General features: G+C 36.0%; 1 protein-coding gene across 3 annotated transcripts; it reads left to right on the top strand.

The window, feature by feature from the left end:
* The first annotated feature begins 44,999 nt into the window (after positions 1–44,999).
* LOC114646352 (neprilysin-like) lies at positions 45,000–143,322 on the top strand. 3 transcript variants are annotated; one of them, XM_028794509.2, is made up of 24 exons: positions 45,000–45,621; positions 45,720–45,830; positions 50,091–50,263; positions 51,754–51,789; positions 51,887–52,048; positions 74,742–74,822; positions 81,628–81,723; positions 81,827–81,945; positions 85,829–85,894; positions 99,337–99,471; positions 102,594–102,695; positions 103,878–104,014; positions 104,100–104,193; positions 104,404–104,532; positions 106,330–106,428; positions 108,040–108,117; positions 108,740–108,843; positions 109,724–109,782; positions 126,633–126,752; positions 128,858–128,991; positions 131,081–131,146; positions 134,119–134,214; positions 138,575–138,651; positions 142,198–143,322. In XM_028794509.2, the coding sequence occupies exons 3-24, from the start codon at positions 50,101–50,103 to the stop codon at positions 142,295–142,297; spliced, it is 2,253 nt and encodes a 750-aa protein (XP_028650342.2). In that variant the 5' UTR covers positions 45,000–45,621; positions 45,720–45,830; positions 50,091–50,100; the 3' UTR covers positions 142,298–143,322. The 3 variants fall into 3 exon arrangements, with proteins under 3 accessions (XP_028650342.2, XP_028650343.2, XP_028650344.2); XM_028794510.2 differs by lacking the exons at positions 45,000–45,621; positions 45,720–45,830 and adding an exon at positions 46,003–46,278; XM_028794511.2 differs by lacking the exons at positions 45,000–45,621; positions 45,720–45,830 and adding an exon at positions 49,725–49,844.
* Positions 143,323–144,179: the final 857 nt, after the last annotated feature.

Raw genomic sequence — 144,179 nt, 5'->3', positions numbered from 1 at the left:
ATTTGATTCAACTCTCGTAAAGGTGGCTCAATGATTACACTGTTTGATGTATTCTATCTTTCTATGTATTTATTTTTTCATTTCATTTGTTTGAACTATTATAGATGTCGTGATGGCACAGTGGACAGAGATCCAGGAGAGTGAATTTGATTCTCGGCCCAGTCACAGTCTGTGCTTAGTTTGCAGTTTCTTCTATGTGGGTTATCCTCTGGGTACTCTAGTTTTTCTTAACATCCAAAAGTTGTGTTAGTGTTTGTGTGTTTGTAAGTGGCAACTGTGTCAGTGTATGTGTGTTTGTATTTGTGAAAGGTCTCTGTGAGAGCCTTTGGTGTCACTTATGGTCATTTCACCTTGTGTCTGATCCTGATAGGCTTCAAAGCCCAAGACTATAAACCAGAATTAGTACAGTCAAAAATGGACTGAAGAATAAATTGCCTTTTATAGTTCAATACAAACTTTGCTTTTTGACAAATTGTGTTTCCCCTTTACTTGAATGACCAGTAGGAGGCACTCCTGTTACAACATATACAGTACATATATATATATATATATATATATATATAAAATAATTTTTTTTCTGAGCTTTTATTTTAACTACACTTATCACAAACGTTGCCTGAAGCTGTTCCCCATTGCAGTTAGACAGATAGCTAAAGACACCTTGTAAAATGTCACTTTACAAATCTTTATCCTGGCTGCAGAAATTGCTAAGGTCTGGTTTTCCTTGTCAGACTGTTAACAAGATATGCAAGAGTCATGAAATGTGGGTGGTTGGAAAGCGAGGTGGGGGGTTGGAATGAAAATAAACCCCTCAGCCCATCAGTTTATAGATTAAGTGTAAGCAGCCGGCACTGCCCATTGACTTTTCTTCAAGATTTGAATGAATTAAGGAAAGCTTTGAAAGCCCATGATGAGTTTTCCATATCCATCATCACCATCACATGGAGCTGCTCCTGGTAGGTAAGTACTGTTACTACAAGAAAGAAACAAAGAAAGTTGTATTTTTTGCTGTGGGGTTTAACTTTCTGTTGCCAAATTTCCTCATGATTTCATTGTAACATCTGCAAAAAGAAACAATGTGTATGTGTATCAGTTTACAATCTTTCCTATTTTCTCTTACTAAGCAGTTCTTCTTTAAAAATATATTTTTTATTGAAGAAAGGAAAAAATATCTTCCCACCATGGTACAGTGATGCATACATCTGGCATTAGATGCTTCCAACTCCTAAGCTAGTGTTTTCTAAGATGATGCAGGTATCAATTGAAACAACTTAGAGTTCTCCAAAATTATAATGTCTCAGTTTGTCTTCAGACAGCTTCATTTTCTACTTGTCATCCAGAACAGGTAAAATGTGTAGGCAGCAAAACTGTGAATTCCCTAAATGATCATTAAGATGTTGGAGTCTAAGAAAATGAATGTTTCCTTCACTGCCCTTTTAAGCACAGCTGATGAAGTCAGTGCTACTCATATTCAAATGAAAGTAAAATGGAAATTAAATTATTTAAAACTGCTTGCTCAGCTTCTGCACTCTATTTTTTGGATTACATGCAGTGGGCAGATGGTGGCTTTTCTACACCTTGAGTCAGCAGTGCCCATCAAGATAACACCTTAGATGCTGACATCCGTAATTAAATTCATCTCATTCAGTCTGCCCTTCAAAGTAAAAACTGAAAAAAAATCATTAGGCTTTGAGTAAAGGAGTTTCTTCTGTGATGGGAATATGAGCATGTTGGACATAAGGTCCAAAAGGAAACAGAGATGTTAAAGATGAAATATCTGATTGTAGCAATATTACAGATCAAAAATATTTGTATCAGCAGGTATACACAGTTTTAGAGGGTAAAGTATACATTTTAGTTACTTTATTCATTACAACTTTCTTTGGTGTTTTGTGCTATTATTGTACTTTATATTGTATTATAGGGCTGGCATATTTGGGTGACACAGTGACCAGGACTGCTGCCTCATGGATTTTGTGTTCTGGCCACTGTCTGTGTGAAGTTTGCATGCTCTTCCCATGTCCTCACAAATATCCTTCTGCATTCCAAATATTATTTTAATTGGTAGCTCTGTTTTAGCCCTGCTTGTGCCTGAGTGAGTAAGCTCTGTGATCAACTAGTGCCCCTTCAAATGGCAGTTTCTGCCTTGCACACAAAACTATGGGCATAGGCTCTGACTACCTGCACCCTAAACTGGATTAAGCTGATTTGAGAATTTTGCTAATTCTATGTTGTAGATTACCTTTAACACATTTTTTTAATTATGTGTTTGTAAGTTACCTTTACTGATTTTACTCTTGAAGAAAAGGCACATTAAGTGACTTGACGCAGTGAATGAGATGTGGTTTCTGCTCTACTGAATTAGCCATTACATTACACTATGCTGTATACCAAGGATACTTAATACAGAAGTGGTTAAGATGCCCATTTTTAATTCTCTGTTTATAATAAAATGGCAAGACAAAATGTTTGGTGTCAGTCTGTGCCTATATATCCACAAGAGGGCTGCAATGTCTGATGAACAAAGGCAACAAGTAGCACAAAGAAAGAGGGACGTAAGGTCTGGGATATCTGGCAAACAAAGGTTCCTAAGTGCACAATGTGATCAAAACAAATGGATTTACCATTGTTGCCCATTTTAATAATGTGTAACTAGCGGGCTCTGTCCCCTGTTCACTTCGCTTGCCAACCCCCAGGTGGGTGCTACGCACTAGCCACTTCGCATATCTGCCACTCGCGTATGGGGAAGCGGATGTACAATTTAAACAGATTGTTATTTTCATGGGAATTGTTACATATGCATAATAGAACTAATTATTTTACATTACAGCGAGTAATTAACCATAGTAAGAAATAGTAAAATGTAATAAATTGAAAGATAATTATGTTTCATGTGGCATTAGAGGTATTTGTTGCATTATACATTTTTGTTCTGTTTGGCTTTGAAATTAACACACAAATATTTTTTAAACTTACACTTTTACTGTAAAACCTCTGTAAAAACTATTTTTTTAACTAACTTTTCATCAATTTTGCTTTGAATTTTGATTCCATGTTTGGACTTACATGGTGACAATGCAACATATAACCGCCCATGAGTGAATATCATTTCTTTCTTTTTAATAAATAAACCAAATTTTTTGAATATTTGTCTCTGTGATTTGCTAATTGTCATAGCAAAAGCTATTGTAACGGGAAACTGTAAATGTTTTAATACGAATGACATGTCAAGATTTTGTGTCTAATGTTATCCATGGAAGATGTACTACATTACCTTTCTTTTCGCCTATTAAAATTTTAAATGTCATTGCCGTGTAACCAATTGACAATTTTTCCATTAATTCGTTTGACTTTCTCGGTGCTAAGATTGCTCGTGTACTCATTTCTTCTGTTGGTAACCCTTCGGGATGAAATTCATCAGTATGATTTGGACATAAGTCTTCTTTTATTGGGAACTTAAAGTGAAGAAAACGTAAAAATTTCTAAGAGCTGAGAGTGCAGGAACTGTGTCTGAAAAAAGCATTCATATGAATAAGAGGTGAGAGAACCATGGGTGTGGTTGTAAATGGTTGAGAGGAGGGTGGGACTTGAAAAAAATCTCTTGGAAAAAGTCTTGTCTCAAGATTTTCTTTTATAATAGAGAGATATGTAATTTACTTAATCACAATTCTAAAAATGTGATGATACAAAAAATAAAATATTGTACCTGAGGTGGCACTGAGGTGATCATCTCAAACCCTTTCTATTTTGAGCTTACAGATTCTCCCCATGTCAATGTGGGATGTTGTCCAGATACTTCTGTTTTCTTTTACATCCTAAAGACAAACAAGATGAAATGACTAAAAAGGTGACCCAGTATTTGTGTTGGAGAGCATGGACCAAATGCCTTATTCACTCATTGCACCTATGCTCTTGGGATAAGTACTAGCTCTACACAACTGCATACTGGAATAATTAAGTTAAAAAAATGGTATATAATGTAATGATTTCTCTATCCCAAGACATGAAAACATGACAAACATGATACCTTCAAATAATGTTTGCTGCTTTCCAATTGATGCTGCACACTGAAATTCTGGTGCAATATCTAATAACCCAAGACACTTCATCATTTTTAATTTGACTGCTTTAAATGTGTTTTTGACAAGTCTTTTTTTTCTGCTAATACACAAACAGAATTCTGACTAAATCCATTACTGACTTGTACACCAAAATAATAGAGTAATGTTGAATTAGTGCCATGTGAACGTGTTCTAAAAGGATGGATACTTTATAATTTCTCTGTGCGCAAAAACAGCTGAACTTATTTTTTAGGAAATTTTACATGTGTGCTGTCATTGGTCCCAACTTTAAATATAGGTTATATGGTATATCAAGAAGTAGGGGTGTATTGGGGGGGCGGGGGCAAAACTGGTGCTGAAGTCGGGAATACAATTCCCATCAGGCAGTGGGAGAACACTGAGGCTGATGGGAGGATACCACTAACAGTTTGCACAAAGTTTTGTACTAGCCAAAGCAAGGTGTCATTTGTGACCTGAAGTACAGTGATTTCTTCTCAACTAATTTGGATAACAATTTAATTTTTGTGCTGGCTTACACCTTTAGCTTAGGAATATGCCTTTTGTCCCACCGTGGGTTTTGTTTAGCTATGTTATATGTCCAATGGTAATATCTAGCACTCTGTATATTGAAACTCCATTGAAACAGAAGTACTTTTTATCTTGTGATGAAAGTAACTCTAAGAGAGAGTCCCTCAAGGCTGTTTCATCAGAGAAAAACTACTGCATGACCTTCTGTCTATTTGGGGTGTAACAAGTGTATTTAAGTGGCAGTCCTTCACTGTATTGTACCATAATCATGAATGTTAGCCAGTACAAGAGTATACTGTAGAAAACCTAACATGATGCTAGGTGATCAGATGATCTTTGTTCAATAGTAAGATTTTCCAAATAACCATGGGCCTGAGATACTGATTTTCTCTGCGATTAATGTAGAGTGGAGAATTATTTTCTTCTCTTATACTCTACTTTACCCATCTCTTCCTTTTTCAAATCTCACTAGACCTGAATAGGAAACACTGGAGGAACCCCATATGTACATGCAGAGTATGCACAAACTCCACAGCCATAATATACAGGCCAGTTTTCTAAAACAGTGAGGCAGAAGAACTAACCACTGTGCTATCATGTAACTCCTATACATTACTACAGTATTTGCTTGTATTGCTAAGATTAGAGGACATTTTGAAATCAATTATATGTGTATTTGCTGTATATGTATATTTGAATTGCATGTAATTCCCAATAATATCTAGTCTAGAATATATTATTTTTCTATGCATACTGTCTATATGAAATCTGAGCTAATGCTGGGATTGCTTGATAACAGATAGGGCACTTTATGTATCTATGCATTCTTCTTCTCTTTCATATTTATATCCGTCTGAGTTTGAGAGACTAAATTGGTCTTATTTCATCTATCAGACATCTTATGCTTATTACTGCCTTGTCTACCCCAATCCTACCAGGGAAATCTGAATATTAAATGATCCTTCTTAGGAAATGATCTTGCAGCCTCATTGTCACCAGAAAGAAATTGCTTAGGGCCTCACCCAGATTAACAAGTATACTTCTGATTTCTAATTGCAAATGAGAGGGTATCATGTTACATAATGGGGCTCTCCCTATCTCAGCCTTGATGCCCCATCAACTTACTCACATTTGGCCTATTCTTTACCCCTCCACCCCCTCCCAAGATGTCGTAGTCTGATCCTCTCCATTTCATGTCCTCACACAGAGAGGCCTGTTGTAAACCTTGGATCCCCCAACTGAGTAAGCAACAGCTTGTCCAGTTTAGCTAAAGGGTGGGGGGTTCCCTTCCCCCAAGTGATGAACTGGGCTTCAGACCCGTCTGTCTGTCTGTCTGTCTGTCTCTCTCTCTATCTCTGTGTTTCTCTCAGACTTGTTGTACCTCCACCTTACACCCACTAATTAATGCCAGACTATCCCCCACATGTCAACAGCAAAAAAACTGCTCAGAGTTCTGTCCTTGTCTACTTGATGTTCTCATGCAGAAATGATAGCTGTATGAGGATCTCCGAGGGTAAGTGGCAGCCTGTTCTCCTCACAAATGAACAAGTAGGCTAATGACTTCTAAAGTCCTTCTAACTTTCTTCTAACTTCTAACTTGAAGGATTTCATTTTCCAGAGGGATAGAATACCTATCAGTTTCTATCAGTCTCACAATCCTCTGCACTCCAACACCTATTTGAGCTTTACTTAATGTCAAATCTAGGAGTCACTTACAGAGTTACAGCTTACAATAGCGTTATATAACAGGTGTGGCACACTTTGCGCTTTGTAGCTGATAGCCAGGCCCCAGTAGCTGACATGTCCTGCTACCAACAAGTATCCCTAAGATATGGCCTGACTTCCTATAATATAACCTGCCCTTCCTCTCCATCTACGTACATCATCCATCAATCTATTAATGACTGAAACCTCTTAATCCAGTTCCTGACCTCATGGGCAAGGACTATCCTGGCAGTATTGGGCAAACAACAACCATTTTTACATTCTGTAAAATCCTGTTCAGGGTCTCAGAAAACCAGGTCAACTGCTTAGCAACACTGCATAATATGTGATGAAAAGGTTTTAATAAAACAAACATAAATATATTCAATATAAAGTTTACACATTCAACCATTTCCTTATCCCTATAAATTAATTCTGTTAGCCGTTAATCCTTAACTCTATTCACAAACCTGCTCAGAGCTATAGCCTACCATTGGGTGACAAACAAAAGGGAAGTCAATTAAACACAAGGTACGCGTGCAAACATTACAAGCAAGGCACCCTAACCGGAAAACGCGTCAGTCTATTCACTACAAGGTAGTATTGTTACCTGCCACAGTCTCGAATTTACTGTCACCAATGAACCCACCTTTGAGTTAAATGCTGACAACATCTGAAACATAACACATGAATAAATGTAACTTTCTTTCTTTTTTTATCATAATTTGGTCCAAATATAAGAAGATAACATTTACCTAATGATGCTGTTTTTAGTGCAAATACATGATGTCTTAGGTGGCAATTAGCCACAAGTTTGTATGAATAAACGTCTAATGACAAAGCTGCTCCTCTAACCTGATAGGGAAATATTATTAGAGTAATTACTGTATCTAATGCATATAATTTAAATTCACTGCTTTTTCTTCATCATTGCAATTACTTTAAATTTATTTGACAATTTTTTGCCCCCAAATTAATTGAGGTTTCTCAAAACTCTCCACACTGAAACAGTGTTAATAATCCTATTTTACAAGAGTTCAGTAACATACAGTATGTCATATTACTTTGGATGTAAATGATTCTGAATAATGTACCCTGATTATAAATCATTATTCCACCTGGACATCTCCATTATTCTGTACTATGTGACTGAATTTCATCCAGAAATCAACCATGTGATGTACTAGATGGAGATTCAGATAGATAAAAAGTCCAGAAAATGGCGGCACTCCACGCAGAATTAATGAGTGAATGGTTTTGATACAAACAAAATAGCAATCACCTGTTTTTTGGCTTTCTTTTTGCCAGATTCTATTACTCTGGTATTTCCTGACACATGATATACAGTATTTTGTATAATTTATTTGGTTTGAACATATGCAAAAACCAAAGTCTAAAGTTTAAATAAGTAAAGCTGTCTTCAGCTGACAGACTTATTATAAAGTAAGGAAATGAAAAAATTAATTGGTTTTATAGCATTTATAATGCAGGCCTCCCAAAATAAAAGTAATAGGTGTAATTTTTTTTTATTTTTGCAAGAAATGTTGAACAAACGTCTTTCCCCCAGATACCCCTCAATAAACTGACACCAGCATAGAATCTATAGCACACAAAAGAGCAAAACGGCCCATAATCCAAAAAGCCCCTACTAAACATTACAAATTTAGCTGAATTAAATTTAGATTGTTGTCAAATCCTGTACACATGATGAAGAAAATTCAACCTGTCTCCACTCTCACTGAGGGAACAGATTCAGATTATAGAGTTTTATTCATCACACAAACAAGTACAGTGTCTAGTGAAATGAAAAGACAGCCTACTCCAAGATTGTGTAAAACAAAAGCAAGCAAACAACAGAATAAATAATAATATTAATAAAATATAATAAATCCACTGTTTCTCATTTCACCTGGGCCATTTTTTGGGGGTTCCATTGAGGTGAAAATCCATAGGAAATATAGGGAATGTGAAGCATTTAGGGACAGGAAAATTGAAAGACTGGTCTCTGTCTCAAACACTTGGATGTCACTTGAGAAGTCGCCAAACTCCAATGACACCAAAGAGGCCAAAATATTAAAAAGAAAGGAAGATTTATTTACAAAATTATTTTAGGAGGAGTAGGAGTACCAGGCATTTCAGAACAAAAGACACTAGTAAAGACAATTATTGTCTTGCTCTACTGCCAATCTCTTCTTTCCTGAACTCAGGGTTGATTCCCATTCTGTCAGGTGGGATTGCCAAAGTGTATCTTTCACCTTTTTCTTTCCTGAAATCTCCTTACAGCTTTACACTCTGGTAGATTGACTAGATGGGGTTTTTAACAGCCATATAGAATTATATCTAGAAGCATCCTGGGCATAATTTCCGTGGTCAGGAAATCATTGGGACAATTTGTCTACTGTAGAGCCGTGTCTCCAGGGATCCCAATCAGCCTTGCTATCCTGAACCTCAGCTCCTAATTAAATTGCTAGGCAAGTACTAGGTCACAAGTGCATTATCACAGGTAATATGCAGCTATGTAGAATATACCGAGTCTCCTTGCTTCTACCTTTGTGCCATCATTGTGCCTTTGAAACTCGTAATCGCTTACTCAATCCCTTTCACATTGTTCATCTATTAAATACTTGCTTTCTGAGTTGCTATCTCCATAATGTTTTCCCCAGCATACCATTACTACATGCAATTTTAAATTCTCTGTTTTCACTCGTGTTATAGCCAAATTGCTGTCTCATACTGTACATACTTTTTTGCACTTCACTAGGTCTCCCTTCACTCTATTACAGCAATTTATATTCTTTAACCTGCTTAATCAATATCAGGGTCACTGGGGTGGAGCAAATCCCAATAGATACCATGCTCACACCAATACAAGAGCAATTTAGAATACCTAATTAATCTAATACTATACCTTTGAGATTTGGAAATAAAACTGGTCTACTTAGAAAAATACTTGGAAACATGTATTGATCAAGCAAAATCAACATAGATATGAACCAGGCATGTAATTCAAACACAAAATGCTAGATTAACTAATGTGCCATAGTTACAGGGCTAGGGGAACCTGGGCCAGGTACAGGCCACTGTTGTTACAGAGTGTAAGGTGCCAAAAACATAAAAGAAGCAGGTAGTTAGGAATCTCTGACCATACTTGTTTTAATTCTGATTTGCCTAGAGGTATACAACTGCTTCAATCTCTACCTACATCAACATGTCGATGGTTAAACAATGGTACATACCAATTTCCTTCACTACGCATTCTCCTTGGTTAAGCAATCGTACTGTTGCTAACTATCAAAAAGCACATATACCTCTGTATGCTGATTAGAAACCAATCTCACCAGAAACACAATAATTTTCAAACAAAGTAAATCCAGAAATTTCCTAAGGAAGCAGGTAGTTCTGTTATCACACTACTCTATGTTGATGAGATACCAATCAAAGCAGTTTGAACATCATAAAAGGTGACTGTTTTGCAAGACAAGTAAATAACTATGTCCTGTAGACGGCTATTAACAATAAGCTGTTACAGCGTTACTCAGGAAATTTGCCTCTTCACTTATTATTTTTAGTTTTAAACAATTCTCCTGCACCTACTGGCTTTTACATTTACTAGTTACATTTTTTTTCTAAAAATAACACACAGAAATGTCCTTTTTTAACACCAATTTTAGTCCATTACACCATCTGTTAGGTGAAAATTATTTCCAGAGCTTAGGTAGTTGGGCAAGCAGCTTGTTACTTCCAGCATTGACTTAATAGAAAAAACCTGCGTGCAAGAGTTCTCAGACATACAGTACTCTCGAGTACAATGCCAACAACATATAGACAAATTCAAGCTTTTATTTTAATGACAGAATGAATTTTTTTATCAGATCTGATTTTGTTGTTTCACTTTTTAGCAGCATTATGACCCAGGATAACCCAGTCCTCCATGTGAATCAGTCCAACATATGGCATTTCATTACATATAATTGTATGTGACAAATAAAATTTCCCTTAATTTGAATTTGATTTAACATGCTGAGTACTCTAACCAAGTCTTATGAAATGATAAATGTATATATATCCATCCATCCATTTCCAACCAACTGAGCCAACACAGGGCACAAGGCAGGAACCAATCCTGGGCAGGGTGCCAACCCACCGCAGGACACACACAAACACACCCCCACACCAAGCACACACTAAGGCCAATTTAGAATCACCAATCCACCTAACCTGCATGTCTTTGGACTGTGGGAGGAAACCCACGCAGACACGGGGAGAACATGCAAACTCCACGCAGGGAGGACCCGGGAAGCAAACCCAGGTCTCCTAACTGCGAGGCAGCAGCGCTACCACTGCGCCACCGTGCCGCCTGTATATTTATTTAAACTGAAAAAAATCAATATGTCAAAATGCTAAAATGAAATAGATATGCAATGAAGAAGATTTAGCTTACAATACTGGTTGAAAGCTACTGCACATAAAAAAATAACAAATTAAAAATGTATGGTTTATCTGGAAACTCTTAAACAGAATGAATGAACCACACTACAAAAAACTAAATCTAAATAAGTGAAATGTTTTTAAATCAAGCCATAAAATCATTTTCTATATTGTAAGATTTATTTACTTATCAAGAAATTTGTACTTAGGATTATATACAGTAGCTTATTTTAGGAATTCTTGTCAAGTAAATTTTGGTTAACCTATTGGAAGATTTTTTTGGTAATTAAAAGTAAAACAACTCCTGTTTCAACTATTTTGTTTTTTTTTTTTAGTTTCTGCAGTGCAATACACCAGTCTTCTGTTAAGGAGTGCCAGTAAAAACAAACAAAAAATACAAAGAATATATGCTTATCTACACAAAAGTTCTATTCCTAAAAATATGTCAATTCTATTTGGGCACAGCCATGTAAATTGAACTACCAAATCCTGGCATTAATTCAAGTTAAGACTTGCAGAGCACCATAAACAAGTTTGGAAGAGCAACTGTGTTATATAGTGATTAGATACATTCTCCTTATACCTGCATTGGTTTTATTTAGAGTTGTGTATATGGCAATGGTTTTGCGTTCAATCACAGCTGACTTCTACCTTGCATCTACTGCTACTGGGATAGCATTCCTCTCCTTGCACCCTTATATTAAAATAAGTTGGAGCAGAAAATGAATAAACTGTGGAATCTCTTATTTCATTAAATACTTATATATGAATGGAAAGAAAACGTTTCCTCCGGGTGCTCCGGTTTCCTCCCACAGTCCAAAGATTGGCCCTAGTGTGTGCTTGGTGTGTGTGTGTGTGTGTGTGTGTGTGCGTGGGTGGGTGTGCGTGCGTGCGTGTGTGTGTGTGTGTTTGCGTGTGTGTGTGTGTGTGTGTGTGTGTGTGTGTGTGTGTGTGTGTGTGTGTGTGTGTCCTGCGGTGGGTTGGTGCCCTGCCCGGGATTGGTTCCTGCCTTGCGCCCTGTGTTGGCTGGGATTGGCTCCAGCAGACCCCTGTGACCCTGTAGTTAAGATATGGCAGGTTGGATAATGGATGGATGCATGGATGGAAAGAAAATATTCAAATCCACCATAATAAAATAACAAGTTTTCTGTGTGTCTGTGTCTGTCCAGTTGCTATGTCTCTGCTATCCAACAAACTCTATCTATCAAAAACCATTAGCACTATTTTTACGAGTATTGTGCCAAATTGAATGTAGCAGAGACATAGCTACTGAATGGACAGCAAATATTAAAGTTGAGGTCTACGTTGATTACTTAGATTTCATCTCGTCTTAGACGAGTAGTACAGCTAGTTACAGCAAAATGACATAACGTTTGACAAATGAGATGGAACTGTGCAGTTCATTAAGATCATTTAAAAAAACAAACAAAATTCATTATGTGGATTTGTTGAACACTGCACTTATCCATCCATTTATTATCTCTTAATTCAATGTTTGGTTGCAGGAATGGGAATTATCCTGGTAGCATTGGATTCAAGGCAGGAAATTACCCTACATTGGGTGCCATTACAGAAGCACACACCTACACTACTCATATGTTTACAATTTTTTTACAAATCTACCAAACATAGAGAAAAACCCTTAGAATTCATAAGTAGAAAGTACAAATGCCACAGAGACAGTAATCTGGTTAAGGTTCACACTCAGGACTCTGTAACTGTGAGGCAGCAGTGCTTACCATTTTGCCATCTAATGTTGGTGTTCTCATGGGAAAATCAAGCTTTTGGATTGTCCAGTATATGGAATTATGAATGTTTTCATTTAGCTATTTATTGCACACTTGGACTAAAATTACCAGTTTATTTATATAAATATTATAAGAAATGTAAAACAGAAGAAGATGAGCTGTGATGAGATCATTTGACAGGGTTTGACAACAGAAAGAAGCTTCCCTACCTCACTAAGTAGCAAGAAAATCTCAACTGTGTAAAGCTAAGCCTGCATAGGGAAGATTAGTATTTAACTATTCACTTATTTTGTTTGCATTTAATTTTCAGTAATAATTATTAAATGCCTCTTGTAAAAGAATGTTTTGGTTTCTCTGTGTCAACCATGGTATGTGGAACCACTGAACAGCCTAAACTGATTTCCAGAACTAAGAGCTACATCACTAATCAGCCATTAATTAATGATAAATCAGTCAAAACTAAAGCTGTGAAATAGGGATGAGGCTGACACTTAAACTGTTAGAGAACTATTTTGGTTTCTGACAGTGTTAAACCTAAATAAAGAACAAAAAGATGGATATGATTTTAAAAAATGTTTTATTGATTTTATAACACACACAATTAGTCAAACAGTTTAAAAATGTGCAATCAGTACACTGCAAAAAATGAAATCGAAGCAAGTGAAAAGAATTTAAATCATGACATTAAATCTTGTTTTCTTTATTGTAAGAATTATTGACTTATCAAAGAATTTGTTTTTACGATTTTTAGCTTACTTTAAGAAATCTGGTGAAGTAAATTTTGTTTACCCCATTGGCAGATATTTTTGCTAAATAAAAGCAGAACAGCTCCCATTTGAAGTTGTTTTTGCCTAGTTTTGTATATGCATTTTTTGCAGTGTACTACATTCAGAACATTTATGTTTCATATTAAAATAAATTAAACTTGGCACCTCATGTGAACAAATAGCACAACATGAAAAAAGGTTAAACTGACATCCAGCATGTTCACTTTACAAAATGTTCTTAAATTTATTTCATATTCTGAAGAATCCTTGGACTGCATAAACAGAATTGGATTTTTTCTAACAAATTAATAGATTTTTTTCTCAAGATATATTGCCTGAAGAAGGGGCCAGAGTTGCCTTGAAAGGTTGCATATTGTAGTCTTTTTAGTTTGTGACGTATGAGTCCCTGTCTTACACCCCAAAACATTAGGATGAGTCTGAGTACTTTAGCAAAACCAGCTTTATTCAGCTTGAAAACAGGAACAGCACGGTTATTTATTGTAGCGGGATCTACCACTCTCCTATACACAGACACAGCAATCAGACAGGGTTGTGGCCAAGTAATACTGTTTCCTGCATTTATAATGTTCCTTGCATCACCCATCGATGACAGGCGATTATAGCGCGACTACGGTTGCCTCGGATTTGCTTTCGCGGTGAGCCTTTCCGGAGCCGTTGGGGGGAGTCCCAAAAGAGTTTAGCAGCCTTACAAGTTAGCCAATAAAAGGTGTCATTTTGCTTAACTTCTCATTACAAATATAAGTTACAAAGCTAAAAATTTTGTCCACAGTTCTGGCCAGGTTACAAATATAATTTCGAAACTTGATCAAGCCGACAGTTAAAACAGTTAAGATAAAGCAACTTTTAAGTCCTTTTGCCAGTAAATCTCTTTAAATGTCAATATAAACTAGTGTAAACTATTATTTTAAAGAAAAAAAAATGGTGATAAGGTTAGCTGCATTAGGTTTTGGTCTCACAGTCACTATATATTTTTGGGGGCATAGTTAGCCTGCTACATACCTTTCAAGTAAGTGAATTTAGTTAATACAAGGTAACTAGTATTAGAAAATAAATTCTATTCCAAATAAAATATATATTTAATATGAAAACTTTAAGGCAAGTCATATCAGCAAAGTGCAGGTGACCTGCATTTTGCTTTCCTGAGTAGTCTTAATGAGTTAAAATCGTGTAAATGCTTTCAGATTGCTGCTCCAAGCTGTCAAGCCCCCCTATCCCTGATATCACCTTCATAATGCAAATGTAGTATTTCAAATTAGTTGGTTATCAGTTCTGAGCATGAAATGTACAATAGAGATTTGCAATTGGCTTTTTTATTATAAAAACACATATTTTGAATGTATTTCTTTACTTTTGCCTAAGGGAAAGAACAAACTAAGCAAACTAAGTTCAATGTTTATTTTTGCATTTTGGCAATAGTTTATATAAAAATTGCTATTTTTGTCGGCTTGATTTTTAGCAACAATTTGTTCATTTTGAATTTAACAACCTGAAAAAAAAACATTCAGTGATGATTCCAACAGATTAGTAAATACAGAGCTGCATGATATAATTAAAACCCATCACCACCCCTTAAAACATCTTTTCTGGTTTTAAAAAATGATGAAATATCTCTATACAACCATTCATCCACTTTCTTAGGCCACCTTTATCATGACATGTTCTGGATCATCTTACCAGCATCATAGGCCCCCGGGCAAAGTAGTGCACTGGGGACCCTGTTTCATTAGCAAAACAGAAACATACATAGGCATCAGAAAAATCATGGGCCCCTATGCTCCTGGGGTCCCTGACCAGTGCCCATTGTGCCCATATCTTAAAACAGCCCTCCGGATGCTGTTGAGAAGCTGGAAGAATCTTTGGATTTGAGACCAGCCCACCAAAGGAGACACTCAAGCACAAACCGATACAGAGCCAATTCAGAGATACCAATAAATGTCAACATGCGTCTTTGGGATGTAGAAGGAGACCAAAGGATCTGGAAAAATACCACCTGAACATGGCTAAAATATGCAAACTCCGCACTGCCTGTAACAGATCATGAGCTAAACAAATGGTGGCCCTACAGGGAGAAAGCACCAAGTATTAACCACTGTACCTTCATGGAAATCCCATGTTCTATGTTTCTGTGTAAAAGTGTAAATAAGAACTCATACTTTATGGTATTAAAAAAAACCTTTTTTGAAACTGGAAAGCATGTTTAAAAACAAGTTTATCAAAATAACCCACATCAGCAAAGAGATGATTCTGTCTGACTGTATAATTGAATTGTTCATTGATGATCAGATAATATGATACAAATTTCTATATCACAGTCAAAACAAATATTTAATTTGATCAATAATGCTTATAAGACTTAATGTCTGGCAAAGAATGATTAGCCAAAATATTTTGATCATAAACCTGACGCTTGTGCTGGCTAGATAGGCAATTTCATTAAACAGATAAAGTAAATAACAACATAAAGTAGTTACACATACAATCTATCTTTCATATACAGTGTCTATAAAAAGTATTTACCCCCTTGGATCTTTTCACATTTCATTGTTATACAACGTTGAATCAAAGTGGATTTAATTTGGCTTTTTTGAAACTGGTCAACAGAAAAAGACTTTTTAATACAAAAGTGAAATAAAACCTCTGCAAAATGATCCAAATTAAGTACAAATATAAAACACAAAGTGACTGATTGCATATTTGATATGGCACACTAAATCCTTGCTGGTGCAGACAGTTGGTTTTAGAAATCAGATAATTAGTTAAATGGAGATCACCATGGCGGCACGGTGGCACAATGGGTAGTACTGCTGCCTCACAGTTGGGAGACCTGGGGACCAGGGTTTGCTTCCCGGGTCCTCCCTGCGTGGAGTTTACATGTTCTCCCCGTGTCTGCGTGGGTTTCCTCCGGGCACTCCGGTTTCCTCCCAAAGTCCAAAGACATGCTGGATAGGTGGATTGGCGATTCTAAATTGGCCCTAGTGTGTGCTTGGTGTGTGGGTGTGTTTGTGTGTGTCCTTGCGGTGGGTTGGCACCCTACCCGGGATTGATTCCTTCCTTGTGCCCTGTGTCGGCTGAGATTGGCTCCAGCAGACACCCGTGACCCTGTGTTCGGATTTAGCGGGTTGGAAAATGGATGGATAGAGATCACCATACTGTAGCTGAGGGGTTTCAATTGGTTATAGTATAAATTCACCTGATCTGAAAGGTCAAACTTGTGGTGAGTCAGAAACATGGCCTAACCTATTATTCCCCTTCTCTCAGTTTACCTCTCTGTCAAGATGCTCATGTAACCTGTATGTGTGTGTGTGCTAGACCACCAATGATGTTGTCTGTTTTTTTCTGAGTTCACTGTCGTAATCTTCTTTACTTATTTATCTGGTTTGTACAATGCTATATACTGTATACCCTGCTGTTCTTTATTATTTTCTGTAAGTGCCTTCAGCATGGGAAAGGCACTATATAAATAAAATGTATTGTTATTATTAAAAGAACACTCGATACCAACTCTGTGAAGGCATGACTGGAAAAGCACAATTTAAGGAAGGAATATACAAGAAAATGTCCAAGTCACTGACTATCCTGTGAAGTCCATTTAAATCAAACATTAAGAAATGGAAAAAGTACAGCATAGCTGTAAATCTATCTAGAACAGACTGCCCATAAAAACTGAGTGACCATGCAAGAAAAGGACTAGTGAGACCTATGATAACTCTCAAGGAGTTACAAACTACAGAGATTGAGTTTGGAGCAACTGTTGTAACAAAAGTCAATGGACAAGATAATGAGTTGGTAAACCCCATTTAACGATGATAAAAAAGAAAGGTTAGGGTGTGATGCCCTGGTTACTTACAGTTTTATCATTGTTATGAACCAGAGTCATTAATAGTCATGACCAGGATGGTTAAGGCAATGAGGACACAAATAATCAAGGATGGGGCATCAAAAGTGCTTAGTGCATTCATTCCAAACAGGCAATCAAAGTGCCAACAGTGTCGTCACAGTAAATAAACAAATAATTAATGATATAAATAAATGCTGTCAGTGGAAGTTAAAATCAATTTATAAATAAAAAATCCGAAAGAATGTGAAAATAAAAAAAAACCTCGGAGTGCATCTCTCTCTCTCTTTCTCTCGATGCCCCAGTTCATCCACTGGGTATTCTCAGCAGAGCTGAAGTACCAGTAAGTGTGATCAGCCCTTAAACAGTACGTGTCACAGCCAACTCAGTCAGTCACCCGCTGAGATGCCCAAAGCCTAACTCTATCATCCCACCGACATTCCTTGGTGTCTGTAGGATTATCTCTGAAACCAGTCAGCCATTCCTGCTCTCTGAATGCCCAAATGGAGTGACACACACCAGGGGCCTCATGCATAACACCGTGCGTAGAATTCGCACTATAACATGACGTAAGCACAAAAGCCGAAATGTGCTTACGCACAGAAAAATCCAGATGCAGGAATCTGTGCGTTCGCCAACTTCCGCGTTCTTCCGCTATATAAATCCCGCTCAGCGTGGTAATAAACGCACGTGCACGCGCTTGCTGTCCCGCCCCAACTCCTCCCAGTATTACGCCTCTTTGAATATGCAAATCAATATAACTAACCCTTACGCCCAGCGTTCTGTGAAAAGGGAATGGCAAAAGTACGAGGAAAAATAGAAGAATTTCAGCGAATACCAAATGGAGGCAAAGAAAAACGTACTATTTTTTGGTTTAAACAGTTATATAAGCAACAAAAGGAAGTTGATCGAGTGACATAGCGTGTCGGAGAAACTCGAAAGCTCAAGTTCACAAAGTCGCACAGTGCCCGAAATAAAAAAGAAGTTGTCACATATCAAAGTCAGCGTGAAAAGGTGACTCGTAGCCCACCGTCTGAGTGTCATATGAAAGGTTATTAGGGTACAGTGAAAAAAAAGGCACACAGTGTGAAAAAAGCACAAAATGTCAACTTTCATCTCGAAATTTCCACTTTAATCACGTAGTTTATTTTGTCATTAAAGTAGAACATCATAAACTTCATCTTAAAATCGTTTAATTTACTAGTTTCTCAAATCCCATCGTAACTAAAGTAGCACGTTAAATGCTTTGTTGTGTATTTGATATTATATGTGCTCTATGTGTGTGAATCACTATGTGCTCTTCCTCCGACAGGACTCAGAATCCATTACGTTCGTAATATTACAGCTCTCTGAATAATTAAAATACTGAGAAGTATATGTGATATCATTTTCATTATGATATGAGTTAAAGCATGTTATTAAACATGGGAACACGGTGGCACAGTGATTGTTCATGTCTTACGCAATGAAATGCTTTATTACAGAAGTACTGTCTTTTTCAAACGTACTAACCCCCAATTCCTGTCCTTACTTTTCTTTCTCCAAATACCCAATCGCCACACAATCAGCTCTGTAATAGATGTTAAGTCATCTGTAAGCTTAGAACTCCGATTCTTCAAAACTTTTAAGGAACATCGAAATCTTCGTAATGTTTAATTATTCTATCCATCTATCCTTCCAGTGCCGTGCCAGCCGCAGCATGAAATACAGCGCAAGGCAGGAACAAACCGTGAACGAAGCTCAAGCTCGCTAGCGCTGCAGCATTGTGTAGTTAAAGTTAAAGTTTTATCTGTATAATATAATCAACATATTTTGCTGCATTTCATCTTAAAAATGACATCATCATCATATGTAAATACACGCTTTATAAAGTGGCTCAGGTTGTGCAATATTATAAATGTATCATAAGTGCAATTACCTTACAGTAACTTGCAAGTACAAACAGTTCTACAAGGAGCACTTGATGGACTGATTGAGTGCGTGTATAGTTCTTGGGATGAAACTGTTTGTGAACCGCGAGGTCAATACAGGAAAGGCTGTGAAGTGTCGTTCGGATGGGAACAGTTCAAATAGCGAATGGCTGAGGCAACGAGTGCTTGATGCTGTATACCGATAATTCTCTTTCCAGTAGTTGTAGATTTGTGATTCACACTCAAATATAGTGATATAACTACTCCGAGTGATGCAGTGAGAGTAATATGGAAAAAGATGATCCGCTGTGGCAACCCCTAACGGGAGCCGCTGACAGAAGAAGAAGAAGGTGCAGTGAGATTAACAACACTAAAGCAGTTATGGTATTTAGAATAATTTGACCATTCTGTGGACCATTATATTGTTACAGGTTAATTACAATCAGATGCATTAAATTTATGAATGATATGCGGTTAATTTCAATGTATTTGATAAAGCCGCCGTTGTGGATGTGGATCTAAGAAAGGGAAACCACACAGGAACAGTAGCACTGCTTTGATGCTGGGTGCCGCCAGTCTGCAAAACCGAGCGGAGAACTTGCGTATGACAGGGTATGAGGTACTGTGGAAAAGTGCGTGGCTTCACGCCAAGTGTAGGTTTTATACCTCGCAATTTGAACGTGGAAACGTTCTTACGCAACATTTCTGTGCGTATGCACTTTTTATACATGAGGCCCCTGGTGCGCCATTTCTTTCACTCCCTGCTGGGTGTCCACCTCCCATCCACTGCACTGGCTCACACTCACGATTTTCCACTTTGGTCACATAGACTTTTATTTAATTCTTTCTCCCATAGCTTCTCTCTGTTCTTCCTCATGTTTGTCCTGTTCAGGCTTCTTTATACACTGTGAAGGTTGTTAAGCAAAACCTGTGCACCCAGAGTGTTAGTGAGGAATAGTGGAACTAATCAAGCCTGCATATTAACAAGCAATCGCTTCCCCACTGAACATCCCATGGCCCCATGGCTTTGCAGCAGTGCACACCCACACGCACTAGCCAGAGCCACACTGTTTATATTTTAAAACTGTGCACCACCATGGACCCCATACTAGCTCCACCACATAGGATAATAGAAAGCAAAGGCAGTTCACTACAATCTTGATGCAACGTCAAAAAGTTGCTTCTTATTCCTTCTGCAGAGGAGCTCTACCTCTCAGAGGTGGATTTGTGATTGAACCCCTGCTTCCAGTCCTGCATAGTCTTAAATAGTCACTGAGGTTTATAACATGTCCTAAGCATGCTTGTCTGACATTGTGCATATAAAAACTTGGGCCTGGGTGCTTCAGCAGTCACAACCTTAAGGGAGAGGGAGCCAAGAGATACCCACAGTTAAAAAAATACATATACACACAGAGTTTGCCAGAAAGCACACGAGAAACTCTGAAGTCAGGTTAAGAAGGTTCTATGGTCTGATGATACCAAAATTAAGCTTTTTGTCATCAAACTAAATCCTATGTTTATCAAAAACACACCATCCCCATGTTAACCATAGTGGTGTCAGCATCACACTGTGGGGATTCTTTTATGCAGCAGGCCCTGGAAGGCAGACGATAAAATGAATGCAACAAAATACAGGGAAATCCTGGAAAAACTCGATCCCATCTTCAAGAATCCTGCTTCTTTGGAGATGACTTGTTTTATAGCATACTCAATGCTTTAATGGCTGCCAAAGGTGCATCTACTAAATACTGACTTGAAGAGCGGAACACTTAGGCAATCAATTATTTTATGTTTTATATTTGTGATTAATTTAGACCACTTTGCAGAGATCTGTTTTTACTTTGATGCATTTTCATATGTTAAACAAGATATCCACCTGATTTTGACTGTTTGACTAGTTCACTTTTACTTTTAGTCGACTAAAACTTTCTCGACTAAAACTAGACTGAAACTAACAATAATTAAATGACTAAAATGTAATTAAAACTAAAATGCAATTTAGTCAGAAGACTAAGACTAAAACTAAATCAAAATGTATTGTCAAAATTAGCACTGATGCGTCAGAAACACGGAAGGCATGATTTCTTATATTTAATTTTTTACTGCTTCAAAGTGGACATATTCAGTAAGTTTTTAGGCTTTGATTTCCCAGTGATGCTCCATGTCAGTTTGCCATAGAGAAATTGTTAAGAGGTATGATCCATTTCAGGATGAGTTCCAGATGATTATTTACACCAAAACACATTATGCAGCAGCAAGGATAATGGAGCCATTTATTTCCAATGTGGAAAGATGATAGATGAAATCAGCATGGGGAGAATGAACATGGGGTGAGCATGTAAAATCCACACAGAAGGACACCTCAGCTTCAGATATACAATATGCTGTGATAGCATATATTGCATCATGTGTCATCCAAAATCTTTTAAAAATATAATTATTTCATTGTTGGAGCTTGTGTATTGTCCCCGAGTCACCATGGGCTTTCCTTTCTCCCTGCATTTTACATTAATTGACCTTGATATGACTAATATAGGTTTAAGACAGTGTTATTCCTGATAATAAAAACTAAAATTAAATATGTCATTAACAAAAAAAATCTTCTTTTTAACTAAAACTAAAATAAAAATTTCAAAATATCTGAACACTATAATTAGAGAAAAGTCAAGCAAAATGACACCTTTATTGGCTAACTAAAAAGATTACATCTTGGCTGAAGAAGGGGCCTGAGTTGCCTTGAAAGCTTACATATTGTAATCTTTATAGTTAGTCAATAAAAGATGTCATTTTGCTTGACTTCTCATTATATTCATAATGGCTAACACAGTACAACACCCTAGTACTGAAAACTATAACTAAATGAAAATGAGGAAATGAAAACAAAAACTAAATTATTTTTTGTAAACTTAATTTTGATTTTTACCAAATTGGTCTTTGCGCATAATGTACATCCAAACCTGCAGTTGCTGTCCTAAATTTGGTCAGGAAGGAGTGTTGATTTGTGTGCATGTGCAAGTATCCCTCGCAGCTAGCACCTGAATCTGTGGATTTCATTGGTCATTTTATCCATCAGTCAGCTTTCCCTTCTAGAACTGATAACGAATACCAAAGCCTCATCTCTTGTCAGTTACACTCTGTTGGGGTCAATGACTTACTCTGTGCATTTAATGGGCACAATTAACAGTCAGTCACAGATGTTACATTGTCAGCTAATGGCAGGCAAGTTTCCTTACACTTCAATGAAAAGGTGCTTAAATTGGAAAACAGAGCAAAATAATTTGAAAATTAGAGAGAGAGGATTTATCAAACAGCCACCCCACGCTTTAAATTTAGTATTTATAGAGGAAAAATATCATCTATATACGCCAAATAAGGTGGAATTCACAGCAAGATCACTTTACATATATGTACTATGTTTATTTATGGAACCTTTGCAGTGCCAGATTAAGCAGTTGCATAACATACAGTAATCGAGCTGATGTTTCACGTATAAATTTAATTTTAATCAGTTATTAGTACTGTTTCATTGTGGGTTGGGCAGTGTTGTAGAGTTTCATCAAATGGATGAAATGCAGTACTATTAATAACTTTAGAATGACACAGTTTTGCAAAGTTTAGAGGATTGAGACATACTGCACTTGGGAGCTCATCAGCACTGTTAATTTTGAATTATGTCATCCTGCTCAGAATTCATTTTAATAAGTGTAATGTACCAAATCTAAATAACTGAAATAAACTCTGGTGCTGGATCTGTGTGCAGTGAACTTTTGTTGTCTAGCATGACTGTGCTTAACATACAGCTCAGCACTGTTAAAGACAGAAGTATCTGAATCATTGCAGACTGCAATCTTGATATCATCAAATGGTCAATGTGCCAATAGCTGAATAACTGATAACAAAATCTGCTCTATTCATAGCTGAATAACTGATAACAAAATCTGCTCTATTCATTGTTCCTTAGCACTGTGGGTGATTATAATATATATATTTACAGTATATCCCCATATGCAATTGTTCAAAAATTTTACTATTTGTTCATGGCTTTCTTCTTCTTTTCCTTCTCATTTCTAAATCTAATTAAGAACTTTGTCTTTTAGATATTTATTAATGTTTGATATTAGTTTGTATCCTGTGTTATTAATATCATCTTTGCCTTTATTTCTTTGTATTCCTTTGACTATTTGTGAAGCACTTTGAGCATACAGAACATGCTACATAAACAAAATGTATTATTATTATTATTATTGTTGTTGTTGTTGTTACAGTGTCATTAGGTCAGGTTTGATTGCTAATTTGGTCCATGTCTGTGTATAAAGTTTGTATGCTCTCCCCAGTGAACTAAGTGTGTGTAACATCAGATATTATTTTAGAGCTGAATATTTAAAGTATATCATTAAGCACCCTCACTTGCCAAAATCTTTTATTCAACACATGTTGTTAAATTATACCATTTCCGCATTATATAAAATTCTATTAGAGTCCCTACCTTTCAAAGATACAAGAGGACATTGGGAAGAAGATCTCTTAATCAATATATCAGAAAAGGATTGGAAGGTAGCAAAGCAGAGAATTCACTCGAGCTCCATATGCGCAAAGCATAGAATTATTCAACTAAAAATTATATATCAAGCCCATATGTCTCGCTTAAAACTGTCCAAAATGTTTCCAAGGGCAAGATCCAACCTGCGAACGCTGCAACCAAGCTCCTGCCTCACTGGGTCACATGTTCTGGGCCTGCACCAAACTAACATCATTTTGGACCAAAATTTTTAAGTGCCTTTCAGACAGCCTTGGTATCACAATTCCTCCTAACCCACTAACAGCTGTGTTCGGTGTTCTTCCAGACGAACTTGAAGTGGAGAAGGACAAGCAAACGGTGATTGCATTCACTAAACTTTTGGCACGCAGACTTATTCTGTTAAATTGGAAGAATCCTAACTCTCCTCTGATTAAGTCAGTGGGAAACCGATGTTTTATATTATTTGAAATTGGAAAAAATCAAATTCTCAGTTAGAGGATCTGTACAAAATTTTTTCAAAACCTGGCAGGATCTAATCAATATTATTTTAGAATAAGAGAAATAACTATTACCACATTTAATTCCCTTCTCCATCTCTTATTTACCTATATGTTTATTTCTCCCTTTCTTTTATTTATTGTTGCCTTATTAAAAAGCCCTAAGCAATTCTCCTTTGGCTTAGCTCTCCTTCTCAGGGGTGGGGTTTGAATTGTCTTCAATTTTGTTTGGTTATAAATTGATCTATTTGTATGGAATGATTACAATAAAAATTAATAAATAAAAAAAAGAAAATTATATCCTCCTAGTTTAGGCTCACAGGGAACTCTTCAGGTTTTGCATGTTGGTTATTAACCCTAACCCTTGGGCCGACCCTCTTTAATATCTATATACTACCCCTGGGTCACATCATACGCAAGCATGGAGTTTCATTCCATTGCTATGCCGATGATACGCAGCTTTATGTGAGACTGGATTCGACTTCTCTTACACCTCCATCAACTTTTTCCTCTTGCTTGGATGAGATTGAGGCCTGGATGTCCAAGAACTTCCTCAAGCTGAACAGCACCAAAACTGAAGCTCTTTTAATTGGCACCCCCCCATCAACTTCGTTCCTTTGTAAATTGTATTTCCTTTTCTGACCGTACCATTACCCTCTACCCTTCTGTTACAAATCTGGGTGTCAAGTTAGACTCCCATCTGTCATTTAATACACATGTTCATCACCTTTGAAAAATTGCATTCCTTCATCTCCGAAACATAGTCAAACTCCGTTCCTACCTCTCCCTATGTGATGCTGAAAAGCTGGTTCATGCCTTTGTCTCATCCAGACTGGATTATTGTAATGCACTCCCCATCAATATACCCAACAAGAGCCTTCAAAAGCTCCAACAAATTCAAAATAGTGCTGCAAGAATCCTGATGAGGGTGCGGAAATATGAACATATCTCGGCAATCCTTCGGTCACTTCATTGGCTCCCTATCCATCTCCGTATCGAATACAAACTCTTGTGGAAATACTCCACAATATCTAAAAGAAATCCTTATACTGTATTACAATCCACTACAAGAAACCTCCGTTTTACAAATACCTACCGCCTTCGCCCCTCTGTGACCAAACTTCATACAATGGGAGATCGAGCCTTTGCAGCCGCTGCTCCATGGCTCTGTAATGCCCTACCAGAGAGCCTAAGAACACAGCAGATTGTGGGCTGTTTTAAAAAACAGCTAAAGACTTTTCTATTTAGGAAAGCTTATTAACAAGAATGCTATAATTATTGTTGTTTTATCTCTATTTTTATCTTGCCTTGCCTTTGTTTAATCTTTTTATGCTGCACTTTGAGATTTACTGCTAATGTAAAGTACCCCTATAAATAAAATGCATTATTATTAAGTAAATGATCTGAGAGGTCGCTATAAATGATGTTCAGTATTTGATGTAAATGCTATGCTTGTAGAAATTCACTATATACTGTTCATGGAAAACACTTTCATCTCTGTTTCAGCTATTATTGTTATTAATACAGTTCAAGTAGTTTAAAAAAAATTAAACGTGAGTGTCAGTAGGCTTTGTGCCCTAGGAACAAAGTTACCCAAACTATTGTATAACATTTCAGTAATTATTTACCACTCTGATGCTGATCTTTCTGATCATAAAATAGGTCATTACAATAGCAATTAACGAGAAGAATTCAAAATTAATTGCAGAATTACACTATTTGAGGTTTCCACTAGAGTGCCTCTTTCTCATCATCTCATAATAGGCTTAAGTTTCGAGTTTGTTATTTTTCCGTCCAGCTGCTTTAGCTCTGGACCGTCCTTAAGAAACTGTGACACACAGACACACAAACACACAGACAGACAGACAGACAGACACACATCCATCATTGAGATAGTGAGGTTTTTGATATTACGGGACCCTAAAACATTGAGATCCGTCGAAAACCAGAGATTGAATTTTTGACGAATCTAAAGCTTTTGCTCCTCCCTCATAGACAATAGGTTATGGTTGTGGGGTGTTGGCACAAAGCAAAAATAAGCCAAGTAAGAGTTCCCTGAAAAAAATACATTTTCAAAGTTTCAAAATGGGTACATGACATATAGTTAACATCAGGAGATATAAAAAAATCTGATCTTAAGTGTTTTTGAAATTAAATAGCCATTTGCTTAAAGTTGTTGTAAGGTAAGATGACATCAGAGCACACATGTTATTTGATTCTTGCATTTTTCTTGCATTATTCAGGCAGGGCTGAACTGTCACATTATCATCAGAAAACTGAGTTCTCACACAGATGGTAGAAATGAATGTATTAAGTTTCTAGTTACATTAATGATTTACAATTTGACAACAATAAAAAAAACTGTTTTACACTTGCAAAACTGTATCCATGTGGACATTTTTTGTAACAAAAACTAAAACCTAATTGCTTAAAAACTGAAACTAACTAAAAGCAAAACAACAGAATGAAAAACAAAAATTTGAAAAAAGAACAAAAAACTACATTAAGACTGAGATTAGAACATAAAAACTAATACTAAATAAAAACTAAAAAGTATTTCAAAATTAGAAAAAAACTGGTTTAAGCTTTCTTTATTTTCTGGGAAAAAGAGATTCCTCAAATATTATAAAATCAACTTTTATCAGTGTTGTTAAAAGGAGTGGCACAGTGACACTGCTGTCTTACAGTAAGGAAACTGAGGTTCGCATCCCTCGTCCTTGTAGCATTGAGTTTGAGTGTTTTCCCCATGCCTGTGTGGGTTTCCTCTGGGTGCTCCAGTTTTTTCCCACAGTTCAAAGACATATAGGTTAGGTGATTTTGCAACACTAAATTGGCCCTAGTTGGTGTTTGGTGTGGGTGGGTGTGTGTGTTCATCATGCGATGGACTGGTGTCCTGTCCAGGGTTTGTTCCTACATTGTGCTCCATGCTAGCTAGGATAGGTGGCAGCGACCCTGGTCTGGATTAAGTGAGTTTGAAAATGACATGACAGTGTTGGTAGGCCATCTATATGCCCTGACGTTTTGGTTGAATGCAGTGGTATGCACAAAATCTGCACAATTTAGTGGATGGGATTTATACCTCCAGTTTAACATTCTAAAATCAAACAAAAAATTGTTTTATCAGGCTGATAAAAAAGTAATTGTCAAATAAAGAAAAGTAGCTTGTTTAAAAAAACAATGGTCCTTATCATAAGTGCCTTGAGCATGGGAAAGGCGCTATATAAATAAAATGTATTATTATTATTATTATAACCCATAGATTACACCAGCATTCAACATGTGAACATACAATACGTTACGGAATAAACTAGCTGGCTTAGAAAGTTATCTGTTAACTTAAGATATAAGTAAGAAATCACATCTCTTTTGTAAAGTAACTTACTGTCACAAAGCTGACTGGATGAAATGCAGTCAAGCCCTTGAAACACAATCCAAGTACATTTGGTAATACTGCTTTTCTTCAAAGAAAATTCCACCTTGCCACTTTTTACTTTTTTTTATATCTCTGTAGAGATGTGTAATATGTGAGGGTTTGTCATTATTCTATCCTAAATCATCCAACAAAGCATCATAATTGACTTAAAAAGTTAAATAAATGGGAGGTTGTTCTCATGAGTTTATTAGACATGGGTGAAATAGATACCTACTCCCTTTACAGCGCTATTTTATGTTCACTTTAATTAATTATTTATTTATTTTGTTTGTTTGTTTTGGATATTCTGCAGTTTACCATCTTCGGAGAAGATATATAGATTACTCTACGTCTTTCTAAAAAATCTTCACCAAATCAATCAAAAGCAAAGTAGAAAAGAGTGACACATTAAGGCTTGTCACAACCAGATATGATGTTTGAGAACACAAATGCAGGCCAGTATGTCACAGCAGAACAGTTCCAACTGCATTGCAATACAGTACATCTGGAGCTGGTCATTTAGTTAGTCTGGTCAACAGCAAGGACTCAAAGTACTTATCTCCAGATCCTCATCAAAGGATCCTAAAGAAAAACATTTATGCAACGAAAGGCTACATATTTGTGGCTATATGAACCTAGTAATACACTGAATTTATGCTGACATCCCAGGTTGAGGAGCTTGGGCAGATCACGAAAGTAACAAACAACAGTGTTACTGCTCTTGAAGACAAACTTAAGGAGCTCCAGGACCAGTTAACTTATACTATTGGGTCTGGCACAAAAAGTTAAGAATTTAAAAGGGCCCAAAAGCAATGAGTCTGGAAATCCCAATATATTAATGTCAGATATGTTTGCTAAAATTCTGGGACCCACTATTAATCAAACACAGAACATAAAACGGCTTACTACTTACCTGGTAAATGTTCTTCTAGGCCTTCATTATCAAATTTTAAAAGGTTTCTGGACAAAGTAAGTGTATTCAATAGCAACAAAAAGAACAGACAAATTCAAAAAAAGATCAATCAGATATACTTTATGTTTATACTGGAAAATAAGAACAATGATGTTTCAGAATTGTAGAATATGAGCAAGGATTTTGTATATGAGAAATTCCTTACATTCTGGTCTTTTCAGGTCAAATGGAAAGTGAGGCTTGTTCAGTATTCACAAATGACACCACCAAAGATGCAAAGAAGTCTTTAAAAAGACTTTTGCCAGACTTATATGTAACCTGAATATGACATTTAAGTGGAGGATAAAGGGAGAGAGAATACATGCATAAAGAACCCATGAAAGATCATGTAGAACATGTAGAAGGGGATGAAAAAAGAAAGGAAGGGAAAAAAAGTAAAGTAAGAATTGATTTTGAGTATTAATGTCTAATTTCAACCAGGGATCCTCTCCTCTCTGGGGTTCAAATGCTTGTTGTGTGTCTTTGTTATATATTGTTGCCGTATTTGTATGTGTTACTATTTATTTTGCTTATGAATTGCAGTATTCTTTACGTTTTATGTATCTGAACCTGAACCTGTGTTAAGTTCCATGTGTTTTGTGGGTGGGGCCACCTGCCAATCACCTTCAGGAACTGCCCTCTGCCTTATAAATCCAGTGGGTCTCACACAATTCCTGGCAGTTCCTTGTGAATGTGATAGGGAGTCTGTTAGTTTACTTGTGTTTACTGTTATTCTATTGGATTTCTGGATTTTCAACCTTGTGCTCTGGTTTTGACTTTGTATATGGATTCTGTATTGGGACCTAGTGGGCAATTTCAGAAGTGCTTTTGGGACTTCTAGTTCACGGCAATTAATTGGAGTAAGTACTTTAACAGCTGTTAATGTGTGTGGGTTTCCTTTAATTTTTTCTTTTTTTACTATCTGTGCTTTCTTCTGCACTATGTTAATTTTTAAACTTAATGGCCATTTATTGTGCTTTTGGTTTGGGTGATAAAGAATTGATTTGACATAACTATTAGGGCCTGACATATAATACTGGATGCAGATATATCATGCCAACACTTGGTATTTTCATATGCACAGCTATTGGTATATTATAATGCAAAACCTCTTCAAAGTAAAGCACATTTATTAGGTTATTGTTTTAGTATAAAATGGCCTCAATTTGACACTCCGCTTGACTAATATGCACAATGACAGCCATAAACTCAGCATTAAGAATGTAGATGCTAAAAAATTCTAGGGACTTCAGAATGTGAAGCTTTGCCTGGGAATTGCAATAAGGTTCACACTTTTACTTTTAAAATTATGTATTTTATGGTTTTCTACATTTCTCAATTGTCTTCATAGCGTAACTGCTGCACTGCTGCCTACTCCATGCATTCACAAAGTTTTTCAGTGCATAATTAAAATCATCCTTCCTTCAAAGTTCCGGTAAGCAAGCGTTTTACTGGGTCAGGAAATATGTATGTCTGGAAACTTCAAATCAGTCAGATACTAAATATTTACTACAGTACATGCTAGCTTACTGCATACAGCGTGGTGTGGATTATTCATATTGCATTTTGCATCATACCTCAATATATGTATTCATGTAGTGTAAGCTCTGAATGAGAGAATGCATTATACATGTGCATGCACTGAAGAGAATGTCAGCACAGAAAAAATGTATTTCGATTAACTTGGCTGCAGCTGGCAATGAGCACAGTTCACAATAATCAGTTAGGAGTACATTTGGTTCATTTTCTTATCTGGTTAATACCTCTATTTAAGGTAACTTACAAGATTTCTTTTACTTTTCCATTTGGAGCACAGGTAGGTGAAGTGACTTACATGTTGTCTTACCTCTGCCCTAGGTAACTCCTTGAAATTAGCTGATGCATGTGCAATAAATGATACTTTATGCTAGGGGCTTGACTCGTGTTTCCGTATGCCACAGCAAATGCTTCATAAAGCTCTCACACTCTGAGTTTGGAAATAAGCATTTGCCCTATTCTAGCATCTGCTTTCTTGTCAGGGTGATGTGCAGGTTGCTATTCTGCTTGATTTGTGAAATGCCTGTCAGCTTTTGATAGAGCAGAGATGTAGAATTCTAAAACATACAGACCGGCCTCTGAAAATTGAAGCAGTTGCTCTATAAGACAGTTTATTTGTCAATAAATGCATGTTAACCTATGTTTGTCATCAAATCAGTAGCTTGTTTTCATATTAAACTGACTTGAAGCTCTTGCACCAATAATGTAACTGAAATCCTCTGCTCTCCAAAGAGCTCTCACTTGTTACTCAGGAGTGAATTGATCACTTTTATACTGAAACAAAGACTTCCAAAGCTGCCTTGCTGAATGTGAACTTAGTTACGCTCATCAAACAAGGGGTGTATCTTTATGTGCATCAAAGAAATCTTCATACATTAGAAATCATTAAAAAGCAAAAATACTTTACTTATAAACAGAGCTGCAATGAAAAAAGTCTTAAAATATTGTTAAAAGTCATTCAAATGCTACTTTTTTGCAATCGTTACTCATCTTGTTTTCTAGACTACTGTGTTAGTTTATTCTCCTATCTTATCTTTAGCATTGCATGGGATTCTGGGGAATATGGAAATTTCAACGTTTCAGTAGGCTGTCAAGACTAATACACAAGTACTCTTTCTTTCAGCAGTCATAATATGTGCAAATCAAGCTGGTAAAGCTTTTAAAAGCTAAAAAATAGTTTCAATAAATGAAGCCAGATAAGCCTATGGCAAGCATACTCCTGGTAGTACAACAACAATAAATAACAATTTTCAAAAAAAAATACGAACTATATGCAGAAATATATAAATTATATGCAGAAACTATACATACTGATAACTACTGTATGCATCTCTCAGGATATGTCCATCCATCCATTTTCCAACCCGCTGAATCTGAACACAGGGTCACGGGGGTCTGCTGGAGCCAATCCCAGCCTACACAGGGCACAAGGCAGGAAACAATCCTGGGCAGGGTGCCAACCCACCGCAGTCTCAGGATATGTGTTTTTTCTAATTTTTTTTCCTTTTTACTACAGAAACAACAGTGTCACCTAGTGGCTCTGAGCAAGTGAAAGAAGCACTAGGGGCCTCATGTATAACACCATGCGTAGAATTCACATTAAAACATGGTGTACAGACAAAACTGGAAATGTATGCACAAAGAAATCCAGATCCAAATCAAGTTCCTCGCACATCCCCCTTCACGTGAAATTTAACACACGTGCACGCGCCTACAACCCCACCACATCTCCTCCCAGAATTTCGCATATTTGAATATGCAAATCAGTATAAATAGTTCCTTCCATTCAGTCTTTTGTTAAAAGACAATGGCAAAAGCTCATGGAAAAAAGAAGAATTTCAGTGAATGCGAAGTGGAGGCAAGGAAAAACATACATATTTGTTGGCTTAAGCAGTGGTATATGCAACAAAAGGAAAGTGATGGAGTGATACAGCGTGGCAGAGACACTAAAAAGTTCAAGTACAGAAAGTTGCACAGTGCCCAAAATAAAAAAGAAGTGGTCAGATATCAAAGTTGACATGAAAAGGCGAGTTGCATCCCACAGTCTGTTTATTCTATTTCAGACAATATTACAGAAGCTGACCCCTGTACCAAGATCACACATCTACACGGTGATGGTGCTGCTGTGCCCAGTACATCTTTGGGCTCTGACTGTACACACACCTCTGTCTTGGAAACCGCCAGGCAACCATCTGGCTGTGTGCTGATGGACACTGTTCTGGAATCACAAAATGCAACAGTGGATGCTGTAAGAGATGTGGCCAATAAACTAAGGAATATAAGGACTGTACTATGTGATATTGACCACAAATTCAATTAACTGGTTAAAAAAATAAATGATTACCTGTTTTTACATGCTGCTAATTACATTCAAATGAAGTTGTAGTCCTGTTCAGTTTGGTCAGGGTAAGGTTCATCATACCGCATCTCTTCAGGTACGGGTGAGCCATGATTGTTTGCCACGTTATATTCTTGCACAATGCTACACACTTTACAGTATGTGGACTATTGAGCAGCGGTCGAAATACTTTCTATTTATATCTGAAGGTGCCTTTATAGTGTAGTGTTGGCACCAAGGGCCACAACAGATAGATTCTCTGCTCTTTACATGGCTCTTTGAGGTGACTCACTATCATTAAAAGGACTGCTTGCCTTTTGCTGTACTAGTTGGAAAAAGCACCTGTGACTGTGCAGAGTTGCCATTTTTATAGATTATCCTGCTATAGATGATGCAATGCCGGCTCATTCTTTTGCTTATTCATTCCTGGCTGTTGTAATGTATCCAGCACCATTGCAATACCAATGTGTGTACAGTTGACAGCTTCAATAACATTTGGAAAACTGGACATTGCTGTGAATTGTGCTTTGATGTTTTACAGTTCAACCACAGTGTAAGTAAATCTTATATACTGGATGGTAGGCAGATAATACTATTTTATACAGCTGGTATTGTGCCACTCAGTGATGTTTGTGAAATATCCAATAGTCAGCAACTTCACATTGAAAAGCTCCTATGGCTAAAATTCAGAGAGTGGACAGAACTGGCAAAGCAGCAGGTAGAACACAATTCAAAAAAGTCTGCCTTTGAAAATTCAGCTCCAGTTCAGCACACTGCCCCAAAAAGATAGCTCTTAGAAATCAAAATCGACTTAGAAGCCTGTCGTCATCATCTTTAAATATGCACTCTCCTCTAATTCATCCATTTGTGATGTCTTCTAACAATGCTAAAGCAGCTATGGTAGTTGGAACAGTTTGCCCATTCCGTGCATCATTATATTGTTATAGAATGATTACAATCAAGTGAATTAAATTGGTAAACGGTATGCAATTAATTTCAGTGTATTTGATAAAGCCCACATCATTGATGCAAATTTGAAAAAGAAGGGAAATGACACAGAAACGCTGTGATGCTGGGTGCTGCCCATTTGCAAAACTAGGTAGAAAAGTGTGTATGCATGGAGTGAGGCTGTCGTGAAAATGTGTGTGGCTTTAAGCAAAGTTTAGTTCTTATCCATTACAAAGAGCATGTGGAAATGGGCATGCGCACCTTTCATACATGAGGCCCAAGAACAGACTGAAGCCAGATTAGCAGACAAATGAACCAGATTTTAAAATCACTTATTAATGCAACACCAGGTGCTGCTTCTAGTGTAGTATTAATATAGCAGGTAGGTTGCTATAATTATTATTAAGTGACATTAAAATTTTTTGATAATTAATAATTAATATGTTATACATAGTTAAATTTGCTCATGTAAATGAGTGAGTACGTAGCAGCATTAAATATCTAATATTTTAATAATTTAGTTATATACGATTCCAAACATTATGTGAAAAATGTAATTGTATTAATGATATTTTAATAAGTGTTCAATAGAAGATTATTGGAAGAAACATGTTTTCTGGTGTGGACTGTGTGGTGGTATTAGAAGGGACAGGGACTTTGAAGTATTAGTTCATTTCCTTGTTTGGAGTAGCAAAGCTGGTGGTGCACAGAGATGGAAGGGAAAGACAGCATTTTTTATTAATTTTATTTAATCGCTTGACCACTCTTCTTAGGTAGAATGGTAGCTCACTGGTTAGATGCACTGAATCACAGACCCACCATCTTCGGTTTGAGTTGTACACCAAGTCATCCTTTGTATGATATTAGCATGTGCTCTGCATTTCTGCAAAGCTTTCTTCTTTTTTCTCACGTTTTCCTCTCACATTTCCAAAGATGTGCATTTTACATTAACTGGAGTCTGCAAATTAGCCCCTGTAGGTGTGGCTGTATAAGTGGGATCCGTAATGAAACGATACTCTGCCCAGGGTTGTCTATTGATGCTGCCAAGATATCCTCCAGCTCTTGTATTAAGTAGCTTTAAGAATATTATGTTACAGTATGTTACTACCATTTGGAAGCATCAATGATAGCAAGACCCAGATCCGTAAATGTCTTATTTTAAACAAAAATGACTTAAAAATAAGAAGTCTAAAATACAAAAATTTGATAGTGATTTATTTGTCCTAATCACAGTGCAACTTAAATACAGTAGTTCTGTTACTTGGAACGTTAAAGACATAAACTCTGAACTCAAAAGTAAAAGTAGTATCATATCTTACCACAGTGAAGTCTGAAGTAGCCTTCCTGTAGGAGAACACTGTAAATATTTAAGGTCAGTCAGAGCCAAAAAGTGTTTGGGTTGGCCATGTAATTGATTCCATTTACGAAACAAACATTATATCAGATGGAATATTTATTCTTGAATCAATGTATAGGAACAAGATTGAGACAATAAAGAATTTATAGATAAAGTTCTTGCTTTAATCCCTGAAATGGATGCTGATAAGCTCATAATGTAAGGAGACTACAATCGTTTATTAAATCATGCTTCATATAGAACAACTGTAATGGTAACCTCTTATACAGCCTCAATAATTTCTCATTTTATTAAGCACCATAGTCTGTCTGAATAATTAAGCTTTCTTTGCCCATATTTGAGATAATATTCTTTTTTTTCTTCAGTGCATGACACTTTGACTACTGTATCAATAAATGTTTCCCTAAAGTACTCTTATTGAAATTATATTGTTCTTTCTCATCATGTTCCTCATGCACAGTGCTAATCTAATATTCAGCTGGCAACTATACCCTTTATTAATAGCAGATGAAGAAATAATACAATTTCTTTTTCCGCAAATTTAATTTTTTTGTCATATCTAATGTTCCTCCAGATACATCTGTCAGAACACTTTGGAAAACACTGAAAGCATGCTTAAGGAGACAAATAGTCTTTTAAGCTTCATACAAAAATAAATTAGATGCCAGAAAAGCATCAGATTTAATTACTGATATCGCTAAAACTGATGACAAATATGCAGAATCATCCAACACAAAGCTTTATAAAAAGATTACCATTGCAGACTGCATTCAGCTTACTGACCACATGACAAACAAAGCAATTAATACTTAGTCATGACACTCTTACTATGGACTTGGGGAAAGGGCCAATAAGAATCTGGCCAGCAACCACATTGGAATGAAGTCTGGAATGCAATTGTAGAAATCAATGATGTAGATGGAAGTGAAGCCACTGAACATTAAAATATTTAAGGAATACTAGAACATGTTATACAAGTCTAATTGTTTTGAAAGCAAGACTCTTACTAAAAACTTTTTTTGAGAAGCAGAAATTCTACAGCCTGTCAGAATATGAAGAGAGGATCTCTGAAGCTTTCTGAGATTTAAGATAGTATCACATCTTTATGGAGTGGGAAACCTGTAGGACCAGATAGATCAGTAGTCAAATTTTACTAAACAGTTGTCTAGTGAATTAAGTCATTTAATACTAGCTACAGTACGTTCCTAGAAAGTAAAGAAGGAAATGTCTGCCTAAACCAGGCGTCTCCAACACGTCGCTCACGAGCTACCAGTAGCTCGCAAACCTTTCCAAGTAGCTCGCCAAAGGGTTAATGAATCCTACATAAATTTGAAAACTTGATTAATTAAATTAGGGGTGGGTGATCTTTCCAAAAAATCATATCAAGATCCTTTTAACACAAAAATCACGATCCACAATCTGAATTACAATCTATGTTTTCAATGTGGCATACACTTAAGAGAATATCTGGACTCAAACTCTTTATTATAATATCTAACAAAGTTGAATTCAATTGTTCTCTCGTTCGCTTATTAAGCGGAGTTAAGAAACACACCCTGAAGCTGGCAAGTGAGTGAGGAAGGCCCCTCCCTTCGGCCCATTGCGTGGATCTGGGATTTGCGCAAATAAATCGGTACCGCAAGCGAACTGTAATACATAGCGAAATGAGAGAAGTCACAAAACCAACTGGAATGTTCAAGCAAATTATAGAAAAACACCCAATCTAAATCCATTAAGTAGTTCTCTCATGAAAAGCAGACAGACATACAGACAGAGAGACATTGGATTTTATATATTAGTAAACCTTCAAAATAATGTGCAGTTAAAGTCTCAACAGCATTCTCAGCATTTCTGGAGCTTATCAGAGCTAGATAACTGTAAGAATCTTCACCAAGCGGCTCTGAAAATGTCTGCTTTGTTTGGGTCTACATACTGTACCTCTGTGAGTCTGCCTTTTCTGAGATGAATGTCATGAAATCAAAGTTCAGAACAAGACTGACAGATGAACATTTAAATGACTCCATAAAAGTGAACCTAAGTGGCTACACTCCACCATACACCTCTCTTGTTGACTCCATGCAGTGCCAGTCATCTCACTAACTAAAAAACACATCACACATGCAACTGGACATGTGAATACTTTTGTGAAGTGAAACAGTGACATGTAACAAAATGACAAATAAATAAGTAATATCTGTGTATTTGTAATTGCATTGTTTTGTTTTGACAGCATTCATGTTTTAATCCAATTTAGTGAGATACACTAGAAAATGCATACTGACATACAAAATGCACTTGCAGGTGAACTAAATATTTTTTGTGATGTTTTAATGCAAAATGTGAGTTGTGGACACCAACATTTTGTAAATGTTCAGGCAAAACAAGCTTATTCAGTTTGTTTGGGTTGAAATAAGCTAAGAGAATAAACATTAGAAAACATGAGTAGCTCTCGGCCATTTTCATTTTGTAAAAGTAGCTCTCGGGGGAAAAAAGTTGAAGACCCCTGGCCTAAACCATTATATCTGGTGTCAGTCAAAGTTTTTCCATTGAAAAATAAAAACCATTAGGATTTGAATTACAGAATAATGATGTTAAGATTTTGGCAAAGAACACAGAAAAAAATTGAAAAGTCCTTTCATCTATAGCAGAAGTAAATGAAAATGTACCTGCTTAGTTAATCACAATGAGAATTTGTGTTTCAAATATTTTTATGTGCCTTCTCTGTGCCCCTAATACTGCTAATTACCATCAGTTAAGCAGAAATCTAGTGATTCACCACTCAATCTTTTTCTACTGTTCTCAACTTACAAAATATTCAATACAAGGAAGATGCTTAGGACTGGGATCCTTGAACATTTATGACACAAATTTAATCTCCCAACAACAATAAATTTAATCTTCTATTACATGCAAGTTAGATTTTGTTAAATTATACATTTTATCCAGATAGTTCTAACCATCCTTTCATAGTGGTGGTATACTATACTAGGTTATAATAATGACAATATATATGCACCATTTCAACACTCTGTCTTTCTTTCAAAAAGTATTAGCCCAGATGATTTGAAAAAGCTTTAGGAAAGGGACTTTTCAATAAGACTTTCAGGTACAGAATGGAAATAAGCCACTGAAAAATATAGTCTTCAACAATCCATGTTGTAATTTAACTAAAAACCATAAAGCACAGGCATTTATCTCAGCTCAAATCATATAAAAATGTGCAGGCCCTAATGATAAGGGTGGCCACATGTTCGGGGATATCCCCACACTCAGATCCTATTGCTCCAATATTAATCCACTTGCAGCATTTTTCTGATTATTACTGGAATGTGATAATACAACATACCGGTAGTGAAAAATGTTGTGATATCTTATTCTACAGTTCTTGTTCATCATCCTATCTTATTTAACTATAAAAATTTCATCATCCCACTATAGGTATCGCATTTGTATTTAATTTAAAAAAATGTTATTTTCCATTTATTTCCTTAAGTAACTATGTGGGATCTTTGTTAACCTTTTAGATGCTTCAGTATCTTTGCAGTGTTTCCAATAAAGGAAGCAAAGGTGAAACAAATGGTCATGTGTACATACGAGTTAGTACAGTAAGAAAATCAGTAAATTAAAATAAGGAAATTAACCATTCAGTTGTAGGAAAGTTTTGGTTCCTGAATAAAAAGGGTTTTTGGAATAAAACACAATAGCCACAGGGCTGCTGCAAGGGTGAGTTCAGAAACTCCTCCTCTAGAAATGTGCACATGGGGTAGTGTATATGCTTTTTATATGTTCATATCAATACATTTTTATATAGAAAAAACAATGCCATAGGCAAAATCCTTCCATACATCATCAGATGTGTGTGCTTCATTTGAGTGTCTTAGTATCAGTATACAGTACATCCCAAAAGCATCAGGTAAAATGCAGGAACCCACTCTGGATGAGGTACTAGTCCATTGTAGTATTAACTCAAACTGACTGGGCCTATTAAGAGTGGTCAGCTGTCCTGACCTGTATGTCTCTAGGAGGTGGGAGAATATGCAAAATCTATAAAGACAGTACCCAATGGGGTTTATACCCAGGATGTTGGAGTTGTTAAGTATCACTGCTAAGTTCTGTATGGGTAAACATTATCCATTCATCCTTTATCTAACCCACTTGTCCAGTTCAGAGTTGTTTGGCCTATCCCCGCAGCACTGGGCACAACATATATAGCATCATATTATATTACAACTCTCCATTGTATAAATTTGATTTTCTGAGGATCCAGAGTGCAATGAAGAAATGAACCTTGGATGGGGCATTAGTACATCACAGGGCATGCACACTTATACACAGATACTGAGAATAAGAAGGAGCGACATTAGACAAATTCTTAAAGTTTCAAGAGCAGGCAGAAAAATTGATTATTTTCTCTCTTGGGACCATCCAATACCTTATGTTTGATCACTTCTTTCACCCAACATTAAGTACAACTATGACCTCAGACCAATTTCACAATTTTTTTGATCAGTGTGAGATTATGAGGATCTTTCTACAGCCTGGTCAATATGTACATACGGTATACTGCATTGCTTTGTACATAGAAGGTTATTTTTAGGCTCAATGTAAAGACTTTAAATGTTTTTTCTACCATATTTTGGCAATTGTTCTGTATATGGAATTTGCCATTTTAAAGCAGCTTGTGACATCAATAATTGTAAAAGGAACCATATATATATATATATATATATATATACAGTGGAACCTCAGGTCACAACCGTAATTCGTTCCAAAACTCTGGTCGTAACCCAATTTGGTCGTGACCCGAAGTAATTTCCCCCATAGGATTGTATGTAAATACAATTAATCCATTCCAGACCGTACGAACTGTATGTAAATATATTTTTTTTTGTTATGATCCATATTGCATATTTTCTGTTAATCCAATAAACTTAATGTCACTGCTGAAATACTACTGTTTCCATAAGGCATGACATTTATTAAAAGGAAGTTGCTACTTTGAAAGCTCAGCCAATGATAAACAAAAATCCAAAGAATTAAGAGGGGTTCCCAAACTTTTTCATATGACTGTATATACTGTGTATATACTCCGACCATAATTCATTCCAAAACTTTGGTCGTAACCCGATTTGGTTGTGAACCGAAGCAATTTCCCCCATAGAATTGTATGTAAATACAATTAATCCGTTCCAGACCGTACGAACTGTATGTAAATATATATTTTTTTAAGTTTTTAAGCACAAATATAGTTAATTATACCATAGAATGCACAGCGTAATAGTAAACTAAATGCAAAAACATTAAACAACACTGAAAAAACCTTGAACAACAGAGAAAACTAACATTGCAAGAGTTCACACTATAGCGCTACAAACCGCTCGCTAAAAACACATTTTTTAATGAGTTTTAAGCACAGGGAAAAAAATGAACATTTGAAAAATCCGTAATTTAATAAACAACCAATAAAAGTAACATTGCAACAATGCACGCTACGAACCGATTGCTGTAAACAGAAGTAAAGTGGAGGTTAAAATCCAATAGAAAAAAGTCTTCATTAAATACAACGAGGTTAAAACAATGGTCGAATCAGTCTCTTTAAAAACAATCCCGGTGCATTCTTTAACTGCCTTCTCGGCCTTATGCAGCCAGCCCTGTCTCTCTCTCTCGCTCGCGCGTGCGTGCGTGTGTGTGTGTGTGTGCGTGTGTGTGTGTGTGTCTCTCTTTCGTGTGTGCGTGTCTCTCTCTTTTTCGCGCATGTGTGTCTCTTTCTCTCTCGTGTGTGTGTCTGTGTGTCTCTCTCGTGCGTGTCTGTCTGTCTGTCTGTCTGTCTCTCTCTCTCTCTCTCTCGCACTCTCATGCTCATGCACAGAGAGAGACTGAACACGTGCGGAAATCATAGGTGCACAGAAACCGAAAGGGAAACTGGCTTGTCCGTATACTGAGTGTGTGGTTGTGAACAGATGCAAAAGTTTGGCAAACTTTTTGGTCGTAACCCGATTTGTATGTGTTCAGAGACATTCGTAAACCGAGGCTCCACTGTATATATATATATATATATATATATATATATATATATATATATATATATATATATATATATATATATATATATATATTTATTTATTGTGGTGGTCGGCCGGAAGCCCCTTTGATACTGGATCTGGGGGAGCAGCCATGGGATGCACACTATGTCCCCTGGAACACCACCAGGGGGAGCTGCACTGCTTCCTGAGCCTGTGTGGGCTGTAATGCAGACACACCTGGAAGTGCAGCCTTAATTAGGTCAATTATCTCCTGAAGCACTTCCGGGTGGGCTATAAAAGGAACCTGCAGCCACTACTCGAGGCGCCAGAGTTGAGAGGAGGAGGACAAAGCTGCCTAGGAGGAGTGGAGGAGAAAGATGAGTGATTTTTGTGGTGTTTTTCTTTTTTTTGTGTTTTGGGGGCTGTGTAGGGCCAGTGGGACATGGGGAAGACGTGTCCCATGGCTGAAGACAAAAATAAATCTTTTTGTTCATTTTTATACATGCCTCCACTGTCAGTCTGTGTCAGGTCGGTGCTTTTGCCACAATATATATATATATATATAGAGTCTGATTTCTTTGTACTGTCCTTTTAACTTGGTACTCTTCTGGTAAATAGATGCTGTATTGCTTAAAGATACTGTATAAATTGACCTCAAGGCTAAACTAAGCTAATCCATACAGAGACTGACTCCATACAGATCACTAGATAGTATCACAATTTTCTTTACCTCTCAAATGAATAAATGGGATGACTTGTTAAGCTTTCATTCTGTTTTAAGTGTTACTTCTTGTCTTTCTTCATCTGTGAACCTAGACTACAATAGTATCTTCTTCTTTTTTAATACTTAAGCCTAAAAGGCTGCAACAAAAGAAGGATGCAATTTCTCCTAATGTGATCATCAATTAGCTCATCACATTTACAGTTTCTGCTGCACTTTAGGCTCACACAGCATCTATACATTAAAAACTGACAGTCTAACATTAAGAGCTCACCACTGACTCATAATCCTGCATTGCCTAGCAACCTTGTCCACATGCACAAGTGTGGCACAGCTGCACAGGAGAACAACCCAGGCCACTATAGTAGAAGAATCTGTCCTTCTTTCCAACATTTGCCAAAGCTTTCTGGTCAATCTGCTAGAAAAGGCCTAAATGAATAGGAAAAAATAATAATTGAAAATATGTTTAAATTTAAACATGTTTTTGATTCTATATTGTAAGGAAGAACTGAAAAAGATAATGGAATTAATAATATTGTATAATCTAAGGTAACCAGAAAGCATATGGCTCATTCTGTCATGCTGTGTGTAATTCATTAGGCTTCAAGGGATTCAGGTTAGCAAAATATTGTCATGTACTTAGAGGGGTTGTAGTCCCCCAGATTATTTGTAAATGCAGCCACTATTTTAGAGTAACAATTTAAAGGCAATAGAGAATGGAAATTTCCAACACCATTGCTCTGGGTCAAGGTCAATTGTGACTCTATTTATAGCACAAAAGGGGGAATGTGGAAATGACATGAGGCAGTTACACTAAATGGTAGTCACGTTTTAGAATATGTGCTATGCAAGTAGGAGGATACTGAAGGTAACTCCATTTTGAGGGCCTCATACCATTTAAAGTGGACTCTGACCCACTTAACCTGCCACTAGTGTTTAGTGAAGTGCTAGGGTTGTACAAGATAGGCTGAAGCCAAGAATATCTTGGATCAAGGACTAATCCTTCAAATTATCGCATGTTGATGTTCATCCAAATAAACAAACCAAATAACCCATCCATCCATTTTCCAACCCGCTGAATCCTAACTACAGGGTCACGGGGGTCTGCTGGAGCCAACACAGGGCACAAGGCAGGAACCAATCCTGGGCAGAGTGCCAACCCACCGCAGGACACACACAAACACACTCACACACCAAGCACACACTAGGGCCAATTTAGAATCGCCAATCCACCTAACCTGCATGTCTTTGGACTGTGGGAGGAAACCCATGCAGACACGGGGAGAACATGCAAACTCCACGCAGGGAGGACCCGGGAAGCGAACCCGGGTCTCCTAACTGCGAGGCAGCAGCACTACCACTGCGCCAAACCAAATAACCTTTATTTTATAATGCACTTTTCTATAGTAAATAAAATCCAAAAGCTCTTTAAAAGTAACAGAGGTATCTTATATTTTTTAAGTGAGATAAAGTAGAGCTCGAGCAAGCTTAGTGATTATATTATATTATATTATATTATATTATATTATATTATATTATATTATATTATATTATATTATATTATATTATATTAACACTTTTTTGTGATGAACCAGCACTGAATGAGGCAGACGTTATTCCCAGGTCTCAATTATGCAGACATCAGTATTCACTTATACTAGAGAAAATTAACAGTAGATTTGGCCATTTACTTTAAGGTATATTTTAAATTAGTGAAAAGAAACCAAAACAGATATTGCATGAATTATAGCTTCCAACAAATGTGCTTCCAGGCTAGAATCAACCCAAGGTCCAAATGTTGTGAAACAGTAATTATTATCCAGTGCACAACAGTGCAATCCATTCTATTTTGTAACATTACATGTGGTCAGTAGTAGGCGTATCAGAGCCCAAAACCCCAGACAAAACCACTCCAAATGCAGTCCTGGGTTCAAATAAAGTATTTTAAGACATAAACTTCCCCTTCTTTATTAATTTTCTCTTCTTCTCATTCTCCTTCTTCACCACTTCATCCAGGTGAGCTTTGCCCAACTCCACACCCGACTCTGACTCACCTAAGGTAGTTGGAATGCTCCATTTTAACCTGGGCATGGGAGTATTTCTGCCAGATTAACACTATAACCTAGAAGTAGTTAGAAAGAACTTCCCACTGACAGGGGAGCCTACCCTCAACTACTCCCTCTAGCAGCATCCAAGGACTCCAATTGTGCTGCGCATCAGAACTCCCATGCACCCCTGAGGGTATCCAAATGGCAGTCATGGGTAGCAGAGGGATGCTGCCACCCAGTGTATTGGCACAGGGAAGCAGTCTCCTTCCCTCTGTCCTTTAGTTATAATGGTCTCCTGGCTGAGAAAAGTACCACTTCCAAACCCAGCCCTGATGCCCATCTGTCTGTATCCTCCTTTACCCATTACACAATGTTTTGAGACCTTCTTAATTTAATTCAAGGTCCTGTTCAGGATCCAATTCAGGACACATGGCAGGAAACAATTTTGGACAGAGTCCCAGTCCATTGCAAGACTCGCTGCCACAGTCCAATTTACAAGTTCTAACTATACTAACGCACATCTTTTGGGATGCAGGCTCCACAGGGACAACAACCAGGAGTGGAATTTGAAATCCGAATGCAGGATGCAATAGGTAGTAGTGGTTACCATACTATCCTATATTTTTTTATTAATCTGAAACTCTCTTAATTCTGTTTGGGATTGTGGGGACTAGAGCCTACACTGGCTGGATCTATAAGGCAGCAGTGTTGACCAGTGAGCCACTGTACTGATGCATATCATATGAAAAGGTGTAAGATCTGAACACTGGGTCCTTGAGGAAGCAACAGCGCTATCTCTTATACTACCATATATATTATTACTGTATATAACATTCTCAAACTATTTAATACAGTTCAGGGTTGCAGGAGGTCTATCCTATTATGTGCTACAGATTGGAGCAGCGAATAGCATAACTCCAAAGCTGTGGGTGTGAAACCTGGTCCACTAACTGTATGTGGAGTTTGCATGTTCTTCTTGTATCTATGTGTGTCTTTCTCCAGGTACGCCTGTTTTCCTACCACATCCCTAAAACATGTAGCTTAAGCTGATTCATGACTCTGGTCTGAGCATGTAAGTGTGTGTGCCTTACAATGGACTGGGGTCTACTCTAGGGTAGCGTCCTGCACAGAGTTCCACGCTGCCAGGATTGGCTCCAGCTCCCAGTGCCTATAAACTCAGTGTTTACTAGATTGTTTCAATGAAGTTATATTTTAAAATAACTGGATGGCATTTCCATATATTTATATGTTGCATAAGAGACACAAATGTTCTGTCAGACAGGATGTCAAAGATTTCTCAAAAATCCAAAATAGTGATTCTGGTTGGTCAAGAGTAAAATTATAAAAAAATTCTCTTGCAGATCTTGGAATATCAGAGCACTGTCTTTCAAAATGAACACTTTATTCCCTTTAAATGTATGAGGAGGCTTATTTGAACGATTTGTACAGAACACTTTTAATTAACAAAGCTTTTAAGATCTTGTCTCAGACATTTCTTGGCTGCAGCCGTTCCTTCACAATTCTTGCACTTAGTCTCGCCAGACATAAGTGATAGCATAAGTAGGTCAGAGTGATACTATTAAACAGTAAAGGAGAAGCAAACTATATTACTGATGAGGCATAATGGCCAGTGCCAAGAAAAGCAACAGATTTTTAAAAAGCAAACATTTGCATTTGCCCGGTAGGCACAACTACTTGAGTGTTTTACTCGTCTGATTTGGGCGTCGATCGTGCGCTCGGGAACTTGCAGACAAGCCCCTCATCTCTGTGTCTCTGTATGCTGCGAATGAAAGCACAGCCCATAATCTTTGCGTAGTCTCTGAACATGTTGGATCTGTCCTTAAACCACTAGCATCGCGCTTAGGCCGGTACAATAGAGCACAGTGGTTAAAATCGTTCTTATCACCTATAACATCCCTGTTCCTCCGTCTGAGGAAACGAGGCTAGGTGAATCTACTGTACTCTGGACGCCACGAAATACTTAAACGCAGCCGAGTGTCTCGAAGTGTCGACCAACACACTTTTGGAAAATCGATTTCTTAACTCCCTCGGATTATTGGGCAGAACTCTGCACTGGTGGACGGAGCGTGACGACTATCCCATATTCCCGAGTGCGTGTCTAAGAAACTTACTGCCAGGGGTATTCCATCGAGACTCGTGTGTGTATATACACAATGTGAGTGAAAAAAAATCTTTAGAGAAAAAAAAATAACAAATATGCCCAGTAGTATAAGAAAGCTGCCGATTGTCTGGAAGAGCAGTGAACAGGTAGGTGCATTAATCTTCCCTCCCCTTGAAGAGCCGAGCTACAGAGGTATAATTTCCACCACTACTAAAGCTGGGGGTTCGTTGTTATTGATTTTCAGGCTAAATGCGGCGGCGTGATCGAAGCGATTGCTCCTTCTGGATTTAACGGCTGCTTGATTGGACGGTGATGCCAATTTACATCATCAACCGAACACTTCCAGAGGCGCATGGTAAGTCTTTCAGGTATAGTACATGACGGTAGCGCACGGAATTATGTCTCTTGTTGATATCACAGGCACCTTTTCCAGGTCTGACAGACTGCATTTGTGTTTACCGCATACGCATTTGCTTTGCTGTGCGGCGGTTTGCTCACATCCTCACACACACACACACACACACACACGCACACACTCAAACGCACGCAGGGAAACGCGCGCCCGATACAGAGGATAGGGTCATGCTTTTGTCGATTTTGTTTGTTTTGTTCTTTACGCAGACTCTGTATGTCTGTAGTTAATGACCATTCGTTCCAAACCTTGGCGGCACCAACGGGAACGCAGAAGTTCTAACATGAACACTTAAGAATTTCAGTAGCATCGCTCAGTTGTGGCTCGGGGGAGACTGGCTGGCAAGTGTTTGTTCAGTCCCGTGGCGGTGGGCACGGGTGAGTGATAGCAGGTCAGTATATCACCTTCGAGGAGTGGGTTTACCCCTTCACATATATGTGCACGCGTGCAAACGGCAACCCCTGCAGAATAGGACGAGGAAGACAACTTTTAGCATGTACAGATGCTGCTTTTAAATGTCATTTGATAACACATCCAGTGTATCGGGCCCCACATCACTCAGGATTATCTAAAGCATCGCCAGTTAGTGTTTGTGAGCGCGACTTGGCATTCTTAATAAAGTTTTTAAGAATTAACAGTCACTTTAGAAATTTCCAGATACACGATTTTGCACTCCACGTTCACCTGTATTCGGCTGTGCTTGATGCCGCATGGCCCCTTCAGTTGAACAGGTCAACAAACGGATGAATGGATGGATGTACAGAATGGTTGTAAAACGAACGTAGTATTAAGGGGATTCGATTTATGTCCATCAATTCCAAAATGAATGTCGCTCAATCTTACACATTCTTTGTGGAGGTTGCACTGATTTACAAAGAAATGATCCTGGCAGACCCTTTAATGAAAATGTGGGTCCAGTAAATTGGGGGGATGAATGTGCAGTGTCATTCTTCTAAACAGATCTTTGATGGAACGTGACATTTACACACACATATGTGTGCGTGTGTGTGTGTGTGAAAAAATCCAGCCATTATCCAAGCTTTTCTTATTAATTTCTGTAACAGCAAACCTCTCATGAACAAATGTTAGTGGTTTGATGATTAGCTCTTGCCTGCTTTTATTGACACCTCACAGTTAACTAATTGCTTTTTTTTAAAATAAAAAAAGATCAAACACTTCAACTCTAAACAGTTGTGAACAAACCTGATAGAAAAAATGGACAGTAAATAGTGTTGTGTACACTATTATATGTGAGATCAATATGTGTCTTTCTGAATTTTATGAAAGAAACTCTATTAGTAATAATAGATTGCAGGAAGACAACTTTGTGTGCAATGCCTTTACATGAAAAACGTATTGGACTGAAGGCTGCAACAATCCAGGATCACTGAAGAAACCTTTGGCTTAGCCAAAAGGTATAACAGGCGCGTGCAATTACTAAAACACAACTTGTCTTCTGGTGTTCTGTCCAGAGCTGTTTCATGCCTAGTGCACCCTTGGATTGGTTGCAGATAATGGTTGTATAACTGGATCAATCTCCCCTTTCAACAACTATATGTAGTTGTTGAAAAATTGCTTTAGAATTTTCAGTGTTATATTTTGTTAGAAAATTTCTTTAAAGCAAGCTTAAGCTTAAATTTATGATGTAACAAATATACAGATGTAATAATAACAAGAAATATATTTCTTATACTTTACCATGCTTTATCAACTCAAGGACAAAGACTGCTTTAAAAGGCAAAGTCACAGCAATTTGTTCAAAAGTTTTGTGTACACTGAAACTGTATTTACATGCTAACTTTGATACTCATATACAGTATAGTTACAGGTCTCATACTGAGTACAAAACTGGGTAAAGTAGTTCAACTCAATTAGATTTAATTTGATTACCGCCAGAGACAGCAGTGCAAGCAATAAGTTTCCTGATGTTCTCTGGATCATCATGTGTCCACAGCTACAGACAGAATGTGGCAGTTCCAACATATTCTAAATTGTCAAGACTTTTTGACTATTTTGTAAGCAGTATTTGATTTCTAATAATATGTTGATGACAGAAGCAGATATTCTTCATTTTTATAAACTCGTGTAAGTATATTTGCTATTAAAGATACAGTGTAATACAAAATTGGATTTATCCTTATATTCACCACTTTTTCATCATTAAGCTAATCATTGTTTAAATATTTCAAGTTACTATTAAAATACTGTTTTAAATGAATGCTCATCTTATGTTACAGATAACATTTCTGTTTGCTACCAGAGAACCATATTCCACAAACTATTAGATATAGTATATGGCATAATGTAAAGTAGCTTATTTTTTAACAGTGATCTTTGCTAGACAGACAAATTTAACTGTTGTTATATCACACTAATACATTCTCCTTTAATGCTTTTATTTGAAATGGGTACATTTCTGCATATATTATACTCACAAATAATTCAAGCACAGTAAAATGCATACTGTAAGTTAGGCCAAAATTCATATAATATTGTCAGCTGTGAGTTGAACACCAGGCGTGGAGGACAATTGATGTTCTGTACGCGTTTAAGGAGTATGGAAGTGGGGAAATGACTTATATAAAAGAAAAAAGCTTTTATGGAAGTAGGAAAATGACATATTAAAGAAAAAAGCTTTTTAACAACTACATCATAAATCTGGTATTTGTTTGATATAACTCACTAACAGCAGCAAATTCAGAGTTTAGGAGCAGTATTCTTTCAGCATATTAATGTCAGAATGGGGTGTAAATACAATTACTGATACAACTACTTATGCAGATAATGTAAGTCATAAAGATTGTAACTCCTACCCAGAATACAAATGATACAAAAAGAGATAAACAAAATAATATGTTCAGATTGATGCAGAACTGTATTGTTGTTGTGGCTGTCATGGTTTTGTATAGACTTTCAAAGTTTATTTTGGCAATTACAGAGGATGATAACTTATCCTTTTACATTATTAATGAAGGTACTGTAATTTTTGGACAGCTCAGTGGTAGAATTTTTAATGTTGCAGATCACAGCTCCAGGGAGTGAAGTTCAATTTCCGGTCTGGTTATGGTCTACATGGAATTTGCATGTTCTCCCCAAGGCCAGATGTGTTTTGTCCAGGTTTTTTAGTTCTTTCTGTCATCTGGTAATTGGTTTACTATGAACTGTGTGTGGGTGTGTGTACGAGTGTGTCCCAGTTCCAAGTCCATAGCTGATTCGTGGCTTGTGCCTGCTGACTCTTATCTTTGAAAAAGCAAGTTTAAAAAACTGACGGATTTTCAGGTTTTAAAAACAGAGTAAAACATCTTCAAAAGAAAAAAACAATGATCAAAATGCACAAAACACAATGTAATCTGTTGTGTGGAAAAGCATAAATATATGCAAAAAACTGAAATGAATAAGAATAAATTGCTGAAACAATACAGTCATTATGAAGCAAATACCAAAAGGCCATATTAATGTGTAGCTCATTGTGACACAGAGAGAGAAAGAAAGAGCACTAGAGGGAGACTGAATTCTCTTTGGTCTTTTGGTCCGAGAGTTCCTGTTTTACCTTCATTTATAAAGCTTGTGACCTAATATTATCTCTTGGTTTATGTGGATTTTCACTTTATTTTAGTTTTTATGAATTAGTGTTAATAGATTGTTTTTGTTTAACTTAAAATTAAAAAGTTGGTCCACAATCCAAATGGGTATTTCTGTAAATAAAGATAGTATAAGATCTTTGTCAGCATTGGTTTAAGTGAAGTTCAATGATATGCCTGTGTATAAAATACTAAGAGGCAATTGGCCACTTTTATTGCTTGCTAACTTCCTTTAATGTGAAGGATTTGTTAATCTTTACCCTCTCGTTCATCAGAGTTTCCCTTTATAAGGCTGTTACATTATTTTCCTCTACTAAGGCTGGGTACTTGTTGATCTTTCATTAAGGATCAAGGATCAGCTTGGTTGAAGTACAAAGTTAGGATCTTGGTTATGTTTGTTTCAGTTTCTAGACTTTTACAGTTGTAACTAAATTAAATATTTACTAAAATTTCTTTATAATTCCTTCAAAGTAATTAAGAAAAAATATATTTTACTCAGTTTTCTAAACAGTAAATTAATTATATCAGAATGGAGGTTTTTAAAATAATTTAAGCTTCTAAGTTTGAAACTTTGGATTTAGACATTAGACAGTTTATTAATTACATTTTATTTTTATTTTAGGTGTGTTGTTATGGGCAAATCAGAAAGTCAGATGGATATAACAGATAATAACGCTCCAAAATCAAAAAAGAAGCTGAGATGGACATCTTTAGAAATTGGGCTTTCCACATTGGTTGTGCTGCTCTTTATTGTAGTGATTGCTCTAATAGTTTTATATGTGACAAACACTGGAGGTGAGTACTATTGTTATTGTTTAATGTCAAATGATTTTTATTAATTTAAATGTTTGATTTTTCAAATAATGTAAAGCTGATTTTTAATATGTATAGCGAGTAGTGAATCTGTTCTGTGATATGTATTGTGTTTATTAAACGTGTATACAATAGGTTATTGCCAGTTGGCAACATATGAGTGAATGTGGACATTTCTGTGTTGATCCATGCTGATCTGATTCAAGCTTTATTTGCAATGGTGCTGGGACAGGCTCTGGCTCCTTGTAATTTTGAACTAAGATCTAAGTGTGCCTAGAAAATGGATGGACTACTGTATACATTTGTTTTCAGGAAATAATATAATTAAATCTAGCAGGACTCACTTATCCTCAATAAACTGAAATGTGAATTGCTACACATAAGGAAACAATAGCTCTTCTGAAAATAATGTAATACATCTTATGCAGTATGTTTTACACTATATTAAGACTCTGAAATGAATTGAGGAGGTTTGAGAATGATATATTAAGGTCTGTTGTTGTGTTTTGATCTCTTATGTTTTTAACATGTATTATGCCATTTCAACAAACAAGATTTGCCTGTAGTGGAGTGGTATTCTGTCCAGAGTTCTGTTTTTACACCCTGTGCTGGTATAGGCACTCTGCCCCACCATTACTTTATGTTGAAGTTGTCTGTTTTGGACAATAAATGAATGATCTTCCCTGAACTAACTCTCTGGAAATTTTTCATACTTCTTAAGAAACATTTGTAAACAGTTATTAAATATAAAATATGATTACATGCTTAAGAACAAAATAGTAAGTAGTAGAACTTTAGTATATGAACTGAAAGTGGTTTATATCAGCTTTATACCTAACATTTAACCACAAGGTGATAATTTTGTATAAAAACATTTTAGTGTTTGCACTTTAAACTGTGCCAGTGGCATTTGGACCCTGATAGTGCTTCTTGTTTTGGTTTTTCTTACCTGAAACTGATAACATGACAATCCCACTGGTCTGGCAATTCTCTAACAGATGGCAAGTTAAATCTAGCTCAGTGGTGCCAGCCTCATGTTGACAACATTTGCAATTATAATAACATATAAATGATTGATTTTTTTGCGATGCAGAATGCAAATGCATGGTGGTCTAAAGAATGATTTGTTCTGAACAATCTATAAAACATAAAACTGTAATGGCAGTTTTAAGAAAACTAATCCTAAGTTGAGGCTTTGTTTAAAATATTATAAACATGCATATATAGGGTACATGTGGTTCCTGGACTGGATACAATAAAAATAGGAAAGGAAAACAACAGATTTTTTCAGAGCTATTCTAGATTTCCCACTATTTTGTTTTCTATTCTGTTTAATAATTCATTCACACATTTTAAATAAAGACTTTAATACTGAATGTAAGTCAATGCAGCCTTTTTTAATTAATGCATTTAAGTTTTTCTCTTTTTTGTTATTATATCTGTCAAGTAATACATAATGTTTACTTTTACAGATGGTATATGCAAAACAGCAGATTGCACACAATCAGGTAAATTACTCTACATACAAATCAGTAGTTTTTCATTGCCTTTATTTTATTATATACAATTGCATTAAATAATCCTTTTCATCATTCAATTTTGCAGCGGCACGTATAATTGAAAACATGGATACAAGTGCAGAACCATGTCAAAATTTCTACCAGTATGCATGCGGAGGCTGGCTGAAAAAGAACATTATTCCAGAAACCAGTTCTCGATACAGCACGTTCGACATTTTGAGAGATGAACTGGAAGCAGTTCTGAAAGGTCAGTTGGATGTATCTAATGTGACCACCATATTTGCAATATGGACATGTCACAAAGGACGCTGTGTCAATTAATAATCAACTTACTATAGTAGTTCATTACAAGAAGTAAATCATTAAATTTGGCAAGCTTTATAGTTCACTAGATTTTTTTAATTGGTATAAAATTCAAAAAGCTTACAGTATTAACTAGTACTTGATGTAAGTTTAATTTAAAGTTTGCATTTTTGGCTGACAAATAACCATTACACTGACAATGTCCAGTAAAGGGGTTGTAACTAGACATTCTTTCCAAATGCTAAACTGAATGTGGACTTTTATATTCTACATTCAGGCAGTGCAATGGTTAACATTGCTCCCTAACACTTTTCTAGTCTTAGCCACTAGCTATATGGAGGAGGCACATCCTGGTTTTTATCCAGGTACTAAGGTTTCTCTCCCAAATCCCAGAAACATGTATGTGACTTTAAACTGCACCTATGTGGGTGAGTGTAGAAGTGAGCACCAGAGTACCCATATACTGATTGGCACCTAATAATGGTTTGCCACCTGACTTGTGCCTGTAACGTCCTAAGCAGGCCTTGACCATGGCGACCCATGAGCTGAAGTATTATCATATTTTTTATTTTCCTTGAAATGTTTGGGCAATTTCCTTATACAATACAGAGCCATGTTATTTGTAAATTTTGCCAAACATTAGTGTTGGTGTACTGCTGATTTTGTGGTTTTCATTTAATGGTAATATTTTGAATTAAGAATAGAACAACATGCATTGAATTTATAATTTGTATTCACTAGTACTATGCAGGTCTTAATAATATTGTGTAAAATATGTTTTATGCTAAGATTAACTATATAATGAATTTGAGAACTGGAAGTAATTGTACATGGTTAACTGAGTGAGAACATACAGTTTAATTTCTTTGACTGGTATTGAAAAAATGTTTAATGTAATGATGGCAAAGTACGTATTATTCATTTCAAAAAGTTTCCTATGAAGACTTGTTAATGACATTCAGGTATCATATTACAGTTTTATAAGTACAAGATTTATGAATAGGTTTGCAAATTTATTATCTTCTCTCTTTCATCTCTCTCATATTCTAAAATCTTTTCTTGATAAGGGTTGTGGAAGCAGCATGCCAAACAGGTTAGCCCAGACCTCCATGTGCCCAGTCACAGTCCTGGGGAACTGCCAAGAATTCTTAAGCCAGCCTGGAGATATAATCACTCCAGCATGTCCTGGATCTGCCATAGGGTCTCCACCTAGTGTGATGTGCCCAGAGCAGCTTCTGAGGAGCAACAACTCTACTCTGAGGCTCTCCTGTACTGCTGAGCTTCTCATTCTAGTCCAGTTACCCTGTGAAGAAACCTAATTTCTGTCACTTGCACTCACAATTTAATTCTTTTGATCATTACCCACAGCTCATGACATAGGTGAGGAAGTTAGTTTGACTGGTTTTGTCATTAGATTTAACTTCACCTTCACCACCAAGGACTGGTACAGCACCTGTAGAGCAGCTGCCGTCTCTCAAATTCAATTGTTGATCTCACAGTTCCTTTATCCATCACTTGTGAACAAAATCTTTTAACTCCATATTATGTGAAAATGGGTAGAAGTGAGGAAATACTAAGATCTACAGCAAGGCAGTTAAGCTGTTTACAACAAGAATGACATGTTATAGTTACAAATATGAAAGGAAAATATTTCAGAAAAAGTACAAAGACTCCAAAATGAAATCTATTGTTCACACACAATTATTAAGCAGTCCAGCTGCATTTTACTTTCCAGTCTGAACCTGCTGGAAGATGCAGGAATTGAGAGGGGTTTGTCTTGCAATTGTATCCCAGATTAGGGCAGCAGAGTAGATAGTTCTGATGTTTACTCTTTATTGCTATAAGAATGACAGTTGAGTGGAATTTCATTTGGTGAAGCTTATCTATACTAATAAAAGGCAAAGCTCTCACTGACTCACTCACTCACTCATCACTAATTCTACAACTTCCCGTGTAGGTGGAAAGTTGAAATTTGGCAGGCTCATTCCTTACAGCTTACTTACAAAAGTTAGGCAGGTTTCATTTTGAAATTCAAAGCGTAACGGTCATAACTGGAACCTCTTTTTTGTCCATATACTGTAATGGACTGCAGCTCGCTGGCCGAGGGAGGCGGAGTTGCGTATCGCGTCATCACGCCTCCCACGTAATCACGTGAACTGACTGTGAACGCAGTACGTAGAAAAGACGGCCTTATATGGCGTTCATTTATAAAACAGCGGACAGGCTGTGTAAAGGCAGCTTCACAAAAAAACAGATCCTTAACAAATTGTTATTGGTATATTTTCCCTCAATTTAAAAAGGTTTTCTTTTCTTCTTAATTAAAATTTAAAAGCAATACTTCACCTCTGCGAAGCCCGGGAATTTGGCTATATGCAGTGAGTGTGTACGCCTGATGATCCCAGAATTAGGGTGAAACACGTGTCGCGTACTCTTTGCATTATTTGACAGTAAACTATTTTCAACCATTCTATGATCTGCTTCTCACAACTGAAGGCACCGTGGCTGATGTTAGCTGACTTGCTGGCCAACCATAAGCGTTACCTGGTAGGTAACCACCCATACAATCAGATTGTGATTCAGACTACGAATGCTGTGAATGTAATTACCCCGATCTACATGCTGTCAAATAAACGAACCACACGCCGTGGCGCAATGTTAGGGGCTTCGCCTCTAGCGCTGACGTCCGAGGTTCGATTCCCGTAAGGGAGTGCAGTGAGTGTGTACGCCTGATGAGCCAAGAATTAGGGCGAAACACGTGTCACGTACTCTTTGCATTATTTGACAGTAAACTATTTTCAACCATTCTATGATCTGCTTCTCACAACTGAAGGCACCGTGGCTGATGTTAGCTGACTTGCTGGCCAACCATAAGCGTTACCTGGTAGGTAACCACCCATACAATCAGATTGTGATTCAGACTACGAATGCCGTGAATGTAATTACCCCGATCTACATGCTGTCAAATAAACGAACCACACGCCGTGGCGCAATGTTAGGGGCTTCGCCTCTAGCGCTGAAGTCCGAGGTTCGATTCCCGTAACGGAGTGCAGTGAGTGTGTACGCCTGATGAGCCAAGAATTAGGGCGAAACATGTGTCGCGTACTCTTTGCATTATTTGACAGTAAACTATTTTCAACCATTCTATGATCTGCTTTTCATGCCGTGAATATATATATATATATATATATATATATATATATATATATATATATATATATATATATATGTGAATGTATGTATGTATGTATATATGTATGTCTATATTTATATATATATATATGTGCATATGTATATATATGTGTATATATATGTAGATATGTATATATTTATATGTATATATATGTGTATATATATGTAGATATGTAGATATTTATATGTATATATATATGTACATATGTATATACAGTATATATGTAGATGTGTAAATTTGTATATGTATATATATGTATATGTGGATGTGTATATGTATGTATATATATGTATATGTAGATACTTGTATATGTAGATATGTATATATATGTATATGTATATATATGTTTACATAACCTCTTTAACACACTACTTCTCCGCTGCGAAGCGCGGGTATTTTGCTAGTACAAGTATAAATTCAATGCAAATAAAAAATGACACAGCATTAATTATCATTTCTGAGAAGGCCCAAAACAGCCATTTTAACTCAACTACACAGCCATATTCATTAAATCACTGTAGGAAAAAAATACAGATTCCATAATAAAATGAAAATGTGCATAATAAAGTGAAACACAGTTCAATATGGTGCACTGAGGCATTATGTGTACTGTTGCTGTGTACAGAATGGGAGAAGTTAGGGTAGAGAGGCCACCTTTCCAAACAAATGTGCTTTCAGTGCACCACTTCCCTCTGAGATGCGATCATTCCAATGCAGGTCAACATTAATTTCTTAGTTGTCTCGTAATGCAAGGTTGACCTTATGCATGCCTTGCAGTAAAGAAGATAATAATGCATAGAAAAACAGAAAATAATACTACCATCTCACCTTTTTCCTTCAGTAAATGTGCAAATATATTTTCAAGAATATGACCTAAGTTTGAAAGGGGCTATATTATTTTAATTGCACACTTATATCTCCTGAGTTGCTCTCTTAAATGTTCGCCAAGTTTAAGAGAAATAATGAGACAGAGTTCAAGAAGGTTAAATAATACACTGCTACAAGCAAGAACTAAAAAAGTCATTTGAGTTTTTAAATACAGTATTTATTGTTATTATGCAAATATTATGCTTCCATTTAGTGATTTGGGAAAAATAAACCTTTTATTTTTCAACACCATTCATTTTAAATTGTTAAGCAATAGACCCAACTATTGTAATGAGAGCTCAGAGCACAGTTTTGTTAAGGCAGTTCAGCTATTCAATAAAATAGTCACAAAGTTCGATAAAACAGTTCAATACTATAATGTTGTTAAATATTTATATATTGTAATTTGTTTTTTTATTACAGAATAATATTTATTTATTCCTTTGACATCAATTTGAAAAGGAGGCTTAACCCTTTGTACTATAATGATTATTTTCAATAATTTCAGATGAAGCTATGAAATGCTTTTCAGTAAAGACGATTGTCAAGTTTTCCTGCTTTAAATAGTCTAAAGTAACCTGATAAACCTCCACACAAAACATTGTAAAACCACCTCACTTAGAAGAGGTTGTTTAAGAAAGTCTCATTTGTCATGCTAATAGTTTAGGGTGGTATACATTTAAAAAACAGGAGTTTTTCATTGAAAGCTTAATAGAATATTATTATTCATCTATTATTATTATTATTATTATTATTATTATTATTATTAATCTATTATAGAAACAACATAGAAAGGAATACTATATAGTTTTGAGGAAAATATCCTAAAATTACCTTTAGTACCCAAGCTCCTCACTGCCAACACAGTGGCTTCAAAAATGGCTCAATTTGAAAAATATGTCTGCACGTTGGTGACTAAAGTGAAGAGGGCATAATCCGTAGCCAAAAATAATGATACTAGCATAGCATTAGAAAAGTAAATGAATCCAGAAATACAAAATATACCATTTTATAAAGAGGTTAACTGTGTCTACCTTTTACTGATATCAGTGAAAATTTCACAATTATTGTTTCGCTATTTACTATTTTCTGCAGTGGGCTGGTGCTCTGCCCGGGGATTTGTTCCTGCCTTGCGCCCTGTGTTGGCTGGGATTGGCTCCAGCAGACCCCCGTGACCCTATGTTAGGATATAGCGTGTTGGATAATGGATGGATTTACTATTATTGTGTACCATATATCATTATCAACAGTAACTGAACCAGTTATATAGGATGGTTAATATGCCATATGATTTTTGAATTTGATTGACAAATGAATTTCTTCTTCAAAGTGTTGCTTAGTTCAAGCTTGAGTGCTTGAGCATCATGGGTCCTAGGTAACCAGTTGTACCAATGTGCAAAAATCAAGACTGTAGCAACTCTGAGAAAACAGAATTGTTTGACTTTTAAAGAATACTCCTAAAATAATACACAATGTAAGTGTATTGAAATATTTACAGTATAAGAAATGAAAGCTAAACAGTCAAGTTGATTGACTGGTGGGCCTTCCCATTTATAGGTTTATAGGATCATTGTCACTCCATGTATAGAGTACAGTGAAATTCTTAATTACATGTGCTAGTCAACTAGGGCTGGGCAATATGTAAAATTCCCAGGTAAATCAGTCATTCTCCTAAATATCTATCGCCAGGTGACAAAGTAAGCCAACACTGCTATAAGTTTTCGATTTGGCCACAGGGTGTCCTCATTGTTAATAACCATAGACCTTTTAATGTAGAAAGGTACAACTGGAAGAATGAGTTGCCAAAAAGAAATTGACCTTGGCTATTCCTAACTAACACATTGGCTTCAAAGCAAATGTACACCATCCAGCAGACTTCATGAGTTTAGCCAGTGCTGCTACCACAAGCATTAAAGGCTTGTCTAACCATCAATTAATTACTGACACATCTGTATTTAGAAAAGCACAAAATTTAAGCAGGGTAGAATGAATGGACACAATGGTACTACAGCCATTTGACATTATTGTGAATACATTAAGCTGGCTTTACACATACCCTCCAACATGTCATTTGAAAGCATAAGTATCATTCTTACTAAGTCACATATGCCAGCATTCAACTTCTCCAAAACAGCACACCTGTACAGAAAATAGTCTGTTATAAACTGAAGTTAAATTAAGTGCCATGTCTTAACGCTGTGATAATCTATATCAGTTTCTTTTTGGGGTAGTAACAGGGATGTATGAGAAATAGATTGCACAGCTGCACTGAGTTGCTTCCCTTGTGGGCACCTGATGTAACTATCCTACAGGACTGATCGGAGAGCCTAACACACTTTCCAAACGAACTGGCCCACTGATGGGTTGCTTGTTTAAAAAAGATCAAATAACAACAGTTGTAACATGCTTTTCGACAGGTATATATTTTCGAAATCTCATGTTTTTCCTCTCGGCTGCCTAAGAGACTGCAGTCTTTGGCAAATATAGAAAAATATGAGGAGATGCATGCAAAGGCTGTGTAGCAATATCAGTTAGTGGATTCAAGCAGAATTTTGACTCGCCAGTCTTGATTTCATTAACGTATTCGAAATGCACACTTGTGGCTTCAACTACAGCTGTCAATATTACAGTGCATTCTCTGCCTCTCTGTTAGTATTTTTGCCACTGGAAATGAAATAAGGGCTGTGTCTTTTAACTAAAGAAGCATTTAACATTTCTTGTGTAAATGCAAAGTGTTTACATCCTATTCATATACAATCGGGAAACATGTTTCTCTTGAAGACAGAATATTTACCACAGGTTTAATTAACTGGCTCAAATTATTGACAGTGGACCGCCTATCGGCGATGTAAGTAATCTATTGCCTTTTGCCAATTGTATAACCTATCAGCACAATCATATAGTCAACAATCAAAACATATTGCCACTCTCCAGCACCATGATTAACTAAAGAAATCTCATGTCCTATATGTCATTAACGGACACTTAGATCTATATTTAGATGTAAGGATCTGTAAGCAGTACTTTATTTTGTGATCAGTCCTCTTTAAGCATGGGACTTGCCAGGTGAATACGTTTAGTTTACTAGATTGGAACTTTTGAAAAAAACAGTGGTTTTAGGTCTCAGTGACTTCAATTGTTTGGGGAATAAATGTCAGCGTTTTAGTATGAAACCAAACGTAGACAGTGTCAGCTAACTACATCATCTACTCACACACACTCACATTGGAAAAATTAAGAATCCTCAGTTCATCTAACATTCATATCTTTGGAGATGCAAACTCCAAACAGACAATGACCAGGTGCAGAATTTGAACCCATGATCCTGGATCTGTGAGGCACCACTCTATTGCCCAGTGGAAGTGCAGTACTTTTTAATCTTAAACTGCTTATTTATTGTTTTTCAATTTTCAAACTCTCTAGAACTACTTTGCATTTATATTAAGATTGGAAGACATTTTTAAGAAGTCAAATAGTAGCTTGTAGAGCAGAGATTTAAATAGTGTTTAACCACAGCTGAGTAATCGCACTTATGACTTAAATAGACTTAAACATTCATCTCATGTGAGTATGTGCTGTTCAAAATGGTTTAAAGTTCTTTAAAATTACAGTTGACCAGATATTAACAGGAATACTCATATTTTTATCTCAGCTTTAAGTAGAGTTCATTTTTCTTTAAAATGATTGCCAGTATTTGCCAGTGTACTTGTGTTTAGAAATCTGTAGCAGTTTTTTTTTTATTCTAAGCTTGCCACAGGATTAAGCTGCATAAAATCTCTTTTTGATCTTTACTGGAAGCTGGGAATGTGTGGGAGATAAGAACATTGATTAAATATGCATGAACTTTTGGAACTGGACCATAAATAAATAGTGTGTTCCATTTATTACTTTTCAATTGTATCACATCACTACCAATTATATAAATTAATTAATTCCATAGTCTTCCATAGCATTACAAAAAAACTTTTTTTTAAATAATTTTTATTGATTTTAATTTAACATTTCATACAATCAAGTCAAACTTAACAGAACAAAATTCAACCCCCTACCCCAAGGGAAAGATAGGAGAGCCAACAACCAGAGCAAATCTTTAAAAGCAGCAAGGAAGGAAAAGTATCCTTTTCCCTGATTTAGAAGCTTATTCTTAAATGTTATTGATTAGATCATGCCATATTTTTTAAAAAAAGTTTTGAACAGATTCCCTAAGTGACAATTTGATTTTTTTCTGATTTCAAATAGTTTAGGATATCATTTACCCACTGACTTAAAACAGGTGGAGTAGGATTCTTCCAGTTGATCAAGATAAGTCTACGTGCTAGTAGTGAGGTAAAGGCAATTACAATCAATTTGCCCTTCTTTACTTTAGGCCTATCTGGGAGTGCACCAAACACAGCTGTTAATGGGTTAGGAGTGATTGTGACACCAAGGCTGTCTGATAGGCATTCAAAGATTTTTGTCCAAAATTATATTAATTTGGTGCCCACCCAAAACATGTAGCCCAGTGAGGCTGGAGCTCAATTGCAACGTTCACGGGTTGGATCTTGCCCTGGATACATTTTGGACAATTTTAAATGAGGTAAATGTGCTCAATAAAGGATTTTAAGCTGAATGATTGAATGCTTTGAGCATATGAAGCTAGAGTGTATTCTATGGCTTCCGCTCCTTTTCTGAAATATTAAGTGAAAAGTCTTTACCCACCACATCCTAGGATCTTTGAAAGGAATGGACTTTAAAATGTTTTTATATATTGTAGAGATGCTGTGATCTGAGTCTTCAAGACTGATCAATATTTCTTCTGGAATAGAAATAGGTGGAAGGTGAGGAAAATTGGGTAGGTTACATTTAGCAAAGTTTCTGATTTGAAAGTAGTAGAAAAATTGTGTTGATGAGAAGTTAAATTTGAAACTTAATTGTTTGTAAGATGCAAAGACATTAAATACAGTATGTACAATCCTCTAAGTGTTTTAATCCCAGAAATTATCCAAACATTATATACAGTGTTTGTTTGAAAGGGCAGAAAAAAATGGTTATCATGTAGAGGTGCAACAGATAAAAGCTGTCTTAAAGTGCATTCTACGTTGGTTCCATATTCTGAGTAAATGAAGGGCAATTGGATTATTAGTGTATTGACATTAATTTCTATTTACTGGGCCAGAAAGCAGAAACTATAAGGAAGTACTACAAGATTTTATTTCTATTGCAGACCTGGCTTTACATTACAAAAATAATTTTAAGGCTGTTTTGAGCCGTAGAACATTTTAAATGTTTCAGGTAAAAGTGATGCAAAGTATAACAAAGCATATCACTTTTAAGTATTAAATATTGCATTCTAAATGATTTCATTTGTTAGTGTTCATTTTATAGTCTTATTCTGTGTATCTATTTATCTAAACAGTTCTGTTTGTTAAAACAATCTAATTGAAACGTAGGTAGTCGGAGGCAGCACAATGGTGCAGTACACAGAGCTGTTGCCTCACAGTTCCAGTTCACCACCTGACATGGTCACCTTGACAGTAGAGGTTACATGTTATCTGCCAGTCCAAGTTAAGTTTGTCTAGATTCTTACCATGTTTGTTAGGTTAATGGGCTACAACGTATTGGCCCAGGAGTGTGGTGATACAAGCTTAAGTGTACTTTGTGATGGTGACTAGTAATCTAGTGTTGGTCCATGCACTGTGTCTAGAGCTTCTGAGATAGGCTTTGGATCTCAGTGACCTTGAGATAAATACCATATACAAAAAACATGGAAAATATATTCATATGAGCAAAATCATATGACCCTTTCCTTTACCGCCACAGTTTGTGCACAGTCAGGGCTATTTTTCAGTCAATTTAAAGTATCACATTCTGTTTAACAAAGTAGACCTAATTATGCCTGTTTTACACAGTATTGTTATTATCTCACCATTATGTGTGTTATATTTGGCTTTTTAAGGTATAAGGAAGTGGTGTACTGCTTCATGGTGGTGTGTCAAATTAGACAAAGTTTATTTTTTAGAAAAGAAAATTCCAAAAATATTTTTTTCACCCAAACCTTTATTGTTGAATTCACTATATGTATATTCCTACATTCAGTAAGTAAACTAGTTACAAATTAGCCAGTCTTTTATATGGTTTAACATCCTTAAAATCATAAAACGTAATGAACATGCAAAGGAAAATTTAAAAGCAAAGCCATTTCTTTTTAGCTAAAAATTGGAGATGCATATTGAAAACAGCAAGAATCTTTCAGTATGTAGGATCCTGTGGTAAATCTCAGAACTGAAGTAATATTTAAAAGGCCTGATAGTTACATTATAATTTTTGAATGGCAGGCAGCATAATGGTATATCTGTAAATGATTATTTTTCATGATATGAAAAATGTTTTGTATTATGATTATATAGACAAGGTAGCCTCAGATACACAAATAATTGTTTCCCCCCAAACATACAGAGCATATAGTAAATATAGTAACTGTCAAAAATAAACAAAAACATCAAAAAAAAAACTTTCAAAGGCAGACTTTTTTGTTCAAACCAGTGAACGTTCCAGATGAGCATTGTACATAGCAATGAAACTGACAAAAAGGTATCAGCTAAAAATAAACAAATAAACATAACAAAACAGAACACTTTTTACCATGGAGCAGCACCTACAAATAATAAAAAAGCAGCACAATTTATAAAGCAACAGCACTAAACTTAAAAGTAGCCTTTGTATGTCTTTCATCCCTTGTGTCTGTATTTTTGGCAGATGTTCATTCTTTTATTTGAATTGCCTGTTAAAACCTGTGTGTCCTGTAATCACAGGGCTGGAGTGTACAATGATTGTATTAAAATGCAGAAGCATGATCAATAGGCAGAAAATTGCAGTGCACATGTCAAAGGTGAGGCTGACTCTGGAAGGCAGGGTGTAGTCTTTTGGATGGGATTACTCTTTACTTTGGTTTTATAAGGAAAATAGCAGCTTAACGAAAGCAGTGCATTTGCATTTGAAGGTGGTACATTATACTGCACTGTGAGTGAAGGATGTATTGACTATACCACCTGATATATAAATGCTGAATATACAAAAATTACTTAAAACATCATGTTACTTTTAAAGTTGATCCTGCTGAGTAAAATGATAGTTGAAGTTTATTGCCCACAAGTACAAAAAACAAAAATTTGTATTTGAAGGAGTTGTTAGGTGTTTTTGTACATTAAAATGTTTAATGTATTTTTGTGGCAAAATGGAATTTGAATTAAAGAACTACAGTATAATGAATATTGGAAATTTGAAATGATTTTTTGAATATTTGTCACAGTTTAAACCCAAGGTATCTGCTCTGATAAATGCTGATATTTATTAAAGCACATTGCTGGTTCTTAAAGTCAAAATGAATTTAGATAGATAATGCAAAAATTACCACAGGTAATGTTTAGTGGTTAAACCAGGTGAAATTCCACCAGACGTCTGACATAAGTTGATAAGAGAGCATATGGTATATATGGTATAAATATGGTAAAGATAAAGCCAAATAAACTCTGGCTGAACCTAATTATTAATCAGGACCCTTTGTGTGCAGGTTTAGATATAATTTGAAACAATCCTGTTGATAATTTCCTATATGACAGTTATGTATACAAAAGTACACCAGTATGTACTCATTTTTGGAAGCAATATAATTAAAACAGTAGATGAATGTGTAAGATAACCACTTTACTGATGCTTTGTGTTAGTAACACCAAAGCAAGCCTTTGCTTGTTACATAAGACTTAATGAGTAATAGATGTATTTTTTCAGTGCCTTAACTACTGTAAAGTGTTACCAGCTTTGCAGTGAATAATTATACTTAAAAAATTTGCATGAATTTACATCTGTATCCTGCATTGTAATCCTTCTTAATACTTCTATATTTCTAGGCTGAAAAAGAATAACTTTGTAGTAGTAGTAGTAGTAGTTGCAATGTCAAATATACAGGGTACAGTAAAATTCCAAACTGTATGTCTTGATGTTTAGATAGTGAGTTTAAATGGCTCATTTAGTGTTTAAGCATTGAAACATTTAATTAAGTACATAACTAGAGGGATATTATAAGCTTTGGTTTATGACAAGCATCATTTGCACACAAGTGCTCCTGAACAATATGCTTTTGAATATCTCCTAAGAGTAGCACATAGAGAAAAAAACAGTAATAGTCTCAGAACTACTTACTACTATTTGATAAATGCAAAATAAACAATCTAATAACAATGACTGATAATTTATTTATTAGTCTGTTATAATTTAATGGTGTGGTCAATAGTATAAGAAGCTGCACTTAAATCTGATGTGTGTAATGAACAGATATAGAACTAGTGCAAGAGGAAGAGATTGGGTCTTTCCTTTTGGGATGAAATAGAAGTATCATTGTTATCATGATGGTCAAAATGCAGGAATTGTTAACTTTTTATCAGAGTTTTCAAAGGCAAAATCAAAAGAAATTTATAGAAAAAAATAGATCAAATAGATCAAAATTAGAAACCTTTCCCAGTGCTACTCTCTCATGGAATCTTTCCCTTTTGTTGGTCTTAGTTTGGACACTTCTCTATGTGTGCACTGCCTTCTTTTACAGTAAAGTTCCATTGTGTTGATATCATGTGCCTCACAGATATGCATGATGCTGCCATGCAACTCACCCAATCTGTAGCTAGAAAACAACAACACCTATTAGAAAACACAGATATTGTTAAATAAATAATTAACTTTCCAAACAAAATGAAAAATTATAAAAGTCCTGATAGAAGTAAGTATCTGATTTATCTCTATTTCATTCACAATTAGCAGGAACTGTGGGCTTTTAGAACAGTTACATTAGAACTTGAGAAATGTTTTGACTAAAGTAGTCCATTTAACTCAAAATAGCGTATCATTCTTGTGTTCACATAATTCTTTATAATACCTTTGAAATGTAAAGGTCCCCAAATTACTCCTGTCTACTATACTGCTTGATAACTTAATTCATATGTGTATATATTACTTGGTCCTGCGGTGGGTTGGCACCCTGCCCTGGATTGGTTCCTGCCTTGTGCCCTGTGTTGGCTGGGATTGGCTCCAGCAGACCCCCGTGACCCTGTGTTCGGATTCAGCGGGTTGGAAAGTGGATGGATATATTACTTGCTATTTGAAAAAATAATTTCTAGTATTTAACCTTAACCAGCTTCAATGTGTCTGCCCATTTTCTTTGTAAAGTTGTACGCACTTTTATCATGTTTCTCTCTTTGTTTAAACTGTAAAGATTAAACTGTTTCAATCTGTCCCTGCAGTTTATATCCTACATTCCTGCATTGGCATTAAGCCTTTATTGTGGTTTCTATCCTTTTTCAATATTTTATAGTCCATAACCAGAATATTTTATTTTTGGTTAATTATTATATGCATTAACTGTTTTTCTACTGTTGTTTCACACTTTTTGCAACTAATGAATCAAATCTTCCATGGCAGTACTTATTTAACCCTTAATGATAACTTTTTCTACCCATTTTCATGAAAATAATGAATGAAAGAATATTTTGTTTGCATTTTGGAGTATCAGTCAAATCTTTTTAGTTATTATTTTTTGGGACGAGGGCAACATAGTGGAACAGTGACCATGGCTTAATGTAGATTATAATTTCTTCTGACTGTTGAAGCATTTTTTCTTTATTCTGTAGGTGTTAGTTAATTCAGGACAGATATGAATATATATATGTGTGTGTGTGTGTGTGTGTGTGTGTGTGTGTGTGTGTGTGTGTGTGTGTGTACTGCACAATGAAGTGGGGAGTGATGCCTGCCTTGTGGAAAAGAATAGATTCAGACAGTGACTGGATGGATAACACTATCAAAAGGCACTTTATAAAGCACTCAAGATCAAAACAGAAGAGAGCCAGGCAGATAATAATAAAAATTAAAATGTATAACAAATAATTATTAAAAGACTGGAAAAAGCTAGCAAATAGCCTGAAATCAAGTATAAATATAAATCATTGAACCAAATATATGTCTGAGCTGAGTGGCAGTTGGGACAGATAGGCAGCACAGCAAAACCAGCATCAGTATAGTAAGTACAGTACAGTAAGTGCAACATAGTAATATATATAATAATTAAATGTAAATGGAATTTCAGGTTTGTTTTAAATATTATCACTGATGGGTGATGCAAGATCAGACATAGGCAGAGAGTCTGAGTAGAAGTCGCAAGAGTAAACGAACAAGAAAGCTAGATCTCAGGTATCTAATAGGATTACACAACATCAATGACAGAAATTTGTGTAAGTCTGGATTTACAGCTATCTAAGTTAGATAAAAGAATGTTGGAGGATTATGCTATATTAGTCAGGAAGCCATTATAGTAAAGACAGCTGAAAGCTGATGAGGTTGTTCCTGTTTGTCTGAGATGGGACTTGGGGAGTAGCATTTTGTGCTAATTGTAAGCTGTCAACAGGTTGTGCAGATTGATCATTGATAAAAGATTAGAGTAATTCAACTGAGAACTAACGACTGCATGGTAGAGTATTTCCATTGTGAGGTGAAAAGCTATGGTCACCATCTGTCAATGTTTTGTAATTGAAAGAATAACCTTTTGACTGGTGCTGAGTTGTGCAGTTCAAGGTTCACAATCCTGGTGATTACCTTTGTTGTTAATCCTATACAAAGCATTTGACTTTTCCTGGTATAAAATTTTAGATATTTTTCAGCGGGGTTAAGGAAATATGTAAAATGTAACCAATTTGGTATTCCACTAGTTAATACTGTAAAATATTTAGTCCAAATCTTTCTGAAAATTGCACTCCTTTTGCATTTCCTGAAAAACACAAAAATCTATAGCTGTTAAACATTTATTCAAAATAATCTTCAAGAAAAATTAAAGTAAGCTGTTTAGAACAATATATAACTGATAAATTAGTTTAATTCTTCAGCTGCCTTAAAGATAAATACATCTTTTCCTACTGTTGCCTTTGTAAAGTTTCCATGCATTCTTTAACTTACAGATGGCTTTTTGTTTTTATTTATGTTTTCTTTGTGCATGCTTTTTCAAATTTGAGACTGTGGAGAACCAAAGACTGTATCAAAAACAATGTATCAAAGGCAGGAACTCTCACGTAATTATAGTGATTAAGTTCTGTATTCAATCTGCTGGCAGCTAATTCTAAAACACAGATTGTGTGTTCTTCCTTTCATGAAGACAATAAATCATCCACCTGTTTTCAGTTCCTAGTTTGTGCTAATCATTATCCTGGACCTGTCCAGCATAGGATGTTTGTCCCAATCATAGAGAAAATATGCACATATTCACTTGAGGTCAGTCAATGGACCCTAATCTAATAAAATGCAAAAGGAAGCTAGAATTGACAAACACACACAGAACATGTAGACTCTAATAATAATAATAATAGTAATAATAATAATAGTAATAATTAATTACATTTATATAGCGCTTTTCTCAGTACTCAAAGCGCTATCCACACAGGGAGGAACAGGGAAGTGTATAAATTCTATCCACATTAAATAATTGTAAATGCATTTAAAATTTGATGTATAATAAATTATCTTAATTTTATTTAACACCTTTTAGTTTATTTACACACATCCAAAGTAGTTGAAATGTGTAGCTGAGAAAGGTTGTCATTTTTAATGTAAGATGAATAATATTTTTATACAAGTTCTAAACTGAAAACAACTTTTACAAAGATTTCAGAGCACATGTGCACAAAACCCTTACAAACATTTCTTATGCATTTTTTAATAGATCATGGATAATTCTTACCAAATTCCAGTAATTTATTAATTATTGTCTACAATATAAATAATTAAATGTTTATGAGTTTTCACAGTTAGAGCTTAGGCTTTTAGTTTTTCTTATGATTTCCTGCTATACTCTATTTTGTTTGGCTTTCACATTGCTGTGACCTCACTGCAGCAGAAGCTGATTCCTGCAGCAAGTAATCTGTTTTTTTTTATCTTTTTCTAATCCTTGATGGTACCCTCCTTGCACTTGGAAAGTTTTATTTACTTTTGATATTTGTCTTTTTTGTTCTGATATCTGTGTCTTTTTAGTTTGGGTTTCAGCTTCAGTGTTTTTTAGTCCGTTTGTGATTAGTTTTCACTAACTCTGTTTTTGTGGTAAGCTCTTTAGTTATTTATGTAGGGTCTCTTTAGTCATGTTGTTTTGCACATTATTGTATGAATTATGGTAGGTTTGTGTTCTATCAGGATTATAGTTGGTGCTGAATGGATAACTTGCCACAATCAGGGCTTCATCACAAAAAGCATTCTGGTTAGCAACATGACTAATCCTCGTTCTCTTGCCTAGTGCACTTATAATATAATATTCTTAAACCCACTTACTCAATTTTGGTACTAGATGTGGAGGGCCTATCCTGACAGAATCAAATATTGGGTGGGAAATAGTCCTAAAACAGGGTTCCAGACCATCACAAGGCATATACACACACACACAAAAACATCCACTCTCACATGGCTAGTTTAGTGGTACCAATTAATCTAGCCTGCAAGCCTCTGAAAATGTGGGAAAAAACAATGAACCTGCAGGAAAACCCACACAGACAAAGGGGCAGTGGCACAGCAAACATATAGAGGCACCCAAAGTGCCTTACCTTTTTTCCAAAAATTCTCATCAGTTATCATTTACCACACATTGTACCAAACACATGTGATTTGAAAGCATATGATTACAAGTTTTAACAGCAGCTGCCATTGGTCATATGATTGGAAATCATATGCTTTAAAATCACCAGTCACAAGCCGGTCCTTGAAAAGATGGAGGGCAGTTGGGTGGCAGAAGGAACAACTGGGCAGCGAGCCAAGCCGCAACATACAGTGCACTGGTGTAACAGATGCTCCCTCATCTCCCGCAAATTGGAGGGAGGGAGGGCAGTGTCTCCACACCCAAAGTGTCCCTCTCCACAGCTCTACAAAGTCAGTCACAAAAGTATATTTAATTTTTGAAAAAATATATATAAATATTTTGTGAATTTTTAAGCTTAACGAAACAGTGTATCATGTTGTGTGATGTTATAGGTAACAGATGGGCAAATGCGAACTCTGGATCCATGAGGCAGTCATGCTTACACTGCACCACAATTCCATGACCAGTGCACTAATGAGAAAGACAAATAAAAGTTTTACTTAAAAACGCATGCTGTATACAAAACACCATCACTGAATACAACTACACAAATGTCCTCAGATATGTTACCAGCAAGAACTGCTGTACAACTATGTCGTAATTCATTATTTTTCTTCGTTAACTCTGCGACAGAGGAAATATTTTCAGTAAATTATTAAATGGATTGACATGCTATATTTGGTAGATACCTTCGCCTAGGATGACTTCTAACAAGTTTGTCTGCATGAAATTCTTTAAAATACACTTTTCTTAATAAAATAAAAGAATATGAATTAGCTACTCAAGATAACCGGAACAAAGTTACTTTTCACTTATTAAACCAAGCAATAAAAATTCTTAAAACTTCTGGCTCTGATAATAGCTTGTAATTATACTACTACTAGCGACTGGGAGCCTGATCGAATCGGGCTACAAATTCTACGTTTGTGAAATCAATACTTCTCTGTAAAGAATTATTTGTTTCCCTGAAATGATTTTGTTATCATGGCACTGATTTGTGCCTAAAATACACCTTTTCGGCCGATGTAATGAAGAGCTTCCTGTATAAACGGGGCTGCGAGACATGACATATACATATAATAATAATAATAATAATAATAATACATTTTATTTATATAGCACCTTTCCCATGCTCAAGGCACTTACAGAATATAATAAAGAACGGCAGCGTATACAGTATATAGCATTGTAAAAACCAGATAAATAAATAAAGAAGATTAAGACAGTGAATTCTGAAAAAAAAACAGACAACATAATTGATGGTCTAGCACACACACACAGGTTACATTAGCATCTTGACAGAGACGTAAACTGAGAGAAGGGTAATAAAGTCAAATAGAGCTAAAAGCCTCCCTGAACAGATGAGTTTTGAGTTGTTTTTTAAAACAATTCAAGGAGTCAGCTGACCTGATTAATTTCGGCAGGTAATTCCACAGTCTGGGCGCTATACAGCTGAAGCCCCTGTCACCCATGGAGTGTAGATTAGTGTGGGGTACAACAAGATTGCCAGAATCAGAGGACCTTAGTGGGCAGGCAGGCACATAGTGATGGAGAAGGTCACTGATGTAGTTTGGCGTGAGGTTATTTAAGGCTTTGTAGGTTATTAGTAGGATTTTATATTCGATTCTGTACGACACAGGGAGCCAGTGGAGACGGAGCAGGATGGGTGTTATGTGCTCGCTGCTGCTTGTTCAAGTAAGGACTCTTGCAGCTGAGTTTTGAATCAGCTGGAGCTGTGATATAAGATTAGAAGGGGCACCTGCCAGTAGGGAATTACAATAATCGATGCGGGATGTGATAAAAGCATGGACAAGTTTCTCAGCATTAGAGAAGGAGAGGAAGGAGCGAACATGGGATATGTTACAGAGGTGAAAGTAAGAAAGTTTCTTAATGTGATTTATGTGGGCGGAATAAGAGAGTATATATATATAATTTATATATACAGTGCATCCGGAAAGTATTCACAGCGCATCACTTTTTCCACATTTTGTTATGTTACAGCCTTATTCCAAAATGGATTAAATTCATTTTTTTCCTCAAAATTTTACACAACACCCCATAATGACAACGTGAAAAAAGTTTACTTGAGGTTTTTGCAAATTTATTAAAAATAAAAAAAACTGAGAAATCACATGTACATAAGTATTCACAGCCTTTGCTCAATACTTTGTCGATGCACCTTTGGCAGCAATTACAGCCTCAAGTCTTTTTGAATATGATGCCACAAGCTTGGCACACCTATCCTTGGCCAGTTTCGCCTATTCCTCTTTGCAGCACCTCTCAAGCTCCATCAGGTTAGATGGGAAGCATCGGTGCACAGCCATTTTAAGATCTCTCCAGAGATGTTCAATCGAATTCAAGTCTGGGCTCTGGCTGGGCCACTCAAGGACATTCACAGAGTTGTCCTGAAGCCACTCCTTTGATATCTTGGCTGTGTGCTTAGGGTCGTTGTCCTGCTGAAAGATGAACCGTTGCCACAGTCTGAGGTCAATAGCGCTCTGGAGCAGGTTTTCATCCATGATGTCTCTGTACATTGCTGCAGTCATCTTTCCCTTTATCCTGACTAGTCTCCCAGTCCCTGCCGCTGAAAAACATCCCCACAGCATGATGCTGCCACCACCATGCTTCACTGTAGGGATGGTGCCAGGTTTCCTCCAAACGTGACGCCTGGCATTCACACCAAAGAGTTCAATCTTTGTCTCATCAGACCAGAGAACTTTCCTTCTCATGGTCTGAGAGTCTCTTCAGGTGCCTTTTGGCAAACTCCAGGCGGGCTGCCATGTGCCTTTTTCTGGCCACTCTACCATACAGGCCTGATTGGTGGATTGCTGCAGAGATGGTTGTCCTTCTTGAAGGTTCTCCTCTGTCCACAGAGGACCTCTGGAGCTCTGACAAAGTGGCCATCAGGTTCTTGGTCACCTCCCTGACTAAGGCCCTTCTCCCCCGATCGCTCAGTTTAGATGGCTGGCCAGCTCTAGGAAGAGTCCTGGTGGTTTTGAACTTCTTCCACTTATGGACGATGGAGGCCACTGTGCTCATTGGGACCTTCAAAGCAGCAGAAATTTTTTTGTAACCTTCCCCAGATTTATGCCTCGAGACAATCCTGTCTCGGAGGTTTACAGACAATTCCTTTATTCCAACTTCATGCTTGGTTTGTGCTCTGACATGAACTGTTAACTGTGGGACCTTATATAGACACATGTGTGCCTTTCCAAATCATGTCCAATCAACTGAATTTACCACAAGGTGGACTCCAATTAAGCTTCAGAAACATCTCAAGGATGATCAGGGGAAACAGGATGCACCTGAGCTCAATTTTGAGCTTCATGGCAAAGGCTGTGAATACTTATGTACATGTGCTTTCTCAATTTTTTTATTTTTAATAAATTTGCAAAAACCTCAATTAAACTTTTTTCATGTTGTCATTATGGGGTGTTGTGTGTAGAATTCTGAGGAAAAAAATGAATTTAATCCATTTTGGAATAAGGCTGTAACATAACAAAATGTGGAAAAAGTGATGCGCTGTGAATACTTTCCAGATGCACTGTATATATATATATATATATATATATATATATATATATATATATATATATATATATATATATATATATATATATATATATATATATATATATATACATAAGTACACACACACACATATATATATATATATATACATATACACACACACACACACACATATATATACTATTTTGACTAATGAAAGCACTCAACACTCTCATGAGTTCACATTCGTAACCGCTGTTTGTTATTGACATTCTTTGATCAGCTGCTTTGTCTGGGTCTAATATATAGATTTGAGCAAATTTTGATGTTTCACCCTCTCCGGGGTGCAAGGGTCCAGATTGATGGTATATTTGGCCATGTATTCTGTAACAATATGGACCATGACCTGGAGGCAGGGATATTTGTGCGCCCATGGATGCACATGCTAATGTATTGTTGTAGTTTCTGATATTTTCCAAGAAGTGCTTGGAGTTTGGGTCTAAATATGTCAACAGGTACTTAAACCTGTCAGGGTATCTGTAAGGGTTAATTAGAACTCGACCTTTATGGTAGCAATTGTATTCTCCACCTTGCTTGTTCTCACAGGTGAAGTTGAATGAGTTGCAATGTTTGCACAGGTTGTCAAAAGCGCCAGAGTGGTGCTCTGGAACTTCGTGCTCAATATCTGTGTGATTGCAAATGGCAGTGCCGTGCCGCAGAGCATTTTCATGCCGCAAGGCACGGGCTGCTCAATGTCTTTCAACCCGTACTGCATTTGTGGCTGCTCAAGCTTCTTCAGTTGCTTGTGCTCGGCTGGCACGATTTCTTTCAGCGTTAGTACCATTCTGTAGCGCACGTTCTTCATCTGTCCTTTGTGTCCAATTTGCTAGATTTCTTTCAGGGTTAGTAGCATTTGTAGCCGCACGCTGCTCATCCGTTTGTTGTGCACGTTACATACGTCTGGTCACACTAGCAAGTCCACGTTCCTCGTCAGTCATGTGACTTCGTTTCCTACGCATCCTTTCTGCGGCCGCTGCTGTTGTGGCTGCGTTGCAATCGTCACTCATCTTAGATCTGAGATCGACTAAAATTTAAACAATGACCGTTGTTAATACCCAGCCATCATTACTTATGCTTCTAACTTGTATTGCGTCGAGGTATTGAAGCGAACACCATACATACGGGGTATTGACGCGAACACCATACATACTATCAAATTATATATAAGGATATTTGAATACAGTTTTAAATTCAACTTTTCCTTCTTCAGAGAGACTGTAGAGCTATTCCTCTCAGGTTAGATTCTCATACAGTTCAAAAGTGTGCTGTTAGATTGATTAGCGCATGTAAATTATTTGAAATGGACTGACTCCTTGACCTGAACTGGCTCCTTTGTTGGTTCAGATTCTGTAGAGGAAGACTTGTGTTGAATAAAATGACTTTAGAAAATGTATATACGGATGAATGCTTTTTATCAATAAATCTTTTATTAATTATTGTTGAACAGTTGCTCTGCATTTTAAAGAGTTTACATATGTGCAAACTATCCAGTTTTTCCTGCATATAAGAGCCAATAGGTAAATCTGAATTTGCATTATATCAATATATGTGTGTGAGAAGGATCTACAATGGACTGCCTGTACATTTGGTTTTGGTCCCCAACCATCTTATTTAGGCTGCAATGGTATTGTAAACAAATAGGTTCAGGATCCAATAAAAAGAAAACTTAAAAATACAAACATTCAATGCCATTGAGCTGATTTTTTAATAGAACGCCAAGCTATCAATATGTACATGCACTTCCGTTTACCCAGCATTTTGGGTTAATCAAATATCTTGTAATATATTGTTATAAAGAAGGTCCAATAAATGTATTAACTGGAATTAAAAAATCCAGCCTATGCCGACAAGAGCAATAAATAAACCATTACATGTGAATGCAGTACTACTGGAAGTGAAAAACAAAGAAAAATAAACACTGTAGTGTGTTGATAAACTCAGTATAATTATACCTCTGTTCTGGAATTACTTAAGACCACTTGCTATTGTGCTACCTTTCGTTTTAATAAAAATGACAGTTTGGTATGTTGCAGTAAATCATGAAATGTGTTTAATGACTAGAAATAAAATACGGTAATAATAATTACCAGTAATTCTTTGCAGCAGTATTTCTTCAGGGCTTGGAAATGACTGCCAGAAATAGTAATTATTTTGTGCCACTCCTTGAAGCTGTGTTTTTCACTGAGGGGAGCTTTAAGTTTTTTATTTTTTAAATGTGAAAATTGATTTAAATTTTTTTCTTTTTTAAGGCTTGTTCATTTGGGTTTTTCCAACCATCGTATTTTGGCTGCAGCGCTATTGTAAACAAATAGGTTCAGGAGCCAGTAAAAATGTAAATTTTTTTCTTTTTTTCTCTCTCTTTCCTTTGTAACACCACAGATGTTCTTGAAAAACCAGCAACAGCTGACATTGAGGCCCTAAAGAAAGCAAAAATGCTGTACAAGTCATGCATAAATGAAAGTAAGTGTAACTGACGAAGTGAAAGTTGAGACTTGTCTGTATCCTTTTCCTGTTTTATATAAATTAAGCAATATAAGGCAAAAATGGTTGTAAAAGGTAATAATTGTGCTGCCTTTAGTGCTATAGCCTTACCTTGTAACTTTGTAGCCTTTTTTGCAGTTTACAGTGTTATATACCTCAGCCTCTTGTTTTCCATGGATCTTATCTGTTTCCTAGTTTACATTGTTTGATCAATCTACATGTTGATCAGCTTACACTACTTTATCAAAATCACCTCACTTGTACTAGCAAGTCCACATAATTTTCTCTTTAGGAAGACTACCATGGCTTCTGCTGTGTTTTATGTGAGAAGCATACTGCTTCACGTTTCCTCAGTGATTTCCAAGATTAACCAGCCTGATAAAATCTCTTTTTCATTCAGTATTCATATATATTTACAAGGGAGTAATGAACACAGGGGAAGAAAAAGTACAAAGAAAACTAAATGAAAACAGCAAATATGCTGCTACTTTTTTCCTGACTATATGTTTTTCATCTTTGTCTGCGTGTGCATGTACTTGTCAGGAATAACAACAACATTTATTTTATTAATATAGCACATTTTCGTACAAATGGCATAGCTATGAAAGAAGAATAAGATTAGGCAATACTAAGTAACAAAGAATAAAGTAAGGTAAGCACACTAAAGCACTTGTTCCCCTCATTTCTCAACTTTCTTTCTTTCTTTCTTTCTTTCTTTCTTTCTTTCTTTCTTTCTTTCTTTCTTTCTTTCTTTCTTTCTTTCTGTCCTGCACTTCACCTTTTCAAAGGTGAAAACCGATATCTAAAAGACTCACCTTTTTAACACATGCTGAGATATAAGCATACAAACTTTCATTTGTGCTAGTCTCTCCCATAATGTTTGGAGCCAATAAAAATGATTTTGAAGCCTTTACTCTCTCATTTTGCGTACTCTAATCAATCACATGAGTGTTAATCACTCATGACTGTACTTTAAGCTGTTGGAGAGAAACAAACAACAGCTTTTAACTAACAGATAGATTCTTGGGTCAAGCATCTATATTGTCAAGTGAAAATAAGCCAACGTCTGCTAAAAAAAAAGGAAAATATAATGATAATTAGATAGAGTTTGGCTTTCTGAATTCTCAGCACTGACTGCTATCAAGACAAATTACAGGGCACATTTGCATGTAGAGGAAGATCTCAGGGTCTGCCTGTCATCCAGAATTGAGAAACTATGCAGCCAGAAACAAGCACACCCATCTCACAGATTCACCAAGTACATGATCTTTGAAAGTGCAACATTAATGCAAAAATGTGGTATAGTGCAGTTTTAAAACTAAACAACCTGAAAAAGGTGTTCTACTTTCAGGATTTTTAGGCATTTTGTGATAATAAATTATCTGGTTGGTGTTTCTTTATAGAGAGTGGAGGTTTGTAATTTTTGTTCTCCCTTCAAAAGGGTTTTTGGTCTACAACAGTTTGAGAATGCTTGTTTTAGGAAATACCATTTGCCTGTGTCATTGAGATGTCTTTCCATCAACATTTATGGTTGTCTTCCAGAAAAAAGAGCAGAATGGGATTGAAGCATTTGGAGTTCTAAATAACCGTTCTTGTGGCTTTCCAAGTGCCTCCTGGCTTGTTTTGCACACAGGGGTGGAGTGAACTTTGATTGTATACCATAGGCAGTCTATTTATCTATCCTCCCATCCATCTATTCCTGCATATACACCCACACACAAAACAGCATGTATGAAACTAACGTCTCATATTCAGCAAACACTCCCTAGGTGATTTTACTTGTTACAGTATTACACAAGACATGGCATGCCTTATATTACCTGCACTTATAGTTTATTAAAGTGTTTTGTATTGTGTACTATATGTATAGCCAGTGTGAGCAGAAAGCAATAATAAGGTTTTAATGTTTTGAATAGGTAAAAGTTAAAAAAACAAATAAATGTTAGCACAAAGAGTAAATGATGTTATTTAAATCAGGGCTGTCAATCTCAGATTCAGGAGGGCTTTAGCCACTTCTTAGTTAGTAGGTATTTCCTGCTACTAAAGAAACAGACATTTTTACCATTCTTTTAATTGGCTTGCTTTATAAGATTCAGAATCTTTATCCAGCAGTAAAATAATAAAGAAATGCAAAGTGAACTAACAGATGATCAGCTAATCTGAATCCCATTTTCATACATGTGTCCATTATACAATGCCTGTTTCAATCTAATATTTGAAAATTGGGTGTGAGAAGTGTTGATTTTTGGTCTAGGCCCAAACAATTTCATAGTAAACTCAAAATAATAGAGAACCAGTGGCTTTGGAAATGTCTTGTGTGGCACGTTATGGGCTCTAATAAGACAAAATTAAACAATGGGTTTAATGGCAAGGAATGGCTTCTAATTAAGAAATTGCCTGGAGCAAAAACAGAGGAACAGAGACTCAAACCCCTGAGTTAGTTGGTCATCTGTTAACTTGCTTTCTTTTTTTTTTTGGCTTCGGGTTAAGGAAAAAAGAGACAAGGGCTATGAATCTTAAAAGAAATTCAGTTAAAATTTAAAAAATAAGGAAAACGAGTCTAGTGAATTAGCAACAGTAATTTGTGACTAAACAACAAAGTGGCCTGAAATAAAAACCTCTAGCCATTGTGGTTTCCCTTGACTTAAATGAAGATTGGATTAAATGGGTTGAAAGGTTTCAAGGGGTGAAAGAAACTGGTTCACCATAAACCAATCCTCCAAATGGTATTTGTAATACATTGAGAAGAATGTAGAACAAAAGGAAGATCTCTTTAAAGGATAAGTTTGGTATTTTTCAAGTGAAAACTATTTCTTCACAATCATGGTATATATTAATTTGTCATTAAAGTTGCATTCTAAAGTGAGGTATACTTGCAGCTTACAACATGACTTTAGGGTTCACAAATTCATAGGTAAATGAATATGCTAACTTTACTACAGCAGAATAGACATGTGATCATTTAGCCAAATAGCCACCATTGTAGACTGTATAAATGGCACAGAGTGCTTTAATTGTAAGCAGATTCCTTCTGTCTAGAGGTTTCATGTTCTTCCTTTTTTGATTTTGCAAATCTAAGTTTCCCTGATAGAACTAAGTGTGATGTATTGAACAAGCGTATTTTTGATGGACAGGTGTCTATCTCGTATACATTTCAGTCAGTAAAGACTATAAACTCTGGAGGGCCTTCAATAAATGGATGCAACAATGAATGGATGGATTGATTGGCAATAAACTGGTGAATAAGATTCACGTGGCATCTGAAATGCTGCCAAGCTACTGCTGTTCGGCTGTACTTTTTTCAAGACGCATATCTTCACAAAGCAACTTAGGGAATATTTATATTCCTCTACTCTCCTATAAAAACAGTTGTGACCCTATCAGCACTAAACTAGCCATTCTTTCCTTTATATTTATAGTTTATCATCTAGTCCTAGGAAAAACTTTAGTGCTAAACGTCTTGTTCTCCACCTTATGTTTTATGGAGTGACTCTCTACTATTTATGAAAAACACTTCACTAGCTAGGAAAGAGCCATATACATGTAATTAATTATTATTATCCCATTCTAACCTTTAGATTTTAATTTTCTTATCAGTCATGTGAGTAAGTGATCAGGTAGGAAGAGATTGCTGATGACAAGAGCACCACCAGGATAGCACAAGGTTAATTTCTTATGGTAAGAGAGAGAGAGAGAGACTTGCAGTAGGCAGTTTTTATTTTGTCTGATAGAACATGCAGCTGGGAGTTTGTCCTGGAGGCTGCCTGAAAAAAAATAGCTGGAGGCTCAGGGCTTTAGGGAGTTCTAGCTTTGACCTCTCTGGACCAAACAGAAGGCCAAATCTGACCCTAAAAGTGATTCTTGGGCTTGAAATAAAGAGACAAGAAGCGCAGAGACGCAAGTGTTGTGGGTTAAACCACGGGAAAAAGAGAGGCCAGGTTCTAGAATAGGAGACAAGATATATACAAATGTTTGTTTTTGGTGTGATTCCTGGTTAATAAGTGAGACATCCCACCAAAAAGCCAGGGTTCAATATCTGTTTATGCAGTTCCAAAGAAGCAGAAGGGTTTAATTTGTTTTGTTTTAGCTTGCATTTTGTCCTTTGCTTTGTGCATCCCTCCATTTTCTTTACATTGTGTGCCTGTTAATCAGAACCACTTAGATATGTTACATGTTTGTTTTATCATCTGCTAAACATATACTAATAATAAAACTGACTACAAGCTAAACTGCCTCAAATAATATCAGAAAGAAAATAAAATTCTTTAATGTTGGCCTAGTTGGTAGTTTGGTAGAGTATCATTCACAATTATTCACAAGCTTTGGATAATGTTAAACTAGAACATCTGCTGTTTATATCAGACTTTACATACTTCTTATAAGAAATAAAACTTCTTTCCAACAGATATGAATTGCTTTTTTATCTTATGATAAAATTCAGTCATATTGTAAAACATACTCTTGTTTGAGTGCACTTCCTGACTATATACAAGAGGATTTTCCTGGAAGTGGTTTTATTTAGCAATATTTTAGCAAAAATACATGTGTTTGGAACATTGTAAGCATTCAGCTAGATATCTGACATATGGACTTTGTGACACAAGTAAGTTATGTTTATTTCATGGACATGACAGATATCTTGATATTATCTGCTGTTTGTTCAGCATTGGTCTCCATTGAAGCTGATTGTGTCAGAAACATTGTTACCTCTGTTGTTCATAAAAATGTGAGATTATGAATGTTTTCTTGGCCATTACTACAAACAACACAAGGTAAGTAACAAAAAAAAAATTAGCTATGGGTGGAGCATTCCTTTACACATGTTTTTACTTTCACCAATGTAAAACATTTGAAAAAAATGAGATGCATATGGATTTATAATTAATATAAATAAATTCAATTTTTATACCTAATTTGTATAATTGTTTTATTATTAAAATGTTTCAAAACCACAATAGAAATACTTAATTTACAAACATATTTATTAATATGAAATGTTGGAATAAATCTAAGTATGATTTACTTTCTTTTTTTACTGTTTAAAGAGATGATCGACATTACGTTGAGCTTTTTTTTTTTTTTTTTTTTTAATAATTTTAGTAATGAGGAGTTCGAAGAACAACACTAATGCTAAGGCAAGGTCCAATGTTCAGTTTCTAACTCTGCTAGCAGCGGTGTTGTTCTTCCTTTTTTTGTTTTACTATCCTGATGTATTCTGTATTTACTCAACCCGAGCAGCTTCAGTTTCAGTATATGCAAGTACAGTATATATAAGCATGACTGGCAGAAAAAAGACTTAGAAAGAAACAGAAAAGACAGCTAAAGCTTCATCTAAGCTTAAACAGGCCTCAGGTTCAGTTTTGTTTCTGTGATCCATTCATTGAGATAAAATGCACAACAAAGCAAATCTTATTCTTAGATGATTAACTCAGTGACATTTTACTTGTATTTCCATATTTGAAATTGTTTAGAATAATGACATTGCAAGAACAAAGGAAAATACTGATGTACTTTTAAACTGACAAGTTAAAGTGAAACTAACCCGTTTAAGGTGGATTTTACAAATGAAGCGCATGAAGATAGTATGTGAATATTATTCTTATAGTAATAGTGAAAGTAAGATTGACTGTCTATTCCCCCAAGCAAAAGTTACCATTATTCTCATGTGCATTTTCATACACATTTGTAATTTGTCTTTAAGTATATAACACTCCTTCATTAATTTTTTTGTTTAGGAAATCTAAGAATTTTACCTCTTACATAATAGGTCTTGATGTAAGATCCTTGCTTTGCTCTTTAAACATTAGAATTGCTGCTCTTGCATTTCAGAATGGTTTCAATCAGGACGTACTGACAAGCTGGAGAGGCTGAGAAGAGATAAGAGGGGTTGTGGTCTTTTAACAGACTTAATGAACATTCTGTTTATTTTTAGTGTGTTGTAGCTCCATATCATTTCATAATCATCTGAAACTTGTACTCCTTGAAGCCACTGCACATAGCCATAATGCAGGCCTTCCTTAAATACAGGTTGTTTCATTTTATTAGATTATTTCTTTTGTGTTGTAGTATTTCAAAGATTTCTCAGATGTTTTCTGGTCATTTCAAATAATCAAATTACCTAATATTTTGTTGTTTATTTTTGGAAAGTGTTCTGTGTCTATAACACACTGGTTATTTTATTCACATAATATAACGTGTACAACATATACATAGAATATACAAAAACTGCAGCACTGGAAGGTGGGTCTAATTGCTCATTAGCTAAATGTTTTAATTCTTCTTTGCAGTCTGTTGAATTAATATCAGTTTGTAACATTTATTTAATATGCTTTGGCATTCAAACCAAAGGAGGTGAAAGTATTTATGTAGTTTTATTGATTTTCTTTAAACACTGTTTGTTTAATGCCACATAAGAAAGTTTATTCATACCAATTGTTAAATTATACTGTCTTAGATTTTCAGAACATGCTTTATGTATATAATTAAATGTAGTAAAATGTTTTAAAATATATTTATCATAATTATGACTCATTTAAAATAGCTGACTAGTAAATGATGAGCTTGAAATTCAGTTACTTTAGTTTATCATTATTCCTGGTAACACAACGACAGACCTGTATTTAAAGATCTTGTCATGTTATTTGTAAAATTAACTACATTTTATTGTCAAAAATACAGATTGTGACAATTCTAAAACAGCAATAAACTTAAAACAACACCAAAAGTACATTAACATAATGTATAAGTAATTTCAGCTGATGAAGCTTTCTGTTTTTTCTGGCAGCCACCATTGAGAAAAGAGGCGGATCTCCATTATTAGAACTGTTACCCAAAGTGTATGAGTGGCCTGTAGCAATTGATAACTGGGACAACACCTACGGTAATGTTATGTGCCTGTAGGACCTATAGGACCTCAATTATTAAAGTAGATATATGTCTGAAATCCTGTTTTGAACTTATAAAACTGTCTTTTGTTGTTTTAGGACCAAAATGGACACTGGAAGATGCAATTTCTACACTCAATTCAAAATATGGAAAACAAGTGCTAGTTAACTTTTTTGTAGGGATAGATGATAAAGACTCTAACGCACACATTATCCATGTAAGTCTGCAGTCAGAAAAGTTGAATTTAATTTATTTCATAAAGTGAATTATCTAAATAAATGCCACAACTCTGTCAAAATATTTGAAGCATTTGTTTCAAGCTCAAAAATGACTTCAAGAGACTAGTAGTCTGTCAAAATTTGATATCTCTTTTACCTGCACTGTTTGCCTTTTTCTCTAGGATGTTGATAGATGCTGCTGTATTAGTTCATAAACAACTGACTTCATTCAACTATAAACTTGGTATTTACACTGGAATAACTGGCATATTTATAACCGTGAAAAGAGATTATAATGTGTTGTATTTCCTTCACACAAAGATGATGAATAATGAAGTCGAGTCTTGACCTCTAATGAATCTTTACACAAAAATAACCCTTTGCTTTGCCTGTAACTTTAGCAAAACGTTTACAAATGCTCACAGCAAAATTACAAGTGTTGAAACAACTCATAGTGTTAAGTCCTTAGAAGTATGTAGTTTAGCGTCATCAATTGTAACCAATGTTTTATATATTTTATGTAGATCGTTTATGAAAATTAAAAAGAGCAATTGCATTATCCTAGATCGTATGAAATGCCACTTTTGATGTCACCTAATTTGTAAAAAGTTCCTCTCCCATAATCCTTTGCTTATTGTGTTTAAGCCAAATTTGCACCCATTTATACAGTGTGATTTAAATTCCCACATCTGTTAGTTTGACTATTACCTGTTCTTTACTGATCTTTTTATACTAATTGTTTCCATGCATTTTTCCAGTATACTGTTAGAGCTTTCTTGTCTTTAGTTACGTATTTAAAAATCATTTTTTATGTAATGACATTCGACAGCTTTAAATCTTTAGTAGTTTCCCAAGTATGCAGATTTCTAAAAAAATGTTAAGGGATTATACAGTATATGTAATCACAAATTTTCTGAAGTACTTTAGAATATATCCATTAATTTTATTTGATTTCAGCCTTTTAGTCATCATAGTGTTTTTTCTGTGTTGTTGTTCCATAATATCTACAAATGACTGGATACTTAATACTTAATAGTTCCTAGTCACTTAGTAGTCAAATTATTCAAACCTTAGACTATTATAGAAATATGAAATTCTCTTGATTTCACCCTTTCTGTTTCTAATACACCCTATCTCTTCCTTAACACTCTTTCATTTATTAAAATAGAGCAAGAATCTATAAGTGTCAGCTTTTGTATTTTCAGAATAACTTCCTTTTAGCTTTCCTAATATCCTTTTTAATGATTGCGCTTGTGTGCTTACGGGTTATACAGCTACTTTTTGTTCTGTAATTTTTCTTAGATACTTATTTTTCCAGTGCAGATTTTTTTAAAAAATCCTTATTTTTCCAGTATTTCAGGATGAACTTGTCCTTGCATTGTATGTAATATATTTTTAAAGTTTATTCCCTGCTCTTCAGCTGTCTCCATAATTAAAAGTTTGTCCCACCATGTACTTTCAAACTGAGATATTATATCTGCTCAAATTTAAGTAGGTAAAATTAATTAGCAGTCTTGGTTTCCATATATATGCTTGGCCAAAATATTATGAAACTTATTATGTAATGATTATTAGATATTAATGGTTTGATTACCAGTACCCCCAGAATTTTGTCCTGATCATTACTAAATAATACATCTAGAAAGTAGGCTTATCCTCTCACTATTTTTAACATAGTCCTTTTAAAATGTTGACTGATTAAATCATCAAAGTTGTTTTGCAGGTCTCTGCTTTTTGTAGGGAATTTCCCGTTAATATTTGGGATTTAAAGTTGTGTATTACATCGCCTTTAAATGGTCTCTTTTTGTTAATTGTTAAAAGGTTGCACATTAACATTGTTACTTTTGTTGAGAGATTTATAACTGTCTCCAATGTCAGGTCATAATGCTTGCTGCTTCCTAGTTAAATCCATATGTCTTTGGTAAGGTGTGGCTCATCTAGTGTACGAAGAAGACTTACAATTAAAATCTCTTTTATGTAAAATGGCCATGCCCCATCTTTTTGATTTTGCTTTTCATTTCTAAATAACACATTTATACTATCCTCATCCTCATCATTAGTATATTCCAGCATTCTGTTACCGCTGTTACATAATTGTTAACCCAAATTATTCAAAGCTTTCTCCAGATTTTCAGGTGAATTGTTCAAAGATAAAAATAATTTAATTTGGTAGAGTTACTGCATGGGCAAAAAATTATACAAACTTCTTTACAGTATTTTGTTGCGTTTACAGTATATTGTTGTAGGCTCTGCTGTAATGAAAATCAGCTATACATGTTTTTTCAAATTGTATAGCCCTCAGTTAAATTTATCTGCTGCTTTTGTTAAAATTAATTCCTTTCATTTTTAAACAAAACATTATAAGAAAACACAATTCAATCAAATAAATGAGCTTAACATAGCAAGTACAACAATATTGTTTGAAAACAATCCAGAAAGAAAACCACATTCACCCCCACCTGACAAAGGCAGCAATGTAAATGGAGAACCCTGTCTTAAATTGTTCTTTGTATATGGAAAAACATCAAGTAGAATTAAAAAAGTAAAACATGGGCCAGGCCTGTTTCCTTTAGAATTATGTAAATGAGGTCTTTGCCAAATGCCAAAAAGGGTTTTGAATAAATCCTTGTAAACAGAATTTGATTTTTTTTCTAATTTGAGATAATATAAACATCACTTTCCCACTGATTTATAGAAGTTTGATTAGGATCCTTTCAGTTGAACAAAACAAGTCTTTGTTCAAGTAGTGTGGCATAGGATATTTTTCGTCGCACAATTTTATCCCATCTGTTACCACTCCACATATTGCTGTTAAGGCATTAGGGTGGATTATAAATCCAAGGCTATCCAAGAGATATACAAAAATTTTTGCACAAAATAGTTCAAGTGCAGGGCATCCCAGAAACATGTGGCCTAGTAATACATCGTTCGCTTCAGTCCCAAAAAGCAGTAAAGGGTTGTCATCTTGTACATGCTTCTTAATTTAAGGGAAAGTGTAAAAGTTTTACAGTTTTTGATTAATTGATATGGTTATTTTACAATCTCTCTCACACACTTTGTCTCATTAACCTTCTCTCTCTCTTCCTAACTATACAATTCTTGTCATTAAATTTTATATTTCCTGACCATTTTTTCCTGAATAGGTTATTGAAGATAAGTGTTATATATGGTTTTCAGTTTTTGAAAACAGAGGAAATATTTTTTCAAAGTTATCTTTATGTAATCAAGATATAAAATACACAAAAGGATACTAGTGTAACTTAGTACAGGTGTACTGATACATGGCCCCTTTGAATGTTTTTTTCATAGGAGTTTAATAATCAAATTATATTTTTCTGCTATTTCAAATTTTATACAGGATTTTTCTCTTTTACATCTAAAGAGACAGTTTATTTCATGAGGTAAGGAAGATATATTTGTATAAAATCATAATAAGCAAGATTGGGAGTAAAGCATCAAAGCACTCTTATTAATAAAACACAGCTCCTTTTTATAAACTTGAATGTAAACATTGGCATTCAGGTAAATTAAACACAGGAATTTGCCTCTCATTAATACATAAAAACAGTAATCCTCCAACATCAGTTTTAGTAGGCTCCAATGCAGTATATCCTAATTGGGAAAAAAAATTAATTTTACAAAGCCAATTCTAACGGTGTGGTTAATGTTTGATTTGGTTAGTAATCTATACAATTAAAATAAATAATAGGTAAAATTCCTACACTTTATATGAATGCAGTAAGTTAATCAAAAGGTATTTATAAAATGAAATATACAACATGTAAATATTAATACACATTTATTTTTTTGTATTTTACATGTACACTGTATGTACAATATTAATATGTGTTTTTGTCTATATGTGCTGTTTTTTTTTAATAGTTTGATCAACCCAGCCTTGGTCTTTCATCTCGTGACTATTATGAATGTACTGGCATCTATGAAGAGGTAAGGCTTTATTTTATTTTTTTTTTTGAAGCTAAAAATCTTCTTCTAGTATGATTTATCAAGTTTGCTAAACTTTCTGAAACATTTTTATTGTAGCAGTTCTTAGTATTTAAAGAAAAATGTAATGCAAAATAAATCTATAGTGTGCAGTGTTATTTCTTTAGGGCTTGAAACACAATTAGACATATTTTTTAGAAAGAAAGAGAGCTTTGTAAATCTTTTGAAAGGTTGTCTTCCTCGCTTTTAAAAGAAAAGCATTTGAATGTAGAATTAAGGAAAACTTTTACAGGAAACTTCAGAACAGATCAGTCCAAACAAACAGACTAAAATTATTATAGTTTTGTTAATTTATATTAGCTTTTATTTCTATTTTTTTTCTGACCTTACTTGGAAATTCGGTTTAGTTTTAGTTTTCCTTCATTGTGTAATTTTAATTTTAATTTACTTTTCATTTCACAAAGACATTTATATTTTATTTTACATATATTAATTTCAGTGTTAGTTTTAGTAATTATGGTATGGTTAAAGAGCTACTATGAGGTATAGTTTTGTGTCACAATCAGACAAAACTGTACACTTAACGGGTTTGGCTACAATATGAGTTTAATGTTAGTGGAAGCCTACTACCTGCGGTGGGTTGGCACCCTGCCCAAGATTGGTTCCTGCCTTGTGCCCTGTGTTGGCTGGGACTGGCTCCAGCAGACCCCCGTGACCCTATGTTCGGATTCAGCAGGTTGGAAAATGGATGGATGGAAGCTTACTACACTACATGGTTTACTGTCTGGTTTTGTTTTTGTCTTATAAAAACAAACATGATCAAAACCAGATATTAAATATGAACAATTTTAAACAATTTTATATTTTTTGAAATATTTTCTATATCATTTGTGCTGAAAAAATGTACACTGACTGTTAGCACTTTTCATCTTTTCCTTTTCTTGCCCAGAATGGTCCAATTTGTCATGAAATTTATGTAAATTTAAGGCTTGAGGATTGTTTACTCTAAATGTCTACAGCACACAACATATCCTGCTCCAAGAAAATGTGCTTATAATTAATGCGTTCAATATCACGTTAAAAAAAATTCCCATACTGGGCTTTGTTATTTTCTACCTCATCTCATGCATATACAATTTATAGACAGAACTTTGTCACCTACAGGCCTGAAAAGATATAAAAAATCAGAAAATAGATTCTACTGTGTTTTGAAAGATATGATCAGGAAAATCATGGGAGTTTAGGAAAAACAGAGCTCTTGGGCTGAATCAGTGTGCAGACCTACCACCTACCTGTATTGAGGGAAGTAGTGTTAAGGTTAAGGGTAGTTAGACTTGAATAACCCATGCATAAGAACAGTAAATCCTTAACGAACAGAGTAAATGCAGGTAACAGGAGTATGGACAGCCACTAAACAGCAGAAACAGCATCTGAGATTAGGAACAATATATACTTTTTCTAAACCCACTTATCCAGAGCAGGATCACAGGAATCTTGGAGCCTGTCCCAACAGATTTGGATGCAAGGCAGGAAAAAATCCCTGGGTATGCAATATGTATGATATGGCTGATGTTTAGGACAAAAGGAGTATGATATTTTAAGAGAGAGAGAGAACATTTGAAAAAAGAGGGACAGATATTTTAAAACATAATTCTTCTACCAGGTTATTTTCATAATATCAGGTATTTTGTGCTGTGAATGTAAACTTAGAAAAGATAATAAATACAGAATAAGTACAAAAACACTTTAGTAGGTACATTTTTCACCAGTTGGCAGACTATATTCACCTGTAGTTCTGTAGAGACACTGCCAGCTCAGAAATTTTATAAGGTTTGTATCGCCTCATTGTTAAATGACCTTTTTAAAGCAAAAGTGATAGTCAGCAACAATATGTTAATCATGCATGTTGACTGTCACTCTCTCAATTAGTGCCGTTTTATTTTCAAAAAGGATTTCTCCTGTGCGAAGCGGCAGGTGGATTATTGTCAATAAAACACAAACACCTGAGAAATAAACTGAAAAATTTCTCATTCGTGATTTCTCTGTCCATATGGTAAAAATGTTGTCAATCAGCACATTCTAACTTCAGATGTTTGAATTACATCTTGTTAATACAAGAAGCACAAAGAAATACAGCAGCTCATCATAATGGAGATCAGACTCATATGTAGCCTGGAATTTGGCTTACAAACAGACCTCAGTATGTGCGTCTCGGAAACTGTAGGTCTGACATTGTGGTCAGCAACACAGGAGCGCCGCAGGGGACTGTACTTTCTCCGGTCCTGTTCAGCCTATATACATCGGACTTCCAATACAACTCGAAGTCCTGCCACGTGCAAAAGTTCGCTGATGACACTGCTATCATGGGCTGCATCAGGAGTGGGCAGGAGGAGGAGTATAGGAACCTCATCAAGGACTTTGTTAAATGGTGCGACTCAAACCACCTACACCTGAACACCAGAAAAAACCAAGGAGCTGGTGGTGGATTTTAGGAGGCCTAGACCCCTCCTGGACCTCGTGATCATCAGAGGTGACTGTGTGCAGAGGGTACAGACCTATAAATACGTGGGAGTGCAGCTGGATGATAAATTGGACTGGACTGTCAATACTGATTCTCTGTGCAAGAGAGGACAGAGCCAGCTATACTTCCTTAGAAGACTGGCGTCCTTCAACATCTGCAATAAGATGCTGCAGATGTTCTATCAGATGGTTGTGGCGAGTGCCCCCTTCTACGCCGTGGTGTGCTGGGGAGGCAGCATTAAGAAGAAGGACACCTCACGCCAGGACAAACTGGTGAGGAAGGCAGGCTCTATTGTTGGCATGGAGCTGGACAGTTTGACATCCATGGCAGAGCGATGGGCGCTCAAAAGGCTCCTATCAATTATGGAGATTCTACTGCATCCACTAAACAGTGTCATCTCCAGACAGAAGAGCAGCTTCAGCGTCAGACTGCTGTCAATATCCTGCTCCACTGACAGACTGAGGAGATCGTTCCTCCCCCAAACTATGCCACTCTTCAATTCCACCCGGGGGTGGGTAAACGTTAACATTATTCAAAGTTATTGTCTTTTTTACCTGCATTTTTATTACTCTTTAATTTAATATTGTTTTTGTATCAGTATGCTGCTGCTGGAGTATGTGAATTTCCCCTTGAGATTAATAAAGTATCTATCTATCTCTATCTAGTGTGTCCTGCTGTAATAGTTGCGGTGTACGTACTGCATCTTGGGCTCAGTCAGAATTACAGCTAACATGCAATCGTTTATGAGCAGACTGAAATTCTGTAAGGGATTATCTGTATCTAACAATTTTCTCTTGAGTCCCGGAGATCCAGTGAAAAGCAGCTTTGAAAGTTGCCAGGCACATTCAAGGCAAAATCATCACCTTGGTATGCTTCATTAAATCTTGGTTCAGAATTTACCATGTTGTCATACTCCTGAAGTATCTGAAGTGTCACTATTATCACACAGTAAATCACTTTCTATTTCACACCCTTTACGCACCCATATTCAACTTGCTCTTTTACCACAAATGCCATGTGAACACCCGGCTTCCGTCACCAGCCACCCATCACTGGATGAATATATGTGGACGGCTCGTGGTAGAAGACTTTCTGTTTTAGAGTTAAAAGTTACAAGGGTTAAAGACTAATGGCAGGAATATTTATTCAAAAACTAAATATGAAATTCTTATTAATAAGTCCAGTTGTGATGACTAACTATTTCTGTTAGTCTTTACAACTACTGTACTTTAATAGTTTGTTTAGTTTTAGCTTTTCATTTTGGTTTTGTTATTTTATTTCAGTTTATTAAAATGTTTTTTTAATTAACAGTTTCAGTTTTGATTTTAGTTTTCATTAACTATAATAACTTTGATACAGACAGATACAGTATAGTACGAATGTTTAATAAGCATAGTAAGTTCAGTAAGAGAGGGTATCAATACCATGTTCTGTGCCAATATTGGATATACTATAGTTCCTTCGTAACAGATTATTTTAGATTTTTTTTTTATTTTAGTGTTTAACAAAGTATATAATGTAAAATACTGTGATTGATTGGGACTATATCCAGCATTGTTTCCTGCATTTCACCCAGTGATGTTAGGATAAACTCTGGTCCTTCAAAATCCAAAATGTGGCTTTAAGGGTTTGAGAATGATTGCATGTATGTGTTATGTATATATAAAATTACACAATTAAACCACATACAAGCATATTAATTAGTACAAATAATCGAAATGACAGTGTACAATGACTGGGGCATTTCCTTTTATTGTGTTTTGTCTCCATTAACTGTACATAAGGACAATGCAGTTCATCAAGGTATGTATTGTTGTATATGAGTAAGAGAAATGATGAAATGGCTGTACAGAAATTACCATATCTGATGCTATTACAAACTGATAAGTTCTAGTTTTGTTTTTTTTTTAATATCAGCTTCTGCCGTTTGACCTTTCTGTCATTGTTAATATGTAATTTTGAGCCTCAGATATTGCCTTTCTACTTTGATATTAATTATAGCACATTGTTTATAGCCACTAGTTCCTTATGTATTTTCTTTTGTGCAGTTTGTCCAATCCTTTGCTCTTTGGACTCATAATTCCAACAGACTGAGTTAAAATCCCAGCCTAGTCACAATCTGTTTAGAATTAGTACATTATCTCTGTGTCTGCATTGGGTTTTCCTCCAGGTACTCTGGCTTTCCTGCTACATCTAAAAGACATACATATTGAATTATCTGTAATTCCAAACTGGTCATTTATGAGTGAGAGTGGATGTGTGAGAAAAGGCTCACTGTAGTGGTCAAGCATTCCATTCAGGTTTGCTTACTGTCCTGTGCCCAAAGAAGCTCAGTTTTTCAGTGACCGTAAATAAGTGGGTTTCAAAAATGAATAGGTCAATTGGCGGTTAGCATGTACATGAGTGCATACATTGAGATACATGAGTGTCTCACTTTAGTACTCCCATTGTGAACATGCCAAATAGACTTTCATTTCAGTATAACGTTTTGAATGTAATTTCATTCTTTCAATGTTTCTACATGTACAGCATATGGCTAAGACTCTCAGTAATTTTATTAAGACTTCTGCATTTCTCCCCACTGATCTCCCATATCTTTAGCTATTTAATTCTCCCTGTCTACTATCAGTCTCATATCTTAAGAGAAAGGTTTTCCAAAACTAGGGAACCAAGCTCAAAAATAAAGAGGCAAAACCATGTAGTTGAGCATGTTTTCATACTGTTTTGTGCATGCTATTTGTTTTCTTAGATTATTCATCTAAGTTGTGCTTGATATAATAACATGATTTTGAAGACTCATAAGATCATTGGCTCTTGCAAATTTGATGGAAAATAGTACTTACTTAAGTTGCAATTTGTTCCTTGGCTATATCGTATATTTCCTACTTAATTTTTTGTGCTTTTACATATACTTCCACAGTTAAATACATATTTATTTGTGTGTTTTTAGAATTATTTTCCAGTACTGTGCTGTTAACTTGTACTCACAAGGAGCTAGCAATTGCTGATGGGTGACAAGTTGGTAGCTATAGCCACCCAATTATGTGTTAGCTACTTTCAGTACAGTTGTCTTAGTGAAATGACTCCTTTTTAAGCCCAACTGATTAGGATCAAGAAATCAGCTCTGTGAAAGGAAAAAGGAGACCTGACAGAACATTTAAGTTTTTGGATAGAAATAGAGGAGAGAAACTAGAATGTATCTGTTTACTTGAAACAGCTCAAATATGAGCTTTTTGAGAAGTGGAGTTGCTAGGTCCTGTTTGAACATAGTAAGAAAACTGCCTATTTTGAGTGAGGTGCAGATGATGTGTGTCAGTGTAGAAATGAGTAAGGGAGGGATAGCGTGGTTGAGATGTGAGGTGATGGGGTCAAGTGGAAAGGTGAAGGGGTGACTAGAGATGAGGTTGGAATCAGAGAGTGGTACGAAAGTGGAAAATGTTGTGCAGTGTTCAGAATGAAGCAGACTGAGTGATGGGGTGAGGAGAATTGACCACTGATGACAGCCACTTTTTCCTGCAAAAAGGTTACAATGTCTCCAGCAGTCAAGTAGGTTGGAGGTGAAGGAGGAATTCAGTTGAGGAGAAATGTGAAGGTAGAGAACAAGCTAGGAGCATCAGTGATATTGCTAAGTCTGCTCTGAAAGAAAGTTACTTTAGCATTGATATCAGCAGAAGACAATGAAGATCGGAGAGAGATACTTATCTGGGTCAGCCGTGGACTTTGACTTCATCCTTTTCCTTTTAGTTTATGTAAGCTCAGCCCATAGGCTGCATAAAGCTTTAGATAGTCATGGACAGGAGGGTCTTTCACATCTGGAATGTAGGACAGAAGATAAACATGAAGACAAAGATGAGCACAGGGTGTCAGGAGCAGGATTGATATCTAGAGAAGGAGAGTAGAGAAAAATACGGAAGAGAAACAGAAGGATGAGAGAGAGTGAAGGTGACAGCAGAATGATGCCATAGGAGAAATGGCAGTTGGAAAAGAGGGAAGAAGCAGAAAGAACTGAATGAAAAGTGGTCAGATGTGTGTAATGTTGTAACAGTTACATTTGTGGGCTTGTAGTTCTGTGAGAAATTAAGGCGCAAAAGCTTGCCAGCATAGGTGAGCTGTGGAGCTGTATCAGATTGTAAAAGGAAAGAAGAGAGAAGAAGTCTGTAGTGGAACTGTCCAACTGGATGTGCTATTCCGTGATGATTAGAATTGAATTGCTATCTTCAGGGATGAAGTAAAGCAACATATCCAGCTTGCAAAGGAAGTACCTTAGCAGACCTGGAGGGCAATAAATAACAATAATGTTAATAGGGTATGAGACCGTGATTGCATGGTACTCAAAGGTGGAGCAGATGCATACAGTACCCAAGAAAGTGACTCTCCAATTCTTGGAGATGGTAATGCTTGTCCCCCATCTCCTTCAAGTTGAATGACAGGAATGAAAGAATTTGAAGCTGCAGGAAAGCACTGTTGATGTATCTGTATTTTCTAGATGGATTCATATCTAGGCATTAAGGTTAGTTATGTTTTCAATTTGATATGACATCTTTATTTTGGAACAGTTTTAAGTTTGTTCAAAATGTAATATTCTTTTAAACTAATATTTGACAAAAGAGATTCTCATTAGCCATTATTAATAAAAAGTAGCCAGAAATATCCCAAAATGAAGGTTTTATTGCCAAAATATCTATAAGGTAGACTTGTATTACAAAACAAGTAAAAGTAGTCATAATTACAAATACTGTTCTGCGTCTTTGACATCCTAAATTAGAAGGATTAGAGTGGCTTGTTAGGCTAAAACAATTTTCTGTCCCCATTACTTACTAACACCTCTGGCCTCTTCCTTGCACCAATTGAGCTCATGCCAACGCCTCTTCTCACTATCCCAAGCTCAGTGGATTCCAAGCCAATTGGAACTTTTTTTGATCTTTCAAGACCACATTTGGTCCTTTCTGAAATTGCATTGGGATCAGAAATAGGTCAGAATTTAGCTAAACCTCCAGCTAATGGCCCCCAGTGTTCCTACATCCCTAGATGTACTATCAACATGTTATGTATTGCACTGACAAAGTAGCTTGTGTAGTCTTTATCTAGCCATGTTTCATTTCACATATTCAGTCCTGAATGTCAATGTCTGTAATATGCAGCAGTATTCTGACACCAGTAGTACTGATTTGTCACTCAACTACAGGATGGCAATATCAAGCTAATTAAGGGTTGGTCAAGTTTTACCTGAAATTCAAGGTCTGGTAAGTTCAAGGATTATGCTTTAGCATGTAAGTTTCTTTTGTTTTACTTTACATGACAGCTTGTGTCTGTGTTATGCTTATTGATTTGTACATTCTTAAACTGTATATTTTCATGGTCCTTACCATTCACTTGAGAAGCAAGAGAGCTACATGACAATTATACTGACAGCTGGGGCATCTTACTTATTTTAAGGTGTAAATTTCTATATACTGATTCCTTATATCCTAAATGCTTATATGCTTTCTTGATAAGTCACATAATGAAAACTGGACTTTGAACTTGTAAAGTAATGGCATTCACATCATCCTATTACTAAAGGTCAATTAGGAAAATTGCTAAACTAAGGTGTAGAAGAATGAATAACAGCCGACTTTTGTTATAAACCTGACATTTCCTTTGGAAAATGGTACAATGGAAAATAATTAAATAGCTTCAGAAACCTTTATTAGCATATACTTTAATTGTAAAATACTAATGCCTGCTTTAACAAGATGCATAATGAAAACCAGCATTTCTTGTAACATTTACTGCTTTATGCAGGAGACTTTTGACCAGATAAGGCATTTGAAATTGTTAGGAATGTGACCTCATCAGACTAAATAAAGAAAAATGGCTTATAAATATTATATTTCACTAAGTCTATGGTTAACAAGGTATTTGAAGAATGATTTTTGGCAGTTATTGTACAGGGTAATGGAATGTGAGCAGCATTTCCTTGTCCACTTGTACCAGAACATTAATGAGCACTGATGGATGCATTTCTTGTCTGTAATTACTTAAGTCATTTATTTCCTGTTGTGCAAAGCAGAGCAGTTTTAGATAATTAACTTAAAAATCCTGTTTCTCTGATCATCAAAATAAACTTTAAATCTCCTTTCTTGTTTTAGTATGGTATGAATTTATTTATCATTAAGTGTTGAAATATAGCTATACAGTAGGATCAATGCTGGCCACAGCAATCCAAGAAAAATAACCCTAAGTTTTGTAATTTAGAGAAAATATTACACAAGCCCTATGGCACATTTCTTTTATTGTTTGAAAGGGTTTGAAAATAACTCACATTTGTTGGTTAAAGATGTTTTCTAACAGATGCATTCAAATTTCCCACCGGCAGCATACATAAATAATTTGCAGTAATAAAGAGACTTTAATTTACACTGCGTGAAACAAATTTTTACTGTACTGCATACTGTAAGTAATCATTTTCTATTGCACTCAAAGGGTAATCATGATTGAGCCTTCCGGTCTCTAGTTGTTTGAACATCACACACATCAGATCTAGGTGTGATACATGTGTTATATACTTCAATTTAAAGTGAAACAAAGAAAGCAAATGTAAATCCATAAAGTTGTGACCGCAATAAGAAGGTTTTAGAAATATTAAAACATACTCATTTGGAATTCAGCTAGTATTTTGGTGCCAAAATTATGTTCAGGACCTTCTTTCCCATATGTTCAAAGACAGAATAAAAATTACATGAATTAGAGAGGCAGTTTGGACAAAATAATCTGTATATTAATTTGTAAGAAAATATAAACATAGGTAACCTCCATTAAATATACAGGTTATGTATTTAAGCTTACTAGTTATATGCATTTTCATGTAATATATTTAATATTAATTAGTTTCTAGTAGGGCGGCACGGTGGTGCAGTGGTAGCGCTTCTGCCTCGCAGTAAGGAGACCTGGGTTTGCTTCCTGGGTCCTCCCTGTGTGGAGCTTGCATGTTCTTCCCGTGTCTGCGTGGCTTTCCTCCGGGTGCCCCGGTTTTCTCCCACAGTCCAAAGACATGCAGGTTAGGTGCATTGGTGATCCTAAATTGTCTCTAGTGTGTGCTTGGTGTGTGTGCCCTGCGGTGGGCTGGCGCCCTGCCCAAGATTCGTTCCTGCCTTGCGTCCTGTGTTGGCTGGGATTGGCTCCAACGGACCCCTGTGTCCCTGTGTTGGCATATAGTGGGATGGACAATAACTGACTGCCTGACTGACTGTAATGTAAATTATTCCTACTAAATACACTTCCACCTTTGAGACAAGGATACTATAAAGTAATTAAAAATATAATATGAAAAATGAAATGCAACATAAACCCAAAGCATATTCTTAAAACATAAATAGAGAAGCATTACACAATATAAACAAACTATGCATGAAAACAGAAAAAAATTGAATTAGAATGGTGAATTGTAAAGTATAGAACTACTTAGTTAAAATGTTTTCAAGGTATTGTGCAGAGCTTTTGTCAAACTATAGAAATTATTTTGGAATACTTATTTAAATACTGCACAATTTGAAAGTAATGCATTAAGGAATTATTTTGTGGTTGTATAGTAATTGCATAGATGTGTACTGTGAAAAATATACAAAATATACTTGAGTTAGTAGACTGTAGACTTTTCCCTAACAAAACCACTTTTGTTGAATTTTAATTAAATTGTGTAGAAAAATTATCCCATGTATAATTTGGCAAAACTAGTACATAGCTGTAATTCCTCATAATTTGCAAAGACAGCAGAAACTAAATCTATTACTGTAATGTCTCTAAAGATTCAATTACTAAATTAAATCTAGACGCCAGCACAATTCTGTATTTACATTACACTGAATTACAAAATTAAATTCCTTGGGGATGCAGCATCTGATAGCACAACTCTGAAGAGATCTTACTTCACCAAATCTTTTTCTGTTTCAACTTCTGACTTACTAAACTGGATGGTAATAAGTTTAGAGTTGTTTCTAAATCTATTTCAAATGCTTATTAATCTGCTCTGCCTATATGGAGGTCTGCTGTATTGGTAAACACTGATTTCATGTATTCATTGCTTAGTAATCATATTTTTTTAGAATTTTAGATAAGTTTTAAGGAGGAAACAATACAATGATGACGAGTTTGCTTATTTTAAAACACAGTTATATGTGTTGAACATTTGTGTGTCATTAATTTAGTGGACCTTACTTCATGCTCAATATATAGAAATTTGAGACTCCATTATTTTGTATTCTTCTCAATTGCTATTTGTTCATTTTTCCTGATTGTAATAGAAATTGTAAGGGTGATTAACTATACCATTTTGAACAAAATATGAGGAGTTGATGAGTTGACACAAATAGAAATATGTCAAGCATTCAAATAGGCTATTAAAAATACAATATATACTGTTAAATATAATTTCATAAAGCATAGCCATATAGTATGTGCCTTGTTTAGCAAATAGAGATGTGGGCTAATTTATGTTAGCTGACAACTAATAGCTCGACCATACTGTCATATTATCATTATTTTTTCCCCACCCAACAAAAAATCCGCAGACAATTTCTAAATGTAACAGACTTTAATTAAAGATGCAGTGAGCAATAGACAAAGAGAGAAACACAGAATCTATAGCTTACCGCTTTGCCTTTACTCCACAGGCTTTTTTTAACCTTTTTTTGCCATCACGTTCTTATAGTTACCTCATTTTCCCAGATAAAGAACCATTATTACACTTAACAATCCAGATGGACTACTGCATATATTACATGTCCAAAATGGTGAATAAAAAAGTGAAGACTTCTATATTATGGCCAAAATTTGGCTTATTCGCTGACACTTTCCTTTTTTGAAAACCGCATCAGTAAAAATCCTCTTCTGAAACTATTTTTTCTTTCTGCATTTGTGAGCAGCTGGAACAGAGTTATGGTCCAAAGACATTTTTTTCCTGTGCACGTGGATTTCCTCTAGATACTGGTGACTGCATGTGGAGCTGTTGTGAAAGTGGATGTATGCATATGCATAAAGCCTGTCCCAAAATAAACAGAAACCCAGTTTACTGTAGGTGTCCTGCCGCTAGCATGGGCTCTAGCATGCCACATTGGATCCTGAATTAGAAGAGGAATTTATTTGCCCAGTGTTCCCAGTAGTCACTACTATTCACATTTCTTCATTAGAATAGTCCATAAGTAGATATTTAAAGAAATTAGGCCTAGTTGGGCTTGAAAAATTTGTGAGAATATGTGATGTATACGAGTGTCAGCCTGATGATTAGAATTCTTATAACAGTAAACAGATGTATAGTAAGTGGCAAAAGTCGCATTCCAGTGCAATTGGCCATACATCCATTGCTCTGTTCAAAGGGAGGTTTAAATGTGTTATTAGCAAAATGATAATATATTGTATCATACATTTAAATGGAAATATTTTAAATGCCTCATCAAACGTCTTTAGCCTTCACACCTGTTTGTATTCTTTTCTATTTGTTATTTTTTCTTATTGCTGCCTCAAATGAGATACAGAATTATTCATCTAATTTAATTTTATCTTAATCTTTTGTTTATTTCCATTGTGATTTTTCTTTCGGTTTCAGTTTTTTCTTTAAATTTTTTTAAGAATTTCATAAACACCATTCTGATTTGTGTTCTCGTCCATGTTCTCAAATTTTCCATCTAGTTCCATCTAGAAGTTGACCAAATCTGAAAAAATCTGGCGCTCTGTTCCCCTTCACTTAACTGGTGACATTAATGCAATGTTGAATTTTGAAGTCCCTGAATATTTTTGTTTCCATAAAGTGGTGCTTTTTTTTTGTTGTATGCTGTTTGTAGGAATTCTGTACATGCTGGAACCTTTGTATTAAGAACAAAGATTGAATGGAAAAAGCATTATTTTTGGTTTTCCATCACAAAAATGTAGCAGGCTGCTTCCAAGGATAACAATTCTTTTAAACAGCACTGCAAAGCTAAATGTACAGTCTGTCTCAAAGAAATAATGTAGTAGGCGTAGTTCAATTACACTGCATTTGGATGTGTTCCACATATTAAACACTATTGTGTGTAGATTAATTTCAGGAGCTTTAATTGCATTGAAACATAGCAATAATAAAATAACTAAAAATTTAAGTGTATCTGCTATGATAGCATGTAAAAAAAGAAAATAAAAATGAATGAGTTAGAGAAATCCAGACAAGAGATAATCTTTGTAAACCAGAGGAAAATATGCACAGTTCAAGTAGGCAATGTCCAGGCCGGGATACAAACCCACAACTTTGAAGATCATAGGCTTAGATTAAAATGTTTTACTGAAGTGAGACAGCAATCTTGTTGACTGTGCATTGTAAATATTTGCTTTTAGATTAATAAATTTGCCTTTTTGTTAATGTGCAACAACTATTCATTACTATTTGAAAATCTTACATTTCTAGTAGGATTTATCCCTTTATCAGGTTCACTTAAAAATATGGCACATTTCCATAGCAACAGCATTAGAACTGCTATTAGACTTGCAATTGAATTTTGAAGTATATACTTTCCAAGAAATTATACAGTGTAGTGTGCTAGTATATTCCCTAGGTTCAGAAAATGTGATGACATTATAATCAGTGCACCTTAACATCTCATCATTTAACTCTTTGTACTCATGTTACACTATAATAAAATAAAAGGTTTAGATTTTGGCAACAATCAACCATATTTGCTATAATACATTTATACTGACATTTCAAAAATCACTGCAATGAGAAAAGATTAAAAATGTTGACCAAGCTATTTATCAGTAGTTGATTTTGTGTAATAAATTGGATACCTTGTATACAAGTGTATATTAAATTGTTTATTGTTATGATCTCCTTGTATAGGGAACAATTTTCACTACATATGAATTGAATAACAAACGATAAAATACATTGTGTCATTTTATTTCTTTGTTTCTACAGGCCTGTAATGGATATGTACAATTTATGACAGATGTAGCAATACTCATACGCAAGGAAAGGAATTTAACTGTTGATGAGAAGATGATTGAAAATGAACTCAAGTCCGTTATGGAACTGGAAAAGCTCATTGCTAATGTAATTTATCATTATTATTATTAGTGTGTTTTTTTTCACAGCTTTTCTCATGCTATGTGCCAGAAGACAACACTAATTAGGATATATATCAATGTTTTAATACAATGAGCTGTACCAAGAATTAGCGATTGTTATAGCAGTTGTATAGTTAATAATCTTAATTTCCACTGCAGGAATTGACTTTAGTTTTCTAAAACACTCATGTAAATAGCTTCAGTGGCCTTACTTGATAATGAACCTTGTTTTAACTAGAGGTCCTATAATTGAGGTTTAAGATGAAGATCTTTTCTACCTCTTTTTATTAATAATTTGTGGTTCATAGCTAATATTGCATCTGTTATGTTGTATCTACTTTGCATTTTTTCAGCTATTATTGTTTGCTGAGTATGTCTGCCTGTAATTCCCATATCATCATAACATCTTGTTCCTTAACACCATGAAGACTTGCATGCACAAAAATATTTGTTTTCCTGGAAAATTGAGACATGCCACAAAGTGTATAGAGAAACAGAAAAGTTCTGTCTTGATAACTAACCTGTAAAAAGAAGCTATAGAAAGAACAATATGAATAAGCTCATAAAAGCTTGCTTTGTTCACCTGCCCCTAAGGAAGCAAGAAATGAGACCATGCCTGAAATAACGTTAGGTGTTCCAGGTACCCAGTTAAAAAATGCACTTCAAAGCAAAACATCAGCTCAATATTCGGAAAGTTATTGTTAAGAATAAGGATTGTTAAGATATAAATAAAATTTATTATTATTATATAAGAATATCTAGTTATTCTAAAAGATCAGAATAAGCTGACAATGTACCTTTGTCAGTCTGCAATTTCTGTTTGATAATGATTACCAAGGATCAGTAGTTAATGTTATGTGCTGCACATGACCAGGTGAAGGTCTCTGCACTTGCCAGTGATTGCTAAACAGTACTGGTGACTTAACATAAGTATCCTAAGATTCAGAGAGGACAGCAGGAATGTGGAAAGAAAAGAAATGGAGATTAAACAGCTGTAAAACCTGACACTATACAGTTGGGACTGTGAAAATGATAACTTATCAATTAATTGGATGTTGTAAAATTTACTGATATTATAGTGCAGACAGGTGGAAAAGAGTGTTATTTCTACCCATGTGCATTTAAAAATAAAAATAAAATAGTGCCATTATGTCATAAAAATGTATTCAGCTATATCAGTCCAGGAAACATCTATCACAAATTTAAAATAATAAGCATAGCAAAGTGGTGCAGAGATAAGTTGTGCTCCCTCACAAATCCAGTGTCCTGGGTCAAAATTGGACATTTAGTACTGTGTACAGGTTACAATTGTCCTCTTGACTGCCTGAGTTTACCAGCCACATCCCAAACACGTACATGTTAAGCTGATTTTCCAGTTCTTAGTTTCCCCCATGGATGTGTGTGTGAGCGGGCCCTGCAATGGACTGGTTCCTACCTTATGCCTAAGTCTCCTGGGATAGGTTGTAGCCAAACTTATCCTGAATTGGATTAGGTACTTTGAAGAATATTACTGTTATGTTATGTAATTTAATAAAACTACAGAAGAATAAAATGTACATATATATTTATATATTTATATATATATATATATATATATATATATATATATATATATATATACATACACACAGGGACGTTCAAAATGTTTCTGCACTTTTTTTTTAACTCTGTTTATTAAGAATTTCAAAAACAAATTACATCACTTTTCTACATAGTCACCTTCAGTTGTGATGCAATTTTCCCAGCGTCATACCAACGTTTTAATGCCCAATTACTAATCCTCCCGTCTTCACCGTTTCCAACGAAAATATAAAAGTCTGGAAACTTTTTGAATGTCTTTTGTGTATATATATATATATATATATATATATATATATATATATATATATATATATATATATATATATATATACTGTATATATACTGCTCAAAAAAATTTAAGTAACACTTTGAAATCACATCAGATCTCAATGGGTAAAATAAATCATGCTGGATATCTATACTGAAATGGACTGGGTAATACGTTAGGAACGAAAGGATGCCACATCATTTGTTGAAAATGAAAATTATCAACCTACAGAGGGCTGAATTCAAAGACACCATGAAAATCCTGGGGGATCTCCTCCCAGATCTGGACCAGGGCATCACTGACCCACCTGAGTCTGAGGTGCAACCTGGCACTCTACAGGCTAAACAATGGCACTTTGACTTCCATTGGGTATCAGGATTAAATCCTTGGACCCATTGTCAGACCCTATGCTGTTGTAATGGGTCCTGGGTTCCTCCTGGTGCACGACAGTGCCCAGCCTCATGTAGCGAAAGTATGCAGGCAGTTCCTGGAGGATGAAAGAATTGATATAATTGACTGGCCCCCACGCTCGCCTGACCTAAATCCAATAGAACACCTCTGAGACATTATGTTTTAGTCCATTCGACGCCGCCAGGTTGCACCTCAGACTGTCCAGGAGCTCAGTGATGCCTTGGTCCATATCTGGGAGGAGATCCCCCAGGACACCATCTGTCGTCTCATTAGGAGCATGTCCCAATGTTGCCAGGCATCCATACAAGCACGTGGGGGCCATACAAACTACTCAGTACAATTTTGAGTTGCTGCAATGAAATTTCTACAAAATGGACTAGCCTGCCGCATCATTTTTTCACTTTGATTTTTCGGATTGTCTTTGAATTCAGCCTTCTGTAGGTTGAAACTTTTCATTTCCATCAAACACTGTGGCATCCTTTCATTCCTAACACATTACCCAGTCCATATCAATATAGATATCCAGCATGATTTTTTTCCCATTGAGATATGATGTGTTTTCAAAGTGTTCCTTTAATTTTTGAGCAGTTATAGATAGATAGATAGATAGATAGATAGATAGATAGATAGATAGATAGATAGATAGATAGATAGATAGATAGATAGATAGATAGATAGATAGATAGATAGATAGATAGATAGATAGATCGTTATTGTCATTGTCATTTTTACAAAGGAACAACGAAATTGAATGTAATGTTATGTAATGTACTGTAGTTAATTTAGTGTGTTCAGTAGTTTTATTAATTCAGAATATATTTAAAGCATGTCTCCAATTTATATCATAGGCAACTTCCAAACCAGAGGACAGAAATGACCCAATGTTGCTTTATAACAAAATGGAATTAAGTGCAATGGAAAATAACTTTACATTAATTGTTAATAGCACAGTAAGTATAACACAAAATAAGAAAATTGCTATTAAAAAGTAAAATTGTCTTGTTTTTTAAATTTTGAGTATTAAGAAAGGTTTTGGGCATTCTGCTTTATGTATACTTAATCCATGTTAAGTTAGAATATTTAGTTTATATTTCTTTTAATATTCAGATATAAAGAAGACTGGAGTACCAGTTTTACAACTGATCAATTATAATTACCAATTTACCACAAATTAATATAATAGAAAGATATTGGCTTCATTGTCACAGAATATTAGACTTAATTTGCTACAGCTGGGGATTTTGTTTATATAACTAAATCATGCATCATAGCATGAATCAAGTGAAACAGTGACATGAAATCATCACTATATGCTATCCACCAGTCTCAAAAAAGTAATTTAAAGAGAGATGATGAATGTTACAAAATATAAAGTAACCAAATAAATACAAAAAGACCTCAACCTGATTACTATAGATTACCTGTCACTGCCTAAAAACTGGAGTAGCTTGCCCTGGTACCTTGTCCATACATGCCAACATGTCCTTCTCTTCCTGTCTTTGCCAACATTACCAATGTGCCAGCTGTGATTTTACCCCAACTTATCAATGGGATCAGCATTTAAATTTTAGGCATGGGTTACGTGTGACCTATCCCCAGTACTTCTTATTAGTTCAAGAGTGCACAGAAAAGGTGTGCCTCCTAAATCCTGCTACACTGAGCCCCTTAGAAGGTCTTAGAACTATCTTAATTATTAGGATTATTTTGGAATCAGGGGCTCTGCACCCCCTCCCCCCTCTCTCTCTCTCATGCTTGGATAAAGGGAAAGAAACCATTAAATATGTTTGTTTTTCCTGCCATTGTAATGGGCAGCAGAATCCTTCTTTTACCATGGCGAGGCACCTCTGTTGCCAATATCATATGTTATCCATTATATTCTCGTACACTATTTACTTACACTGTGCCAGCATTATTTGTAGGGCTTACTGAATCTAATATCAGCTGTTTAGTCACACTGGCATGTTGGACACTCCCTCTGTCTTCATTATCCTTCTGCCCTTGGTAGCTGTATAATCCATCACATTATATACATCTGTATACTTATATATCTGTATGGGGGTTTGTATACATTCTGAAACCCATATAGACAAATTTCCGTAAATAAAGGCATCAACCTTATCCCATTTATCCAGGAATTCCATTGGGCAAGCTTTACTGAGAAGATAATGAATACAGTGAACATTTCTGTGACACCACAAGAAAATGTTATTGTTTATGCCCCAGACTACCTAAGAAAACTGAAACCTGTTCTTGCCAACACTGAGAAAAGGTAAACAGATTAAATCTAAATGATTACAGGAATTTAGACCGTCATTCAATGTGCATTACCCTTTTGTGCTGTCTTCTTGAAACAGGACAATTCAGAACTATTTGGTATGGCGTGGTATAATGGATCTTGTTAACAGCTTGAGTCGTAACTACAAAGACACAAGAAAGGCTTTCCGAAAGGTAGGCTATATTTTTAAAGGAGAAGCTGTAGTAGTTAGCTGGCTAAATGAAAAAAAAGCCAATTTGGAGACAGTCTGAAAAAAACTAGGTTTTTCGGCTTTCTTTTTATATATTATACCAGCATACCATTAGAAAAGGGTCCTTCAAAAATACATAGCTGGGTATAGTATCATGTTATATTATTAAATGACAAAATTATGTTCTTAACAGGCTCTTTATGGGACAACGTCAGAAACTGCAGTTTGGCGACAGTGTGCAAACTATGTCAATGGTAACCTAGAAAATGCAGTTGGGAGATTATATGTGGAAGAGGCCTTTGCTGGAGAAAGTAAAACCATGGTATGTTGAGCTCCTTGTCTGAGAATATTGTTTCCTTCTGCTACTTTCAACCACACAGTGATATGTCCTTCCTGCTATGCCCTGAAAAGTGGGCAGCGCGGCAAGTAAACATAATGCTGAACCTACATTATAAATTCTTTACCTTGTACTTTGTAACGCATAATTGTATAATTATAGTATGTGTCATTGCTTTCATGAAAAGCTTACTCCGTGGAAGTATCTGGACCTCAAAAGCATACGTTATAATATGTATACCATATTTAATGGATATCAAAAGCCTACACACACTGTTATTGAAATTTCAGCTTTTGTTCATGAAAGTGCTAGAATCAAGACAAATGATTGTAGACTTTTTTCACCTTTAATAATATAATTTATCCAGCAGTGAACAATATCTAATGAACAACACATTTAGCATTTTTCGAAAACTCAATAAAAATAAGTCAGTTGCCTGTGCCCATTTTAAAAAAAATATGCATACATTATACAGTAAGACACACATTTCCTGGTCTTGTAAGTCACTAAAAGTAAAGTGTCTTTCAAATGCATATACTGTACATAACATACAAGACTGTTTAAATATGTGGGCTATGAAGTAATCTCTTTTTCAGCTTGACCTGAAACATTTAGTAACTAAGAGTCAGAAGGTGGGGGTTGAGGATCCCACATCTAAATAGGTGGAATAGGTGAATTCCATCCAATCAGTTCTTCATATTTGTTCCCTCTTGACTTGGGGTATTTAACACACAAGTGTTTAGGGGGCTTTATGTACCTTGGGGATGATTACAGATGTTTGTCCTCATTCCCAGGAAGGTGCAGTGGATATATGTTTTTGATTCAGCACATGATTAATTCGCACCTGCTACTGGAGTCATCACTAAATTGATTTCCTTATCCATTCTTTCTTTGGTTGAATTGTGGCACAGTAGGTTGTGTTATCAACTCGCTCGGATTGGATCCAGTTTCTGCTGAGTACTTGTTTTCAGTGCCCTTTGTTTAGTGTTTGCATGTTCTACCTGTTGTTTTCCCTGGAAACCTGTTGTGTTCTCATATTTCCAAGACATTCTGATAACCTGTTTGGCAATACTGGATTGGCCTGGTGTGGTTGAGCATATTCAGTGATGGACTGACTTTCCATCCAGTGTTGGTTGCTGCTTTAAATCCTATTACTTGATGGTAGACTCATTTTATTCTGATAAACTGCACTGGAGAAATCAAGTTAAAATGTAAAAATGACCAGGTACAACTATTGACCTTACCAGGTAATTTTAAAGTAAACTGTTAAAATTGCTTTAATGCATGCCAGAACTGCTGTTCAGCAAACTTTGATAGCATATTGAACGTCTACTCATTATTGTCTCAGCAGGTCTGTGGAAGATGTTTTTTGTATAAACTGTTTATAGTCTTTCATACTATAGCTATGTATTGGCTCTCCCTTTATAGTGTTGTACTGGCACCAGCTTTGTAGACAATAATGATGCAAGCCACCCAGACTGCAGAAATTATTATATCAGTCAGCTACTTAGGATATTTGTCAGTTTTCAAAGGTTTGGGTTTAATGCAAAGTGAAAGATGTGTGCACTTACAGAAAATTCCTTCTCAGATGCAAAGGTGTCAAATGTGGAAATGCCCTTTATGAAGGGAGACTAACAGCATTTGATGTACAAACCAAGCACAAACAAACATTTTCTTCAGCTATGCGACTTAGATCATTTCTATGTAAAACAGAAGAATGGTTGAGCATGAACAACTAAGAGCAAATCCAGTCTCTGTTATATTTTGATGATTTTTCCTTAGGTTGAAGAAATGATTTCCCAAATTCGAGAAGTTTTCATTCAGACCTTGGATGATCTTAAATGGATGGATCAGGAGACTAAAATAAAAGCAGAAGATAAAGTTAGTGCTGGATATTTTAAAACCATTTGTCTATCTTTATTGATTTTATTGCTAATCAGATAGCATATGAAGTTGTAAAAAATTGTGAAGCCAGTCATTTCTGTCCTAAAGTATCAGAGGTGAAAGAAGCCTTCTATAATTTTTGTGCTTACTAGATGTCTTTATGTTTTTCTGCTGTATGTATAACTATGTAATGTAAAATATGACCTGCCAGTAACATTTTAGAATGTCAAATTTATCCATCCTTTTTAAGATTTTCACTTTAAGTAAATGAGGTGGGGCACTGAATGAATTTTGCATCATAACTCTAAGAGTCTGGATTTGAATTCCAACACAGTCACTGGCTTTGCGGAGTATGCAAGTTCCTCTGTGTCTGCATGTGTCTTCCGAACTCTCCCAAAATTGTGCATGTTAGCTTAATTGAGTACTCCTGTTTGTACCCACAAAAAAGGATATGAGTGACTGTGTTCTGCAATGGACTGGCAACAATGTATAGGATAAGTTATTGCCTTGAACCCAGTATTTCTATGATAATTTCTGGTTCAATGAGATACTACAGTTGGATCAAGTATAGGGTGGCACACAAAAAGTAGCCCATTGCATGATATAGAGGTGAGGCCTTCCAAAAGTTCCCATGCATGTTTTGTTTCTAGTTGTTAGTTCTGTTATCTGTGTGCTTGCTGGAGAGAAGATATGCCATACTAAATAAAACATTCCATTTCAAATATGGAGATGTGTGTTCACACAGGCATCAGCAAGTTAATACATGAGGAATTCTTTGAAAAAATATTCTATTGCAAAATGTATAATTGGTGAAAAATTGGTTCTTTGAGCAAAGCACATAAATCAAGGAACCCTTGCATCTGTACCCCATAGGTTGTCACGATCATTGTGTATTATATGGAAAGAAATCTTTATAAGTAGCAAACTGCATTCTTTAACAATAGTAACAAAACAAAAAAGTAACAAAATTACAAGTATAATATAACATTTGTTTTTTTCTTTTCTGCAACTTAATAAAAGGACAGTGTCTGTGTCCATCCAGTTACTATGCCTCTGCTGTCCATCAGATGGCGCATCACAAATATTAGCATTGCTTTGACAAATCCTGTACCAAATACTATGTACCAGAGACACAGCAACCGGATGAACACACTGCACTGCAAATGTGAATGCTGCGGTCTAAGTTGATTACTTAGATTTCAGACATTTAGCATGGCTAGTTACTAAAAAAACTCTTAATGACATTGACACTAAGACCAGGCCACATTTTGTGTGCCACCTTGTGGTTTCAATAAGGTGATGGGTAAATTTAAAATAAGCATGTTTAACAAGGTAAGTTATTGTTTATTTATTTAAAGAGTTAGCTTTCTTTAAATGTGTGAAAAATGGTATCAGAATGTGTGAATTATGTAATATAATATAATATAGATGAGATTTACATCCTCTACGCAGTACTACATTATGATTGAAGTATTTTTTATCAGGAACATCTTTCTGATAAACACAAATTTTACAAGTATATATCCAGACATTTACAATAATTAATATTCATTTTTCTCAATTGGTGTTTTTAAATAACATGCTTATCTAGTTTCCCTTTTTTTATAGGCCAAGGCAATTAAAGAAAAGATTGGTTACCCTGATAATATTAAAGATGATGCCAAGCTAGATAAAGAATACAAGGATGTAAGTCTAATTTGGTTTTAAATACATTCGAGACAATGCTGGCATATTCCATAACCCTTTTTGAAGACACGTTAATTAACTCCTCTGTGAGATACTACTTGTGTTTCTCACACAAGAAAGCTTGCCTTGTGTTCATGTAACTGCTAATATCTGCTGTCAGATATGCTATGAAGCTTGATTTCTATAGACTCCTACATAAATGGCTAGTCATACACATTCAGTAGACAAAGCAGAAGGAATGAATTAGGATAAACAAAAGTGGGAAGTATTTCACTTTTTCATAGCTGCTGTGCTTCCAAGAGTTGTACACAATTTCCCTTTATATTGGTATGCAGTTATAGATACAAAATCACTTTTATGTTGACCAAGTAAATATATTGAGTTATCATAATATAGAAAAAATAGTTATTCAATGGCAGCACAAGAAAGTGCTTTTCACTCACCTAAACGTAAGTAAGAACGTAGGCAAATGATTCTCATAGTGCTTCTGTTACAGAACAGCACAAAAAACCTTAAACATACTCCATGCTACAGATACTGTATCAAAGATCATTGATCTGTTTAACCAGAGTTATATCTTTTTGACATAATACTCAGTTTTTTCATTCTTTTTGCATTACAGCTAAATTACAATGTCGAAACCTATTTTGAAAACATCCTCCAGAACTTGGAATTTGGACAAAAGAAACGTTTGAGGAAGCTCAGAGAAAGTGTGGACAAGGAAGAGTATGTATCATTATCAGTTATTTAGTCAGCAGTGACACTGCTTAATCATCATTGTTAAAGGGCTATCTAGACTGCTGCATGAATACAAACAGAAGAGTCTGATTAAAATAACTAAAAAGTATAATTTACAGTTGTTTTTCATCTGTTAGAAAAGTAGAATTGCCAGCATTGTTGTTGGAAGATGAAAAATTCCTTTGAATAGTAATAATAAGATCATTTGCTTTCAAAATAATGCATTATCATCATTTACAGTACTAACTAATCTTCTCACAAAACAGATTTGCATGGCTATATATAAATGAAAGAAAATTTTGAGCTTTATCCAGATTACTTGACTAGCAGCATCTAGCTTAGAAGTTCAAATATTACACAAGGGAAATCTCCTTCAAGAATGTCAGTGTATTGTTTGGCCTCTTTGTGGTTTTTGATTGCTTAGAGGTTGATTTCCTGTGTTCTACCATGTTTTAATTTATGAGAAGTTATTATTTTTTAGTCTTCTGGCATGTATGAGTAGGGAACAGTATAATTTTTACCAAGTAGAAACATTTTCAGAAAGCAATTTTATATTTTATAATGAAATTTATAGTCATCTACAGTATATACTGTATCACAGCATTCTGGTTTCAGGTCTCAGCCTGGTCACTGTTTGTGTGAAGGTAACATGTTTCTCATGTCTGCGTGGTTTTCCTCTGGGTGCTTAAGTTTCCCCCTGAGTACTCTCTAAATTGGCTCTGTGTAAGTAAGAGTGAGTGTACTTTGGTGGGTACTGGTTCTCTGTTCAGCTGCTTTAAACTGGAATGAAAGGATTTTGAAAATTAGTAACCAGAAGATGTTTAAAAACCCAGTAACCAAACATAATCATTTGTTTTATAATCAAAAGGTGGATTACTGGAGCTGCCGTTGTCAATGCATTTTATTCCTCAAGCAGGAATCAAATAGGTAAGGTTGTACTTACATATTTTCCTTTTAATGCTTATATTTACAGAATGCTATTTCATCCCAAATCTAACTTTTCTCATATGCATTACTTGGAAAGATGTATACCCAGAGCCCTGTAAAATGCAGAACCTGCTAATCTTTAATATTGGCTATATCTAGATAAAGCTTATGAAATACAAATATAATGTTTTGAAAAAAGCAAGCTGGCAATGAGTTTCTTACCAGAGAAATACCGTACTCTGGGTTTTATTCACCAACAAAATACAATGTCATAAACCAATTCAAGACCATTCTTGTCAGTCACGAGGCTCTATCACAACATTCATACCTACTAGGTACTGTAACCTGTATACAAATAAGTAATCTGGTATGTTTCCTATGCTTACAACATCCACTAAAGGGCAGTACATCAGTGTAGACAGTTGGTAACCTTGCAGGGTGAGATCAAGACCTCTGAAAATTTGTAGTGCTGATACAAGTCCTCGAAGTTTGCTTGACAACATATTTGTCAGTCAGACAAACAAGAGAGTTTGACAGGAGTCAAATCATTGGTCATCATGTTGCTGGGTGATCATTCTGATATATGTCGGTAAATACTGGCTACGTAAAGAGTGAGAAAGTAATAATGGTAAGGCTAAAACAAGGCTATCACACCTTTTAGAAAGGACCTTTAAGGCCCACAGCAATAGATCTCTGGAAGGATCGACAGACTGAGTGACAGGTTGTTACAGTGTACATTTGACTTTCTTTTAACTTCTAAAGACGTGTTTCTGTATATGTAATGATAGTTATCAAATTGAACAATGACTGGCAACTTTAAAAGGTGGGACTTATAGTGTTAGTTACACTGTCCAAACTCATTCACATTGACCAAACTGGTGTTGGGGTCAGGGCCCAACAAATGGATTCAGGTCAATTTTCAGTTAAGAGCTCCAATTCTCATTTGAAACAATTACCACTATATTCTCACATCTTGTTCTCAGACAGTGTCAGTTTGTTCTTAAACCTTTCTAAACTAAATTCAAAGAACAATACTATGACAGTGCGGGTCGGCCTAATGCTACAGTGTCCCACCGGGAGCTTCTTCAATTCACCACCGTTGATAGTCTCCTGGCCCATGTCCCCGTTGCCAATCCTACGGCATCTGGCATCAGGCTCACCCGGTGAAGTGCGCTCTGTCCTCTCTCCGCTGCCAATCTGTTGGCTCCTTCCAGTGACAGCATACTCCTGAGCATACTGGTCACTCCTACTACTTGGTCGCTCAGCAGGAGCAACCCTTCTGGCCCCTCTTGAGCGCTGGCCACACATGCTCCTCCCTGGGGCTCCATATCCGTCCACCTGCTTCTTTTCTTTGCACCGGCTATATCCCTTACTCTCCTGTCTCAATTCTTCCTTTCTTTAACCTCCATTCTCTCTTGTTCTTTTCTTTTCCTTTTCTAATGTAGTGCTCCCCTTTTTATATGCGGGGTGTGCGGTTGCAGGTGGGATTGCCTGATGGACACCCTGGGCTGATAATAAGATAATCGGACTATCCACACATGCCGGCAAGGCAATTCACCACCTGACCACCTCACACCAATCCGGAGACAAAGCCGTCTTCTCCACAGATCACTCTCACCAGCTCCACTCCCCAGCGCAAGCACGTTCATTACCTATTTATTAAAACCGACCAGTTTTTCTGAGCCGTGGAACCGCTATACCAGAAAACACATTTTGTTCCTAAAGATATTTCTAGCTATTGGGTTTTGTTCAACTATTACTGTTTGAAAGCCATAACTTCGTGTATCTGGTTTCCAAAATGGTAGTCAGTGTCAGGAACTGATGATACTTAAATTAAGTTTCATTACATTTACGTAATTTTTTTCTGTGTTATAATTATGATTTTTTTGACTAACCTTTTGATTTGTTTGTTTTTAATTCAAGTTATCATGTAGTATTGATCGTGAGGACTTTAGGCATATTCACGTAATACTGTATTTCAGCCAGGGTTCCTCCTGTGGCTTTAGTTCACATGCAGTTTTTATGTCTGTCTTATTTATTTTTGATTCCTTTGTCTATGTTAACATTGTTGATTATGTAGCCTTCCTTATGTTCAAACATCTTCTCTTATTTAACATGTATTTGAAGATGGTTCTTTATGATTTCACTGTGCTTTTGTTATTTATGGAATTTTACCTTTTGCTATGTTTTTTGACCTTGCCATTGGATTACTCTATTGGAACTTTGGTTTGATTTGAAGTGCTTAACTGTATTTTCTGCCCTTGTTGCTAGCTGGATTTTGAAAGTTTCCCCTTTTATTGGACTTTATGGGAATTGTTTAGGGCGTCATGCCTTGAGACTACAGAGTTTCATAAAATGTAATCCCTCTCCAGCAGAATGTTAAAATAATGCTGGAAACAGAATTATTACAATTTAAATTGGCCTCAAAAAATGACAGTATTAGCTGAATTATGCAAAAAAAACTTTCCCATTTTTAAAAGGGCAAAATTATTAACTACCACACTGGCTTTCATAGAGAGATAGTTCATAGTTTATTTGTTCCCAAGAGGAAATTAAGACTTAACAGAAGCTCAAGACAAATATAAATATTGACCTCCCAAAACTCATAAAAGTACTTTAGGCTTGACAAATAATGAAAGAGCTATACCACCTAATAACAGGCTTGTAGGTGGGGATACAATAGATAAGACTGTGGTCAGACCTACCCAGTCATGCCACAGGTTTACATTTAAGGTATTTAAAATTGAAATAAAGCAGGTCCAGGTTGTTGTGTCCACAAATAGAACAAGACAAATACTAATGGAAGTTTGTCATTGTTATTTCGAAAGTCTTGTGGTTGAAATCACCACATATTCAGAATGATTCACTCAGTCATTAGAGTGTTGGTAACAGAGGGAATCTATTGCTGAGTTCCAGTTTGCAGAGGAAGGAATATAAACTTTAGTCAGGATGATATAAACTTCCCTGTCTTATAAACAACCTGTCTTTTTTCCACTCTATTTGATTTTATCAGATGAAATCCTTCCGGCATTAAAATAGCATCTGGAATATGAACTTTTAGCCAGTTCTCTGTAATACCATGGATGCCATAATACCTGATTGTGTAGTGACTCGCTGTGAGGGGCAACAGATGACATTTTATCCATTCTGTATGGAAACAATTGAACATTCCTTATTTTATGGAGGCAGTCTATTTCTGACTGCTTTCTGCCTTACTTTAATTCTCTATGGCTTTTTGTGTTTGAATGAGCAGCTCTTCTGATAAGGTGTAACAGAGCTCCTTAAATGGTACCACTTGACTGTGGGAATATTTAATATATCTCACTTTACCTTCCTTAGAGTCACTTACATTTGCAATGTAGATGTAAGTAAGCCTTCAGATCATCCTTGCTCACCCTGTGACTTCTTCCAAGTTTGTAGCTTCTCCCAAAAGGCAGTAGAGATGAGTTAACACTGATGCTTGCAATGACAGCGGCTTCTCATTTATTTAAAAATCCATTTGGAAACTTCTAGTGGCACAGATTTCTATCACACCACAGTATGCATTGGCACAGGATTATATCTTAATTGTGCATCAATCAATGCAACTAATTGTGCTTACATCTGTTAGAGACAGCAAAACAACAGCTAAAGGTATTTTTGCTTTATAACAAAGGGGTGCATAATGCTGTGAGTGTGACTAAAGCTCTACGTTTTGAACTTTTTGTTATATGAATTGGTGGCACAATGATAGCACCACTGCCTCACAATAAGTGTTGAGTGCTCCCTGCACATTTTCTCTGTGTTCAAGTGGGTTGCCTCTGAGTGCTCCTGTTTCCTTCCACAGACCAAATATATGCAGGTTAAGTGAATTGGTGTTGCTACATTGGTCCTTGTATGTGCATGGCAATGTATGTGCATTCACCCTGTGATGGACTGGCATGCTGTGCAGATGTTCTTCCTGCCTTGCACCTGATAAATGCTGGGATAGGCTCCAGCTGCTCCACGACACTGCTCTAGATAAGTTTGTTGTGAAAATGAATAGATGGATTTTATGTGCATTAATAACAGCGCCTCATATGTTTAAAAATCTCCATTCAGGTAAAGCTGAGTGACTGGAATTTCATGTTTCAGACATAGTAAGATCTAGGCAGACAAGAAAATTGCAGAAAGTTTCTCTTTTTGTGCCACCTTACCATATAAAAGGAAAATTCTCGTATGCTAAAGATTTGAGTTCTGTAGTGTAAATCTCCAGTTGTTCTTCTAAGTAATGTGGCTGTGCATTTAAATAATTATTAAAGTTTCTAAATATACAAAGCACAGATTGCATTCTCTTGCAGAATTCATCATATTTATCATTATGTTTGAAGGTGGTCTTTTTCAATTTCTGAAAGTTGCTGCTGCAATCTTTATGCCAAAAATTTGGTATATTGACCTTTTTTAGTCCAACTATTGTTTCATAGCTATTCTATTGTGGAAAGCTTTTCTTGCCATCACACACAATTGCATCACCCTTAATTACACTGAAAGGATGATTCTTGTGGGTTAGAAAAGTCATTGTTCTGTTTAAATTACTGCTGAACTAATGCATAAACATTATGCAGGAAAATATACAAACACATGATATTCTTCATGCTACACTTTCCAATACTGACTATATTGAATTAAAAAAGTAAAGGGAGGGCAGATTGTAGAGATCACTCCAGCTGAACAGTTTGGAGGAGCTGGAGTGACCGGCAGAGTAGTCGACTGGCCGTTGAAGGAAGCGGCAGTCAAGGAGGCATTGAGAGTGTTGAGCCCCAGCATGAATGCCCTGGCCGCTGGGGAGGGAACCAAAGTCTTGGTCCAGCTGGAGCCATACGTAGCCGGAGATCGGAAGGCTACTGGAACAGAATTGAAGGGAGCTGAAATTGCTGGTAGGGCGACTCCCCTGTTGCGGGTCCTGTATGGGAGAAGTAGGGGAGCCACCGGTAGAAAGAAGTAAGCACCGGATTTTTAAGAAAACATTGCCTCCAGCCATTGTTTTTAACTTCGTTTTTAATGGATGTATTTATTGGATTTTAACCTCCACCTTTTCACCTGTTTTAATGAATTATTTATTTAAGAACTATTTGAGACACTGCACTATTTATTTATTATATATTGTTTTTGATTTTGTTGATTTTAATAAAAGCACTCTGCACTTTTTGCACCATCCCCTTGCTTTGTTGTTGATGTCTTCACTGTCTAGCTCATCGGTGATATTATTGACAGTGTTGGGTTCGAGAGCTCCCCAGAAGCTAGATGGGAGCATGGAGCAGAACCCGCATCATCACAGACATAGACACAAATTGATGGATATACAAAAGCCTTGTCTGCAACAGAAATAAAATCTTGTAATACTTCCTTACATGTCCTGCTTTGTGCCCCAGTAAATACAAATTATCGTCAGTATACCAATAATCCAATTGTCCATCAATATGGAACCAAAGCAGGAAAGACTTCAAGACAGAGAAGCTTTTATCTGTTGCACCACTAAATGATCATCACATTTTTCTACCATCTCAAACCTGATTCTCATCAACACAATTATTCTACAACTTTCAAATCAGAAACCTTGCTGAAAGGAACCAACCCAATTTTCCACACCTCACACCTTTTCTGTTCCAGAATTTTCATCAGTCCTGAAGACTCAGACAGTATCACAATAATATATAAAACATATTAAAGTATCTTCCTTTCAAAGGTCCTAGAGTACAGTGAGAAAATGACCTTTCAGTGTCAGTTTATTTATAGAGCACTTTTAAAACATTAGTAATGCTGTAGCCAAAGTGTTTTACATTAAAACATACAATAAATATAAAATAAAACAAATAGAATAAAACACAATGCAACCAGCAGTAAATCAAAACAAACAAATGACTAAGAGAAGGGAATTGAAAGCTAGAGGACAGAAATTTGTCTTCAATCTATTTTTAAACAGTTCAGTTGAAGGGGACTCCTTAATGTAAAAAGTTAAAGAATTTCACAGATGAGGTGCACAGCTGCAACAACCCTGTCACCCTTAGTTTTGCACTCAGTACGAGGAACCACAAGAAACAACTGACCAGTAGATCTAAGCTCTCTGGCTAGTTAGTGTAAACACACAATTCAGATAAATATGCAGGAACATACCCATGTAATGATTTAAAAAGCAGAAGCAAATTTTTAAATCAGTTCTAAAGCTAACTGGCAGCCAGTGGAAAGAAGCAAAAATTGAAGATATAGAGGTAAACTTTTTTTCTCCAACCAAAAAAATGAGCTGCAACCTGCATATCACAGATTTACTGATCCCAGAATGCAATGAGTTACAGTGATCAAGCTGAGAAAAGATGAAGCATGAGTAACTTTCTCACCCTCGGAGATTAAAAAGGCTTAACCTTGGCTAAAAGACAGAGATGTAAAAAGCAATTCTTGACTACAGAATTAATCTGTTTCTCAAAAGAAAGTTTACTGTTAGAAATAACTCCCAAGATTCTGAACTTGAGGTATGCAAAAGTCCACAAAAGAGCCAAGAACTTCAAAACAAATTTGAGCTTTGGCTGTAGGACCAACTATCAGCACTTCTGTTTTATGTTGATTTAGATAGAGAAAATTGTCAGCCATCCTGGATCTTAGTTCTTCAAAACAATTGTGCAACCAATTCATTGCAGAATTGTGCATCATCAGCATAACAGTGAAAAGAAACAGCAAACGTACTAAAAATAGCTTATACAGGATGAAGATATGTAAAAAATAAAATAGAACCCAAAATGTATCCCTGAGGAACAGATAGATAGATAGATAGATAGATACTTTATTAATCCCAATGGGAAATTCACATTCTTCAGCAGCAGCATACTGATACAATAAATAATATTAAATTAAAGAATGATAATAATACAGGTGAAAAAAACAGACAATAACTATGTATAATGTTAAATATTAACGTTTACCCCCCCTGGTGGAATTAAAGAATCGCATAGTTTGGGGGAGGAACGATCTCCTCAATCTGTCTGTGGAGCAGGACAGTGACAGCAGTCTGTCGCTGAAGCTGCTCTTCTGTCTGGAGATGACATTATTTAATGGATGCAGTGGATTCTCCATAATTGATAGGAGCCTGCTGAGCGCCCTTCGCTCTGCCACAGATGTTAAACTGTCCAGCTCCATGCCAACAATAGAGCCTGCCTTCCTCACCAGTTTGTCCAGGCGTGAGGCGTCTTTCCTCTTAATGCTGCCTCCCCAGCACACCACTGCGTAGAAGAGGGCGCTCGCCACAACTGTTTGATAGAACATCTGCAGCATCTTATTGCAGATGTTGAAGGAAGCCAGCCTTCTAAGGAAGTATAACCGGCTTTGTCCTTTCTTGCACAGCGCATCAGTATTTAACATATATATATATATATATATCACATTTAACAGCAGCAGTAGATAAAAAAGAGGAATTCAAAGTCACTGAAAGTATATACAAGTAAGATATGACCTGAACCAGTTAAGAGTTGCATGTTTAAGCCCCACCAGATGCTCAAGATCACGTGATCAGTAGTGTCAAAAGCTGCAGAATGGTCTAGGAGGACAAAATCTGCTGCCCTACCTGAGTCAGTAATATGAGAGATACTTTCAGAAGGGTCGTCTCAACACAATGATAACATCTAAAGCCAGATTGGTAGATCTCAAATAAATTATTAGAGTTAAGATGATCGACCAATTGATCCTAAATAATTCTTTCTAATATTTTAGGCAAAAATGGCAATTGAAAAATTGAGCGAAAATGAGCTAACATTCCAGGATTTAACTCTACCTTTTTAAGATAAGGTCGCACCACCGCATATTTAAAAAATGAAGGCACAACCCCTTTACTGATAGAATCTTTTATAAAATCAAACAGTACTGGGCCCAGGACATCAAATGCTTCTAGTAAAAGACACGTTGGAATAACATCAAGAGGACAAAAAGTAGGTCTAAGTATGTCAATAGGTACTTTTTAGCTGTGATAATGAAACAACATCAAAGGAGTATATAATGAAGGGAATAATGCCATGATTAACAACCAGAAGTACATAGTCAGTTGGAACAGTATCGAATTTGCAGACAAAGAATGAGAGAAAATGCTCACATGAATGAACAGTAATATTTAATCCCATCTCTGAATGGGAGTGAATAGCTGCATTGACACATTCAAATCCCTGAAACCTACGAAAAACTCATAATCCTGGCCCATCTTAAATCCCTTCACACCTCTCCATCAGCGTCTTTTGTTTTGTAAATGTGTTGATCAGCACAAGCAGCCTGCTATCCCACCCTCCCCCTCAATGGAGCTCACCTCAGGCAAAAAGCTGTCCCAGCTCAAGCCAAGGTTCCTTATCTGCATGTGAGGTACCTGGTGTTGAATAGGGTAAAAAATATATCGTCATTTGGAATACATACATTTCATGTGTTTTCTGTGTCTACAGCAATCTGTGTAAATGTAGGATGAAATGCAAGGCAGGAATTGTTGAAGACATAACTAAAAAAGAAACATTTTTCATATTTTAGCAATAATTGGCAAAATGTAGATATGAAGTGTATAATGCATGAAGACGGAAGTCCAAATGTCAAATAAACATTAGATAAATAAACAAAAGATACAAGTATAATATAACAAGTAGGTTTTTATTTAAGAATATAATCATAGAAAAAGAAATCCGGTTAGGGTACGACACTGACATGACATGACACGACAGCTTTGGTGGGGCAGTGGTAAGAACTGCTGACTTGTAATCAAGAGGTCGCTGGTTCAATTATGAACGCAACCCTCTTGAGTAATGAGCTGCTCATATTGTTACTATTATAGAATAAAAACATATATTTGATTTGTGTCTGTAACAGCCGGTATAAATTTATGGTACTTGTAAAAGTTAGCGTTTTTTTTTTTTTTATTCAATTTTACTCTCTAAGTTACGTTCATGCACCCCTCACATGAAGATGAGGGTTCTGCGTCGGAGAAAAAGAACATAAGCCCTCTCCGCAAGAAACATGCAGTCACACATAAGAACAACGCAGCTGCACCAGGTGAAAGATGAAAGGCGTCCATTAGAAAAGATCACAGATAGTCACTCAATAAAGCAGGAAATAATCTTGAGAAACTTTTGTTTTATCATCAAAAACTTTATGTAGTTTGCTGAAGTGTTGGAAAGGAAATTAAATATGTAACCCACTGTCTTGCTAAAAAATACATCTCAGATATGTTTATAAATATAATAAAATTTTTGGGGTGGTATGGTGACTCCGTGTTTAATGCAACTACTTCATCACACCATGGATCTGAGTTCAGATACTGTCTGTATGGAATTTATACCTTAAGTTAGAAAATTGCATATACAGTAGAGTCTCGCTTATCCAACCTTCGCTTATCCAACATTCTGTATTATCCGACGTCCCACCGCAAAAAAAAAAAAAAACGCATCAATCGGCAACAAGAACTGCAAGTTGCGAGCGTGAGCGTAGTCTATTTTTTGTTGCTAAGTTCATTTTTTCAGTTAAATTTTTCTGTTGTTTTGTTGTAAAACATGATTACAGTGGATTATGTGGCTGGCCCTCTCTGGCGTGTGTGTCTCTCTCGCGCGCGTGCGTGCGTGTGCGCGCGTCTCTCTCGTGTGTGTGTGTGTGTGTGTGCGTGCGTCTCTCGCGTGCGTGCGTACGTCTCTCTCACACATGTGTGTGCATGCGTGCGTCTCTTTCGCGTGTGTGTGTATGTGCGTGCGTGCGTGCATCTCTCGCGCATGCATGTGTGTGCGTGCGTCTCTTGCGTGTGTGTCTCTCGTGCATGTGTCTCTCTCTCTCGCGCGTCTGTGCGTGCGTGCGTGTGTCTCTCTTTCTCTTGCGCGTGCATATGTCTCTCTTTCTCTCGGGCGTGTGCATGTGTCTCTCTCGCGTGTGTGTGCATGTGTCTCTCTCTTGCGCGTGCATGTGTTTGTCTGTGTCTCTCTGTCTCGTGCTCTCTATCTAACGCTGCACAGGGAATGCACAGGAAGAGACTGAACACGTGCGGAAATCATCGGCGCGCACAAACCGAAAGGCAAACTGGCTTGTTCCTATACCGAGTGTGTGGTCTTGCACAGAGGAAAAAGTTTGGCGAACTTTTTGGTCATAACCCGATTTGTACGTGTTCAGAGATGTTCGTGAACTGAGGATCCACTGTATTAGGCTCGTAATGTGTAAAATTATAACATAGTTTGATGTTTAATAGGCTTTTTCTTAACACCTCCCATTATCCGACATTTTCGCTTATCCGATGTTCTGCCAGCCCATTTATGTCGGATAAGCGAGACTCTACTGTATATAAAATTTCTTCTGTGTTACACATGTCCCCTTTGTTTGAGCTTTTTTTCCTCATGTCAGACACCTCTGTATTTCTCTGAATAATTTATCAACATTTGATATTGTGGAAATTTATTTATTATTCACTTTTTTATTGTTTTTTGTTCATAATATCATTATGTGTGTTACTGTATCCGATAGCTGTGGTTGTATTGTACATGTGACAGTCATGCCAGGTTAACACCATGGGCTGCAGAAACTTACGTAGATTTTTCATAAGAAATAAAAGACATCCCTATTAAATTCACCTTAATGTCCACCTTGAAAGCTCATCCCTAATACCCTAATTCAGTACAGTCCATAACACACATCGTTTTGGCTACATTAATGGTGTTGAGCTACCTCCCATTATACCATCTTCAAGGTTAAGATATTATTATGGATCACTGGCTTAAACCTGGGTCTGTAAAAAACAAATATAATTATGATAAGTCACTGCTTCCTCAAATATGATTTTTTATTTTGCTCAGTATGAGAAAGTTCATCTGATCAATCAATCCCTGTCACACTTAACAGTTAAATTTTTAGTGTGTTTATTTCAATCCTGTGCCATCTGTGAAATAAAAATAAACACAATCTTTTTTCATGAAGAGCATCCCTTGATGGTTACACCTTCCCATAACTTAACTTTACTTGCTGACTCTAATTTAACCCTTTGTGAGTGTGCAGTCCTTGAACCTGATCAGCTAGAACAGGTTTTGGTTCAATTTAATACAATATTATGGTAAGGTAAGCTTTTACATGAGTGCCTCTTAAATCTTAACTCACTTAGCCTAAAAAAATCAGTACATTTAATGCTAAATTGAAGTCCTAAAACTAGCTTTCACACACCATGCCAAATACACAATTTAAAATCACTACAAATCACTCTGTAACACTTCTCTTTCTTTTTTGATTGCATGCACTTTATTTTCTTTCAGTGCATATCACAGTTCTAATATTAGTCCAAGCATAAAGGTTGTCTTATTATAGCTCAGCATCTTTTTTGGAAATCAGCAACATGACCAACAGTGTAGTAATTTCATGCAGGTCACTGAAGCCATTCAGAGTGAAGCCACCTGTGAGGGACAGCATCACCTAGCATGGTGCTGCAGGTGACTGCTGAGTTGATGTAAACTCAACATTAAAAACAGGTGCAGATAGAGGGACTAAAATCCATTTAAAGACAACAAATCTAAGAGAAGGAGTACAACAAAATAGACAACAAATATCACAGGATGAACACAGGAAATACTATTCGTTTATCCTGGATTGGCATTTTAAGTGCATGGATTTCAACTATACAATACCCAGAATATGCTGCCAATAGGGTATGTTACTAAATATTACATTGTTATTTCAAACGTGAGTCAAATTAAAACATTATTGGAATTTAGAATATGTTTTATATAATGCAGTCATGTTTGTGTTTTCCTATTTAATAATTAACTATTTTTTTTAAATGGAGCATGATTCTAGAAAAAGATCTATGAAGGATTTTCTAAATATTCAGTGATCATTTGATTAGTTCCAGGTTGGATAAGGGAGTGGAGGCAGAGCCCATCCCGGCAGTACAGGGCATAAGGCAGGAAATTGCCCTAGATGGGATTTCAGTCCATGGTAGAGCAAATTCATGAGCCAGTTTAATATTGACAGTTAACCTAATCTGTACATCTTTAGGGAAGTGGAAGGAAAAGTGAAGGAAAACCCACAAGCATGTCGAGTGCATGAAAACTTCCCACTGTCAATGGTCAGGCATGTGATTCAAACCCATTAAACATCAACAAAGGGAAGTCAAGTTTCCCAGTGCCAGTGCTCTGCTTCTGTCACAGTTTTGCAGACATTTGTGCTGTGTGCGTGCCATATTTAATTAATCAAATTAGAGCCAGTTTTCTAAGGGAATATACGAGGGACGTTCAAAAATTTTCCGCATTTTTTTTTAACTCTATTTATTAAGAATTTCATAAACAAATTATATCTCTTTTCTACATAGTCATGTTTGTTGGCGATGCAATTTTCCCAGAGTCGTACCAACTTTTTAATGCCCAATTACTACTCCTCCCACCTTTCCAACGAAAATATAAAAATGCAGAAACTTTTTGAATGTCCCTCATAAAATAAAAGTGGCAACATACATTAAACAAGTACTTTAGGTATACCGTATTTATATAGCAACCTTAATTTTGTAAAAAGTAAAAATAAATTTAAAATAATGCAAAAGTATATAACACAAGATGAAATGTGATGATTGCTTTAGATTTTATTTTTTTTAATCAGTCATTTTAGTATCCTTTAAATGAAGTGTACAATATAATTTTGATATTTTTTTCAAATCAGAATAATTTGGTATACGTTAATTTTCCATTCAAAAATGTATTCTTAGGTGGGCAATTTTTTTATACATTAAAAAAAATACTCTGCTGTTTTTTGTGTTTAAAGATGTCCATGGGCATTTTTATTTATCCTCTAAATAAAAGTAAATCTTGATTATATGGAATATTATACTCTTCAACGAAAATCTATAAAAAAAAAGTCCATGGCCACTTGTCCAAACTAAAAAGAAAAGCCTCAGAACATACCCGGTAGAATGTTTTTGTGCATTGATATATGTATTGAGATTGCTCACGTACTGTATTGCTGAATAGCATATGTGCTTTTCATCTCCATGGCCAACTTTCACCCACAGGTGAGGTTTTGTGTAACTCATTTCATGAAAGCCACACCAGTCATCAGACTCTAATATAATTATCTTTTTGTGTAAACAAATGGTGGATGCAGGGAAAACAGGCAAACTGAAGAAAGGCAGAGCTTACAGCAAGGTTTCAACCAATTTTTGCAGCATCAGCTACACCTCATGTACTTTAGATAAGATGAAATTAATTAATTAATAAGGTTAATAAAGTTTGGAAACCAAAAACTATAAATGTAAAGCACAACTTACAACAAAAGCTGTAGTGCTATAAATCTATATATGTACAGTGCATCCGGGAAGTATTCACAGCGCATCACTTTTTCCACATTTTATTATGTTACAGCCTTATTCCAAAATGGATTAAATTCATTTTTTCCTCAGAATTCTACACACAACACCCCATAATATCAACGTGAAAAAGTTTACTGAGGTTTTTGCAAATTTATTAAAAAAAAAACTGAGAAATCACATGTACATAAGTATTCACAGCCTTTGCTCAATACTTTGTCGATGCACCTTTGGCAGCAATTACAGCCTCAAGTCTTTTTGAATATGATGCCACAAGCTTGGCACACCTATCCTTGGCCAGTTTCGCCCATTCCTCTTTGCAGCACCTCTCATACTCCCATCAGGTTGGATGGGAAGCGTCAGTGCACAGCCATTTTAAGATCTCTCCAGAGATGTTCAATTGGATTCAAGTCTGGGCTCTGGCTGGGCCACTCAAGGACATTCACAGAGTTGTCCTGAAGCCACTCCTTTGATATCTTGGCTGTGTGCTTAGGGTCGTTGTCCTGCTGAATGAACCGTCACCCCAGTCTGAGGTCAAAAGCGCTCTGGAGCAGGTTTTCATCCAGGATGTCTCTGTACATTGCTGCAGTCATCTTTCCCTTTATCCTGACTAGTCTCCCAGTCCCTGCCACTGAAAAACATCCCCACAGCATGATGCTGCCACCACCATGCTTCACTGTAGGGATGGTATTAGCCTGGTGATGAGCGGTGCCTGGTTTCCTCCAAACGTGACGCCTGGCATTCACACCAAAGAGTTCAATCTTTGTCTCATCAGACCAGAGAATTTTCTTTCTCATGGTCTGAGAGTCCTTCAGGTGCCTTTTGGCAAACTCCAGGCGGACTACCATGTGCCTTTTACTAAGGAGTGGCTTCCGTCTGGCCACTCTACCATACAGGCCTGTTTGCTGGATTGCTGCAGAGATGGTTGTCCTTCTGGAAGTTTCTCCTTTCTCCACAGAGGACCTCTGGAGCTCTGACAGAGTGACCATCGGGTTCTTGGTCACCTCCCCGACTAAGGCCCTTCTCCCCCGATCGCTCAGTTTAGATGGCCGACCAGCTCTAGGAAGAGTCCTGGTGGTTTCGAACTTCTTCCACTTACGGATGATGGAGGCCACTGTGCTCATTGGGACCTTCAAAGCAACAGAAATGTTTCTGTAACCTTACCCAGATTTGTGCCTCGAGACAATCCTGTCTCGGAGGTCTACAGACAATTCCTTTGACTTCATGCTTGGTTTGTGCTCTGACATGAACTGTCAACTGTGGGACCTTATATAGACAGGTGTGTGCCTTTCCAAATCATGTCCAATCAACTGAATTTACCACAGGTGGACTCCAATTAAGCTGCAGAAACATCGCAAGGATGATCAGGGGAAGCAGGATGCACCTGAGCTCAATTTTGAGCTTCAATGCAAAGACTGTGAATACTTATGTACATGTGCTTTCTCAATTTTTTTATGTTTAATAAATTTGCAAAAATCTCAAGTAAACTTTTTTCACATTGTCATTATGGGGTGTTGTGTGTAGACTTCTGAGGAAAAAAATGAATTTAATCCATTTTGGAATAAGGCTGTAACATAACAAAATGTGGAAAAAGTGGTGCGCTGTGAATACTTTCCAGATGCACTGTAATTCACTAAGCCACAAGCGAGCAAGACACCCATGGAGCATGCAGGACGGAGCCATGCCCACCAACTCTAAGACCATTGGATACGACGACAACTCACAGAGCCACGCCCACCAACTCTAAGACCATAGGACGAGAACGCCTGCCTGCCCGCCCGCCTGACTGTTACCAGCATGTAAAACCATCGCAGCTTTTAACTCACAAACTGCAACAACTCACCAAACAAGGACACCCTGTCTCTCAAGGCATTCACACTGCTGGAAGACAACCATGGGATACGCAAAAAATAGCCATGTCAGTCAACTCACAAAGCCCAGCCCACCAACTCAAGCATGCGTCCACCCACACTCTCAAGGCATTCACAGTGCCTGCTCATGTGCCCGGACGCAACAACTCACCAACTTGCTTTTGTCTCTGCTACAGTACACATGCACCACTGAGCCACGTTGACTTTTCATTATTCTTTTCGGTTTCAGCTGCATTTCTATATATAATCCACCAAGTCGTCCGACCGAGCACCGACAGAGCACCGCCCAACAACTCGAACCGATACAGAGACACACTCACCAACTCTAAGAGCATGGGACGAGAACGCCTCTCCGCCCGCCTGCCTGACTGTTACCAGCGTTCACCGCAATGTACTGGAGTGTAAAACCATCACAACTGTTAACTCACAAACTGCAACAATTCACCAAACACCGCATCAGACGCTTTCTATATCTAAGAAGATATATAGATACTCATTATTCCCCGGCACGCATCCACGGAGAGGATTGACAGATTGATAGCTCTTTATCGATTCTCTGGGTGGTGGTGCATGGCCGTTCTTAGTTGGTGGAGCGATTTGTCTGGTTAATTCCGAAAACGAATGAGACTCCCTACTGCTAAATAGTTACACGATCGCCAACCGGTCGGCATCCAACTTCTTAGAGGGACAAGTGGCTTTCAGCCACGTGAGATTGAGCATTAACAGGTCAGGTCTTGGATGTCCGGTACTGCACGCGCGCTACACTGAATGGATCAACGTCTGTCTACCCGGCGCCAACAGGCGTAGGTAAGCCGTTGAACCCCATTCGTGATGGAGACCGGGGCTTGCAATTGTTCCCCACGAACGAGGAATTCCCAGTAAGTGCGGGTCATACGCTCGCACTGATTACGTCCCTGCCCTTTGTACACACCCCCCCCCACCCCCACTACTACCATGGTCGGGTGACTTGGTGGATTATATATAGAAAAGCAGCCGGAACCGCAAAGAACAATGAAAAGACAACGTGGCTCAGAGGTGCATGCAGACTGTAGCAGAGACAAAAGCGTTGGGGGCGGGCACATGAGCAGGCAGTGCATACTGAACGATGATTGTATGTTGGTTCGTAGCGTGCATTGTTGCAATGTTACTTTTCTTGGTGGTTTATTAAATTACGGATTTTTCAAATGTTAATTTTTTTCCCTGTGCTTAAAAATCATTAAAAAAGCGGCGTGATTATGCGGCGGCGGGTTGGCTAGTATGCCATAATAGAGGAAGAAATAAAGGAGGTTTTTTTTAGAGATTCTGGCACCTTGTCTTAATTTGTTATGCCTTTGAGGATCAATAGTAGAAAATCCATTTATTCTTGCTATTTAGCTATGTATGGAAAAATAAGTGCAAGTACAATATTGAATTGTAAAATAGGTAGATGTAAAGTTTGTATCTTTATAAACTCTTCTGTGTTTCCTTTCAATATACACTGGAATATAATTATCACAGGGCCAAAAGACCATTCCTGAAGTGCATCTGTAATGAAATGGGTGCCCTAAGATGACAAGTGGGATATTATAGAAAGTGAAATTATTCTCTAATTATTCTCTAATTTCATTGAGGTGTCTGTAGCCTCATCACATAAAATTGTGTGATAATTAGATTCTATATATTTACAATGTGCTTCTTTATTTTAGTTTTTCCAGCTGGAATCCTTCAGCCACCCTTTTTTGGTAAAGGCCAGTCCAAATCTTTGAACTTTGGTGGTATTGGTATGGTTATAGGCCATGAGATTACCCATGGCTTTGATGATAATGGTAAGTATTTTTAGCTCTCTTTCATTATGTTTGCCTTTTGTTTTAAGAGTGTCCTAATGACCAGGGCACCCAGCCTTTGATGGCTGTGATTTAAGCTTTATGTATTATAAATATGAATAATATTTCTAAAAGTAATTGCTTCTAAATGTGATAAATGTTACAGTATATTGTCAGATGCATTATAATTTAACCCAATTTTAAATAAATGGTTTGGATGCTAGATTTGAATGTAAGTAGTATTTTCCTATAAATACATGTAATAAAATAGATGTGTTTATTGTCCATCCATCCATCCATTATCCAACCCACTATATCCTAACTACAGGGTCACGGAGGCCTGCTGGAGCCAATCCCAGGGCGCAAGGCAGGAAACCAGCCCCGGGCAGGGCGCACGCACACACACACACACACACACACACACACACTAGGGACAATTTAGAATCGCCAATGCACCTAACCTGCATGTCTTTGGACTGATGGGATGAAACCGGAGTACCCGGAGGAAACCCACGCAGACACGGGGAGAACATGCAAACTCCACGCAGGGAGGACCCGGGAAGTAAACCCAGGTCTCCTTATTGCGAGGCAGCAGCGCTACCACTGCGCCACCATGCCGCCCCTGTGTTTATTGTAACAGGGTATTTACTATAAGAAATGATTGGTAATTCTTGGTCTGCTGTTTTTCTTAGGCAAAGTAAACACGCCTAGAACCACTACTCTTTATATAAAATAAACTCTTAATTATCATTGACAATAGGGGGATATCGTGTATAATTCATAATCATGGTTTAATGATAAGACATGGTGGTTTCCACTGAAGTATGATTCTTCTCTAGGTTCACCTGTGGAAATCTTGCAACCAATATTGTCTTGCTCAGGATAATTCCTTCCTTATCTCAATATGACTATACCATAAATTATAAGATGTTATATCAATTTAATTTTTTTTTCCTCTTAGATTTTCGTGTGTTTACTAATACAATGCACAATTAAGACAAAACATATTTAAAAAATTTTCAGTAATCTGTAAAAACAGGGTGGGCAGATTTTTTTTTATCACAACATGGTATATGTTTCCTGTCCTGTTTATCAACCGTGATATTAATCTGCATATTGTTTGTTACATGTTGTTTATTGTGTAGTTCCATCCATCCATCCATTATCCAATCCGCTATATCCTAACTACAGGGTCACGGGGGTCCGCTGGAGCCAATCCCAGCCAACACAGGGTGCAAGGCAGGAAACAAACCCTGGGCAGGGCGCCAGCCCACCGCAGGGCACACACCCACACACCAAGCACACACTAGGGACAATTTAGGATCGCCAATGCACCTAACCTGCATGTCTTTGGACTGTGGGAGGAAACCGGAGCATCCGGAGGAAACCCATGTAGACACGGGGAGAACATGCAAACTCCATGCAGGGAGGACCCAGGAAGCGAACCCAGGTCTCCTTACTGCAAGGCAGCAGCACCACCATGCCGCCCTTATTGTGTAGTTAAACATACAAATTTGATCACAAAATAAAGGAACACTCCTAGAAATGTGTGTTAGTCTGCCTGATGGAATAAATGTTTAAACTGCTTGAGTCAGCATAAGAAGAACTAGGGAAATTTGTTAACAGTTAAAATAATGCTTGTTCAGCCCGCCAGTCTACCAGACATATTGCTGTATATTATATTAACCCCATTTTTGATACCTATTTCATGCCCTGCCTACTTGGAATGTGGTCTCTTTCTGAATTGTCTTTCCCAAGATTACTTCCATTTTTTTCCCTACAAGGATTTTTTGTGGAGTTTTTTCTTGTCTTCATAAAGAGTCAAGAGATTAAAGCCTCTCCGTTAATTTTTAGCAATGGCAAATCAAAAACACCTAGTAACACCATTCTGTGAATATTTGCTAAAACAAAACTCTTCATTTGGTATTTTTAACATGCTGTATATTGTAGATATCTGATGTTTAACTTTCACCCATCATTTAGGTGCCCTTGACAAGTATATAATTGTGCTCTTGAAGATACAGTACTGTGTATGTATTCAGTGAGTTATCTCTGACTTAATACTGATGGAATAAGTGTAGGTTAAAGAAACTTTTTTTTCCTTACAGGTAGAAATTTTGACAAAAATGGTGATCTAACTGATTGGTGGAGTCAAAAATCTGCAGAAAACTTTAAAGATCTCTCCCAGTGTATGGTCAATCAGTATGGAAATTTTACTTGGGACCTAGCAGGTGGACAGCATGTGAGTTTTAACACACACACACACACACACACACACACACACACACACACACACATATATATATATATATTTTAAATAGCCTTTATATAAAATAATATAACAAGCAACAAGTATTATTTCCACTTATCATACCTTGCCATTTTTTAATCTACTCAAATCTAAAGCATGCAGTAAGTTTCTCTTCTCTATCAATAAAAACGCTTCATGCCTTACTCTTTAGTCATAAACCTTGTGCTATTTTTATCTGCCCTTCATTTAATAACGGTTTAATAAGACTAATGAGGCAAATATCAAAAACAAGTTCCACCATCATGTAATTGCACGACAATTCATTGACATAAGACAAATATTTGCATTGAAACTGATTAAGTGATTTGACAAGTTTTGAGCAAGCCAATGAGAAAGATGCTGTAACTCTTCTTGAACTATTTCGTTAATCAATGCAAAGATTTTTCAACTTCATTTTTCTATGGGTAGACAACTACACATTAGAAAAATTGATTTAAAAATATTGAACATGTTTAAAAGGTGAATTTTTGATACAGTAGATCACTTTACCAGTACAACTGGTTGGTATGGGCTCTCATTTCACAGTTTGGAATCTGTGGTCTTATCTATCATACATTAGAAGTGGCAAACATAATGGATACTGCAAGCACAGTTTGTTCATTTGTTTTGCAGAATTGTTTTTCATACTTGTTTCCATAATTGAAAAAAGGAAGTGCTAATCTAATTCTTGGTTTAACTGAAAATGATACAAGTCTCTTTTTTTCCACAGAAAATCTGCCTGACTCATTATTTCTTTTAATAACTAACAATGAGACATTCTATTGTCAACCAACCTAGGAAAAGGTGCATTAGCATGAATCTGTAAATCACTAAACACATTTTTTTGTAACAAAAGGCCATCATTCTGCATAGCAATCACCACTGTTTAGAGAAGAATAATTGTTCTTGACATGGAAAAAACTGTGATGATAGTGTTCAAAAAATAAGCTGAATGCCACTTTAAAAATGATGGCAATATGATGGAATATAGAATAACTGCAGGTTTTAGGTAATTAAGCAAGGTGGAAACTTCCATATGTACATTTTAAATATTGCATAAATATAACAACTAAAGCTAATGATTACAAACATATGCAATAGTGAATCATGTTGATATTTCAAATGAAACACCTGTTAAAAAATAAATAATTATAGAAAGAGGAAGTGAAGAAACAGAACTTATTTGAAAGCTTGTGGAGGCTTTAATATAATTTGAGAGTCTGTATTTCCTTAAAGCTCAGTTAGGCCATTAGCAAATTACTATATTCTTGTATTGTTCATTCATACATAAAATGTATTCATACAGTAGCTTCATATAATAATAACCAGAAGCTGAGCTGAAACCTTAGCCAGGTCATGCTGTCTGTGAAGTCTGCAGACCTTCCTTATCTCTGCTTGAAAGGATTTACTTCACATGCCCAGTTTTTCTCCTGCTGTACTTCTCAGCAACACACAGGCTGACTGTCCACTTAAAATTTGCCTAGTGTTAAGATTTGCAAGTGTTTATGGATTAGTGTGCCTTGCAATGGACACTCATCCTGTCCATGATGGGTTTTTGCCATATGTCTTCATACTAATTAAGTAGAATGAGGTCTCTTGGACAAAGCAAAGACACATTTTCTTACTCATGTGTCACAATCTAGGAAACAGAAAGAAAAAACACACGTAAATCTGTTTTAGCACTTTTAGTCACAGAGTTTCATTTTTCAGATTAGTTGGCAGAATGGCATCTTTAGCAGGTAGGCAGGGATCAAATACTAAAGGTTAGAAAGATTTCCTAGATATTTAAATCAGGAGAGAAAACAAACTTTTACAAACACTTATTGTCTCACGATGCTATGTACTATAGACAGAGTTCAACATCACATCAATCCGATGACATCATTGACTCACAAACAACAAAGTGCAAAACCTAAATAAACATGCCAAATAATCAAAAATAAATATTTGAAATTTGTTTTTGGGTTGCTAGGTGAGCACATCTTAAACCAGAATTAAAAGCTGCCAGGTTACTTACTTTTGTATGTTTTTTGTTTCACAGCTTAATGGCATTAACACCTTGGGAGAGAATATTGCGGACAATGGAGGAATCAGACAGTCATATCAAGTAAGATCTATAAGGTTCCACATTGTGATGTCTGCCTTTTAAAACTGAACAGTTTTCTTTTTCCTGAAACAAGAATGAGGATATGTTAAGTGAGCACTCAATTTTATCTGAACTGTTTACTACTGCTGTAGATAGACACCAAATACTTCTGCAGTCTGGGAAAACCTGTGATGTGACTGCTAGCTTTGTAAAATATGGCCTTTTACATATACAGGTACTAGCAGTATTTCAGAAACAGTAAATGTTAATTCTCTCAATGATTGCTCAACTTGAAATAATTAGGTTGAGATTAATTCAATTTTCTATTGTAACAGCTCATACAGGATCTAGATTGAGCTGGATGATTCAGCAGTCTGGGTAGTGTCAAAATAATCCATATGAGCCGCACAAGTTGTCACCACGCTTTGCTACATTATTTATTATTATTATTTACTTTTTTAAACGCATGCATCTGCAAATCACGACACTGTGGCATAGTTTTCATTTCAGCTGATTTCCTGTCTTACACATGTATTGTGATGTGTCTTGCTGCTAAACAGATCAGAGCAATGTTAGATCAGGAAGAATACCGATTAGTTAGTAAGACAGTGACAGGGTGATCACAGCAAGCAAAGTAAAAAAGCAAGAGGCAGGCAGGTCAAAGGTGGACTTATTTCATTATTTTGGAGGTATCAAACAGGCAGCGGCAGGGTATAGTTAATATCACGACCTTCATAATAAATAGTCAACACCTGTGGACTCACCCAGAAAGAGGGGACAGGATCATCACATTATCAAGTCAGTGTCTGCACAATCTATTTTTTTCCTCCTTTACAGATGTAGCAGTATTTTAATAAAGGTGGCCTGAATATTTTTAATTATACCTCATTGTTCTAAGAATTATGTGTCAAACCAGTAGCCATGTAAGATGGAGACTAATTGAAGGACAAGACGTCTTAGGTGACAAGGCCAAGTTTAGGTTTTAAATCATTGTAATAAAAGGAAAATCAGAATTATCAGAATTATTTTCAATTTGCTTTAATGAGAAGGTCTTAGCATTAAACTACAGTCATGGATCAGAGGTGTAACAATGAATGTAACAGAATCAAGCACAAATTAATAATTTTAGAGCACAGGAGAAGCATTTAGGAAAACTGCTCTGAATTCGCTTGTAGATCAAAGTGTAAAATAATGGGACAGGAAAAAGAACAAGCTGTGAAGGGGTCTGGCTATATGTTTTACTAATGAAGATTACAAGCTAACCATTCAAAATTACACAAATGCTGATCATAGAAGTGAAGTGCAAAAAATCTGTAAAACATTTCTGGCTACCCATGTTTACAGTCTTCACAGCTACTATCCATTCATCCATCCATTATCCATCCCACTATATGCTAACTACAGGGTCATGGGGGTCTGCTGGAGCCAATCCTAGCCAACACAGGGCGCAAGGCAGGAAACAAACCCCAGGCAGGGCGCCAGCCCACCGCAGTTCACAGCTACTAAATATACTTATAATTTAATTTAATTTTTATTCACCCTACAATGGTGATATCCTTTTCCCAGAGGGTGTGGGTTCGAACATGACAGCATCTGATATCATAAATGCAAAACTTTAAGTACAAGTGTAATAGGCCATTTATCGTCTTTGATTAAGAATAAAAATCATGTACTGTGTTGGGGGCTTCTTTTTGAATGCTGGTTATTGAAAACATTAGCATTTCCCTTTTATTACATTTTTAAGTTTTTGCTCTTGTTAAGCCAGTCTAGTGAGGAATCAGAATGTAACACATTAATTTTTATATTCTCATTATACTCTGCCAGAAGTCATCTGAGTGCTTAAAGTAATAGAATAATGAAATCTTGTTTTATACGTTTTTACAATATATTGATACATTTTGGACCCATTCAGGTGAAAAAGTAGTAATCCTGTCTAAATGTATGATGTAATTTTATAGGATTTTATAGAAAAAAGGAAGTAGATGATTCTTACTTTTATAATCTTGCGCCTCTACTGAGGATAAAGGGGAGTTTGGAAGATGAATAGATGGGTTAGCAATTTACTAGATCATTCAGCTGTATAAAGGAAGACTGGAATAAAATTAGATTATATTTTGGTGGAAACCTCTCTTTTAATAAAAAAGGAACAACCTGGTGATCACATTTTGTTACCACAAACTATGCCCACAAGATAATTGTTGCTATAGAAGTGGTAAAGTTAGTGAAGAAGAGATTGTTTGGAAAGGAAATTACAAAGCGGAGGAGAAATTGCTTTGATTTAAATAATTACACATTAATTGAATGTTTGAATTATTAACAGATTGAAGTAATGCTCTTTTTTCTTCAAATCTTCCTTTTAGAAGAGAACAACAAATGCTATTATTTAAAATCACATTCAAAATTCACATTAGTTCTGAATTTTGAATGCTGACATAAAAGAAATGCCTTTATAAAATATGTACAAACAGGAATTTGGTCTGCAATTAATAATTAATAAAGGTAAAACCAGCATTCTTTAATCTCACAAGGATAAAGAGAATAGTTTCACTGATTACTGATTAATGGTTGTGTGTATTGTATGTCTGTAGCACCATATTAGACTGTGTGAAGAGAAATCATATCTGGTTGTATATGTACAGAGACACAGAGTTACTCATAGACAAAATAAACACACAAAAAAAACCATAAAAAATAAATGGATAAATGTAGTCAATATTTGTATGTAGTTTTAGTGTGAATATTTTTTATATATGCAGCAATACCTTCTCCACTTTTGGGGTGGATTTGTATTATACATTTTTAATGTTATTTTCTCTGTTACTTTTGACTTTTTGCTTGAATCAAACTGTATGCTGTTTTTGGAAGTGTCCAGAAAAAAGGCACCTGCTAAAATCTGATATCTGTACATAAGCATGTAATGGACTATAAAATTCTATGTTTTTGTGAGAGAACTGCACATACTGATTTCTTTGATTTGATTGTTTTAATGGTAGGCATACCAAAAGTACATTAAAAAGCATGGAAAAGAAGAATTGCTACCTGGCATTGAACTGAACCACAAACAATTATTCTTCCTCAATTTTGCACAGGTAAGTTAGTAATAATATTGGAAATTTAATAGCCTGCATGCAAAGGTTAATTTTACAAATGTAGTATAGGGGATTGAAGAGGAAAATGTTATTACAATCCACCTGACACTAAGTATATTCGGGCCCGGCTAGTATTTGGATGGGAGACCATCTAGGAAAAGCTTTGGTTGCTGCTGGAAGAGGTGTTGGCAATGTGGATACCAATGATTCAGTGCAGTGATGGGGATACTGTGCTGTAAGAATAGCATCGTGCTTTCAAATGAGAGTAAAACCGAAGTCCTGACTCTCTATATCCACTTCACCACCTAATAGCTAATGTGTGGTGAGTGTACTGGCAAATAAATGCCGGCTATCGCATCATCCAAGTGAATGCTACACATTAGTGGTGTTTGAAGTTACTCTCCATTCATTATGAAAAGCACTCTGAGTTGTGAGAAAAGAGCTATATACATGTAAATTATTATTATTATTAAGCATTAGTTAGAGTAGCAAATAAGAAGAAAGTGTGTTTATTTCACAGTTGCATGAGCAAAATACCTGGAAAACAAATTTTATTGCAGTTGTGGCAAATCCTCTGTTAGTAGGGGTAACCACCTTGATCCCTGTTTCCACACCCAATCTCTCTCTTTCTCCCTCTGTCCCTCTCTAAACTCTCAATTCTATCTCACTCTGCTGTATATCTGTTTCTGTTCTTTCCACTAGACAAATGCAGTAAGTAGACTTAAGGCAATCTGTTCATTTCACACTGTGGTGTCAGACTTCTCTAAATAACTTGCCAGAAGTACCTCTTAATGAAAACTATATGCCTATATCCTCAACAGCCTCATCTAAAGGGCCATTCAGCACTTCATGTTCTCTTGTTGCTTGCAGCCTTACATGACACACACACGCTTAATATTCTTTTCCCAAACTCTTATGAATCTACCTGAATGGGAATAAATATTAGTCTCTTCTCAAGAAAGCTACAAGAATTCTTTAATCTCTGAATTGTCATAGAAACCCAAATACTGTACAGATGCAAGGCTACGTACAATTAGGATAATTTATGAAAATAATAAAATAATAATAATAGGTTACATTTATTGAGCACCTTTCACAAACCCAAGGTCGCTTTACATACAGAGTAAAAAAAAAAAAAAAAAGTCTCTGACCCAGTTATAATGGGATAAGTTTCAGCTTCCTGTGTTCCTAAAACAGAAATGTATCTTAATGAATTAATTAAAAATAGTAGCTTGTGCAATATTAAAGAATACATTTCATTTCAGGTGTGCAAGCCTGGAGATAATGTTAGGAATATCTTCTATCCATACTAAGACACCATAGGCATAAACTGTATTACTTTTTAATATGCCAGTTCGGTTCAACTTGTTTTAGAGAATGAAGACACTGATTATACCTCTATGAGCTTTGCAGAGATGCCCCATCTTCCTCCATCAGGATGGATGAAGGCTCCAGTATTAACAACAATAGAGGTGGTGTCATCCTATGCTTTATTTCCCGTAGAATACTTCCCTCTCAAGAACATCAGTGGGGGTTGGGATGGTGTGAGTTCTGAATTTTCTTATAGCAAACAGATGCTCAATTGTATTTGCCTTGTCTGCCTTCTCTGGTTACACTTTAAGTAGCATCACTCCTACCCATGTGGTGCTGTCCAACTGTTTCTCATCTAGCCAATTCAATTCATAAGGTTAATTTCTATATATATCAAGTCCCAACACTACATTGCAGAGTTTGCCGTACAAGGTTGGTCGGAATGTTTGGATGGATGTTAAGTAAAGAGCCACAAGCAACAATAAGGTTTTTCCACATTTTCAGAAACCTTGTCCACTTGCATTGTGATGCAGACCCCTATTTATGCACCACCCTTCACTAAACCTGCCAACACCTGCACGCTGTGATAGGCACTGAGGAAACAATCACTATCTACAACTCCTACTTCTGGAATAGCTCTATGAGAAGCTGTTTACAGAACTACGATGAGACAGTTAAAGAAATTATAACATTACAGGAATCACATTTTTTATATTTACTAAAAATACCAGTGGTTATTGTTTATAATTGATTGTGGTATGTTATTGTACTGTACTTTTCACCTCTTTACGTCTGGCATAATTGTGGAACTAGAATCCATCCTGTTGGACATGATGAACAACAGAACAAATATGGATCTTTGAACTGATTTTCGTTCTTTTCTTCTTCCCAAGTACATTAGACAGAACTTTATTTGTCATTGGAGGGAAATTTGGCTTTTTACAGAAGCTCTTTGAATAAATAAATACATAACTAGGTAAACAAATAAATAAATATAGACCCACACACACTATTAGAAAATTAGAAAAATTATTAGAAAGGTAGAAAACTTCTGACTTGGCAGTCATAGTGAGGCATTACACAGGCATATTCCTGTTGGTATAAAAGAGCTCCAGTAGTGTTATGTATATATATATATATATATATATTTATATACCAGTATTTTTTATTTTTTAAGATTTTTTTTAGTTTGTTTTTATTTAGTTTTCATTTTTCTTTTAGTTTTTATTTAGCTTTAATTTTTCAGTAATTAACTTTTAGTTTTCGTCGCATTTTATTTTACTCACCAAAAGTGTCCACACAGACACTGCTTTGCTAGTGTAAAACAGTTTTCTTTATAGTGTAAAACTGTATATCATTCATATTGCACCTGTCAACTTAATACACACAATTTCACTGTTTGTGACAGAACTCAATTTTCTCCTGATGTGACAAGGCTTCCAATATAATCAGAAGATGTAAGAATCAAATAACAAGCATGCTCTGGTGTTATTTGTTACTTTAACATGTAATAAGTTTAACCAAATAGATAGTTAATTTCAATAAGACTTTCATTTTTATTTATATATGTTGAGATTCCCTTTGCAAGCAGTGAGATTACTGCACACATAAATTCTTATTTTATATTTATTTTTGATATTTCATGATGCTACCAATATGTCATCTACCGATTTTGAAACTTTGAAGGTATGTTTTTTTCAGGAAATTCTTGCTTTGGTTATTTTTCAAATATTGTTTAAGTCACTACTAGAAATAGAGGTGAAAGTTTTTCAGTGTATATATGACATTTCTACAGCCATATTGTTTATACAAAATACTGAAGATCATTTATAGCGACACCTTAGATCGGGGGTCCTCAATCACGGTCCTGGAGGGCCACAGTAGCTGCAGGTTTTTGTTCCAACCCAATGACCTAATAAGGAGCACTTATTACTCAAGTAACATTTCTGCTTCACTTTAGTTGTCTCGCTCATTAAGATTTTGAACCCTTATTGCTTATTTTAATCGTAAACAGCTGTAAACAGCTGAGACCAGCATTTCTCCATTTAACTGGTTACCATTTATACCTGTGTATATTTATCATGCACTATTAGGTTTAATTAAATACTTGGAAGGAAAGTGAAAAGAAAAAAGTGAAGGACTGAGAATTACTCATCCATTTTAGCCTTCAAATCATTTGAGTGATATCCTTAGAAAGGGGAGGAAAATCTAGGATATGAGAATTACCTTACATAGCAGAGTTAAAGCACTAACAAGCCATGAAATTATTGGCAAGAATTGCTTTCTAATTAAGCAACCGGTTTAGAACAAAAACCTGCAGCCACTGCAGCCCTCCAGGACTGTGATTGAGGACCCCTGTCTTAGATCATTCACTCATTAAGCAACATGTGAAACCTACAGAGCTCACTGTGAGCATAAACTGGGTTGATGTAATTTAACAACTCATTTAGGAATAAGCAAATTTTGGCAGTTGAGAGTGCCTAATGACGCACTTCTTATATCTGGCTATAAAATAACATCTGAATTTACACATTCTCTGTCCACATATATTCAAAGGAGTTCAATACAAGTTAAAACAAAATGATAAAGCCAATAAAATGCAAAAACTACCAGTGCCACTTAACACATGTGTGACCTATACAGCATGGGATTTGCTTTGTTAAAGTGCAATACTGTTTGCTATAATCTGTTGATTATGCATAAGCATACCGGGAGTGAATCAAGAATAATATTGGCATTATTTGAAATGTAATCATGCTTCACCACCCCCATGAAAATTCAATACATTGTTGAAATTACACTTTAATATTTAAACTTCAATTGTTGTAGTAATAGAGGTATTTCAGTAGGGTAATATACAGGTATTACATAAACAGTGATCATCAATACAAGTGGTGGTTGCTAAGTTCAAATGTGATCAATAGTATGGATTTCCTAAAGAAGTCAGTAAAAATTCATATCAAGTCATTTGTTTCATTTGAACTAAATAGACAAAGTGGATGATACTCTTCTGTTACCCTCAACTTTCTCTTTTTCATGTTTATTTCAGGTGTGGTGTGGGACTTACCGACCAGAATATGCAGTCAACTCAATTAAAACAGATGTGCACAGCCCAGGAAAATTCAGGTCAGTCAGTGCTAAATTTTTGTTTTAATTACAGGTGACTGGTTTTAAGTTTATTTGTAAAAACTCATTAGTTTAAAGGCAATGAGCCTTTAAAAAATCTGGTTTGCTGAGATCAATTCAAATATGTTCATATGGTTTTCCCTAAGACTTACTTATGATGATCACAAAGACAGAGGAGTCTAGAAAATGTCAGGATTTCATCACAAGTCTTACACTTTTTGGTCCAAAGTCAGAGACTTTGAAAAGACTTCCTGCGGTTATGGAAGGTAGACTGTCAACAGATAGTCAGCTTTACCTTACAGGCAGTGTACAAAAAGAGGCAATTCAGAAATCAGGCTCTACTGTTACTTTAATCTGAACATAAACGATTAAGGTACTCTAAAAGTGAGCATAGATATTTTATGTTTAATAAATTTGAAGCAATTTTTAACTTGTTTTTTCTTTGTCATTCTGGGGTATTGAGTGTTGCTTTATAATGGAAAATATTATTTTAACATAATGTGCAACATAACAAAATGTGAAAACGTGAAGGGATGTGAATAGTGTCTAAATGTACAGTATGTAAGCTGCATCAGTAAAGACAGCAAGAGAATAATTTGAAATCATACTGTGTAACAAGGCCTAAACTTCCATACCTGGATATACAACAACACTGATCTGCTATTGAACTTACAACTTCTTTAGGGTGATAGGAATGAATCCAGACATACAAGATCAAAATTAAATTCAGTTTTATGCCTAAATAATCCTTCCCAAAAACTTAGTCAAACTTTTCTACTGTTGCTTGTTAGTCCAATTAATTCAGATATTCCTTGAGAAAGTTTAGTTGTTAACCACAACTGAGCCTCCCTATTTGTCACATGCCCAAGACCCTGCCTGCTAAATTCATTCAAACCACACTGATGCAAACCCATGGGTTTCCAAGCTACTTATTTATGTGCTTTCTTGGTTCTTTCTCCATTTAACCCTAAAGCTTCTGCTTATTCTAGTCCAAAACACCTTTTGAGGTCTATGTTTTCATTTGTTGTTCTTTAAAACACTAAACTATTCTTTATCCCTACTGAACACAAGACCTTAGTTGTCTCTAAAAACAACATAGAACCCAACTTACGTGTTCCATGTGATGAAGTGAGGGAGGGTTGTGTGGCAGAGTAGTGTTTTAGTTCTAAAAGCTATGTAGCTTGGCTCAGGCTTGTGTGTGTGTAAGCAGTCTGCAAACTGGGCAACCGCAGGGTCTTTAATGGGGAGGCAAACTGATTGCTTGTTACATACTGGCAGGATCAGCTTAGTTGTTCTTCATTGACATTCCACGAGTTGTCAGGCAGAGAACCTGCGCCCACAACGTATAAAAGTCTGGGAGAAACAAACAAAAAAAGAAGAACAAAAGTAAAAAGAAGAAAAAATGAAAGAGCAGAATTGAGTTGGAGCCAGTGTTATTAAATAGCAGCAAAGCGGTTAGAAGAAACTTCACGGTGGAGCTGCTTGAGACATGCCCAAGGGGTCCAGGATTCCGAGGAAGCCAAGCTGGGCGTACGTAAGAAGGAGTCTGGCTCAGTGCATCCCAGTGGACAACAAAGGATGGTGACCGAGATTGTAGTCAAAGTGGTCCATTTCTGCTAGTGTCTCAGCCTTGCTGATCATGCCTGAAAGTTGGGTAAATAGGGCAAGACAAGCATGAGAGAGACAAAGTACACTGGGAGGGAATATAAAGACAATTCTAACTTTTGATTTTATGATTAATTTTAATTGGAATATTTGTTATTTATTTGGATTTTTAACATCCTCACTATGCACTGGAGTTTTTAAATTATTTTTTTGAAGATCCTGCTCTTTTGAACACTGATTTGTTTGGATTGAATACAACACACAATGCACTTTGTGCTGCACCAATTCTTGTTGTTATGTGTTCTCATTGCACTAGACATTCTTGGTAAATGACTAGCGATGCAACACAGTACAGTAATCCCTTCTCCATCGCGGGGGTTGCGTTCCAGAGCCACCCGCGAAATAAGAAAATCCGCGAAGTAGAAACCATATGTTTATATGGTTATTTTTATATTGTCATGCTTGGGTCACAGATTTGTGCAGAAACACAGGAGGTTGTAGAGAGACAGGAACGTTATTCAAACATTGCATACAAACATTTGTCTCCTTTTCAAAAGTTTAAACTGTGCTCCATGACAAGACAGAGATGACAGTTCCGTCTCACAATTAAAAGAATGCAAACATATCTTCCTCTTCAAAGGAGTGCGTGTCAGGAGCACAGGCTGTCAGAGATAGAGAAAAAACCAAACAAATCAATAGGGCTGTTTGGCTTTTAAGTATGCGAAGCACCGCGGCACAAAGCTGTTGAAGGCGGCAGCTCACACCCCCTCCATCAGGAGCAGGGAGAGAGAGAGAGAGAGAGACGGACAAACAAAAATCAATACGTGCCCTTCGAGGTTTTAAGTATGCGAAGCACCGTGCATGTCGTTTCAGGAAGCAGCTGCACAAAAGATAGCAACATGAAGATAATCTTTCAGCATTTTTAGACGAGCGTCTGTATCGTCTAGGTGTGCAAACAGCCCCCCTGCTCAATCCCCCTACGTCAGGATCAGAGAAAGTCAGCGCAAGAGAAAGAGAAATGTAAGCTGGGTAGCTTCTCAGCCATCTGCCAATAGCGTCCCTTGTATGAAATCAACTGGGCAAACCAACTCAGGAAGCATGTACCAGAAATTAAAAGACCCATTGTCCACAGAAACCCACGAAGCAGCGAAAAATCCGCGATATATATTTAAATATGCTTACATATAAAATCCGCGATGGAGTGAAGCCGCGAAAGGCGAAGCGCGATATAGCGAGGGATTACTGTATTAACAGATTTCTAACTGATGAAGACTACCTATTGAATCTTTAAAGCATTTTATACCTTTTATTGGCTAACTAAAAAGATTACAATATGGAAGCTTTCGGGGCAAATCAGGCCCCTTCTTCAGGCAAGATGTAATCAATTGATTACATCTTGCCTGAAGAAGGGGCCTGATTTGCCCCGAAAGCTTGCATATTGTAATCTTTTTAGTTAGCCAATAAAAAAAGGTGTCATTTTGCTTGGCTTTTCTCTACATTCATAATAGCTAACACGGTACAACACCCTAGTACTACAAGCATTTTATACAAAACTTAACTTTTTATCTTTCCCTTTTCCAAATTAAAAAAAAATGTTTAGATAAACAGCATCACTTATATAGATCTTGAAAATTCTGTAACCGTAACCCTCAACATGGTATTTTTGAAAGAGGTGACGGAATTTATAAGCATCAAACGGTTTACTGTACATGTGGGAGATTGGCAGAGGAATGCTGTTTTTTTTTGGGTAAGGGTAAAAACGTTTGGCTAAGCGTCATTCAGTATTTTGACACTGGGGAGTAGTGTCTACCCTATGTTGAAAGTGGAAGCTCATCCCTTTGGTTACAGTCATGACACTTGGGCTAGTAACTGCATGGCAGTGATATATGTTTAAGAAGGTTTTCTGTTTAACATTATTTTTTTTCTTCTTTCCATAAATAGAGTTCTTGGATCATTACAGAACTTTCCTGAATTTGCGGAAGCCTTTTCTTGTAAGAAGAATGATAAAATGGTTCCAGAGAAAAAATGTCGAGTTTGGTAACTGCCCATTCCTCACCAAAAATAAGAAAAGAAAATTGCTGCCTATTCAACAGACTGTTATTTCAGTGCCATTCAAAGCATAGAAGATAAACTGTCCATCTGTATGCAATCATTGGAACAATATTTGTGCTGTCTCTCTCACTTTCAATATAAAAACTTTAATAGCTGTATTAAATAGGGTGTAATGCAACATATAAGGCAACACTTTAATAATATATCATTTTTTAAAAAGAACAATGCAGTCTAATGCATTGGTTTGCAGAATGTATAAAAACTTCAGTTATTGTAAACAAACAATATTGCATTATTCTAGTTATTTGCTTTTTTATGAAGCCTTATTTTGTAAATTTGGTGTTTTTTGTTTCTGTTTTTTTTTTCCTTTTTCAATGTGAACAAATGGGGGAGGGTCTCAATTACTAGCATTATGGAAAGACGTTTTACTCCACACCAAAGAACTTAGTTTTATTATCCCATGTAAAATTAATAACAATACTATACGTATTTTTCATTTGTATTATTGTTATTTTCTAAAGATATTTTTTGTTAATGAAATTTTTTTACATTTTTTATCTGGTAATCTATACCTTAAAAAATCATATTTTAAACATTTTGTTTTCTTGGAAAAAATCTGCAGTATTCTTTGACTTGCAAGCTACAAATGAGAATTTATATAGCATTCGTAACTGAATGTTTTGGACAGAAAAAAAGAGAATCCTTCGCACTAAAAGAAACAAAATTTATATTGTTCGTTATTATAAAGTTATTAGTGATATGGTTGATAAACAGTATGTATTAACAGTGGGATTAAAAAGCAAATCCCTTTGGGTGATTTCATTGTTAGCAGAAAATGGTCATTTTTAATTTATAATAACTTTCACTTGTGTATTCTTTAATATTTTTATAGTCCTTAATGCCAAGGAGATTTACTATACTGAAAGTTAAACAAAAATACCTCAGACAACTCAATTTAGATACTTTGTAATAAACAGCTTAAAAATTGTTAATAAATGCTAACTCTAAACTTTCTTTTTTGATTCTTTCTTTTATATTTACTTACTGGAATTAACTCATTACATTCTATGCATGACATTGTTTGCAAGAAAAAAATGGATACGATCAAAGTACTTGATTTTATTTTTCATAACTTTTCCACAAATATTTGTACAGTTATTATATGCCTGTATTAAAAAGATTGTTTGCACCTTACTAAGGCTAAATTACAGTATACTAGTTCCTATACTTGTTATACTTCTATACTGTGTTTTAAAGATACTTACTGTATTTAAATAGCTTGTAGCATACAGAAAGCAGACTACGTTATTATCATAAAATTATGTATGAATGAATTCTATGAAAATAGAATAAATGTAGCAGCCATCTTGGAACCTGCTTTATTATTTAACATTCGTGATGCCAAATAGCAAGTTCCATGTGGAAACCACACTTTTATTTAATCCCTTCTACTTTTTCTATAAGGAACCTATTATCATCCCTACTGCCTATCCATTATTATGCTAGTGCAGAAATGTCTTTTGGCTCAGGATAAAAACATGGTAGAGTTAGCAAGAAACATGACACGTCAACTGAAAAATAATTAATTGACAATACTTTAATTCAATAGTGTTGCTTGATCATTAAAATAAAGTTGTGAAGATTACTATGAAGTTAACATGACATTGTAATGTAATAACAAGTAAGCAAAAGCATATAAATAGACAGAAATTCCGATATGTTTTTCTACTGAAACCATAAGAAATGTGTTAAGAGATAAAAACAAATGCATGCAAGCAGTGGGAAATTTGAGGATAAATCATAAGGTCAAAACCAACAGTAATAATATCAAATCACCAAAGCCCGATATGCAAGGTCAAATAAACATGCCA

The sequence above is a fragment of the Erpetoichthys calabaricus genome, chromosome 2, assembly GCF_900747795.2.
Source record: "Erpetoichthys calabaricus chromosome 2, fErpCal1.3, whole genome shotgun sequence".
NCBI lineage: Eukaryota > Metazoa > Chordata > Cladistia > Polypteriformes > Polypteridae > Erpetoichthys > Erpetoichthys calabaricus.
The sequence above is the reverse complement of the archived record's forward strand: the minus strand, read 5'-3'. Positions and strand labels throughout refer to the sequence as shown.

Coding starts and splice junctions, on each gene's coding strand:
- LOC114646352 (XM_028794509.2), top strand. CDS start 50,101: ATGGGCAAATCAGAAAGTCAGATGGATATAACAGATAATAACGCTCCA. Junction 106,429..108,039: donor AAATAAAAGCAGAAGATAAA/GTTAGTGCTGGA, acceptor CTTTTTTTATAG/GCCAAGGCAATTAAAGAAAA. Junction 131,147..134,118: donor GAATCAGACAGTCATATCAA/GTAAGATCTATA, acceptor TTTTAATGGTAG/GCATACCAAAAGTACATTAA.